The sequence below is a fragment of the Mustela lutreola genome, chromosome 3, assembly GCF_030435805.1.
Source record: "Mustela lutreola isolate mMusLut2 chromosome 3, mMusLut2.pri, whole genome shotgun sequence".
In the NCBI taxonomy this organism is placed as follows: domain Eukaryota; kingdom Metazoa; phylum Chordata; class Mammalia; order Carnivora; family Mustelidae; genus Mustela; species Mustela lutreola.
In genome coordinates, this window is record NC_081292.1 from 43,246,878 (window position 1) to 43,391,056 (window position 144,179).

Below are 144,179 nucleotides of genomic sequence, written 5' to 3' on the forward strand. Positions count from 1 at the left end.
GTGCTCTAATTGCATTTTTGATCCAGCATCTATATCTATACCTATATCTCTATCTAAAAATTGGATTTTCTCTTTTATTTATTCATTACCATTTTTGAAGATCTACATAGGAGCTTCCCAACAGTGAGCTAAGCACTATACAGTATTGAAGAAGGATGAATCTTACAGTATTAGATTAGGGAAGATGGATGCTAATTAAAAAACAAAAGTATACAATAAGCTTTAATGGCTTTTTGAAGTAATTGTTAAAAATTTAATCTCTCTGAGCCTCAATTTCTTTATTTCTGAAGATAGGATAGGAAATGTAATTTCAGATTAATGTTGCAAGAAATAATTGAAATGTGTAGACATGTTTGTCGAATCCAAAGAAAATATTCAAAAGTAAAAATGAATATATGCATATGTATGTGTTTATTTGTATTCATTCTTATTTGAAGTATATGGCACATATATATGTGTGCAATAATATTTTGTGTGAAAGAAAACTTGAAAGTTGTAGAGGATAGAAAAACTACAAATTCTATAATACAAAGGGAATTAATATTATCGGTGACAGAAAAGTGCTAGAGATGGTAAATACATGAGTAAATATAAAAGACAATTCTCTTTGTTTTCTTTAAAAAAGTTAACTATTTAGGTCAAAAGCAAATACATTTTAAGTTGAGGTTTTATAGTGCATTTAAAAGAAACATATGTAACAATAATACTAAAGATGAAGTGGGGGCAGATGAATGGAATTATACTGTCATAAGGTTCTGGCATCTGCGAAGTGGGATGTATGAATGGGAATGTATGTGAAATGTGCAACTGTGAACTCCAGCTCTGGGGTGCTTGGAGGAGAGGAGAAAACTAGGGACAGTATGAAGGAGGGGGATGGAGGGATCACTCTTAAATATATAATACTGTATGGATATAATACTGATGAATCTTAGCAATGATTTAAGGATACATGTTATTAATTCTAGAATTATAGAACACTACATCAAACAATTGCAGAAAGCACATTCTGCTCAAGTACACTGGGAACAATCATTGAGATAAACCATATGGCCAGCTATAAAATAAGTTTTTATAGTAATTTTATTCAGTAATTTTCAGAAGTTTGAAATCTTAAGAGTATGTTCTTTAACAACAATGGAATTAAATTAAATGTCAATAATAAATAAGATACTTGGAAAACCCCCCAAATACTTGGACTCAAACAACACATTCAAAATAAATAACCCAATGATAAAACTCACAGATATTTAAAAATATTTTCACATGAATGCTAATTAAAACACAACATGTCAAAATTTATGGGCTATTACTAAAGCAGTCTTTAGAAGTAATTTCCTAGCTTTAAATGCCTACAATTTTAAAGGATAACAATTAAAATCAATGATCTTACTTTCTACTAAGTATATAGAAGAATAAAATTAAGTTGGTAGAAAAAAGAAATAATGAAGAAAACCAGAAATTGTTAAAATAGACAGCAAATATGAGAAAGTTAACAAAGTCCAAATTTGGTTTTCTGGAAAAGTCAATACATTTGAATCTCACAAATACTTCTGTTAGGAGGGCAAAATAGTACAATACCTTGAGGAAAAAATTTAGTATTATATTTTCATTTAGAATGTGCCATGCTTTACAAATCTGTGATGCTACTCATAGTCATAAACCAAAGAGAAAGTCTTATAAAATCTACATCAGGAAACTTATGTAAGATGGTTTATGAGACTGACACGCTACCTACTGCGCTAACGAGGCACCTTGTAAGATGGTCTATAACCACCTTATTTTTTATAGAACAAACCTGGAAAGAGCCCCAAAGCCCTATAATAGAAGAAGAGATTGTGGCATATTCATGCATTAGAATATTACACAGAACTAAATTAATCACAACTATGCAGAACAATTAATTTAACCAAAAATTTCTTGAGTGTACATTAGGTTCTTGGCACTGATTCAGCACTTGGCATACATCAGTTAAAAACTGACAGGATCTCTACCCTCAAGCAACTCACATTCTTGAGGTAGAGAAAGATAAGTAGTTCACATAGCAAACAGGTAAATTATGTATAAAGTACACTTAAAAGTGATGAATGACAATAAGCAGAAGAACATGTAAAGGATTGGTAAGTGGGCTCTGGAATACTTGAGTTAGAGAAGCTGGGGGTTAAGACATAGGGGAAGCATAGGAAGCATAGTGTGACACTAAATGAATATAATATTGATAAGTCTTAGCAATGGTGAGTGACAAGAGTACATTGAGTTCCTGTGCCTCAATTCTGTCCTGTAGCAGTGAAATCTATGAAACCTTCATTTGCTCCATTCTCTGGATGTAAGGAATTCAGAAACCTTGTTTTGAGAGTAAAGGGGCATGAGATCAAAGCAGTTTTGATTAACGATTCACCTCCTGAATTATAAGGTGGCTATCAACTGAAAAAAGGTCGTCATTATTATGTGTACACTTAAGAAGAGAAAAAAAAATGCTGTCAGTGAATTATTTGTAAACTCTCTTGTTTTTAGAATGTTTACAGTCATTATCATATTGGATTAAATTTCAACAAACTGAAAAAAAAAAGTAAATCTTAACATTTTCAACTGGCTACCTTTTATCTACATGTCATTTGCCAGTTAAAGAAATAGCTAGCAGCTATACGTTTGAAATTATATTCTCAAAATATTTGTAATATGTGATCCATCTTTCTTCCATGCAAATAAAATAATTCTTGTATCATCTGAAGAATATTTTGAGATATAATTTTATTTCAGATTTCAGAGACAATCTTGCATTGAAGTAATCAAAAATCAAACAAACACAGAAATATGTATTTAATAATGTATGTCAGTTCTTCCCAGGGAGTTTGTTCTATATATGTGCTAATAGCTATAATTTCAAATATTATACAAATTAATGGAAAAAAATTTTTGATTATTAATTTTCTGAATTTTTCAAAGGAAGTTTTTCCTTAAGAAAAGCATATCCATTTTCAAGGTTTTATTAAGTGGTTTCAATATAGTACTATGGACTAAAACCAAGATTTTCAGGCACAGACTTTGGGGATCACAGGGATTTCTTAAAAGAATTCGCATGAAAAATAATTTCTTTACATGTTTTAATTAAAATTCACCCTAAATGCCTCCTTATATTCTAAGATGACTGAACAGAAAGAGTAATATGCATATTTGACCTATCACACAGTCATTTTCCAGCTACCAAGAGAGCTAATTTGGATATTTAAACTTAAAAATTTAAGGCAATGTACTGCTGAAAAATATTAATTTGATATTATATTTCTTATTTTAATATACCCAATGAATTTCATATTTGTTGACAGAATCGTAATTTCTGCAAATGATCCAAATTGGTAGCCCCAAATTTCAAGCTATATGCATATTCATCTAGACCAAAGTGTTAGCACATATAATTATTAGATTCTAATTTATATTTCAACTTATCACAAATTTAAATGTAGCATATCTGTCATTACATGGTAAAGAACTCTGAGAAACAAATTTAGGGTTTCAGAGGGGAGGAAGGTGGGGGGTTGGGTGAGCCTGGTGGAGCGTATTACAGAAGGCACATATTGCATGGAGCACTGAGTGTGGTGCGTAAACAATGAATCTTGGAACACTGAAAAAAAATATAAAATAAAACTAAAAAATAAAAGAAATAAGCATATTCATAACATACATCTGGATGCTTTAATTTTACATTAGTCTCTGACTTCTTGTTCAATATCCCTAAGATACATTTTATTTCATATTAGGTTAGTTTGTACTTCATAATTTCTTCTAATATATATTGGTGTCTATGGGGAAATTTCAAATTATATATGTTCCAAGTATTGGAGCGGAAGCATAAGTTAAAAAATAAACATCTGAAGCATGGATAGCATGAGACTATCCAACTCCAAAGTGGAGAAGTTAACTAGAAAATTATTTTTTGGAGTTTAACTGTTTGAGTAAATACTTGCAAAACTACTTTGCAATAATCTTACTCATACAGGGTAAGTTGGCTAGTGCTCATTTTATAAAATAGTAAAGTGCTTGCAGAACAACTCACCAGGACAAGCTATTTCAAAAGAAAATGTTCAAGATAAGAAATTCAGTGACAGAGACTCATTATTCATTGTTCTAACCTTATTTCCTCATTGCAGACAGAGTTTTGATATGTATTCTTATGTATATGTAGCACAGTAATATCTACTGGGTGTTTAACTAGATACCAAGGTGTAGAGTTCCATAAATTTGAATGTATGCTTCAAACATCTGGAGCCATACATATGGGAAATATACAGCTGTGTTTATTTCAATGATTACACATTTACATGCATACAATACATTTATTTAAATGTATAATCTCTTATATATGTGAGAATATTTAAACAAATGCATTTGCTGTACTTACTTGAATATGCAATTGAAAAAGGATTAAAATAAATAATTCACCACTTTTATTTAAATCTTACAGTATTTATTTATATAACATACTTATTAATATACAATCATAGCTCTTTCTTTTTAGTCTAAAACAAATATTTTTAAAAGATTAAAGAAACATAATGGTGATCATGAGTCATACAAATCAAGAAATTTTGTGGAGAGTTATTTATAGTTGGTGAGCTTTCAGAAGAATTTGAAAATTCAGCAGGACAAGAGAATAAAATCATTTGCAATTGGAATGTGTTTTTTATCCCAACAATTTTATCATAGTATAGTGGACATTTTTAATTGAATCTCAAAGCACTTGTCCAGAAATTGTTTTGGTTTTTTCTGTTATTATTACTACTGTATCCCACAAGATAAACACTTCTGGGTATTGGTTTAATATAGAAGGAAAAAAGGGTTGCACTATTTTAAAACCACACGCATACAAATCTGGTTAAGAGTATTAAGATAATCTCATTTAAATCTACCTTTATTTCTAGGAGAGGAACTGGAGACCAGCAAATGATTTAGGAGAAAAGAAAATAAAATTACATTTTGGATTCAATTCCTGGTCCTGATATCCTGAGAGATTTCAAAGACCTTCTAGTTAGTCTATTTATACTTGTCTCAGTCCTTCTTTATTCTGTGTGCTATTTCCCTTCTCAAGGGCTTTTTTTTTTTTGAAACTACGATGGGCTGGCCTACAGGAAAATGACTTACACCAGAGCAAGGGAAAAATTGAAAAATTAAATTGGAAATCGCATAATTTTAAGAAAGAATTTTAAATTCAATTCGCCACAATAAAAAATAATGACTACAGGCACTTTTTCATTTGTTAAATGATTGAATAAATGTAACCTATCTGAGCCTCAGTTTCATTGTTGATAGGCCTTGGATAATAACAGCTCTGTTGGGTGTTGAGAGGAGTACCGGATTATAAGGTATAAATCATTCAACTGTTAAATGCTTTCCAAAAATATTTTCTTAGTATTTCATTCCCATTTCGTAGACGTGAAAACTGAATACCTGGGCATACCTCCAAAGTTTTATTGTTGCTCATGATTCAGGAATCACTTTTCCTAGATTAATTAATCTGTGAACAACTTCAATCTGCAAACAACGTTGTTTTCAGAGATAGTTCATGCTTCCTCCCAGGTATGCGCCCCGGAGAGTGGGGATGGGGAATGTGTGTCTTAGGTGAGAAGCCTTCAACAATCAAAAAGAACGTGCCCTCGTGTTTTATATTTCTCAAACTAGTTATAGTCCTCATTTCTGATTTCTGGGGTCACCTCGTAAATCAAGTATTGGAGCAGGGCGGGCTCCTCGGCGTCCGGGACCCGCGCACAGGCGGGAGAGAGACTGACCAATCGGAGCGCGGGCTGCGGACTGGTCGCGTCCCTTTCCTCCGAGCCCCGCCTCTTTTCGTACCGCCCGTTGGGATTAGGGGTGTGCGGGCGGCTCGTCCCGCCCCTGCCTCTGAGTGACAGGACCGTGGACAGCAACATTTCCAGCTAGACACGAAGTTTGTCGGCCTTTGCCTTGGCTGAGCTGAGGTGTGTGTGTCCCGCGAGGGCGAGGGGGCTGGGGAGGCCCTGCCAGGGAAGCTCGGGGTCAGGGACTGAAAGCGGGCGCACGGCCTTAGCGAGCCCCCAAAGCGTTTAGAAGATGGTCGTTCCGCCCCTGAGAGCGGCTCTTGGGCGGGCCGTGTGGAGGGAGGCTCTGGAGGAGGGGGAACCCGAAGCCCGGGAAACCCAGTAGATACGGTAATAACTTAAGGACCCCTTCTGGCGAACAGGACGTTCGCGGTGGGGGAGGGGATGGCGGGTTTGGTGTTGGGGTGCGGGGTGGGCGTGGCCGCCTCTGTTGCTAAGGAACGCGCGGTTCCCGCCGTGCCAGCGTGTCCGGCTAGGGCACTGGGCCTTGGAAATTTTAGTCCCGCCCACCGCCCGAGACCGACCTCTCACTTGGCTAGGGATTGGCTCCCTTGTGCTGTCAGTTAATTCGCGTTCGTTTATTTTACTGTCCAGCTCTCCCGGTCTGTAGTTGTCTGGCGTCCCTCCCCAGTATTACCCTTCTGCGTACTTTCCTTCTTAATAAGCATCTGTAGGCCAAAACAGGCAGCGTGAGGTGGCTTTATTTGCACGGAGGAGGGGGGCGCTGGAGTGGGATGGGGAGAGGATCTTTGCTTGCTTCTTGGTGAATCCCTGAGCCCACAAAGTGTTGGTGTCCATGTGGATGGCTAGGGAAAGGTGGTTAGGAGATCTGTTCTCTTCCACTTAGAATTCTTTTTCTCACTGGTGCCCGTTTGAGCACAATAAGCAGCTCAGGAAGTTGAGGTTATTCATTTTTGGACAGGCCTCAATACATGATCTCCATCTCTTCTGTGGAGAGTGGGTCATATTAAGCGTGTAAAGCCCCTTGGCTTCACTGACCCACCTTCAATGATTAACTGTAAGATGGTAACCACAGAAAACCACTTCAGATCTCTTTGCTCGTACCAGTTGGCCCCAAGTGATTCAGCAGAACAAACATTCCAGAGAGAATACACAAAAGGAGCTAAAAATCTGCTTTTACTTCCTTCTGCTAGGTTTACTGTATAAATCCCCAAGAAGGAAGCTTGTACTGCTTGATAACACCGGGGAGAAACTTGACCTATAAGTCAGAAAACAGGCAGGGTTAGGAAATAATGTCCTTGGGCAATAACTTTCATAACTTTTCTCACCTATAAAGTGGGGCTTCTGTGCACTTTGTTCCTAAAGAGTAAGAAGGGATAATTGATTATGAAAGTATTATCAATGATCTACACAGATATAAAATGTTACATTTTATCTTTTTGTCTGTATAATCTGAATTTGTAAACACAGAAGTATGATTATTCAGCTTAAAGTATTTTCAGACTTCCTTTGTGACTTCTTTCATCATTGGAACTACTCTGGGTCTGTAGTACCCTCCTTTATGTTAATAATTCTGTGATAGTTCTGGTTACATAGCACCTTAAATGTTTTGTGTGACATCCCTGTCCCCCCTTACTTGACATCACTGGTTTTTCAAAGTATACACATAGCCTGAAAGGATTGGGAAAGATTACCTTCTAATCCAAAGATGAATGACCTCTTTGGTGCCATATACCACTTTGAGAAGCCAAGGAAAGCTGTTGACTCTCCCCTTAGAGAAAGACACAGTTGGAAGCCTAAGTGGTCCTGGATTAATATCCTATTTTGGATCAACTTCTTGAGGGATAAGGAAATTACTCTCCCCCTTGCCTCATCTCAAGGAGAGAGTGAGTATATAGTTGGGAAAAGAATTGAATCTTTTTCCTTTCTTCCACAATGCATTTACCATAGTTTCATTCCGAATCTTAAGTCAATCCTTTTTTTTTTTAACTATTTAATAAACAGGAACTACCAATAGATTGTTGCTGTCTTTTCAAACCATGTAAGCTGTAATTTTTTTCAAATACCTTTTGATCATTCTCTTAAGGGATATTCTTATACTTAACCAGTGGAAAGAGAAGTTATTGTCAAATATTTTGAGAAAATATGAAATGATATTTTTGAGATTAACATTAAATACATTAACTTTCTCTTCTATCAAAGTCCATTTTGGACAAAGAAAAACTGATTATGTTTAGCATATGCCACTTGAATACCATAACCTGACTCTTAGACTCTTTTCTACAACTTAAGTGAATCATCTTTTGTACTATTTTAATTTCTTGTGGCTAAAAAATATTTTGGTTGGTTCCACTTTGGCTATTTTCTTGATTTCTATATTTAAATAAAAGACTATAAATGAGGTTATTTTGTTTGCTGAATTTTCTTATCGAGGTTTATCAATAAAGTAGACATCTGTAGTAGATATTATCATCAGGGAAAACACTGAAAAAAGAAAATATATATTGCTTTTGTAATAACATAAGAGTATATAGGAGCACTTGTTTTCTTTATTAGCACTTATAATTTCATTTGAATTGTTCAGTATTTGATTATCCTTTCTTAACTCCATTTCTGGTGGAGAAGCTGGTATAAAGACAAATGGATTAGAGAAAGCATTCCAATGAAATTAAAGTTTTTAGGGCCTCAATAAATAATAGCTTTTTTTCTCTCTTGAGTTTGTAAACAGGTGGAGGTTACAATATCAGCTTCATTACTAAGTAACTGATTGGGCATAAAATTTCAATAGGAGACTAGAAATGAATACTAGTACTTCCTGTCCCTTTCTACCTCTGCTGCTTTTTTCAGAACCTAGACTTCAGTGAGAGAAAATTTCAGTTTCCAGAAAAGATGTACTTACCCAGAATTACTGATAGGCATGGTCCAGGGAGGAGAGTGAAGTAAAAGAAGGAAAACTCTAGTATTTACAGATTTGCAGTATTTACTATCTACCCATTGAAGTAATATGGACCAATGGATTTCAGCCATCAATCAGATAACTCTCCTGTTGGGAAGCCACAAGTAGGGAGTGGGATCTGAGGCCAGGACTGTTAACCTAGTGTTCTGATTTTCTACCCTGGGTGATCCCTTTGGGTCATTTGAAATATGCAGAGGTGTTTTTAAATTATTACTATGTGTTTAAAAGCTCCTGGCTTTTGGGACCCTGTGTAACATAGAGGTATAATTCAATGAAGAATTTTCTTCCCCTCCTCCAATGCCAGAAATACCTCCTTCGAGAACCACTGTTCCAGTGAAGTTCCTCCACATGGAAACATAAGGCTAGGCCAGATTTCTCCCTAGTCTTTGTTCCTCTGTATTCATATTTTTGATATCAATAGATTTAGCTCTAAGTGTGAAGGTTTTAATAAAAATATTGCTTAGAAATTGTCATTTTTTGGTATTCTCCCAGAATGTCCAAAACAATATTAATGGAAAATAATGATGCATATTTTATAATATTTGATATCCTCAAGACATATCTAACTGAACAAATAAGGATCATAGATTCCTAGAGCTAATTCTTTTCACACCTCTTACTTACATCCATACCTGTAAAGTATCTTTGCAACAGCAGAGTGAAATAGGTATACAGTTTCATGAAAAATAAAAAATGATTTCTTAGCTTCTTAATTTGGAGATGTTAAACAATAGAAAGATAAATACGCTGTACTCAGAGGTTTAACAAATTCTGTTTTGTTGAATCAGAAGGTGGAGACAGTTGCATAAGTGAGAGATCTTATCAGTTTCATGGTTTTCAAGCCACTGAACATGGAGAATGACAACAGGATTAAAAAGATGCTTAGTTCTTCTATAGAAATATTATGTAGTGGGTTCCTGGGTGGCTCAGTTGGTTAAGTGACTGCCTTCAGCTCAGGTCATGATCCCAGAGTCATGGGATCAAGTCCTATGTCGGGTTTCCACCTCCATGGGCAGTATGCTTCTCTGTCTGACCTTCCAACTTCTCGTGCTCTCTCTCACTCTCTTTCAAATCAAGAAAAAAAAAATTTTTTTTTAAAAAGTATTATGTAGTGATATAGTTGCAAAATTAATGGATTAATTAGACTGATCAACTTAAAATTTTGGCAAAGAAAAAAGGAAGATGGTTAAACCCAAAAAACATTTATCATAGATATTAAAAATATTAGAATATTCTAGGATGTAGAATAATAAATTATATGGGTACCTGTGACAAAGTCGTACTTGTGGATTATAGTTTATATCTACCCTAGATAGAACGTACACTGGACTGAAAGGTTTTGACTTAGCTCCAGCAGTAGATACATTATTTTGGGTGGAGTGGGGGGTGGTTTATAATGTTTCAGGCATCAAGTTCCTTATAACTGAATATATACAGTAGCAGATTTATGAGGTTCTTCCATTTTTATGAAGAATGTGCTTGAACATTAGAATACATTCTCATTATTCACAGTGGTTCAGTATAGCACTGAATCTTTCTGAGCAAGGGCTTATCAGATTTTTTTTTAAGGATGGAAAGGTATAATTTAAAAAAGAACCAGTTTCTGATTCCATTTTGTCATTTCCTAGGTGTCCATTCTCTGCCTCCCCTCCTCTCCTCAACATCTCCACCCACCCCTCATACATACAAACATACATTTGGAAAAGACTCGACTAGTAGAAATGATCTGTATAGTCTCATTCAAAGCCAAAGTATTCTGGATAGGTTTAGCATTTGAAATAAATAGAGTAGAATAAAAAAACCCCACAAATCCAAGGAAAAGTTAATCATAAGATTCAGTGAAATACCTGTGAAAATCAAGAATTTTAAGCTACAGAAGAACATTTGAGGAAATTCTTTGACATCTAATAAAAGAATTCATGGCCTCTATGGATAGGAGAACTCCATATAAAAAGGACAGACAATGATTAAGTGACAGTAGAAAGATAAAAAGGTAAAACGTAAAGATGAGGAAGAAACTAAAAATGAGAACTGTATTAACTTATATTCTTGCTTTAACAAACTGCCACAAACTTAGTGACTTTAAAAACCACAAATTCATTATCTTATAGATCTGTGTAGTTCAAAAGTCTGACATAGTTCTCAATGGGCTGAAATCACTAGGGCTGCATTCCTTTCTGGAGGCTCTGGGAGAGGATCTGTTTACTCGGAAAAAATATATACTTAAACCATTCATCAGTTGACTATGATCCATGGGCTACCCAAATCTGGCTCACTGCTGTTTTTTATGACCCGTGAACTAAGAATAGTTTTTGCTTTTAAATGGTTGGAAAAAACAAACAATATTTTGTGGTGTAAACATGGATTTTAAATTTTGTTTACAAATAAAGTTTTATTGGGACACATTTACACATATGTTTACATATTGTATGTGGTGCTTAAATAGCAATGTTGAGTAGTTGCAGCAAACAAGCAAATGTGTGGGTGTCTTGCTTTGCATTGCTCAGAGCACTACAAATCGCTGTGACACAGTTATAATTTGATTTTCCCTCAAACTTCAAAGCCTAAAAATTTATGATCTGGTGTATTATAGGAAAAGTTTGCAACTCTTGTCCTAAACTATAAACTTTAGTATATAAGATTGGAATTTTCTTTTTATTTCAAGGTACACAAATTTACTCAGTAATTGCCTTGCAGTGTTCTACTCCACCCCCACCCCCGCCCCTGCTTTTCTTGGTCTTATATGGACTGGGGTTAAAAATAAGTCTATTATTCTTTATTTTTAATCATACAAAATTTCTTTTTTTCATCTCTGTGCCATAAATGAAACATACTCATATAAAGATTTTAGAATTTCATTTCCAAAGACATTCAGTTAATTATTGCAGTACTGTAAGAAATAGTAATACTTGATGTATACCAAAAATCTGTGTACTTATAGAGAAAAGCATGTATTAAGTTATGTGTCAATCAGTTAATCAGCAAAGATCTGTTTGGCAGACATAGGTGAATTATATAGGGGGAGTGGCTTTGAAAGTTCTTGAAGGATGACTGTGAATTTAAGGTAGGTAAGGCTGGGGCTAACGTAACATCAAGGCAAAGAGAACAAGATTTGTAAAGCTACTAAGCTGTCAATAGGATCACATAGACGGGAAATGAAAGAAATTCAGTGGCTGGAACACAGAAAAGTGGCTGGAGTGGAGGCAATAAAGACCTGCTGGCCCAGGCTGAGATGGCTGTTTTATATGCCATACAAAGCAATTTTCATCTTATAGGCAGTGAGGATCCATTTTAGATTTTTATACTGTAAAGCCCATGTGATTGGATTGGTATTTTAGAATAATGGTTCTTAAATTTTTTTTTTTTTTTTCAAATATAGCACTCCCTAAATTTTTTTTTTTTTTTAAATTTTTTATTTTTTATAAACATATATTTTTATCCCCAGGGGTACAGGTCTGTGAATCACCAGGTTTACACACTTCACAGCACTCACCAAATCCCTAAATTTTTTTAATGCTATGAATATACCATCATGGAACAGAAGTTGCATTGGGATATACCCTCGCATGTCCTATTTATAACAACATTTTCCTTGAGGGAGGATATATAGATAATCCTCTAATTATCGTAGGAACTTAAATGGTACATAAATTTTGTGAGCAGACTGTTAAACTGAAATAATTTTAAGATTTCAAAAGATTAAGAAGTTACCTATAATGTAAAAAAAATAATCTGTCTGGCCTCTCCTGGGTACACAGAACTACTTTAAGACCAAACACAATATATATGTTTGCACACTGCACCAGTTTTATATATGGCTTATAAAAACTTTATAAAAACTTGAGATAGACGTTTAGTTATGGACCACTTTAACACATTTGGGTTTTCTTTTCTTAGATATTTAAAAAACAATGTTTAATGCTTAGTGTTTCTTCAAATAAAATTAGTGTATTTTGAATGCCTGTAAAGAGTTGGACTAAAACTGTATCTCACTTTGAACATTGATTTAGATATATAATAAAAATAGTATCCCAGGTAATATTTTCTCACATATATATAGACTTTTATATTTGCCACATTATTTTCATAAAAATGATCTCATTTCAGTTTTACAATAATCTCTGATAATATATGAGTTCTTTACTCCATTTTATAGATTTGAAGTCTATATCTCAGAGGGATGATCTGAACATACTCTTCATTATAGAGGAAAGTGAGTATGCTCTATGATTAGATAGATTTGCATTCAAATCTGTGCCCTTTTCTTTGTTAACTGTGTGTGCTTAGAAAAGTCACTTAATTTGTTAGGAAACTGAGCTTTCCCAGTTGGAGTTAATTGTACTTGTCCCACAGGAATGTTATGAGAATTTCTTTCTGATAATACATGTGACGTGTAATGCACAGTAAATGGAAACTGCTGATATGATTATTGTTGCTAATATTAATCATCATCATTAACACCCATTATTCACATTTTCAAAACCCAAAACTTATTTAAGAAAATAAAGGTTTTGCAAAATAAATTTTCCCCCAAGTATTACATAAACTCAGTTGAGACAAAATTGTATTTAAAATGACATGGAACTATTTATGTAGTGTTTACTTTTCTAGTCATTGTCAATAGTGATAAGATTTTGCTATGAAGTATTAATATGCTGTCCCTATATTCCTCTAGGATTATTTTGTAATTACAGTAAATGAGACATATTACCTCTCTGTAATCTAAAAACCTTTAAGTCACAACTGGCCCAAACATTTTAGATAAGGACTACAGATATATATTACTATGATTCTTTTATTTTAATAATCTTATTGAGATGTAGTTCACAACCATTAAATTTATTATTTTAAAATGTACAATTCAGAAGTTTTGTAGCATATTCACAAAGCTGGACAACCATCACCACTATGTAATTTTAGAATATTTTCATAACCTCAAGAAAGAAACCCTGTATCCATTATCAGTCATGCCCCATCTCTTCTGCTCTCACTCCCAGCCTTACCTAACTGTTAACCTGTTTTCTGTCTCTATAGATTTTCTCATTCTGGACATTTCATATAAAGAGAACAATAGGAATGATGTATTAACTGGACTTTTGTGACTGGCTTCTTTAATTTAGAATAATGTTTTCAAGGTTCACCCATGGTGTCACATGTGTCAATATTTCATTCCTTTTTTGGTGGAATAATACTCTATTGAATGGTTATATCACATTTGATTTATCTGTTCTTTGGCTAGAAGAATATGCTGCTATAAACATTCATGTGCAAGTTTTTATGTGGACATATGTTTTCATTTCTCTTGGGTAAATACCTAGGAGTGGAAATGCTGGGTCATATGGTTACTGTATGGTTTTGGTGGGAACTGCCAAACTATTTTGAAGATGGCTGTGCACCATTTTATTTTTCCACCAGCAGGGTATGAAGATTCTAGTTTCTCTACATCCTCAATAACACGTCTTATTGTCTGTCTAGTGAAGTGGTATCTCATTGTGGTTTTGATTTGAATTTCCCTAGTGACGAATGAAATCTACTGTCTTTTCATGTGCTTATTGGCAATTTGTTTTTATTCTTTGAAGAAATCTCTTTGCCTTTTAAAATTTGGGTTATTTGCATTTTTACTGTTGAATTGTAAGAGTTCTTCATTCTGATATAAAACCCATATCAGATATGTGATTTGCAAATATTTTCTCCTGTTCTCTGGGTTGTCTTTTCACTTCCTTGGTCATGTACTTTGTTTTTATTCTTTGAAGAAATCTCTATTTAAGTCCTTTGCCTTCTAAAATTTGGATTATTTGCATTTTTACTGTTGAATTGTAAGAGTTCTTCATTCTGGGTATAAAACCCATATCAGATATGTGATTTGCAAATATTTTCTCCTGTTCTCTGGGTTGTCTTTTCACTTCCTTGGTCATGTACTTTGGAGCACAAAGGTTTTTCTTAATTCTGATGAGGTCCAATGTGCCTACTTTTTCTTTCGTTGCTTGTATGTTTGGTGCTATATCTAAGAAACTATTGCCTAACCAAAGGTCATGAAGTTTTACTCCTCCATTTTCTTCTAAGCCTTTTATAATTTCATTATTTACCTCTAGGTCTGTGATTCATTTAAGTTAAATTTTGTGTATGGTAAAACAGGACTTTGATGTAGGAAAGATATTGAAGTTCAGAGCCAACTGCCAAGAAAGAATTCTTGAGACGTTTTGGTCCAAAAAGGTGGTTTCATTAAAGCACAAGAATAAGGAACTGTTTTCAGAAATAGCTGCACTGGGGTCATGAAGAGTGGCTGATTATATACCAACTTTCAAGTTGGGAGGGGTTCGGGATAATGTTATCCCTTTTTGGATTTCCAGGACCTTGAGGGGACTAGCTGTTGTTGGGAAGAGGTCATTTATTATTGTCTGTCAGTAGGTCATAAGCTTGGGAGATGATTGCCAACATGCATCTTGGAGAGGGGGCGGTGATAGAGAGAAAAGATATTTCCAAAGAGATTTTTATGTGTTAAAGTAGACTTACAGGATCCTGAGGGTCAGATTAAGATTGCCTTTAGCCCTTAGCAAAGTATTAACATCGAGGCAGTTGAGTCCTTAGAGGAATGTCACTCTGTCTGTTTCAAGGACTTGGCAGTGGGCTAATATTAAGGAAATTTAGTTTTAGTAAGGGAATTTAGTTTTTCTTTTTGCCTTTGTTTCCCATGTCAGACTTCAGTTTTATTCTTTTGCACCATTTTTAAAAGACTATGCTTTTGTATTATCACGCTTGAGCTGGATTATTATCACTATTTAAAAACAGCCTAAAGGTGGCAAGCTATTTTTAATGATATTATTAGAATTAGTGAAACTTGTGCTCTCAAATGCTTGGGGTTAAATTTTGAGTTGGTGTTACTATTATGAGAAAATGGTTTGGAACCATTGTCTTATATAGATAAGAGTATCTATGTAAGAGCAATTGCAATATAAAACTAGAGATAAGTTCAGTGCCTGGCACATAATAGGTATTCAGTAAATATTTGTCAAACAAAAATGAATAAATCATCTATTATTTGATTGTTTTCTTTCTTGCTTTTTTTTTTTTAAATTTTTTTATTTTTTTTTAATTTTTTATAAAAGTAACATATTTAAGCAATTATGGTTAAATAAATAAAATTTGTTTTATAGGTTGACCCTGTACAAATTACTAACAGAGAACAAATTCAAATTGGTCTCTTTATATTCCTATTCAATTCTAAAATATAGTGAATACATCTCTAACTACTTTTTAGATAATTACTATATAAAGAACCATTCTTAAAGTGTGATCTGAAGAAATAATGTTACTATTTATTACAGTGGAAAGGGGGTCTTTAATTAAATAAATTTTAGACACATTGGGTCAAGTAAATTTAAATAGGCTTCTCTATTACAGGATTCTCAGAGTGTTTTTGAAGGTATGCTTTGTGAAAAAAGAGCATGATATGCAGCATTTTCTAAGTATATTTGACCAGAGAAACTTAATTCAAGTGAATATGTAACAGACTTAGCAAACCAAGAAACACCTCTTAGAAAATGCTACCGCAGTGATTTTATTTTGTAGGTATTAGAGCACTGGAGGTCATCCATTTATAAGGTTTCCATATACTCTACTTTGAATTCCAGTAAGAAAAAGCAACCAAGAGCATTGTTATTGGTATCTGGAATTGAATTTGCCAGGAATGCAAGCGCAGCTTCCTCAGTAAAGATCTTGCCTTTGGAAACATCTTACCCCTTGGCAGCTCTCCAGAGTTCAGACTTGGCAGCATCAAGGACACAACACAAGGTGTGTTTATTTGATTTAACATTTGGCAAAAGGTGTTTTGACTTGTGGTTTGTTTTCTTTCACTTGTTTTTTGTTTTGTTTTGTTTTGTTTTGGTTTGTTTGCTTCCGGCAATGAACTTGAGTTTGGAATGTAGTTTTTATAGAAGGCAGTATTACAGTGGGAGAATGATTTTATTTTTATTTGTTTTGTATTTGGGCAAATCCAAATAAAGAGAGCAAGATCCCTAGAGCTATAAATCTATATCTTATTTTTTAAATCATTTAGTTTTATTGTCTACTAGGATTTGTTTCTACTTTAAGCACTTGATCTCTCTCTCTCTCTCTCTTTTTGTACTTGATCTCTCTTATGTTTGATACACTATGACACTTTGGTACATTACTATATTTTGGTAGTTATATATGGATTATAATCAATGTCTCTGGTGTAGTAAGTAATAAGCAGATTGAGATCATCATAAGATGTCATTCAATGTCATTTTTAACGTTTCTTGATTAATTGGTATATCTGTGTTTCACCTGTTTTGTGGGAGAGGAAATATGTTATACAATCAAAGAATATGGGCCCCCATGATATCTCTGACCTTATCCTCTGCTGTCCTCTTCCACCTCTTCCTCCACGCAGAACTTTTCAATGGCCCTCTGTTTCATTCAAGATAAAAGCTAAAAGCTCTTAAACTGGCCTCTGCAAGAGATGGTTCCTTGTTACTGCTCTAATACCATCTCTAATCACTCACTTGCCCAACCATACTGGCTCCTTTGTTGATCTTTGAACATGCCAGGCATGTTCCCCCTCAGGATTTTTATACCATTCTCTCTACTAAATGCTCTTCCCTAGATATCTGTATAGCACATTGTTTACTTTCCTTTGGGTCTTTATTACAAGATCACCTGGTCACCATCCACATATCCCTGCTCTATATTTTCTATTTAGCATTTATCGCTATATAATAAACTATATATTTTATACTTACTTGTCTTGCTTATTGTCATTATCCTTCGCAGGAAAATCTGTTATGAGGGCAGATGGTTTTTGTTTTTTGTTCTTTGTGGGTTTTTTTGCTTTGGTATTACTCTATCTCTAGCAACTAGAGTAGTTCTTGGTTCTTGATAAGTGAATGAATGAATTACCAGTTAACTTAGCTAATGTGGTCAGTGTTTCACTTACCATGAGTGAGGCACTGTGCTAATTGGTGACCCTACATGTGTTGTCCAAATGGAGCATCTCGGGGCGCCTGGGTGGCTCAGTGGATTAAGCCGCTGCCTTCGGCTCAGGTCATGATCTCAGGTCCTGGGATCGAGCCCCGCATCGGGCTCTTTGCTCAGCGGGAGCCTGCTTCTCTCTCTCTCTCTCTGCCTGACTCTCCGCCAACTTGTGATCTCTCTCTCTGTCAAATAAATAAATAAAATCTTAAAAAAAAAAAAAAAAAAAAAAAAAAAAAAAAAAAAAAAAAACAAATGGAGCATCTCTTCATTGGATGGGGGGCGATGATCAGGTAGAAGCTGTAGTGCAGGGGGTGAAAGAGTTCACCTGAGGCGGAACAAAGGAGACAGAAGTTTATTGAATATACCACAAGGGAGAGCAGTGGGCAGAATGGCAGAGGAGAGGCTGTCTGCAATGAGGTGGTGGGTGGAGGCTGTTTATTTAAAGGGGGAAGGTGAGGCGGTATAACCACCTATGGAATTCTCCTTTTTGGTTATCTGTGCCTAATTGTAAGCAGGCTATTGGTCAGCTGGGCCTACGGATATTTTGAGGTGGGCTCCTGCTGGGCCTTTTTCTATATTCCATTGCTCAAGCCTGTTTGCCTAAAAGCTGTCTCTGCAATACAGAGATGAAATACACAGTTCCTGCCCTTCTAAGGACTGTTTGAAGGGAAACGGATGGTTATAGCAGCCATCTTACTACAGTGTTGTGTTGTAATGAGGTATGAATACAAAGCTATCATCATTTGGAGAAACAGCATTTGGGTCAGATTGTACTGGGCTCATGGAAGCCTTCCTGAGAAAGGTAACCTATTTTTTTTTTTTTTTTTTTTTTTTTTTTTTTTATCAGCTGGGATAGCCTAGGTTATGCTGTAGGAACAAATAAGCCCAATTCACAGTGTCCTAACATAACTAATGTTTATTTCTCACAGAGACTACATGTCTAAAATCTGTTAGTAGGAAAGCTCATATGATCCAGATGCAGCAATGGGAAGAGAGTGGCTAATTATGCACTAGCATTTAGAGTTTTATTGATCAAAACAAATTTCAAAAGGGGGACTGTGAAGTGCAATATCGTCTCTACCTAGAGGGAGAGGAAAACTGGAAGATATGTGAGTAGAATTAATGACTGCTGTTATACTTTTCTACTGTTTTAAAGGAGTATAATATATCCAGGTAAAGAGAAAGTTATTTCAGAGAAAGGAAGAGCATGGGCAAAGGCAGTAAGCTGTTATGTAGTGTGGTAATTTCAGGGAACTGTATGTAATTCAAAGTAGTTAGAGCACAGTGTTGGTTTGGGATAAAGATAGGTTAAAGAGACTGGGGGAAGAATGGAGGTTTGATTACACCAAATTATGGAATTACAACTCCATCCTGAAGGACATGAGGAAACACTGAAGGATATAATACACTTCAGGGGAATTTTCTTGATTAAACTTATTTGATGAAAGATTATTCTGGAAGCAGTATGGGGGATGGTTTGAGGGGAGCAAGACCAGAGACAGTAAGACCAATTATGATACTAATGCAATAATGGTGGTCAGGCTGCAGATGAATGCAATGACAGAGAAAATGGTAAAGGAGTGGTAAAGGTAGAAGGGCAGGAAAAGTATATACATGGGGGTGGACTCCAGGGCAGAGGGGGAGCCTTGGTGGAAGACAGGACACTTCGTCCAGTGAGATTATAGTAGAGGTAATGGCATGAACAGTGTATGTGTGGATTTATGTGTGTTTAACGTGTGTGAGAGAGTAAGTTAGAATAAGCTAGCAAGTGAGCAATTCTTACCTAGTGATCTATATATTCTTTGTGACTTGGGAAACTAGCTCATGTGCCTTGAATAGAATGAAGGTGGGAAGAAGACTTCAGGAGAGCCCTACAAATTGTAATGGCTACTGAGTCAAATGGAACATACAGCCAACTTGGGGCAGAGATGTTGCTGGGAAGTGTTATGCATTTGTTAAAAATCAGATTATACACTTTACTATGGAAATTGCTTTGGGAAGCTCGGTTGCTTTTTCTTTAAATTGTTTAGAATTCAGTAATAATTTAAAAATATACACTTGAAAAGGCTTTTGTGTATGCAGCTTCCATTAGAGGGACTCAAGAGATACAATCTAGTGCCAGCCCCCAAATTTTGGTTAATGTGATAACAAGGACCCAATTATTTCATAACAGAAGGAATACAAATTTCTAAAACTAATGAGGTAGTTATCCAGTGCTTTTATAAAATCATTCTTTTATGATATGCTTTCAAATAAAGTAGTAAATGTGACAGTGAAGTTTAATTTTTTAAAGAAGACCGAGAAATGATTGGAATACTTGTGATATTTTTCTTAAAGGTTTTAGAAGACATTGCTTGGAATGTTCTATGATTTAAAGGATATTCTAAAATCATGTTTTTTGTTTCCCATGTATATTAGGACCATGGTTAACATATTTGGGATGCTGGGACACCTGGGTGACTCCCAGTCAGTTGAGCATCTGACTTTGGCTTGGGTCATGATCTTGGGATCCTGGGATCGAGCCCCAGAGTGGGCTCCCTGCTTGGCTGGAAGCCTGCTTCCCCTTCTCCCTGTGCCTCTACTCCTGCTTGTGCGCTTTCTCTCTCTCTCTCTCTCTCTCTCTCTCTCTGTGTGTGTGTCAAATGAATAGGTAAATAAATCTTCCAAAAAAAAAAAAAGAGAATATTTAGGATGCTATTTATTATTGCAAATTGAAGTTTTGAGACCTTGATGAAAGAATCAGTTTTATTTAATATCATACTATTTCCCTAGAGAACCATACTGACCTGCTCTATGCATGTGGTGGGAATACAGATACATATGGATATAGATATATAAAATTTTTTTTAGATATATAACTTTTATATATGTAAACTTGTACAACTTAGTACAACTCCTGAGGAGAGAATAACAAAGAATTGATGGGAATGTTGACCTGAAAAGATTTTTTTCTTAGATTGGAGGATAATTAGGAACTCTTTACAAAGATTAGATCTAACTAACAGTTTTTAGTTTTAAAACTGGGGACTAGTGTTTAAGCCTATTAGTTTGTTTGTTTGTTTGTTTGTTTAGAAGCCTGCCATTTTCCAAAGTATTTTTGAGTACTTATACTGTAAGCATGAAAGTGATACTATCTTACTCCAGAATTTCCAATACTTGCTAACAGTAAGGGGCATCTGGGTGGCTCAGTGGGTTAAAGCCTCTGCCTTCGGCTCAGGTCATGATCCCGGGGTCCTGGGATCGAGCCCCGCATCAGGCTCTCTGCTCAAGCGGGGAGCCTGCTTCCTCCTCTCTCTCTGCCTGCCTCTCTGCCTACTTGTGATCTCTCTCTGTCAAATAGATAAATAAAATCTTAAAAAAAAAAGCGCATATGTAATTTGGCATCTTAAAAGTAAATCCTAAGATACTTTTGTTGAGGCCACTTAGCTGATAGTAGAAGATAGTTAGGAGACCAAATAGTAGCAGAAAAATATACAATTTATGTAATTAAGTTAATACAGAAAAGTATACAATTTATATGTAATTAAGTTAATAGTATATTCTGAGACCATTCTTATACTCTAAGAACCTTAACTATAAAGGAGTTCATTTACTTTTTAAATGAATATGAGGTCATCGAGTTCAGATTGTTTTTGTTTGTTTGTTTGTTTATAAAAGCCATTTGGACTTGTGTGGCCCCTCAGCAATGAGTAACCGATTAAACCAGCATGATGTAATGATACTAATAATACTTAATGAACACTTACTATGTGAGAAGCACCATGTTAAGTACTTATATTTAGCTATTTAATTTAGTGCTCACAATAGCAGTATAGGATAGGTATTCTTACTGTGCCCATTTAAAGATGGCAAATGAGTTTAGCTTGGTAAACAATTAAAAAGTGATAGAACCAGAAAGGAAGTGGATTAAAATAGAGAAGAGTTAACCCACCTTTTATCAGTCTCATATTCCTATAGGAGAGAATTTATAGTAATATTTTAAAACTCAAAGCATTTTTAATTGTTTATGATAATGAACCATAAAATATGGGTGATTTAACTTAATGTAACTGTCTTCTGAAAAATGTTTGCTCAAAAACATGTGTGCCACCGTTTTCTAATTGTTTTGGATTCTTAATATATAAAAACAAAGATCCCTACTCTTGTGGTACTATGTTCTAGTGGATAGAATTCAGAAAATAAACAATAGACTACATTTAATGTGAAAAATTCTTTTTAATATTTTTAAATAGTTGGTAGTAAAGTAAAACAACTTTTCTTTTGCAACACTGATAATCTAATTGTTTACATCATTTGTAGTGCCTATATCAAATCATGAAAAGGGTGAAATATTGATATAAAATGGTTATTTATTTTAAATAATTAATTTGAGATTAAATATTATTGACCATTATTTTGAAGACATCTCTTCCTCTCCTCCCTTCTTATACACTGAAGATGCAGCATTCCAAGAAAGCAATTAATTGTCATTTGTCATTTGTAAAAGAACTTTGTTTTGTGTAATTAAAGATTTGGGTGGTCTATGGCTAAAATGGAATGAAAGTGAATTAAAAAAAGTCTTTGGACATATTTTTCCTATGAAGGACACAGTTAAGTGTAGTCTTAGTACCTTAAAATAACAGGAAATGCTTATGATTGAAGATTCAATTTTGCTCTTTTTGTTCAGCTATATCAGTGTGTCTTTATATGTGTATGAGAAAAAGAGGAAGGGAGAGAATAAATATGGGAATGAATTATGTCAGGGCTTCCTAGGTGCTTTTGTCATAGTAGCTTTTCAGAATCCTACCACTGTAATTCCAGAAATTGACTAAATGTTTACATATATTGTTAAAATAGAGGACGCTATTTCTCTCTGTCTTGGGTTTCTTCTACTTTCTCTTAAGTGATCTTAGTATTGCTATACAGGATCTTCCTTTATGTATTCATCACCAGTAGACCACTCTGCACTGCTTGATTTGGTAGGCCATCTTTCATTAATTCTCTCTTATGAATGCTTTAAGGAGTTAAATAATGGATACGGTTTATGGACTTCATTATTGAAGTAGTAATGATGTGGTACAGTGAAAAATTAAAACGTTCAGTCACAAGGTCATTAACAAAGAATGAAAAATAATTAAGGGCAAAAGAAGAAAGACGGTTTTAAGATAAAATCCAAACTTGCGTATAAGACCACAGTGTTGAGAAAGACATTGGAAAGATTTTTGCAGAGGATAGAATCTGTATTAAAAGAAAAGTCCAGTTCTGTTAGTAACTAGATTTTTGTATAGAAGAGATAACGAAAGTCTTTGGCACAGGCTGTAAAAAGGTTTTGGAAAGAAGTAGAGGTAACAAAAGTGACAAGGGTAGTTAAAAAAATGAACAGTAAGGAGTATGATGCATTAAGGAGAAATATGATCCTATCAGAAATTATGATTATGGGCAATAAATGTGAAAAAGTTTGAGAACATTTATTTCTTTATTAATTGCTTTAGATACTTTATTCATTGATTAAGAGTTGCTTACTTTCATGAAATCCCGTTTTCTGATCTGAGCTAAACAGGGCAAGTTTAAAGGCGGGGGCTCAGAAGAGTTCATAGCCTTTTTACTACATTCATTTTTAAATGCCTTATTTGAAAGAGGATGTCCTAGTTTATGATTTTCATATTTTTTTCCCTTTTAGAAAGAGGCAGATGGTATGAAAACTGGACTCCCTTATTTAAAGGGAATGTTGATATTTATAACCAAGCTTATCTCCAGCAAGATTTGTTTTTTGCAGCTGTTCCAGGTTGGAAAAAAATATTATATTAAAGCCCTGGCTTGTTTTTCTTTCCATATTTTTGGGGGGGATCTTCAGAATGTGAAAAAGTGATGTTTGATTTTAAACATGAATGCAATGTAAACTGTGATTTTTTCCTTCTATATGTGAATTTTCTGTTTGTATGCTGTGATGATATTACTCTTTTTGTTTCACTGATCTTTTTCCTAGATACATCACACTTGAAAAATAATTTACTCATCGTTTTCATATCATCAAAGTATTCTAGGAAGTATAGTAGATTTTTATTAAGAGTTAGCCCATTTTATTAAACAAACCATTTTCTAACTTTGTATTTTGGCATTTTAGTCATTTTCTTTCTGCCCAGAGCATCTTTTTCACTGGGAAATTAAGGGTTTTTTGTTTTGTTTTGTTTTAATAGTTATGTTATTTAATATCAGACATATATTTTTATTTTTAATTTTCTGTTCTTTGCTTCTGTTTTTAATTTTTTTTTATTTTTTATAAACATATATTTTTATCCCCAGGGGTACAGGTCTGTGAATCACCACTTTGCTTCTGTTTTTAAAAGAAGCTGCTGGACATTTCTGTGGATGTAGTTTAGTAAGGTTTTTAAAAATAATATAATTGAAAATTAATTTTATTTTATACTTAAACCTAATACATGGAGCTATTTAGGTGCATGATAATACTAGAATGAATATCTATGCTTGTACACACATAAAGTCTTTGTACATATTTGTTCTGTATATGCACCCACACATAAACGTTTTTTCATAAAGAAGGGTGTTTTTGTAGTAAATACATTGATTTACTGTGAATAAATGTGATTACTGATTTATGTAGAGATAATTTATACATCCTGCTTGTCAAATTAAAGCAAACCCCACTATTTATCTTCTTGAATATGAAATTTTATGCAAATTATGATTGTCAGACTTGTATATTTTTTCTTCTTAATAATTGAAACCAACACTTTTACTTAAAAGTTTTTATTGTTTGGAGCACCTGGGTGGCTCAGTTGGTTAAGCACTGGACTCTTGATTTGGGCTCAGCTCATGATCTCAGGATGGCAGGATAGAGCCCTGTACCAGGCTTTGTGCTCAGCATGCAGTCTGCTTGTCCATCTCCCTCTTCTCCTCCACCTCCCACCCTTGGCTGGTTCTCGCTCTCTCAAATAAATAAATAAAGTAATAAAGTAAATCTTTAAAAAAATTTTTATTTCCTGTCTTTCAGCACTTACAATTAAACTATTTTAACATCATGAAGACTAGCATATTGCTAAATCTTTGACATAAACCATTATTAGTATAGTTTATTTCCAGAGATTATCTGTTTTTCTGAGTAAACCCTTTAAACTTCAATCTTTAATTCACAAAATTATCACTCTCTCTCTCTTTAATTACATAGAACATGAATACCTTTAATTGATTTTATCCGTTCAGTTTATTACACATCTTTTATCATTCCCTTAGTCTTTGTACTGATACTCAGCGTTCAAAGTGTAAAGTGGAGGATATGGGAATTCTTTGTTGGTTATCGCTTCTCTCTATCTTTTTATAAGGAATGCTTTTCATGTTCATCACACAAATGTCATTCTTTCCTTGCTTGAGTGTTTGCCTAAGGTAGGTCTAGTAAAAATTTAAATGCAATTCTCAAAATTAAGAACCAAATCAACATGAAGCACTTAATGAAAGGTGCTAGCATTCTGTTGCTCTGTCTTCTCACCATGTAACAAAGCAAGTGATTCTATAGAAGGTATGAAGCTATGCAAGTAAAAATCATGCACATTACTGTTCCCTGTTTTCTTGTAATTTCTGCATGTTCCCAATGGATACCTATATGAGTGAGCATTTAAGAACCATGTGACTGGGGTCATCTATATTCATTTTCTATTTCTTTAGCCAAGAGATCCAAAGTATGTTTTTCAAATTATTTAAAAATAATAAAGATGAAAAGATATTTTTTTCTATCAATACCTTACTTACCTGAAGACATATAAGTTCAGATACAAAGATCTGGGGCAGAAATAAAATGAACTTTTTTATTATATGACATGGCTGACACTTATTATATGACATGGTGTTTAGTAATTTAAAGGTAGATGTAATGGAGTATAAAAGAAAATGAAATAAAATATATTTATAAACTATATTAAAATAATTGAATTTTTAATCAGTAAACATTTATGTATTTCCTGTGCTTGTGGCCTTTTATTATGAACATCAGTGATCATTATTCTATTTGTTCACAGGGGCAAATAGCAAATTACTGACAATAATCATTCTCTTTTGGAAATATCTTCTAGAGGACCTGATTCAGAGGTAAAATGTTAACTTACCTGAAGGAGGATTTTATCAACACTGTTGAAAATTAGCCAGTGAGAAAGAGAGAAAACTTGCGGACTACTAATGCCATCTTATAGGATAATAAAAATTGATTCTAAAATAGAAGCCTCTAAGACATATGTTAAAATAGTGACATTTTAACTTACTAATAAGAATATAGTTTAAGAAAGGATTTAACATTCTTTGTCTTTAAAAATAATTGCTAGTAATAGCCTGCATAGCTATGTTTAACTGATTCAATAATTAGATATCAGATGACCCATTTCCAGGTATATATTAATTAATTTTCTATTGCTACATAGCCAATTACCATGAACTTGGTGACTTAAAGCAACAACCATTTATTAGCTCCCAGTTTTGCAGGTCAGAAGTCCAGTGTGGTCTGGCTGGGTTCTCTGCTCAGGGTCTTACAAACCTGAAATAATACCAGGGTGTTCAAGGCTCTGTGGAAGAATCTTCGTTTAAAATCAGATATGTTGGGCGCCTGGGTGGCTCAGTGGGTTAAGCTGCTGCCTTCAGCTCAGGTCATGATCTCAGGGTCCTAGGATCGCGTTCCTGCATCAGGCTCTCTGCTCAGCAGAGGGCCTGCTTCCCTTCCTCTCTCTCTGCTTGCCTCTCTGCCTACTGTGATCTCTCTCTGTCAAATAAATAAATAAAATCTTTAAAAAAATATCAGATATGTTGTTGTCTGAATCTAGGTTTTGTGGTTGTAGGATTGAAATCCTCCTTTCCTCTTAGCTCCTTTAAGCCACTCATATGTCTTGCCACATGGCCCTATCCAGCCGTGGAGAATTTCTCAGGCATCAAATCCCTTTTAGTTTGAAACTTTCTAACTTGTCTGACCTCTAAACCAAGATTTAAAGTGCTCTTATTATTAGATGAGTCCCAGTTTGAAAATATCCCTATTTTAAAGTCAGCTGATATAGACATTAATTAAATCTGTGAAACTTCTTTTGGTATTTAATTTAACATAATCATAGAAGTTATATTTCATCATATTCACAGGTTCTGCCCATACTCAAACTTTGATTTATTCTGTTCTCAAGATCACCTCATTATTTTTGTAGCTAATATGAGGTCTTTCTTGCTATACCCACTTAACATTTTTGTATTTACATTTGACATACCGCTTCCTACATCTCTGCAACTATTATCATAGTTTTTTTTTTTTTTTAAGATTTTATTTATTTATTTGACAGATAGAGATCACAAGTAGGTGGAGAGGTAGACTGAGAGAGAGGAAGGGAAGCAGGCCCCCTCTTGAGCAGAGATCCTGACACCACCAGGTTCGATCCCAGGACCCCAGGATCATGACCTGAGCCAAAGGCAGAGGCTTTAACCCACTGAGCCACCCAGGTGCCCCTATCATAGTTTTTTCTTATCTGCCTTTAGAACAGGATAGACATAGGGAATCCACACACTGAGGTTCCTATTTTTGAAAAGCAGCTTGTGTATTTCTAGGCAAAGTTATTCTGGGTCTCTGTTTGACATTCACAACTGTTTTTAAGAAATCACACAGTATCCCAGTTAATCGCAAAAAGCTGTAATATATATAGGAATTGATGTGACAGGAATATAATAATGAATTATAAGGTCATCAGATTTAGATGTACAGGTTAAGTTTGGGTACAATACTAGGGGGATAAAAAAACAAACAAACCAAAAGTCATATAAAGAAAGACAAATACAAGGTGGTTACTGGGCTGGCCACAGCTGCATTAGAAAACATAGACTTTTTTTTAGTCAAGTGGGAAATCTCCAGACATGCTGTACAGAACCAATTACAGCTAACTCTTGAACAACATGGGTTTGAACTGTGTATTTAAAATATGTGGATTTTTTTTCAATAAATATAGTATTTTTTGTAGCTTTATGGTAAGAATACAGTATATAACACATATAACATAGAAAATTGTGGTAATTGACTGTTTATCCTGTTTATTTTATTGGCAAGGCTTCCATTCAACTGTTAACTTTTAGTAGTTAAGTTTTGGGGGAATTAAAAGTTATACATGGATTTTTGACTGTGGGTTGGCATCCCTAACCCATGTTGTTCAAAGGTCAATATATCTGAACTGAGAAAGAAAGAAATTTATCTACCTGCATCTTCCTATCTTTTGTTTCCCATTGGTCAAAGCTCATCTCGTGGTATGTTATTGTCCTTGTACTTTTCAGATCATTGTTGGGGAAGTCAAATCTCACAATGTGTACTCTGTGGCTTCATTAGACTCTTGGAAGTGTTGGGAGGAGCCAGGCTTCCTGTGGGTGTAGGATTATGTATGTCCGTGACAGAGGAGGTAGTAGTGGAAGCTGTAATTTACCCTTACACTTTGAGGAACTCAAAACAGAAAGTGGTATTAGAAGATGAGTTGAAGGTATTGGCTGGTGTTGACCATTGAGCAAGGACTGAGGCTATAGTAGGCAGTGAATATGGAGAAGTATGGAAGTTGGGTCTAAGGATGATTTATAGCAATTGCATCTGGATAACATCTTTAACAATTCTTTATCATGTAAAGGTGCCTTTGATAGAACCTAAGCCACAGTTTGAACTCATTGAATGTTTATCAAATTTAATCTTTAGGTAATGTATTCTCCTTGGTTCTTAGAGTCTCTTCAAAATTTGCATTTTTTTTACTGACAGGGAAATAACTCAATCAAAATTAATATAAGAAACAATAGCTATCATTCTGTTGGATACCTTTGTTAATTGAGTCTTAGAGTTGTACTGAAGAACATTGATCATATGGATGTGTTGCTTTTCAAATGTGAGTATTCAACCAGGTCAGTATTCTTTACTAGTGTAGACAAAAGCTAGTTGTCTATATTTCACAGTTACAGCAGAATTCAGATTAGAATTATATTACAAATATTACAAAAATATTTTCTTATTGTCATTGTTAGCAAGATCAGGGTAGGGTGGAACCCAGGTTCTCTGAAAAGGCTAGTTGAACTGTCCAAAGACCCCCTACTAGGATAAAACATAAACAGAAACCTAAGCACATCAAAATTAAATTGTTGAAAACAGGGATAAAAGAAATCCAAAATAGTCACAGCAGGGGATTTATATGAAGTAAAGAAAAAAATTAATTTAAAGAATGTTCTTCAATACTATGCCAACTAGAAGACAAAGGAGTGACATATTTCAAGTACTGAAAAAAAATTCTATACCCAGCAAAAATATTCTTTAAACATGAAAGACAAAACAAATACTTATGTATCTAAAAAACCAGCTGAGAGAATTTGTTGCCAAAAACTTACACTGCAAGAATTGTTAAAGGAAGTTCTTCAGAAAAAAGGAAAATTAAACATCAAACTATGAATGAATAAAAAGAACTGGAAATAGGAAATATGTTGATAAATATGAAAAACATTTTTCTCATTTTTAAAACTTTGAAAAATATATTTGTTTAAAGCAAATATATTGGCTATGGCTTATTTATTATACATGTAGATGTAACATGTGACATAATAATGTCCCAAAGGATTGGGGAAGGAAAATGGAAGCTTACTGTAGTAGTAGCAGATTATTTGAAGATAGACTGTGACAAGAAATATATGGACATTATAAATTCTAGAGTGACCACTAAAAATATGAAACAAGAAGGAATAACTACAAATTAAAAGGGAAGATAGAATAGAATACTAAAATATGTTCAATTAATTGCAAAGCAGAAAGTAAAGAACAAGGAAAAGAATAGAACATAAATTTCATGATAGTAGATATAAACACAAACAATTCCATTAAATAAAGTGATTCTCACACTCCATTTATATATATATATATATATATATATATATATATATATATATATTTATGAATAAATAAAATGTTTTATTTATTTATTTGAGAGGGGAAAGGGGCAGAGGGAGAGAGAAACTCAAACAAACTCTGTGCCAAGTGGGGAGCTTGATGCGGGACTCAAGTTCATGACCCTGAGATAATGAGCTGAGCCAAACCACTCAGTTGCTTAACCTACTGTGCCACCCAGGTCCCCCCTTAACACTCTGTTTAAGCCAAATATTTTCAGACTGGGTAAAAAAGCAAGACCCAACTGTATGCTATGCACAGATCGATCCAATTAAATACCTCTGTGCAAGCATTCTCAGTTGTATGTCTTTCTTGTTTCCACCAGATAACCAAAGAATTTGATATTTTGATGTTTATTATTAAGAAACATGAAAAAATATATATATTGTATATTTTCCTTAAGTAGTATCAGCTATTAATTTGAATTTTTTTTTTTTAATCTATTTGAGAGAGAGAGAGGGAGAGCATGAGCAGGGGGGTGGGGCAGTGGGAGAGGGAGAAGTAGACTACCCACTGAGCAGGGAGCCCTACTTGGGGTTTGATCCAAGGATGCTGAGATCATGACCTGAGCTGAAGCAGATCCTTAACTGACTGAGCCACCTGGGCGCCCCTTGAATGTTTTAAAACCTTATGTAAATTTATCTCTGTCCACAGATTTTTTAAAAATATTTTGTTTATTTATTTATTTTAGAGAGAAAGAGAGATTGAATGGGAAGTGGGGAGAGCAGAGAGGGAAGGAGAGGTAGGGAGAAAGAATCCCAAGCAGACCCTGTAGTGAATGCAGAGCCCCAAGTGGGATAGATCCCACAACCTGAGCCAAAACCAAGAAGGGGGGCCTCAACACACTGAACCATCCAACCATCCAAGTGTCCTTCATTGCCTACACATTTTAACCTCATTATATTTCACTGATGAATGAATTATGATGTACATACAGAACTTTGGACTTTTTTTCCAAGTTTTTAAAATTTTTGCTATCGTTAAATAGCTTTTTGAGTGTTTTGTTTACATAGAGGATGTTTCACTAGTTCATATAACTAACAGTGAAACTGATGTTTCTGACACATACATATTTTGGATTTTATTGGATATTCTGTAGCTCTCCCCAAAATGCCCATTAACTACTGCTCTTATTTTATTGTAATAATCTATTCTCTTAAAAAAGTTCTGTAAGAAGTTGCATATATTTTTATGTATTCATGGTATTTATAGGTGTTTAAAAATTTTTATTGCTACAGTAATTTATGATTTTTGTATATAGTTTTTATAAATTGTAACTTTGCTGAGCTCTTATGAAAAAATCTTATACTGATTCTAATAATTTGTTGTGTTATATTATTTGTGAATCATACTCATAACTTTTTTTTTCTTTCAATTCCTATGTCCTGTCTCCCCTTGTCTCTCTATATTACCTGGATTTCTGATTATAGTGATTGTCTTGTTCATGATTTTTCACAATTAAGGATAATTTTCTTTTTCTGTTTGCTACCATCAGCAATGTAAGAAGGTTCTTTTCTATTGCTATTTCCCTCCTTCTGCTTTGTCTCTTTTCTCTCCTCCTTCCCTTCTTTTCTTCTTTGTCTCACTCTTTAAGAATCAATGGATATTGATTATAACTTTTTTCATGTATCTGTTGAGGACTTCCAATTTTTTTCAGCTGAAATCAGTTAACATGGAGAATATTACTAATGTATTATCTAGTGTTAAACTTTCAATTTTTGCTATTAGCCCAGCTCTATTGTGGTAAACATTGTTATATGATTATATACACATATTGTATTTATTTTCCAATATTATACTTAGGATTTTATCTCTCTTTTTATAAGTCAGTGTGACCTATGATTTCTCGTTCTCATAATGTCCTTGCCTTGGTGTCATTGTAAGGATTTGTTAGCCTCATGAAATGAGTTGAGCAGTGTTGTATCTATTTGTATCTTTCAAAATAGCTTATCATTCTATAAAACAGCTTGTTTATATGGATTATCTGTCTCTTGAATGGTTAATAGAATTTACCTTTAAAACTATCTAGGGGCACCTAGGTGGCTCAGTAGGTTAATTAAGCTTCTGCCTTTAGATCAGGTCATGATCTCAGATCTCATGATCTCAGGTCCTAAGATCCAGACACGAATCCAGCTCTCCACCTGCTTCCCCCTTTCTCTCTGCCTGCCTCTCTGCCTACTTGTGATCTCTGTCTGTCAAATAAATAAATAAAATCTTTAAAGAAAAACAAAAATACAAACAAAAAAACCCCTATCTAGTCTTGTTGCTTTTGTTTTATGTGTATATCTTTTAATTTTTAAGGGTAGATTTTAAACACTGATTGATTCCTTTAAATGACTTTTATTCTATTCAATTTATGCTACCTTTACCTTCTTGAACTGGTATTAGTGATATTTTATCTTAATTTTTAATTTTATTTACAAGAATTTTTTTTACCGTATCTTCTTCTTAATTAATAGTAATAGTTGCTGAATGTTTAGCCATGTTTCCTTATATATTTCTAATACTTTTGTATCTTTTTTCTTGTTCTATCACAAGAGTTTGTTTCATGTTTTTATTTTTCAAAAACTTTTGTCTAGGTGGATCATCTCATCTTTTTTGTGTCTTTGTTTCATTGTTTATTGCTTTTAGCTTATTTTATCACTTGTAATTTGGGAGACTTTTTTACTCTTTTTTTCCCCTAGTATTTTCTTTTTAGTTCTCTTTTTTCAGTTTCTTGTTTATTTAAATTTCTTTCTTCTTAAGTATTATGTTAGCTGAATCCTATATGTTTTGTAACCTTTCATTGATGTATAATACATAAATTATAAATAATAATATATAAAGCAACATAGCACAAGAGTGTTAGATGTTCAGTTTTCATAAAGACTCATGTAAACAAAACCCTATGAATGTTTTTATTTTATTTTAATTTTATTTTTTCTTTTCAGTGTTCCAGAATTCATTGTTTATGCACCACACCCAGTGCTCCATGCAATGCATGCCCTCCATAATACCTACTACCAGTCTCACCCACCCTCCCAGCCCCGGTCTCCTCCAAAACCCCCAGTTTGTTTCTCAGAGTCCACAGTCTCTCATGGCTTTCTCCCCTTCCAATTTCCCCCAACTCACTTCTCTCTATCTCCCAATGTCTTCCATGTTATTCCTTATGCACCACAAGTGAGTGAAACCATATGATAATTGACTCTCAGAACCCTATAAATGTTTTAATCTCAATAATCTATAACATTGCTGGAATGTAAAGTCTTTTATTGCTTTTTAACCATTCCAAATATCTATCTTCCATATTTTCACTTTGATAGCTTTTCTTTAATTATTTCTCTTTTGTGAAACTGAATGCTCTTAGGTCAACTATCAAGCAGTACTTTAACATCTTTTTTTTTTTTTTAAAGATTTTATTTATTTATTTGTAAGAGAGAGAGAGAGAGAGAGAGCACAGGCAGACAGAGTGGCAGAGGGAGAAGTAGGCTCCCTGTGGAGCAAGGAGCCTGATGTGGGACTCAATCCCAGGATGCTGGGATCATGACCTGAGCCAAAGGCCGCCGCTCAACCAACTGAGCCACTCAGGCATCCCACTTTAAAATCTTTTTAAATGAAATGCTTTATAAAAGGCAATACAGAGACACCTGGGTAGCTCAGTCAGTTAAGCCTTGAGCTCTTGGTTTTGGTTCAGGTCATGATCTCATGGGTCATGGGCTAGAGCTCTGTGGTGTGGCTCCACATTCAGCAGGGAGTCTGCCCCGGGGGTTCTTTCCTTCTGCCCCCACTCTCATTCTCTCTCTCTCTCTCACTCTGGAATAAATAAGTTAATCTTAAAAGAAAAAAAAAAGTATTATGTACTTGATAGAATAGGAATTAAGGAATAAGCAATGGAAGATAGATCCCAGTACAAAGTAGAATTTATGGTTTTCTCATTTGTGTTTTGATTCATATCTGGGGTATTTTTTCTTTATCAATAGATTGCTATAAAAACATATAAATGTACTTTTAGGGGTATCTGGGTGGTACAGTTGGTTAAGCATCAGCTCTTGGTTTTGGCTCAGGTCATGATCTCACTGTCATGAGATTGAGCCCCACATCGTGCTCTGCGCTCAGCATGGAGTCTGCTTAAGACTCTCTCTCCCGGGGCACCTGGGTGGCTCAGAGGTTAAAGCCTCTGCCTTCGGCTCAGGTCATGATCCCAGGGTCCTGGGATCGAGCCCCATGTTGGGCTCTCTTCTCAGCAGGGAGCCTGCTTCCTCTTCTCTCTCTACCTGCCTCTCTGCCTACTGTGATCTCTGTCTGTCAAATAAATAAATAAAATCTTAAAAAAAGAAAAAAAAGACTATCTCTCCCTTTGTCTCCCCTCCTCTATCTCTCTTTAAATCTCTCAAGATTAGAATAAATCTTTTAAAAAGAATAAATTGACTTTTGCATTTTTGCAAAATGCATACTTGTTTCTATGTAGCAGAATTATATTAGTTAATAACCCAGTGCTTCTCCCCATTAACCTATTTTCTCAGTTTTTAAACTCGATACTTTTTATTGTATTTCTCTGGCAGTATAGTTTGGTGGTTTTAAAAATGAGCAATTTGCATTATTGTTTATAAACACAAGTTTTAATAATACAATCTGTTTGGAAACTACCAGTCTGAGAAATCCTTGTATTAGTAAAATGGTAATGATATAATCACATGAGACATCAAAATAATGAATGCATTTAACGCAACTTTTATGAAATTGGATGTATACTAGTTATTTTTACACTTTTGACAGTTATTTACTAATAAAGCTATTTTTTAGTAAGTCATACAGAATTATGAAACTATTAGAAACAAAATAACCATAAAGAGCTTTCTGATGGCTGCCTTGAGATGTTTATTTCCTCTTATATACTCAGATAAACTTTACCTAAGTGAACAGATCTTTCATTGGTTTTAAAAGATATGTTTAAAAATATATAGTATTATTATTGGGCTTCTCTAATTTGTTTGTTTCTAAGATTTGTTTCTAGGCATGAAAATAATTATTCTTAACCTGATACATATGATCATGTACACTAGTTTGTCTTAATTTGAAGGAAATTTAGGAATCATTTAAGAAGGGAAATAGCATGGTTTGCCAAGGCCATGCAATTTTTTTTTTTTTTTTTTTTTTTAAAGACTGGGCTCAACTCAAGTTTTGTATGTTCTGGTCTGGTATACTAACATTGATGTTTCTTAGAAACTATCCATGTACCAAACTAGAATTTTCTTTTCCAGTTTGCTTTTCCTAAAGTAGTTAGCCAAAGAGAAGGAGAGAGAAAGAAAAATCTAGCTAATTTTTTTTTGAAGTTTTTAAAACCTTTCTATTATTGCAATATAGTTAACATACAATGTTATATTGTTTTTACTTGTACAATATAGTGATTTGGCAGTTCTATGCAATATACAGTACTCACTATGATAAGTGTAGGTACTGTCTGTCACCATATACTGTTATTATAATGCAATGGACTATATTCCCTATGCTGTATTTTCCTCCTCATGACTTAATTATTTTATAATTTGATGTTTGTATCTCTCAATTTCCTTTATCTATCCTTTATCTATTTTGGCTGTGCCCCCTTTTCTCTGCAAATAACTGTTTGTTCTCTTTATCTATGAGTTGGTTTCTGGGTTTTTTTTTTTTTTTTTTTTCAGTTTTTTGGTACTTTTTTTTTTTTTTTTTTTTTTTTTTTTTAAGATTCTACATATAAGCGAAGTCATATTTTTGCTCTTAAGTGGCTTTTCCCAGGATGTTTTTCTTGAATTTGAAAACCTAATTACTTGAGATAGGTAATATACATCGAAATGACTAATAATTAGCATAAGTGATAATTGCCAAAAATAATTGCCACAAACTAAAAGAAAACTTAATAAATGGGAGAAGATATTTGCCAATGACATATCCAATAAAGTGTTAGTATCCAAATATATAAAGAACTTATTCAACTCAACACCCAAAAAACAAGTAAGACATAAACAGACATTTCTCCAAAGAAGACATATAGATGGCCAACGGACATATGAAAAGATGCTTAACATCACTCATAATCAGAGAAATGCCAATCAGTACTACAGTGAGATATCACCTCACACCTGTCAGAGTGGCTAAAATAAAAAACACAAGAAACAAGTGTTGGTAAGGATGGGGAGAGATAGGAACCCTCTTGCACTGTTGGTGGGAATATAACGTGGTATAGCCACTGTGGAAAACAGTATGGAGATTCCTCAAAAAATTAAAAATAGAACTACCCTATGATTCAGTGATTGTACTACTGGATAGTTACCAAAAAAAGTATAAAAACGCTAATTCAAAGGATGGTATGCACCCCTATGTTTATAGTAGCTTTATTTACAATAACCAAATTATGGAAGCAGCCCAGATATCCATGAATAGCTGAATGGATAAAGAAGAAGTGGTATGTATTACAAATGGGACATTATTCAGCCATAAAAAAGGAAAGAAATCTTGCCATTTGCAACAATATGGATGGAAGTACAGATTATAATGCTAAGAAAAGCCATTCGGGGAAAGAAATACCATATGATTTCACTCATATGTGGAATTTAAGCAACTAAACAAGTGAGCAAAGGGAAAAAAGAGAGGGAGAAACAAAAAATCAGACTCTGAATTATAAACTGATGGTTATCGGAGGATAGGTGGTTAGGGGCATGGGTAAAATAGGTGATGGGGATTAAAAAGTACATTTTTGATGAGCACTGACTATTGTAGGGAATTGCTGAATCACTATATTATACACCTAAAGTAATATAGCACTGTATGTTAACTATACTGAAATTAAAATAAAAGACTTAATAAAAAGAAGTGTGAAAACTATCATTTTCCAATTTTAGAATAAGTGATGAATCCATATACATACAAGTAATTGCACAATGTAGATCTTTATAGATCTGATGTTAGCAATTCAATATATGCAATCTATTTCTTTTTTATGGTGAATCTTATTGAAACAACACTTTTAGTTGTCTGTTTAGAATTCCATTAATCCTTATCTTCAAAGAACCTTGATTTTATTACACTAGCTATTTTTCCCATATGCAGACGTATGCTTATGAGAAGTAGACCCCATGGCCATCTTTAGGGATAAGCCTAGTTGTTTTAAGAGCAGTCTCATTTTTCTTGCCATAGAGTGGAACACTTGTCTGTAAGGCATAAAGTAATGTGATTGATTGACATCTGTGGGGGATTTGATATTTGAGATTACTGTTTCTCTCAAGTTGGTCTACATTAGCATAGGTTAGTTACTTATTAGATTTAGTTCAAATGGGCTTTTGTATATTGTTTTTTAGGTGATCTACAAGTTGAAAATCTTAGGTATTAACTTTTTATTACAAAATATTAAACAAAAAATTAAATATGACAAATTTCCTTGATAGTAATGCTGATAGGTTTGTTACTGTTAGAAAAGAAAGTTATAAATATAAATGTAGAAAGGGAAAAACTACAATGAATTGTGCGGCATTGGGTTGGAAGTTGGAAGCACTGAATTCATGCCAATACATATGTTCCCTAGCTCTGTGCACTGACAAGCTTAGAAATGGTATCACTCGTTAGCAAGGAGCATATCCTGTCCCCAGATCTTGATGTCTAAATACTGTTCTTCACCGAAAGGTAACTGGGCTCATGGGAGAAATGACAGATTCCAGGGCAGGATCACAGAGAGTATAAGATGAACCTTGAATATTTTCTTGTGCCAGAAAATAACAGGTGTTTAAAAAATGATGGCAATATGTCAAAACGATATAAACCACTTGAAGGACCTTTCATTGGCTAAACCCAGGACAACCTGAGCATCAAAATAAACAAGTGATATATATGAATTTTGACCTGTTGAACAAAATAGCAATTTACAAGTGAGTATATACTGCTATAAACACAGAAATGAATAAATAGGAAGAAGGAAATACTTTTTAATACCATAGAATATGAGCTAATAAATGTAGAAGGAATGATGAAATTAGAAAATCATCATTTGACAACTCTATGAGTATAATTAATTCAGCATGAAGCATCAATAAATCCTAAACTAGTAGTTGCAAATTTGAGAAGAACAGGATATTTATATAATTTCAAAGTACTCCCAACCAAATACTTATTAATTACAAAGAGGAAAAAACTAAATTCACAGTGGGGAAATCAGGTAGATTATCACCTTAATCAAGTGATCAAAGTTAACACTACAAATTGAGGAAAATAATGCAATGAGAAGAAAACAACACTGCTTCTGTGACATTCCTTCAGTTTAGTTAAAAAATAAATGAGATAGAACATAGAAAAAAACAAGTCAGTCGTTGGGACAAATGAGAAATTCACATTGGTCATACTCAGAATGCTGGATGTATGATCAAAGAAGCCAGGTTCTTGATACATATATTCAAAGGAATGAGGTACCCAAGGAGAGCACATGTGGAATGGATGAACTATGGGGAGCACCAGTGTTTAACAGGCAACCTGAGGAAGAGTGCATATGAAGATGGTCAAGAGAAAATCAAGATGGAATGGAGGAGAATTGGGACAGTGCTAGCTGGGAAACCAACAACTTAGTTTCAAGCCAAATACTCAGTAGTGCCACATGTCACAGAGAGATTCATAAATGAGGACAGCTTGTCTCACAGTATAATCTGATATTGTGGTATTGCCATATCTGCAGCAAGTATTGTCTAAAATAATAATTTGTTTCCTTAAATGGGATTTTTCCAGAAGATGTCCCTTTCCTTCCTTCTACTGCAATACCTAATGAATTACCAAAATTAGTTGAGGTACAGTGTGTTGTGAATTGTACTTGTGTTCTTTGTAGTTAGGGCAAGAGTATATTGGGGCAGGAGTTAGCCCAGAGCAGTCCTGGTTTATACTTGCTGTCCTGGTGTCACAGAGTACCCTTTCACTCTCAAGGTGTTCTGGCTTGGATGGTGAATTATATGGTCATCCTATACTAGGTCTCTGTTGCCAGAATATTCCTTTCCTATCTGAAGCTGGGGAGCTGATAAGCATGTCTCTTAGCCAGTTCTTAACATCTTTTATTCATGAACCATATGCTTGCTTATTCATTTCCCTTATAATTCTTCTAAATCAGCTTTCTAATAATATCTCTCTTTCACCAAACTTTACATGAAATGGAGGCTTCATGAGATGATAATATGCAAAATGTGAAAATTTGGTCAAGTAACATTGGGAATGACATATTCAAGTTCTATTTAAGAGATCAACAAGGCACATGTAGAGACTCAGAAAAGCTTTTCAGTAGACTTCCCAAAGTTGTTATATATTGTCCTAAAATGACCATATTTGGGGAACTTGGTTCACGTTTGCTTCGATGTAAAATACATGCAAACTAAGAAAAATAAAAACTTTTAACTTCAAATAAGTCAGACTTGGTTATTGTGATTTTGTTAGAGTTAGAGTGTAACAGAACGTTTCATCTACACTGAACACAGATATGTTATTTGGATGTTCCCAGTGAAATGTGTTTAAACACTTGGGCTAAATAGAAAAAAATATATACTTTTTGTCAGTAAACCTTTGTCTCTGGTAACTTATTGAAAGTTCTGAATCATAAGAATTCACTAATATCACTTGAGAACCAAGAAAAGGGAGTTTGTATTGAGAAATTATGATAAAATAGATATATATCTGTCTACTTAGGAATTACAGAGATGAGAATAGATGCCATCTGAGATGTTTGCATCTAGAAATTATTGTTTTCCTTCATCCTTTAGCCACCAGTTTTTGGTACCATCTGGACAGAATAAAACTTTTTATTATCTGTATGATAACTGAAACAATCTTGGGTTTCATATAATTCTCTTAAAATAACCAGTTTAAAGGGATTATAAGTATTGAAATATCAAGGCTTGTGACCTTTAGATCTATAATCCTATTTTCAATTAATCTTTGTCTCATCAGAAGAAACAGTCTGAAGGTGTATTAGTTAACAGCCAAAATAGACATGAAACTGCCTTTTCTCTACCTCGGGATCATTGAAGCCAAACATAGACTTTCTTCTTCTCATTCCTCGTGACTCATTAAGCTCTTAGCGTGCAGTGGTACATGCTGCGGGCCTTACTGGTTTTATACTAGAATTGCAGATGTCTTGGCTTTTTCAGTATGGTTGGATATGTGTCTCTTCTGTCGTCACTTTGTAATTAGTAAAACAGGGTTTGCTGTTCTATTTATATGATACCATATTATTATAACCTTAGAAATTTTTGACAGTAAAGTTGACATAATAAAAATCCTTTATTTCACTTGATCTTAGTTGAAATGCTGAGAAACGATTATATAAAATCTTTTATTTGAAAGATAGTATAATTTATATTACTAATGACCCTTTATTGACCATTAAAAGTTATATTGTAGATCAATCCTTGTTTAACTAACCTATCTTCTTTTGCAAATATAATGCAAAAAATTAACTGAAGTACGTTTCCCATTTTGCTGAATTTAAACTCTGTAAAAGTTATGATCATTTTCCAATTAGGAACATGGTCACTTACTTGGTAGAAATTCTCTCCTTCTCACATTTGAAGTGTTTATTCCTTTGATATTTGTGCAAAGTTCAGAATTTTAAAAATAATAATTTCATGGGACCCTGCTACTGTAGTACCCCTTCCCCCAGTGATGAGCATTGTTGATGGTACACTCAAGGCAGCTTTTTGTCTATTCTAGGCTGTATAAATTTAATGTGTTGTTTTCAAGTATGTCATGTGTCCAGATGCCACAACAATCTGTGCATTAAAAATGCATTAAAATAAAAGTAAGTAAAATATTTGTGAGTATTTTTTGATGGAGGCCAGGGAATTAGTGATACAATTATGTTTATATAAACCAATTCTATGAGGTTTCAGGAAAAACAAGAGCCTTGTTTTCTTTTTATTTTTCTTTCTTTCTTTCTTTCTTTTTTTTTTTGTAAAGATGTTATTTATTTATTTGACAGACAGAGATCACGAGCAGGCAGAGAGGCAGGCAGAGAGAGAGAGAAGCAGGTTCCCCGCTGAACAGAGAGCCTGATATGGGGCTCCATCCCAGGACCCCGAGATCAAGACCTGAGCCGAAGGCAGAGGCTTAACAACCCAGCCACCCAGGTGCCCCAAGAGCCTTGTTTTCTTACAGCAGTTATAAACATTTTAGAATGTATATTTCTAATACTCCCTTACCCTCATCACTTACCCCTTATTTATTTCTCCCTATTACTCCTTATATTACCTATTTTTGCTAATGACATACCATCCTTCTAGCTGAGTATTTTGCCAAGTGTGGTCCATGTACCTACTGAGATTGAAAATGTTGGCAGGGAGTTGGTGCTTGTTAAAAATTCAGTTTCCTTGGTCTTTCCTCAACCTTACTGACTGGGTTCTTTGAATAATGAGTCCTAGGACTTTGTATCTTAATTATAATTCTAGTTTAAAAGCACTGTTATCTTCAACTTTTCCTCTTCCTCATAATACCCCCTTTCTGCTCTTCCCAAATTCTGAAACGTCAATCACCAAATGTCTCTTCTTTTCTACTAAGTATTGCTCTCTTAGTAGATTGCCTTTGGAAAGTACCTAGATTTGTTTTAAGCTTGTTAATTATCTTCTAACCTTCTAGTCTTTAATAAACATACTAAAAAGTATCTGATTTGATTACCTGATTGCCCAATACCCTCTATGGTTTCCTGTTGAATTTAGAAAAAGTCTGCAGTTTCAGCTGATTTTTTAAAAGCTTCTTCAGCTTTGTCATACTGCCTTATTCATCTTCCACCAAAGAGGCTGAAGGATCTCACAGCCCCTGCTGAGGCCTTCCATCTACTTCCAGCAGCGTTTCTCAAATGCTAGTGCACAGAATTTCCTATAAGCTGGTTAAAAAAAAAAAAAAAAAAAAAAAAGTACTGATTCTTAAACATTAAAGGCCAAAAAACCAAGAAGAAGAACAACAACAACAAAACAACAACACCAAAACCCCCTGGAGATTTGTGGACCTGAGTCCTTGAGCTTTTGATTCACTAGGACTATGATGGGGGAGTCTGCATTTTGATCCCACACAACTCCTTATGTTGGTGTTGGATGGACAGCATTTTTGATAAGTGCTGACCTGGAGCCTCTAGTTGCTCCTGGTAAGTTGGTACCTAAGTAGACTCTACAGACCTGGGTCTTTCTTCCAAAGTGTTCAGATCCAGCCAGCTGAACCTTCCCAGAGGAAGTGGGAGTTCCTCATTTTACCCAGGCCGCAGCTGACTCCTGAAGAGGCCTGAGTACTCAATGCAGTTTTGAGATAACCTAATTCAAGATATGGCGCATTTCTGTTATCTTTATTTGCTGTCCAAGGTGACGCATTTAACTTTTTGTTCTCCCCTGAACACATATGCCCATGTTTTTCTGTGGTTTATTTTTATTCTTTTACTGGACCAGTCTATTGCTATTCTCTTTCTTCCATTTTTTTTTTTTATATCCCTCTTGAACCGTATCCATTCTCAAGCACTTCATTGATTATCACTTTTACCTCTTGACATTAATACACCATTTACATAAAGCCTTCTTAAGTCTCCACTTAAGTCTCTTCTTTCTTTAATTCTCCACATACCTGTGGATTAAAAGTCTGGTATCTTTTTATTTTCTTATTGTTGCTCCTAGGGCATTTACTTTTCCAAGCATATAAAAACAAACAAGACAAATGAAACAAGAAACCCAGCTCCTTTGTAGTTGATTCCATTTGACTATAGTCACCTCAATCTCCTTATTGCTGTTAAGTGTGGATATCCAGGTCACTCCTCCATCTTCCTAACTTAGAGTCTTTCTGCCTTAGCCCAAACCCTTCGACCATCCCGGGTGCCTTCACTATCCACAGGTGTGATGTTTGTATTATCGTGGCCCTCATTTCCTTGTCTGTCGTGCTGTTTTCCTATTACTTTAGTCACTCTGGATCATAACCTGCTGCATCGTAGTAACAGCATCAATCACACGATACTCTTTAGTTCTCCAGTCAAAGAAAGTCTAGTTCTTTTCTTCCCCAAACTGGTTATTTGATCTCATCCAAATTTTTAAGCCCCCAAATTGGCTCACTTTCTGCTTAACTCTACACCTTCTGCTGTCTTCACTTCCTTCTCTGGCTTTAGACGCCATGGCACATCACTTTATCCACTTTACAGAGTACCCTAACTTTAAACTTTTTAAACTTTATCCACTTTACAGAGTACTTTTTTTTGCCCTTCTGTCATGCCTCTCTGGGAAGTCCTAAACTTTACTTAATCGAGGTATCTATCCCTTCCCAAAGCCAGAAGTGAGCAGCTAAACTTTACTTAATCGAGGTATCTGTCCCTTCCCAAAGCCAGAAGTGAGCAGCCGAACACTCAGGAAAACCAAACCAAATGAAACCATGTAGTTTAATGCTACCATGGATTCATAGTTACCAAATTAATTCGATCTCATAGTGTTTCTCATTAATCCTGTTTTCCTTGGACAGCCCTTTCTATTTTGCTCCTGCATAAATTTTCCCCAGTTTAAATTCAAGCCTCTGCACTCAAATTTCCGAAGTCTCTACCTTTCATATCACTCTTAGAAGATAATCATGCCTCCTACTTCATAGTGAACGTGGAGCTGCCAGGTGGAACTTCTTCTTTGGACTACCAAACCTCAAAACTTAATTAATCTTACCCATCCTTTTTTCCTCTCTAGTGTTAAAGTGAAAGAAGTAGTTTGCTGTGATTACTACTTCTAGTGTGCACTGAATTCTATCCCTTCCTACTGACTTGAAAATCATTTTTTAATTTTTTTTTCTGTCTTTCCAACTCCTCACTTTCTATTGGCTCCCACTTATTTGGACAGACTCCAGTTTCCATCTGCCTTCAAAAACAAGCCCTCATGAGTAAAACCAAAGTATAAAAAAAGTCTTCCTTAACCTCTCCCTTCCTCTGAGTAATATCCTCTTTCCCCTTCCCTTTACTTATTTTGTAATAAATTTGTCTATGCTTTCCATCTCTGCTTTCTTACCTCTTATATATTCCTTCACCCATGGGAAGTAAGTGTTTTAATGAGTGTTTCAACAAAAAGGCAGGTATCACTGTTGTTAAATGATGTTACAAGGGCACATAAAACTGATAAATACTCACTCGATTTAGTTCTAAAGGAGCCATTGCTTCTTTCCCTCAGCACACTGTTTTTGAGATTTATCTCCATTGTTGCATATTATCAGTATTATTATTAGTAGTATTTTGCTGAGTAATATTACACTGTATGAATAAACCAGTTTATCAGTTCTTCTGTTGATCAACATGAGGGTTATTTCCAATTTTTGGCTATTATGAATAAAAATACTATGAATATACTTGTACAAAGCTTTTTTGTGGGTGTGTGTACTTATCTCTCTTAGATAAATACCTAGGAGTGGAATTGCTAGCAGTTAACTTTGTAAGAAATTGCCAATTTTCCAAAGTGGTTGTGATTTTACACTCCCATCAGCAATGTACTAGAAGTTCAGTTGCTCCACATCCTCCCAATATTTTGTATAGGAAAGCTTTATTTGAACCATTCTAGTGGGTGTAGTGATATTTTAATTCTTATTTTAATTTGCATTTTGCTGACTAATAACGGTATTGAGCTTTTTCATGTGCTTATTTGTCATCTGTGTATTTTCTTTGATGAAGTTGCTGTTCAAGTCTTTCATCCTGTTTTTTAAAATTGGGTTGTATGTTGTATATTACTGAGTAGTTCTTTATACATCCTGGGCGCAATTTTTTTCAGATACAGCTATTATGAATATTTACAAACTGTCTATAAATTACATATTTATTTTCTTTTTTCTTCCTTGTATCTTTGGTGAACAAAAACTAATTTTGATGAAGTTCAGTACATCCTCTTTTTTTTTCCTTTATAGTCTATACTGTGTTTTCTGAGAAATATTTGCCTACATGACGAAGGTCATAAAGATAATCTTTTTTCCTAGTAACTTTATTGTTTTAGCTCTTTTGTGTAGGTCTATGATCTATCCTCAATTTATTTTTATTTATTTATTTGAATGAGCGTGAGCAGTGGGAGGGGCAGAAGTAGAGGGATAAACAGGCTCTGCACTGAGTAGGGAGCCAGACATGGGGTTTGATCCCAGGACCCTGAGATCATGACCTGAGCCAAAGGAAGATGGTTAACCACCTAACTTACCCAGGTGCCCCTATCCTCAATTGATTTTTATATGTGGTGTGAGATAGGGGTCTAATTTTGGCTTTGTTTTCCCATAAGGATATACAGTTGTTCCAGCACTGTTTGTTAATACTGTATTCATTTTAGTTCCCTCATATGGCTGAAGGATGAGTCCCAACAACTAAGATTCCTTTCCTGGTATATGACTTTTGGGGGTTACACAGCTAACTATTTTGTAGCTTCTTTTCTTATGAATTTTTATATCAGTGTTGCATAGTTATCAGGATCTTAAGAATCACTTTTTCACATATTCAAATTTTGACATATTTTTTTCTGCAGCTGTAAAGGAAATTAATAAAGTGAAGATGAGGTAGGTAGTCACTTTGATCCCTGAAAACATTAAGAAGACCACTGGTTAGCTCTCCAGTTTTACACAACAGGAATTTGTTCCTGCTTGTAATAATTATTTCGATATTATATTTATGTCAAAGTGTACATTGTCTACTGTGTCACACTTAGATTGTCTCCTAAACTACTTATTTTTTTCATTTCCTTAAGTGTGGAGAATTATCTCTGGCGATCTGAATCATGTGCTTTTGCTTGAAATATTAAAATACAGATTCCACAAGTGGGGGAATATGGAAATGACACTTAAAGTACGTAGTAGAGCATGAGTAAATCCATAAAAATGTGAATGAACTTGTCAAAATCATGGAACTAAAATCTGAATTTGATAGTGCACCAGAACATGATTAAGGAACACATGACAAAGTTGTGTTATTAATGGTTCTGTATATTAAGAGTTTTATCTGGGAAATGGGCCATTATTTGGATGACTTAAATATGTTGCTTTCATGATCAGCTTTGAGTTTTTAAACCATCAGTTTGGGAATAATGAATGCATCAGATCAGGGACAAGTGCCTTCTTTATTTATTCACTACTTTGTTCATCCCAACATCAGCATAATATTTTATTTTTATGATTGGTTCTCAATTCTCATCTAGTCATAAACAAATAGGCAGATCTTCTGCCTATTTATAACTTCATTTTAAAGTAAGAATTTTCTTAAGGAAGGGTCTTTTAGCCTTAAAAACTGAGATGATTATGTTTTCTGTGGTCATGGGTTGAATTTTTTAATAACCTGTGTTTTGATCTGTATTTAAATGTCACAGTCTGGATTGAATGCTTTTTCTGGAAGCAGAGACATATGTGGAGGCTTCAGGTTTCTTATTTCTTTACTTGTTCTTTCTGGATTTCATAAAAAAGGTATAAATGAGCAATAAAGTAACTTGGTCAGAATGTGATAGGATATTGCATTACCTTTGTTTGTTTTTAAAGGTCACATATTGTATTTAAAAATACGTGTGGCAAATTGCTGTGTAAAATTCAGGTTAAGAAAGGATATTAAAAACAAAAACACTCTCTTTAATCTGAAAAGTCCTGAAGAGTGTAAAGTTTTAATTAAATAAAAATTAATTATGAAATATTTTAATATGCAATTTAGGCATTAAATAAAATTAGCATTTTTTTCTCCTTAAGTATGTGTTATCAAGTTTCAAGAATGTTAAAAACTTCTCTGATGATTTAATCTGAAATCATTCCTACAGCGAAATTCATAAATAATAAATATTATCTTATTAATCCATATTTTAGTTTAGCTGGGTCTCAGAGCAACTTAGTTCCTCAGGGAATGCAGTGTTCTTTATAAAAGAAGGTGATGAGATGTAATCTCCAAGGAATTAAATTGTGAAAACAATCTTGGTATTGTACATGCTAATATAAATCTGTTATTCCCTTTCCGCATCTATCACAACACATTTTAAATTGTGGCTGATCTTGTATGCAAATGGCTGCCTTATTAGAAATTGCGGCTCTACGTGCTAATGTCTCCCTGGATTTCTTGGGAGTTTGCTATCTCACCATCAAAGCAATAGAAATGAAAGATGATTACTGCAAGGCTTTGAAGAACAAAGAGAAGTCAGAACATTTTAGAGGTTCTAGATGTCTGAGGCACTGACAGTTTGCAACATACAAATGAATGGGAATCTCTTTAGATCATTTAAAATAGCCTCAATGTGTTTATTAGGAAAGTAAAATATTTTCTACCTTTTTGTATTTATTACAGCTAATAAAATGTAAGTCATTTGTGCATGGGTGTGTTCTTTAGACTTTTTTTTGCTTCATCATTTGGTAAAAATTGTATTTTGCTTAAAAAGTAGACTGAATAAAGAATAGAGTAGAATAATTTCAGAGAACAAAGTTTAAATTTTTGAAATTTTGGTTAAGAATTATCAGTCACCAAAATCATTGGGAACAAAAATTCAAGGCTAGTTACTCCTTAGAGTATCTCTTAGGTTGAAATTCTTTTAAAGATTTTATAGTCACAGGTTATATACATATAAAATGTATCAATTCCTAGAGTATAAGCTTTTATAAAATATAGGTTGTTTAGCTTTTTTGGTATCACTTTGTTTATTTAAAGTACATTTTAAAATAAGTAAAATCTAATTCCTTTTGTTGAAAAAATATTCTCAATGGAGCTCTTCCTTTTTTATTTACTACAGGTAAGGAATGAATAAGATACTGGCCTTTGAAGTATTATCTCTGTTAGGATTTTGGTTTAAATAACCAAGCAGGAATTGAGGGAAGCATAGTAAGTGGCTGTTTGGTAGGTGGCCTTAGGAATTTTCTTTTTAAAAAATTTTCCCGGGGCGCCTGGGTGGCTCAGTGGGTTAAGCCGCTGCCTTCGGCTCAGGTCATGATCTCAGGGTCCTGGGATCGAGTCCCGCGTCGGGCTCTCTGCTCGGCGGAGAGCCTGCTTCCCTCTCTCTCTCTCTGCCTGCCTCTCCATCTACATGTGATTTCTCTCTGTCAAATAAATAAATAAAATCTTAAAAAAAAAAAAAAAAATTTTCCATAAAAGCACAGACAAAACTAAATTGAAGAGGGAATAATGTGTTTGTATTTATTTATTTAAACTAACTTCTCTCTTAAAATGGAGTGATATTTTTTCTAGCCCCACGTAAGCAAGATTAAAATAACTTGACTCCCTTTTACAATTAGTAAATGCAAAACACTATGCAAATGGTTGCTACATGAATAAATTATATCATATCTATTGATATTTTTTGTGATGCTTATATTAATGTTCTAAATAATAACAAGTGAGAATATAGGATTAGGTGATGACTTGGTTTCATTTCTGAGATTTTAACGTTGTATTACCTTAGATGTGATAGCTACATGGTTTATGAGGTGAAGATTTAATTTATTTGATTTTTTGTCTTACTTTGCACATTCTTAAATATTACCATAATATTAAATGTGAAGACTATTATGAATAGAAAAACATATTTTTAGCAGTATTTATAGTTTTCTTACACATAAGTAGTAATTGTTAATTTGGGGATGCCTTTTACTGTGTTAGGTGGTATCGTTAGGATTGCTCTGTGTGACCACATATATAAATAAACAATACAGTTTGAACTGAACATATTTCAAAGACATTTGGCATTTGAGAACCTTAATAATGCTTTAGGAAAATTACAGTTTAATAATTTATATGGAGACATCTATACATACTTACATTAGGGTGATACTACTTACTGTAACAGATAAATATAAAGTATATAAAGGCTCAAATGCTACAAGTTATTTCTTGTTCTCACAGTGGTGTGAAGTCACAGGCTCTGCCATCCTCATTAGATTATTTCCAGCATTGCTCAGGGGGTCATCTCCATTTTATCCAGATGCATGGGTACATATAGAAAGTTTTTGTAGGTTGATTCTAGAAGTAGAAAACACTATTCATATTCTGTTGGCTGAAACTCAGTCACATCCCCACAGCTAACATCAAAGGAGGCTGGAAAAGTTGTCAGGTGAGCTCAGGAGCAAAACAAAACAAAAAACCCTAAAAAATGAAGAAGAACATGTATTCTAGTAAGTAACTAGGAATTTTTCCTGTAGTCTACCTTTCTGGTCATGAAATAGCCATGCACATCCTTTTCCCTGACTCTTTGGTAGGAAGATCCTAAAGTTACCCACTTATTGTGGCCAGGATAAGTCAAAGATCCCTCTTAGGTTGGAATGTGTTTCCTTGAAGTTTACAGACTATTAAATTTTGCTAATGGTGCAGCAGAAGATGACTGCTTCATATCTCCCATTTAAAGAAGGAAGAATGGGGGGAATGGGAAACATACCAGGAAGCACTGATGTAGCATGATAATGAAACCTGCTGTGCACGAGACCACTGATAAGGCCCATTGTGCAGACAGAAGTGTCTTCCTTGGACCCTCAATTATGGTTTTTTAAAGAAGTTTCCTTGTCCATTGTTCTTTATGGCCCTCACCTTCTGGATGGTTCTCCTTTCTGGTCACATATGAAGTGGATATTCCAAATCTACAGTTTGCTTCCTTGGGGGCTGCAATCTGCTGGTTTAAGTTTAGGGGTCCAAGGATTCATTTTAATTCACTTATTGTTTTAGGTAAAGTTGCAAATAAAATTCCCTCAGATTTTAGTATCCTTCTTAGCTATTTCTGATTAGTTCCATGTGATAGTGCATTTCTGCCAAATTCAATTTTTTAAAGTTTTTATTTCAATTCCAGTTAGTTGGCAGTGTAATATTTCAGATGAATAATACAGTAATTCAGCTCTTCCATACAATAACTTGTATGTACGCCCTCACAAGTGTCCTCCTTAATCCCTACCACCTACCTCACCCATCCCCTCACCCACTTCCCCTCTGGTAGCCATAAGTGTGGTCTCTATAGTTAAGAGTCTTTTTCTTGGTTTGCCTCTCTCTCCTGTCCTTCCCCCTCTCCCCCCTTGCCCATTTGTTTTGTTTCTTAAATTCCACACGTCTGCCACATATTTAAATTCAATAGAAATAGTAAGATTGAAAGATGTGTTGTGGATTAAATCAACCAGTGCATGTAATGAATAAGCATGAGAATATTAGTAAATGGTAGTCATTTATACTGTTTACAGAAGGAGAGACAGAACTAGAACTCATATTTATGCAATTTTCTTACCTGTCATGCTTTTTATTATTATTATTATTATTGTTATTATTTTATAAACATATATTTTTATCCCCTGGGGTACAGGTCTGTGAATTTTCAGGTTTACACACTTCATAGTGGTGAAGTGGTCGTGGTGAATAATCCTTTTTTTTCTTTTTTTTTAAAGATTTTATCCATTTATTTGACAGAGAGAGATCACAAGTAGGCAGAGAGGCAGGCAGAGAGAGAGAGGAGGAAGCAGGCTCCCCGCTGAGCAGAGAGCCCGATGTGGGGCTCGATCCCAGGACCCTGGGATCATGACCTGAGCTGAATGAAGGCAGAGGCTTAACCCACTGAGCCACCCAGGCGCCCCGTGAATAATCCTTTTAATGTACTGTTGAATCCTATTGGCTAGTACTTTGGTGAGAATTTTCGCATCTGTGTTCATCAAGGATATTGGTCTATAGCTCTCATTTTTGCTAGGATCCTTGTCTGGTTTTGGGATCAAGGTGATGCTGACCTCATAAAATGAGTTTGGCAGTTTTCCTTCCATTTCTATTTTTTGGAACAGTTTCGAGAGAATGGGAATTAGTTCTTCTTTAAATGTTTGGTAGAATTCCCCCAGGAAGCCATCTGGCCCTGGGCTTTTGTTTGTTTAGAGATTTTTGATGACTGTTTCAATCTCTTTACTGGTTATGGGTCTGTTCAGGTTTTCTATTTCTTCCTGGTTCAGTTGTGGTAGTTTATATGTTTCTAGGAATGCATCCATTTCTTCCAGATTGTCAAATTTGTGGTGTAGAGTTGCTCATAGTATGTTCTTATAATTGTTTGTATTTCTTTGGTGTTAGTTGTGATCTCTCCTCTTTCATTCATGATTTTATTTATTTGGTTCTTTTCTCTTTTCTTTTTGATAAGTCTGGCCAGGGGTTTATCAATCTTATTAATTCTTTCAGAGAACCAGCTCCTAGTTTTGTTGATTTGTTCTATTTTTTGGGGGGGGTTTCCATTTCATTGATTTCTGCTCTGATCTTTTTGATTTCTCTTCTCCTGCTGGGTTTAGGGTTTCTTTCTTGTTCTTCTCCAGCTCCTTTAGGTATAGGCTTAGGTTGTGTACCTGAGACCTTTCTTGTTTCTTGAGAAAGGCTTGTACCGCTATATATTTTCCTCTCAGGACTGCGTTTGTTGTGTCCCACAGATTCTGAGCCGTTGTTTTCATTATCATTTGTTTCCATGATTTTTTTCAATTTTTCTTTAATTTCCTGGTTGATCCATTCATTCTTTAGAAGGATGCTGTTTAGTCTCCACGTACTTGGGTTCTTTCCAAATTTCTTCTTGTGGTTGAGTTCTAACTTCAGAGCATTGTGGTCTGAAAATATGCAGCAAATGATCCCAATCGTTTGATACTGGTTGAGACCTGATTTAGGACCAAGGATGTGATCTATTCTGGAGAATGTTCCATGTGCACTAGAGAAGATGTGTATTCTGTTGCTTTGGGATGAAATGTTCTGAATATATCTGTGATGTCCATCTGGTCCAGTGTGTCATTTAAGGCCTTTATTTCCTTGTTTATCTTTTGCTTGGATGATCTGTCCATTTCAGTGAGGGGAGTGTTATTGTACTATTGTTGATGTGTTTCTTTGATTTTGTTATTAACTGGTTTTTATAGTTGGCTGCTCCCACGTTGGGGGCATAGATATTTAAAATTGTTAGATCTTCTTGTTGGACAGACCCTTTGAGTATGATATAGTGTCCTTACTCATCTCTTATTATAGTCTTTGGCTTAAAATCTAATTGATCTGATATAAGGATTGCCACCGCAGCTTTCTTCTGATGTCTGTCCATTAGCAGGGTAAATTCATTTCCACCCCCTCACTTTAAATCTGGAGGTGTCTTCGAGGTTAAAATGAGTTTCTTGTAGGCAACATATAGACGGGTTTTGTTTTTTTATCCATTCTGATACCCTATGTCTTTTGATTGGGGCATTTAACCCATTAACATTCAGGGTAACTATTGAGAGATATGAATTTAGTGCCGTTGTATTGCCTGTATTGCCGTTGTATTGACTGTTACTCTATATTGTCTCTGCTCCTTTCTGATATACCACTTGTAGGCTTTCTCTTTGCTCAGAGGACCCCTTTCAATATTTCCTGTAGAGCTGGTTTGGTGCTTACAAATTCTTTTAGTTTTTTTTTGTCCTGGAAACTTTTTATCTCTCCTCTTTTCAATGGTAGCCTAGCTGGATATAGTATTCTTGGCTGCATGTTTTTCTCGTTTAGTGCTCTGAATATATCATTCCAGCTCTCTCTGGCCTGCCAGGTCTCTGTGGATAAGTCCACTGCCAATCTAATATTTTTACGATTGTATGTTACAGACTTTTCTTCCTAAGCTGCTTTCAGGATTTTCTCTTTGTCACTAAGATTTGTAAATTTTACTATTAGGTGACAGGGTGTGGACCTATTCTTACTGATTCTGAAGGGCGTTCTCTGCACCTCTGAATTTTGATGCTTGTTCCCTTTGCCATATTGGGGAAATTCTCTCCTATAATTCTCTCCAGTATACCTTCTGGTCCCCTCTCTCTTTCTTCTTCTTCTTCTGGAATCCCAATTATTCTAATGTTGTTTCGTCCTATGGTGTCACTTATCTCTCGAATTCTCCCCTCATGTTCCAGTAGCTGTTTGTCCCTCTTTGGCTCAGCTTCTTTATTCTCTGTCATTTGGTCTTTTATATCACTAATTCTTTCTTCTGCCTCATTTATCCTAGCAGTGAGAGCCTCCATTTTTGATTGCACCTCATTAATAGCTTTTTTGATTTCAACTTGGTTAGATTTTAGTTCTTTTATTTCTCCAGAAAGGGCTTTTATATCTCCTGAGAGTGTTTCTCTAATATCTCCCATGCCTTTTTCAAGCCAGGCTAGAACCTTGAGAATCGTCATTCTGAATTCTATATCTGACATATTACCAATGTCTGTGTTGATTAGGTCCCTAGCCTTTGGTACTGCCTCTTGTTCTTTTTCTTGTGGTGAGTTTTCCTGCCTTGTCATTTTGTCCAGATAAGAGTATATGAAGGAGCAAGTAAATACTAAAAGGGTGGCAACAACCCCGGGAAAATATGCTTTAACCAAATCAGAAGAGATCCCAAATCGTGAGGGGGGAGAAAGGGGATAAAAAGAGGTTCAGAAAAAAGAAAAGAAAAGAAAAGAAAAGAAACAATTAAAGAAAACGAATAAAGAAAAAGTATAAAAAAGAAAAAAAATATATATTAGATAAACTAATTAAAAATAATTAAAAAAGAAAAGGGTAAAAGTTAAATTAATTTTTAGCAGAAGAAGAGAAAAAAAATTGAAAAAGAAAAAACAATTAAATTAACTGTAAGACTAAAGAATCATGGGGAGAAAGCCATGAGTTCTGTGCTTTGCTTTCTCCTCCACTGGAATTCTGCTGCTCTTCTTGGTATTGAAACTGCACTCCTTGGTAGGTGAACTTGGTCTTGGCTGGATTTCTTGTTGATCTTCTGGGTGAGGGGCCTGTTGTATTGATTCTCAAGTGTCTTTGCCCCAGGTGGAATTGCACCGCCCTTACCAGGGGCCGGGCTGAGTAATCCACTGGGGTTTGCTTTCAGGAGCTTTTGTTCTCTGAGCGCTTTCCGTAGAGTTCTGGAGGATGGGAATAAAAATGGCAGCCTCCTGGTCTCCGGCTGGGTTGAGCCGAGAGCCCAGGGCCCCACTCCTCAGTGCGCCCTCAGAGAACAGCGCTCAGTAACTCCCATCTGCCTGACCTCCGGCCCCGCTCCGAGCTCACCCAGTCTGCGACCGGTTCAAGGTAACCCCAAGCTGTGAGCTCACTGTTGGCTCTGTCTCTGTAGCTGGCTTCCCCGTTCTAATACCGGTAAGCTCTGCGACACTCAGACACCCCCGATCCTTCTGTGACCCTGCGGGACCTGAGGCCACGCTGATCCCGCGTGAGCTTCACCCCGGTTTAGCCTCTGGAGTGATGTCCCTCAGCAGAACAGACTTTTAAAAGTCCTGATTTTGTGCTCCATTGCTCCGCAGCTTGCCGGGAGCCGACCCCTCCCCCCGGGGTCTATCTTCCCGTTGCTTTGGATTCACTTCTCCGCCAGTCCTGCCTTTCAGAAAGTGGTTGATTTTCTGTTTCTAGAATTGCTGTTCTTCTTCTCTTCGATCTGCCGATGGATTTGTAGGTGTTTGCAATCTTTAGATAAGCTATCTAGCTGATCTCCTGCTACCTGAAGTAGTCTCAGCCTGCTGCTACTTCACCATCTTGACTCCTTCCCTGTCATGCTTTTTAAAACAAGATTCAAAGTATTTGAGATTCAAACTTTTTGTGTAACAGAATGGTTGCAAGAGCATGCCTGCAACCCTAACCCAAATGAATCAATGGTACATGGTTTTCACATTTACAGATAATACTTTTAACAGTTTGGTTTAATTGAGTATTTATAGTACTTGATAAAATGAATGTTACAAAGAACAAATAATTGGGAAATTTAATTACCAGCAATTATATCCTTGATAATTTATTTGAAAGAATTTATGTTCTTTACTGATATCTAATGGGAATAGTCAAAGACATTTTAACCCATTGCTTTAAAAATGAATTTTATGGGATAAATTATTCCTGAAGTTTGTAGATAGTCCTTTTGATTTTTTAGGATTTTAACATAATTATTTTCTTTTTTTGCAGCAGGCATTTTGGAGATCAAAGATGGGTAGAAAAGATGCCTCTACTATAAAACTTCCTGTTGATCAGTACAGAAAGCAAATTGGTAAGCAATGAATTCCCTTTGATACATTCCTGGGAATTAAGATAAAGAAAAAAGAATGATGTGTGATATTAAGAAAATAACTTTTCCTTAATACATATGATACACAGAGTATGAATAATGAAGGACTATATATTTTTAAAGAGCAAAAAATAAGTGTAGCCTGCTTACCAGTAGAGAAATACGCTTTGTGTACTTGTGATTTTCAGAGCTCTTATAATTTTTATTAATTTAATACAATCAAAAATACATTTTATTATGTTTCTTAAGGCCAGATGTTCTTACATGGTATTTTTAGTGTTATTATCTATTAAATCATTTATTTTTATCCATGTAAAAACTTTTAATTTTGTTGACTCAATGACAATAATTTGATAAGCCTGAAATTCTTCTTCAAAATTTTACTTTAGTAAGATAGTGGGCTAGAGAAAAGGAGATTAGTCAACATAAAAAAATAACAGAAAGCTTACTTATTTTAGATTATACTCTAAGTACAAGATTTTCTACCCATTCTTTTCAAGAGCACATGAAGTATTTATCAAAAATTACCCACATACAAAGTCACAAACCAAGTTCCCCCAATTTTAAAGAATCTATATCCTATAGCTACAACTTTGAGCAAAGTGTAGTAAATCAGAAATCGTTTAGAAGCAAAAAAGTTAACCTACCCTTTCCCATCTTGCACCCTCTCTTTTTACATATTCCTACTCACTTCCATTCATTCCTACTTTGGAAATAAAAAAATAGCAGTTAGTAAAAAACCTCTTCTAAAAAACTGAAGGATAAAGAGAGAAGTTACAATAGAAGACAGAAAATATGTAGAAGTTATTGATACCAAAAGAAATTATTGATACCATTTTATAAATGTGATCTATAAGGTGCACACCATAAAGATATTTCTGTAAAACAAAAGCAGTGCAAAATGAAAGGAATATTAAATAATATTTAGAATATATATAACCAATTAAAGGTTTATACGTAGAAAAATAAAATCCTACTATAAGTAAATAAACAAAGTAGTCTGGAAATCCAAAAGTAAAACGGGTACAAAACATGAAGAAGCAACTCATGAAAGAAGAAATCTGAATAAACAAAAATAAAAACAAAACCACCAACTATTACAATAAAAAAAATTAAATTGAAAGTCTTACAAAATGACCTAACTCATCTAACTGGTTGTCAGATAAAAGCAAATTTAAAAAAGTATTTCTAACTGGATTAAATTTCTTGAGGGATGGTTTATGATGTTTGATTTTTTTCAGGGGGTTATATTCCTCTTTCCTTCACTTAGAGGATGTCTGATGAATAAATAGTGTAGGTTGCTGTGTTATTTTTGTGTTTAAACAGGACTGATTTATCAGATTAAAGTCTCTGATCAAATGAGATATGCTGACCACATAAAGAATAGCCATATCGTGGATCAATTCACAATCCAACTCTTAAATATACAATTCTTAGAATTTTTTTGGCTTTTTTTTTTTCATTTATTTATTTTCAGCATAACAGTATCATTATTTTTTCACCACACCCAGTGCTCCATGCAATCAGTGCCCTCTATAATACCCACCACGTGGTACCCAGACCTCCCACCCCCCCGCCACTTCAAACCCCTTGTTTTCAGAGTCCATAATCTCTCATGATTCACCTCCCCTTCCAATTTACCCCAACCCCTTTCTCTCTAACTCCCCATGTCCTCCATGCTTTTTGTTATGGTCCACAAATAAGTGAAACCATATGAGAATTGACTCTCTCTGCTTGACTTATTTCACACAATTCTTAGGATTTTGACAAGTGTACATACCCATGTAACCAGAAATGCCAATCAAAATAGAAGCATTTCCATTTTCTCAGGCAGTTCTTCATATCTGCTTCCAGTCAGTCTCTACCTACCTTCATATGCTACTACTGTTCAGATTTCTATCACCACAGATGAATTTTTTCTAAAATAAAAAAATAAGTAGCCTGTAAAGTTTTTATTGAAATTGACTTTTATCTATCAATTTTGGAGATTAGATATTAAAATCTAAATTCTTCTCTTTTATAAACATGGCATACTTTTATTTACTTCTATTCATATTTATTAGAACCAAGAAAAGATGAGACAAAGTAATATAATTATGAGGACTCCACCCTTTTCTTATTCTAAACTGTTCAGAGAGTGCTGTGATATGCATATATTCCCATACAAAGTTCTCTTTCCTGTTTTACTTCCTCTTGAAAATATTAGCTGCACAAGATCCACCTGTCTCACAAGGTTCTTTGGAGATCCATAAGAAGTGTCAGACCAGTTAGTAAACTAGAGTGTTGCATGGATATGAGTTATCCTGTGTGTATTTTACAAACAGAGTAATCATAATCAAACACAGTATATTAAAAGTAAAAGAGTGATGATGTTTTTGTTCACTACTTTTAAGGATAATGGACTGAGTTAAGATTTTTATGCATATACCATAGAATATTATGATATATATAAGTTTTTTGTAAAGATAGAGAAATGGAATAGAAAAGATACTGACTAGTAAATTAATAAAAACTAATTAAGATAGTAACTAATTCAAGGATTTTCTCAAGGAAGGATTATCTGATTTTCTGTATCACAGTTAGAAAATACCATAAGACTGAGCTCATACTGATGATGATAGATTTATCTCCAGCACTGTCTCCCTTAAATGGAGTCCTATGCAGATGTTTCCCAGATCTGATAAAAAATGTGAGGAGGGAATAAATCAGCCATAATTATCTTGAAGAGATATTTCAGTATTGGTGGTAAGAAAATATATAAATATATATAATAAATATAACATTTTTATTATATATTATATAAAATATATAAAAATATATATAAAATATATAAATAAAATAGTATCATAGTTTTTTAAGCTAATTCAATTGCTACTTAATAAACATTCACAAAGAATAGTGGTATTACATGTGTGCAATGTCCTCTTGTTATGAAATCTCACTTATTTATATAATTTTTGTATGGTCAGTCAATAACTATATTTAGTAATACCAATACCAGTGCCAGTTTTTGAATGATGATTTTAATATCACTGTTTAATTTATCTTCTGCTAAAAGTTTGCATTTTCAATTATGTACTAAATGACAATGATTAATGGCTTTCATAAAAGCTTTCTTCACAATATTCTTCGCTCAGGTAAGAATCAAATGGGCTAATGACTGGAAACACCTTGTAGATACAGAATCCTCATATTAAATGGACACTGTTTTAATTACTCTAGTGTGAATTTGAAATGTGTAGTGAAGATGAAGTACCTTCTCAATTTCAAGGCAATGCACCTAAGAAAAACAATATTCTGAAATATTTCTGGCTTAAAGGAGAAATAAATTTTCTTCAGATATAATATCATATGAATAGAGAGTAATATTGCCCAATACAGCATGTATTATTCTAGGGATAAATTATTTCAAGATTGGAGGAGAATTTTAAAAACTGCTTTAACATAATTAAGATATATTCTAAGTATATGTCATTAATTATATCAGGCTAAACAATATTTATATGTATAAGGTTAATCATTACAAAACACAACTAATTTACCTGTAAATCTCTATTTTCGTACATAATATAAGTTGCTAACAGTATTAAGCATCTTGTGCCAGGCACATCTTATTTTATTTTCATAATAGGTAAAAAAGCAACTACTATTATATAACTCCATTATACATATCAGGAAGACTTGGCACAGATGGGTTAAAAAAGTTTTCCAAGGTTCTACAATTGGTAGAAAGTACAGCCAGGATTCAATTCCAAGCAATGACCACATAATCCCTTTACTATACCACTTTTCTAGGGTTAAAGACTATATTAGGTACTGGCAGATGTAAAGATAATTGAGTCACAAGATTTGAGTTCATGGAATTGACAGAATAATAGCATTTTGGCTATCAGGAGAGTTTGAGGGACCTCTCTCTGCCCCTAATTTAGAAATAACAAAATATGAAGCTTCCATTTCTTAGTTCTATTTTTAAAATTCCTAAGACATTTCTATTATAGTTCATTCAGTCAAAGCTCATACAATTATGTACATATTTACCACTACCCTGCTCTTAATTCTCATTTACATCCCAGACCTAAAATCTGAAATCATGTTCTTTGTGCCTGGTGAACATTTTTTTGGAATTTCTTAGAGTGTATGTCTACTTGTGGCAAGTTCTGTTTCTTTCTTTTATGATATTATCATTCCATTTTTAAAAGTTTTTATTGAAATTCCAGTTAGTTAACATACACTGTAGTATTAATTTTGGGTGTACAACTTAGTGATTTAACACTTTCATGCAACACCTAGTGCTCCTCACAGCAAGTATACTTATTAACTCCCATCACCTATTTAACCTATCCCCCAGCCACCTCTCACTGCTAATCATGCTTCTTCTCTATAGTTAAGAGCCTGTTTCTTGGTTCCCCCCACCCATTTTGTTTCTTAAATTAATTCCACACATCAGTAAAATCATACAATATTTGTCTTTCTCTGACTTATTTCGCTTAGCATAATCCCCTTAGCTCTATCCACATCATTGCAAATGGCAAGATTTCATTCTTTTTGATGCCTGAGTAATTAAATAATATACCATTGTGTGTGTGTGTGTGTGTGTATACATAATAGAAATGGAATTTTCTTTGGAAAAATGTCTATTCATGTCTTATGCCCATTTCTTTTTTTTTTTTTTTTTTGCCCATTTCTTAACTGGATTATTTATTTTTTGCATGCTGAGTTTGATAAGCTCTTTATAGATTTTGGATACTAACCCTTTAGCTGATATGTCATTTGCATATCAAATTCTCCTGTTCCATAGGTTGCCTTTTAGTTTTGTTGATCGTTTCCTTCTCTGTGCAGAAGCTTTTTATCTAGATGGATTACCAGTAGTTCATTTTTGCTTTTCTTTTCCTTGTCTAGTAAATAATTGCTACAGCCAGTGTCAACATTTCAACAATATTTGTTCTTCCAATCTGTGAGGATGGAATGTTTTTTCATTCCTTTGTATCCTCCTCAATTTCTTTCATAAGCGTTCTATAGTTTCCAGAGTATGGATCTTTTACGTTTTTGGTTAGGTTTATTTCTAGATATCTTCTGGGTTTTGGTGTAGTTATAAAGGGGCTCAATTCCTTGTTTTTTATTTCTTTCTTCATTATTGGTGTATAGAAATGCAACAGATGATTTTGTGTTCTGTGATGTTCTTGAATTCGTGTATCAGTTCTAGCAATTTTTTTGGTGGAGCCTTTCAGGTTTTCTGCACAGAATATCATGCCTGCAAATAGTGAGTTTGACTTCTCCCTTGGCAATTGGATGCCTTTAATTTCTTTTTCTTGTCTGACTGATAAGGCTAGGACTTCCAGTACTATGGTAAATAACAATGGTGAGAGTGGACATCCCGTTCTTGTTCCTGATCATAGAGGAAAAGCTCTCAGTTTTTCCCCTTTAAGGATGATATTAGCTGTGAGTCTTTTGTATATGGCCTTTATGTTTTTGAGGTATGTTCCCTCTATCTTTATTTTATTTTGTTTTGTTTTTAATTAACAAATAATGTATTATTTGCCCCAGGGGTACAGGTCTGTGAATCATCAGGCTTACACATTTTACAGCACTCACCATAGCACATACCCTCCCTAATGTCCATAACACAACCACCCTCTCCATATCCCCCTTCCCCTGGCAACCCTCAGTTTGTTTTGTAAGATTAAGAATCTCTTACTGTTTGTCTCCCTCCCGATCCTATCTTGTTTCATTTTTTCCTTCCCTACTCCCCACAACCTCCTGCCCTGCCTCTCAAATTCTTCATGTTAGAGAGATCATATTATAATTGTCTTTCTCTGATTGACTTATTTTGCACAGCATAATACCCTCTAGTTCCATCCATGTCATTGCAAATGGCAAGATTTTGTTTCTTTTGATGAATGCATAGTATTCCATTGTGTATGTGTGTATATATGTACATCACATCTTCTTTATTCATTCATCTGTTGATGGACATCTAGGTTCTTTCCATAGTTTGGCTATTGTGGACATTGCTGCTATAAACATATGGGTGCACATGGGTGCACGTGCCCCTTCTGATCACTACATTTGTATCTTTGGGGTAAATACCCAGTAGTGTGATTAATGGGTCATAGGTTAGCTCTATTTTCCACTTTTTGAGGAAGCTCCATGCGGTTTTCCAGAGTGGCTGCACCAGCTTGCATTCCCACCAGTGGTGTAGGAGGGGAACCTCCAGGAGGAGGAGGATTTCTCCGCATCCTCACCAACATCTGTCATTTCCTGACTTGTTAATTTTAGCCATTCTGACTGGTGTGAAGTGGTATCTCATTCTGGTTTTGATTTGTATTTCCCTGATGTGGAGTGATGTTGAGCACTTTTCCATGTGCCTGTTGGCCATCTGGATGTCCACTTTGCAGAAATGTATGTTCATGTCTTCTGCCCATTTCTTGATTGGATTATTTGTTATTTGGGTGTGGAGTTTGATAAGTTCTTATAGATTTTGGATACTAGCCCTTTATCTGATATATCACTTGTGAATATCTTCTCCCATTCTGTCAGTCATCTTTTGGTTTGGTTGACTGTTTCCTTTGCTGTGCAAAAGCTTTTGATCTTGATGAAGTCCCAGTAGTTTATTTTTTTCCCTTGCTTCCCTTGCCTTTGGCAATGTTTCTAGGAAAAAGTTGCTGCAGCTGAGGTCGAAGAGGTTGCTGCCTGTGTTCTCCTCAAGGATTTTGTTGGATTACTGTCTCACAGTGAAGTCTTTTATCCATTTTGAGTCTACTTTTGTGTGTGGTGTAAGGAAATGGCCCAGTTTCATTTTTCTGCATGTGGCTGTCCCAAGTTTCCCAACACCATTTGTTGAAGATTACTGTCTTTTTTCCATTGGACATTCTTTCCTGCTTTGTTGAAGGTTAGTTGACATTAGAATTGAAGGTCTATTTCTGGACTCTCTAATCTGTTCCATTGATCTATGTATCTGTTTCTATGCCAGTACTGTACTGTCTTGATGATCATAGTTTTGTAATAAAGCTTGAAGTCTGGAATTGTGATGTCACCAACTTTGGCTTTCTTTTTCAACATTCCTCCAGCTATTCGGAGTCTTTTTAGGTTCCATATAAATTTTAGGATTATTTGTTCCATTTCTTGAAAAACATTGATGGTATTTTGATAAGGATTGCATTAAAGGTGTAGATTGCTTTAGGTAGCATAAACACTTCACATTATTTGTTCTTCCAATCCATGGGCGTGGAATGTTTTTCCAGTTCTTTGTGTCTTCCTCAGTTTCTTTCATGAGTACTTTATAGTTTTCTGTGTACAGATTCTTTACCTCTTTGGTTAGGTTTATTCCTAGGTATCTTATGGTTTTGGGTGCAATTGTAAATGAGATCGACCCCTTAATTTCTCTTTCTTCTGTGTTGTTGTTGGTGTATAGAAATGCAACTGATTTCTATGCACTGATTTTATATCCTGACACTTCACTGAATTCCTCTATGAGTTCTAACAGTTTTGGAGTAGAGTCTTTCGGATTTTCCACATAAAGTATCATGTCATCTTCAAAGACTGAGAGTTTTACTTCTTCTGTGCTGAGTTGAAGGCCTTTTATTTCTTTTTGTTGTCTGATTGCTGAGGCTAAGACCTCTAGTATTATGTTGAATAGCAGTGGTGATAGTGGACAGCCCTGCTGTGTTCCTGATCTTAGGGGAAAAGCTTTCAGTTTGGCCCCATTGAGAATGATATTTGCTGTTGGCTTTCATAGATGGCTTTGATGGTATTGAGGTAATGTACCCTCTATCCTTGCACTTTGAAGAGTTTTGATCAAGAAATGATGCTGTACTGTGTCAAATTCTTTTTCAGCATCTATTGAGAGTATCATATGGTTCTTGTGCTTTCTTCTATTAATGTATTGTATAACATTGATTGATTTGTAGATGTTGAACCATCCTTGCAGCCCAGGAATCAATTCCATTTGGTCATGGTGAATAATCCTTTTAATGTACAGTTGGATCCTATTGGCTAGTATTTTGGTGAGAATTTTTGTATCCATGTTCATCAAGGATATTGGTCTGTAATTCTCCTTTTTGATAGGGTCTTTGGTTTTGCAATCAAGATAATGCTGGCCTCATGAAATGAGTTTGGAAGCTTTCCTTCCATTTCTGTTTTTTGGAACAGTTTCAGGGGAACAGGTATTAATTCTTTCTTTAAGTGTTTGGTAGACTTCCTCCAGGAAGCCATCTGGCCCTGGGCTCTTGTTTTTGGGAGATTTTTGATGACTGCTTCAATCTCCTTACTGGTTATTGGTCTGTTCAGGTTTTCTATTTCTTCCTGGTTCAGTTGTGGTAGTTTATATGTCTCTAGGAATGCATCTTTTTCTTCCAGGTTGTCAAATTTGCTGGTGTATAGTTGCTCATAATATGTTCTTATAATTGCTTGTATTTCTTTGGTGTTGGTTGTGATCTCTCCTTTTTAATTCATGATTGTATTAATTTGGGTCCTTTCTCTTTTCTTTTTGATAATTCTGGCCAGGGGCTTATCAATCTTATTAATTCTTCCAAAGAACCAGCTCCTAGTTTTGTTGATTTGTTCTACTATTTCTTTTGGTTTCTATTTCATTGATTTCTGCTCTGATCTTTATGATTTCTCTTCTCCTGCTGGGTTTAGGTTTTCTTTGCTGTTCTTTCTTCAGCTGCTTTAGGTGCAGGGTTGAGTTGTATACTTGAGACCTTTCTTGTTTCTTGAGAAAGACTTGTATCACTATATACTTTCCTCTCAGGGTCACCTTTGCTGTGTCCTAAAGATTTTGAAAAGTTGTGTTTTCATCTTCGTTTGTTTTCATGAATTTTTCAATTCTTCTTTAATTTTCTGGTTGACCATTCATTCTTTAGTAGGATGCTCTTTAGCCTCCATGTATTTGAGTTCTTTCCAACTTTCCTCTGGTGATTGAGTTCTAGCTTCAAAACATTGTGGTCTTAAAATATGCAGAGAATGATCCCAGTCTTTTGGTACCAGTTGAGACCTGATTTGTGACTCAGGATGTAATCTCTTCTGGAGAATGTTCCATGTGCACTAGAGAGGAACGTGTATTCTGTTGCTTTGGGATGGAATGTTTTGAATATATCTGTGATATTCATCTGGTCCACTTTGTCATTTAAACCCTTTATTTCCTTGTTGATCTTTTGCTTAACTGATTTGTCTGTTTCATTGAGGGGGTATTAAAATCCCCTACTATTATTTTATTACTACTAATGTGTTTCTTTGATTTTGTTATTGCTTTATGAGGTTGGCTACTCCTGTATTAGGGACATAGATATTTAAAATCATTAGATCTTCTTGTTGGACAGACCCTTTAAATAGTGTCCTTAGTGAGATAGTGTCCTTCCTTATCTCTTATTACTGTCTTGGCTTAAAATCTAATTTATCTTATATAAGGATTGCCACCCCAGCTTTCTTTTGATGTCCATTAGGATGGTAAATTGTTTTCCACCCCCTCTCTTTAAATTTGGGGGTGTCTTTGGGTCTAAAATGAGTTTCTTGTAGTCAGCATATTGGTGGGTCTTATTTTTTTTTTTTATCCATTCTGATACCCTGTATCTTTTTTTTTTTTAAAGATTTTATTTATTTACTTGACAGATAGAGACCCCAAGTAGGCAGAGAGGCAGGCAGAGAGAGAGAGAGGAGGAAGCAGGCTTCCCTGCAGAGCAGAGAGCCCGATGCGGGGCTCGATCCCAGGACCCTGGGATCATGACCTGAGCCGAAGGCAGAGGCTTTAACCCACTGAGCCATCCAGGCGCCCTTACCCTGTATCTTTTGATTGGGGCATTTAGCCCATTAACATTCAGGGTAACTATTGAAAGATATGAATTTAGTTCCATTGTATTGCCTGTAAGGTGATTGTTACTGTATATTGTCTCTGTTCCTTTCTGATCTATTACTTTTAGGCTCTCTCTTTGCTTAGAGGACTCCTTTCAATATTATTCGTAGGATTGTTTTAGTGTTTGCAAATTCTTTCAGGTGTTTTGTTTGTTTGTTTGTTTTTTGTCCTGGAAGCTTTTTATCTCTCCTTCCATTTTCAATGACAACTAGCTCGATATAGTATTCTTGACTGCATATTTTTAATGTTTAGTGCTCTGAATATATCATGCCAGTCCTTTCTGGCCTGCCCAGTCTCTGTGGATAAGTCTGCTGTCAATCTAATGTTTCTACCCTTGTATGTTACAGACCTCTTGTCCCATGCTACTTTCAGGATTTTCTCTTTGTCACTAAGACTTGTAAGTTTTACTATTAGATGACGTGGTGTGGACCAATTTTTATTGATTTTGAAGGGGATTCTCTGTGCCTCCTGGATTTTGATGCTTGTTCCCTTTGCCGTATTAGGGAAATTCTCTATTTTAATTTGTTCCAATATACCTTCTGCCCCTCTCTCTGTTTCTTCGTCTTCTGGGATCCCAATAATTCTAATATTGTTTCATCCTATGGTATCACTTCTCTCTCATATTCTTCCCTCATGGTCCAGTAGTTGTTTGCCTCTCTTTTGCTTAGCTTCTTTATTCTCTATTATTTTGTCTTCTATATCACTAATTCTCTCTTCTGCCCCATTTATCCGTGCATTAAGAGCCTTCATTTTTTTAATTACACCTCATTAATAGCTTTTTAAATTTTAACTTGGTTAGATTTTAGTTCTTTTATTTCTCCAGAAAGGGATTCCTAATATCTTCCATGTCTTTTTCAAGCCCAGCTAGAACCTTGATAATTGTCCTTCTGAACTCTAGTTCTGACATATTACCAATGTCCTTATTGATGAGGTCCCTAGCCATTGGTACTGCCTTTTGGTCTTTTTTTTTTTTTTTTAGTGGTGAGTTTTTCTGCTTTGTCATTTTATCCAGATAAGAGTATATGAACAATTGGATTCCTTTTCTTGTTAGTTGTAATAATTTGTAATTTCTCTTTAATTTTCTGTAAAGATAGTCTTCTAATAGGTATACTTTAAAAGATTTTAATTCTTGCATTTAATCTTTTATATTTTGTTATGTTGTGTTTTTCAGTTAGAAATAGAGATATTCATATTCTATTCCTAACTTTAAAGGATATGTTTCAGTCATTTTGCCATTATATGTGATGTTATTTCTAGGTTTTTGGAACATATTTGTTGTTGAGCTAAGGAAATTCCCCTTTGTTCTTAGTTTAATGAGAGTTTTTTTTTTTTCATTTTTTAAAGTAATGAATTAAGTTGAATTTAATTGAAGATTTTTTCTATCAGAAGAATATTATTTATTTTGTCAAATTTTATTAATAGATTTTCTAAACTCTCTTTTCATTGCTGATATAAATCTTATTTTGTTTTGATTTCTTTTTTTAAAATTTTTTATTTTTCCAGCATAACAGTATTCATTATTTTTGCACCATACCCAGTGTTCCATGCAATACATGCCCTTTCCAATACCCACCCCTGGATCCCCCAACCTCCCACCCCCCACCCCTTCGAAACCCTCAGATTGTTTTTCAGAGTCCATAATCTCTCATGGTTCACCTCCCCTTCCAATTTCCTTCAATTCCCTTCTCCTCTCCATCTCCCCTTGTCCTCCTTGCTATTTGTTATGCTCCACAAATAAGTGAAACCATATGATAATTGACTTTCTCTGCTTGACTTATTTCACTCAGCATAATCTCTTCCAATCCTGTCCATGTTGCTACAAAAGTTGGGTATTCATCCTTTCTGATGGAGGCATAATATTCCATAGTGTATATGGACCATATCTTCCTTATCCATTCGTCCATTGAAGGGCATCATGGTTCTTTCCACAGTTTGCTGACCATGGCCATTGCTGCTATAAACATTGGGGTACAGAAGGCCCTTCTTTTCACTACGTCTGTATCTTTGGGGTAAATACCCAGGAGTGCAATGGCAGGGTCAGAGGGAAGCTCTATTTTTAATTTCTTGAGGAATCTCCACACTGTTCTCCAAAGTGGCTACACCAACTTGCATTCCCACCAACAGTGTAAGAGGGTTCCCCTTTCTCCACATCCTCTCCGACACATGTTGTTTCCTGTCTTGCTAATTTTGGCCATTCTAAGTGGTGTAAGGTGGTATCTCAATGTGGTTTTAATTTGAATCTCCCTGATGGCTAATGATGATGAACATTTTTTCACGTGTCTGATAGCCATTTGTATGTCTTCATTGGAGAAGTGTCTGTTCATATCTTCTGCCATTTTTTTATATGATTGTCTGTTTTGTGTGTGTTGAGTTTGAGGAGTTCTTTATAGATCATGGATATCAACCTTTTGTCTGTACTGTCATTTGCAAATATCTGTTTTGATTTCTTAAAAATACGCAGTTGATTTCAGTTTACTGGTATTTTATGACTTTTTACACATTGTTTTTTATTTATGAAATTGACATATGTCTCTCCATTCTCTTACCATCTTTGTTCAGTTTTAGTTTGAATGTCATACAAGACTTATATAATGAATTGGAAATATACCCTTCTTTAATATGCTCTGAGATAAGTTATACAAATATGTAAAAATAACCTTCTAGAATGTTTCTAAAAGTCCCTAAAAAAACTTCTGTGTTGCTTTATATTTAAGTGGATCTTTAATGATTTTCTCTCTTTTTTAAAATTGATTAATAGATCTATATTTTTGAGCAACTCTAGGTAACATATTCAGTGATAAAGCTGAATGAAAAATTTTTAAATGTATTCATAAAGTTGTGGGTAAATTTTTTTAGTATTTTAAAAATATTTATTATGTTTCTATTTTTAGTTGATGTTATTTAGCTATGTCTTTATCAATATTAACTGAGATGTCTAATTTTGTACACATTTTAAAGAATTAGCTTTTGGTACTTATATATTCCACTGTTTCTTTTTGATAATTTTACTCTTTATGATTTCCTTCATTGACATTTCTTAACTTTTTCTTTGGTAATTATTTAAGATGAGTGTTTTTCTATTTGTTTTTTAAACTTTTTAAAAATAATGTGTTCATTTACTGAATCTTTTTTTTTTATGTAATTATTGGCACCATTACCTTATTTAGAGCTTTTTTGAACTTTTAAATATACTTTTTTCATGTATAGGTACTTCATATATATTTATACATTTATGTAATTTGAATTGATTCTTAAACATATTGTTTTTGTTTTTAAGATTTTATTTATTTGAAGAGTGAGAGATGGAGAGAGAGAGTATGAGTGGAAGGAGGGGTCATGGAATGGGAGAAGCAGGCTGAGCAGTGAGCCCCATGTGGGACTCAGCCCCTGGACTTAGAGTCATGACCTGAGTTGAAGGCAGAGGCTTAACCAACTGAGCCCCAACTTACTGTTTTTTTGTTCAGAGACTTTAAAGAGTCAGTTTGTGATATTAAACTTTTCTCTATTCCTTAGTATGTGGTCAATTTCATTTATGTTCTTATATCCATGCTTGAAAGGAATAAGTATTCTCTAACATCAGGATACTGTACTGCTTATGTTACTTGTGGTGTTCAAATCTACTTTGTACTTTATACGAATGTTTAAGCTGTCATTCTATGAGAAAGGAGAATTAAAATACTCTCACTAAGACGATGGAGATGTTAATTTTTGTAATTCTATTGGTTTTTGCTTTGTATATTTTAAGGCTATGTTTTTGTTGTGTAGCATTTCTATATTTCTATATATTTCTGATTTTTTCTTTTTTCTATTAAATAATGGTCTTTTTATTTCTAAAAATGCATTTAAGATTTTCCTTAGAGCGTTTTTTTGGTCTTACATTAATATTGGTGAATACCTTTCTCTTGTTTAGTATTCTAATTTTCTTTCCTGTTGCTTTACTTTTGTCTCAACTTTAGCATTATGTTTTATGTTTTTGATATAGCCTAAGAATCCTTATTTTTGAGCAAGCAAATTTAATTCTATATCATTTCATTTGAATGAAAAATCTAGTTATATTTCCATGATTTTATTTTGTAATTTTTAATTGTGGTGGTTTTTGCTAATCTCTACCCTAAATCTTCTTACCTGAGAAATTTGGAGCTTTTTTAATTGTTCAAATTTTGAAATGTTTTTTGAAATGTTTTCATTTCATTTCTTCTCTTCTTCCCTCTCTGTCTCTCTCCTTTCTTTTTCTATTTTTACCTTCCTGCCTTCCCTTCTTTTCCTTCCCCGATTACCTCCTTCCCCTCCTCCTCCTTTTTGTTTCTCCTCTTCTTCCTCTTCATTTTCTTCCTCCTCCTGGTTTCCTCAAATTTTATTCGTGATGTATTTGACTTAATGAAATTTAAAGCCTATTAATATCTTTGTTTATCCAAAACAATATAAAGATTTTTAACTCTATATATGATTACTCCTTCCTGTTGCTCATGTTATTGTGTGTATTACTTTATTTCTTTCTTGTTTTTAACAGTACAAACTCAATTATTACAGCTCTTTTTTAGTTTTAGTCATCAGTAATTACTTAGATCTAACTTCATATTTGCTCTTTTTTATTACTTTTTGTGTTTCACATATGCCTTCTGGTCAAGTTTCCTTGTTATTTTGCCTTCATGCAAGTTATCTATTAGTGGCAAAATTTCTTGGTCTTTGTTTATAAGACAGTATTATATTGCACTTATTTTTGAATTATAGTTTAGCTGGATACATAATTTTTGGTTGATATTATGTATATCTGCTCAGAACTTTGACAGCATTGTTTTATTCATTTCTTGTTTCTGGTATTTCTGATGAGACATTTTTCGATAATGTAATTATCACTTCTTTTAATTTTCATTCCTGTTTTTAAGGTTTTTCTTTTTATCTTAAATGTTTTTCAGCTTTAATTTAATGCAAATGCTTATTTTTATTTAGTAAATAGAAAAAAATACTCGAAATCCGGTTTTCTCCTTCATATTAAATATTCTTGTCTTTCTAAGTCCTGGGTACTTAATATCTGATTTTTTTTTTTTTTTTTGTCTTTTGAATAATGGCTTTCCCCCTTCTCTCTGATTTCTTTCTAGCATTACTATTATATATAAATTGAGACTTCATATTACAACATTTGTTTTTCTTAAAATCATAGTTATATATTTTCTCTCTTAAAACTTCTATTGCAAGGATGCCTCAGTGGCTTAGTTGTTTAAGTGCCTGACTTTGGCTCAGGTCATTATCCCAGGGTCCTGGAATTGAGTCCCACATTGGGCTCCTTGCTCAGTGGGGAGCTTGCTTCTCCCTCTGCAGGCAGTTCCCCCTGCTTGTATGTGTTTTCTCTCTCTCTCTCTCTCTCTCTCTCATAAATAAATAAAATCTTTAAAAAAATTTTCTATCATATTTGGGTTTGTTATTTCTCTGACTTATCTTCCCTTAGATTAAATTTACAAATTCTTTTTCTTTCTCAGTCATTTATTTACTATGTCTAAGTTGGATCCATGGATATATAATCTCAGTGACCTTTTTTGTCATGTGTAAAAGGTTAATTTGGTCACTTTAAAAATCATTCATTTTTATTTTGTTTCTTTCCTCTTTATTTTAAATACCAATTTTATATATTCTTTGAGATGCTTCCACTATTCCTTCTTATGGTGCCAATTTTTCCATTTGTTATTTTGGTTTATTGTATTTCATGCTATTTTCTTTTTCTTTCTTTCTTTCTTTTTTTCAGTCCTTTTATGGTTTATTCACTCCCACCCCTGCCCCGTGTGTGTGTGTGTGCGTGTGTAGTCATCTTCAACAGAGGGTCATTTGTTTTTGTTTCTGTTTTCTCCCTCTGTAGGGGGTTCAAGCAGTCTGAATTGTGAAATATACTTGCAGAGCAGTGTTTATTTATTGACAATAGGGATTTTTGGACCATTAATCTAGACTTATTTCTTGGCCAAAGATTTCTGCAATTTGGACCTCACACCTTCTTTTTGGGTCTTACAGGCTTAAGATTTGTATTTCCCATAGGTCACACAATTTTCTACAAACCCAGAATTTAGAGGCAGTAGAAACAATCCTTGCTATTTCTCCAAATAAGTACAGTGTCTTTTGTATGGTTGGGTCAATCCTTTGAGGATCTCAATTTTATCCATATATTTTAGTTTCAGCTCCTTTCTCATAGCATCGCTGCCCATGCCTGGGCCTTAAAAGCCAATGTACAATCCTCTTGATATCTACAACTGGGCACTGGTTTTAATGTACCACCTCCCAACTCCCCACCCAAGGCCACCCAAGGATATCTAGGATATCAGCTAGAACTAGCTGTTTTGCTTTGAGTGTTATCTTTGCTTCTGCCATTTGGACATTTCTATTTTTCCTTTTATTATCATGTATGTATGTTTATTTAAAAATATATACATTCAATATTTATAGGTTTATAGGATGAGTGTTTCACTACCGTTTCTATGTGTTTATATAAAAAAAGAGTCCACCTCAGCTCTGTCTACCATATTTTCAGAACTGGAAGTCTTTTGAGCATTTTATTGGCTGATAGCACATATCACTTTCTTTCTTCCTTGTTTTAAGTATTTATATATGTATTTTATTTGTACCTACTGGGATTTAAACATCCTTGAAGACAGAAGCTCTACCTAATTTTATTTTTCATCCCTGATGATCACCTCTAATGTTAGAAAGTACTTATATTCCATAAAAAATCTCTTTAATTCTAAGGTAATTAAATTCTATACAGTCTTTGTTTAATCTACTCTGTTCATATTAGTCTTGAGTGTTCTATCTCTTGAAATAATGAGTATCTTTAATATGCTGTTATTTAATTTTTCTGCAAGTTTTTGTTTTATCTCCCCTGTGATACTTTTTTAATGTTTTCTATTGATTTTTATCTCTGTATCCCCAAGGATACATTACACATAGCAGTTACTTAAAAAATTGTTCATTTACTTGTTTTGTCTAGGTGCAAACTAAAGTTTGATATGCTTTATGATATCTTCTATTCAGGCACATTTCTCTCCATATCTAAGTTGTTGCTTGGTCAGCATTTTTAATGTGATTTTTCTGACAAATTAATTTATATCTCATGAATAAGTTGTTGGTTTATCTTTCTAACACCCCAAAGCATAGTACTTGGTTCTTAGTACTTAATGTTATTTAAGGATGGTGGAGCCTCTGCAATATATGATTAATATCAAGCTGTTTTGTCCAAGTATTTAAAAAACCTGGCTTGAGTTGCCTTTATTACATAATTTTTAAAGTTTGAATGAGTTTTTATTTTTAACGATTAATTTACTTATTTCCTCTCCTTAGTTCAAATATAACTAAATAATTTTTTAAAATATTTTATTTATTTATTTGATGGTGACAAAGAGAGAGAGCACAAGCAGGGGGAGCAGCAGGAAGAAGGAGAGGAAGAAGCGGGTTTGCTGCTGAGCAGGGAACCTGATGCTGGGCTTGATTCCAGGACCCTGGGATCATGACCTGAGCTGAAGGCAGACACTTAACTGACTGAGCCACCCAGGTGCCCCAAATATCCCTAAATAATTTTGAGAAAATTACTTTTTGCAAATTTTACATCATTTTATATGGCTGGCTAAATATAAGATGTACTATACCAGTGATAATTCACTCAATCTGTATTGTTTATTCTTTATCTGTATTTTATTGTGTTTCTGGTTTTGTAATAAGATTTTAATCAATTTGATTAACATTTAAATTATTTTTTTTTGCCTGTAATCATGCCATTTCTGATTTTGTTCATCTTGTAGCTATCAAAATGCTCGTCATTTGTTTATTGACATAGTTACTGGAGTTTGCTATAGGATTCCATAGGAAAGACTATAGACCCTTGTTTTTATAATGACTTTTCCACAGTTATTTGTAGTTTACAAGATAGTAACTAAAATCTGTGTTCATATGGCAGGGAGATTACTTTATATGCCAAATTACATTGCTCTTTTATATGTAATACAAGTAATATGATATGGTAATACCATATAGTAATCATATGGTAAGATGAGAAAAGTAAGATTTCAAATAGTGTTTTGCTTTTTGAGGAAGAGGGGAGGGATTTAAAGCAGTTGATAAGAAATTATTCTAAAAATGTTGAAGGAAATCTAAGTCTTTGATTAACAAATATTATTATTTGTCAGTATTTTTGGCATGCTGTAAATAACTCATCTTCCAATAATTCGTTTGAGTAATTAAATTTAGATTGCAAATTTTTCTTTTCAAATATTTTGACTCTTATCTCTTTGCTTTTCTATTGTATCTTAATTGGTGTGGTCTCTATAAATGGACAATAAATTATATATCTTTGTTATAGAGATCAGACAGTGAATAGAACTTGGTATTCATCCCAGACAGAATTATGATTGAATGTATTTGCAAGATTAAAGCACTGAATTTACTTTTTTCTAATTAAAGGCAATTAAAGATTTCCAGACACAAATAAAAGACAATGAATTGAGGAATAAGTGTAGGAGCAAGTCCATTTGCAGGTGAAAAGATGTGCCTTTGAAGCAGAACCAGCTGTATTTTCATTGAAAGAATAACAGTTTAGGAAGCTTTTCTGCATGTGCTTGCTTGATAGCATAATGTACTCATAAGCAGCTTATGCAGTATTCAGAAAATAACAGTGCATTAATTTTTAAAGCAGCAAAGGCAGAGGAAGAGCAGTACTGCCACATGATGATAATGAGTGTGGCTAGTGTAATGTCGACTGTTGAGAAAGAAAAAAACAGCAAGCTTCTGAAAAATGAACATTTATAAAACAATAACCAGATATTCACATGATAATGAGCTTAGACAGCCATATCAACAAAGGGCAAAGATTCAGTCTTGTTTCTGGACAAAGTAAAGGAAGGGAAAAGCAAAAAGCCAAAAGCAGTTTTGGCTTGTTTTTTTCATTAAACTAAGAAAACTCAGTGAAACTATGGCAGAGTTAATGCCATGTCTTTAAATATGAAATAATTTATGACATAGATGTATTTTTATGTTGAATTAAATAAAACATAAAAATCATTCTATTCTTTTCTAAATTAATGTAGTATGAGGAATAGTATATGACAATATTAAGGTACCAAAATATTTATGATTTTTGTTAAATATGTTTTTGTATCTACTTGTGATTTTTATAGAAATGGTGCCCATGCTAGAGTTAAATGTATTTTAACAAACTGAATAAGAAAGAAAACTTTACATAGACAATATCTGCTGATTAGAAATTATAACTGAAAATGACTTTTTAAATTATTCTGTTTTAAAAACAGATACTACACAGATTGTCTGCAAAGTATATATAAATAAAAATTATGAATATGTGTGGAATAAACTTTGCTATTAAAAAATCCAGGTGTAATTCAAAAATTATTTTGCTTCAATGTTTACTTTTTAGTTATTATTTTGCTTTTACTTCATACTCAGAAGCATTGTTTAAGACTTGGAGCAGGAAATTCTGTTGATTATGTGCTATTAGTTTTCATGTATGTATTTTCAATCCATATTTAATAGGAGAAATCAGGGACAGGCTAGTTTGATTTGTTAAAGTTGATGGAATTGGGAACTAGATCCATATTATTAGGTGAATCTTAACTCTTGTAATTGGAAGAAATGATATAGTTTTTTTTTTTTTTTTTTTTAGTTTAAGAATGATTAAAATGATCGCAAGTTAAAGTATTCATCCCACTTTGCTTTTCGTTTTGTAAGACTATGAACCAGAGTGGGAAATAGCCATGATTCTAGAGTGAAACAAGAAATACAAACTGATGGTATAAAGTCCTTCAGAGTCAGGACTGGGGTTCAAGTCAATCCCAGCTAAACTCATTCTTCTCTTTGGAAGAACTCCTCTTCATTCTCCTGGAATAACTAAAAAATCCATTAATCTTTTGCTCTCCCCTTCTCCCTCCATCTATCCTATTTTCCCATTATTTCAGGTTGGATTTCTGCCCTTTATCACTAAAATAATCTGAAAGGATCTAGAAAGATCTTCAACAACTACCCACATATTTTCCAACCAAGACTTGGACTACTGTTCTCTAAGTACAGGATCTTCAATGATATAGATAGATAGATAGATAGGCAGGCATATATCTATCTAACTATATATTGTGACTCAGCCAAAAGGGAGAGGAAGAAATATTTTTAAAATTTTGATAATGCCAATCTTACAGAAAACTGGCTATGTAGAGAGGATAAGCAAAGAAATAAATGTTCAGGTTACCATTCTCATTTCTCTTGCTGGTTGTAGTTGTTATAATTTATGACCTACCTTCTCCAAAATTCATTCTGGATCTTGTCCCTAGCAAGCATCTTAGTTTGATGAACCTTTTTCTTTAGTACATAACCCACATGTTTATTCCTGAAGGTTCTAGATAATTCTTCTATTTATAAAGTTATATAAAAAATTCATGAAATTTTATTATTGGTCATAATAGCACATGAGATAACCCCAGAAGTTCCCTAACATCTTTCCATAATTCTTTTGATCTTCACTATGTGTTAACAAATCATTTTATCCTTGATAATCAGCATCAACTATCCTAGCCAATACTGTGATTCTCCATGTTACCTGTTTACCTACAGGCATGAATAACCCAAACTGACCAGATGACAGACTTGGTATCCACTTCAGGAAAACTAATATTGTGCCTTTCTTAGGTTACCTCTTTTCCTAACTAAAATGCGTAACCAAATGTACTACTCAAACTTTGGCCACTGGGAGGATCTCCTTTGTATGTTGTGTTTTAGGGCTATCTCCAAGGATAGAAGTCTACTTCCAGCTGGTGTCAGCATGTTATAAAGAGCAATCTATAAACATGTTTTTTTTTAACTGCTAAAATGGTATACCCAATTTTATGCTTTGTTGAACTAGATAACCTCCAATTCATAACTGGTAGCTCTGGCCAGATGGTCCCTGAGTCTTATGACCAGGTAGTCAGTCTCCATCAGAGCTTGGTAGCAATCCAGGAGTTGTTTCTTAGCAGCTGTTACCTGCTGAAGGATGTATGGCACTATTCCAAAACCCTAGAGACTGCCACTTCTATTTGGGGGGGACCTGATAAAGGCTTATTTCTATGTCACAGCTAAAAGCATTTCAAGCTTCATTTATTCTGCCATGCCATAGGCTCTAAGAGGTAGAGTAGCTTGCACAGCAATCTACTGGAGAACTTTTTATTGTCCCATGTCCCACACAACAATAGCAGCTTGTCAGGTTCTCTACCTTTATAAAACATGTATGCAGAATTTAAAAGCACAATTATAGCATGGGCAACCATGCATCCCTCATACAGATTAAAAACTAGACATATACCAGTATCTTAGAACCCTCTTTATGCCCCTTCCCAGTTGCAACCCTCAGCCTCTGAGAGACAAATCACTATCTTGATTTTGCAATAATTCCGTTTATGAATTTCCATCTAGATTCATGTTTTATGCTTTATAGCATTTCATTGTATGTATATACCAGTATTGTTTTTTGTCTGTTCCACTCGTTTTGACATTGGATCATTCATTTTTCCTTGAAAATTTTTTCTATGAATGTTATTATAAGCATTCATTGCACATTTCTGGATATGTCTGTTCTTTGGTCATATGTATGTGAGTTTCTCTATAATATATACCTAGCAGAAAAATGTTGGATCATAGGTCATAGAAGAATGTTATCAAGTAATGCTGGTAAGTTAGACCTATGTTTCTTTCTTAATGGTAGATATAGTATGAAGTAGAAAAAGTTGGACCTTTCTTCTTGGAAACAATCCTGACATCTCTAAATCAATGGATTCCCATGAATCAGATTTAGATGCCAAGTTTCTGTATTTAAAAGAATGTTTTCTCTTCTCTCTCTTATACATGTATTTGAATGAGGCATATCAGGCAGTTGCCATGCCTTCTCCAAGGTTTACAACAAATCATTGTTATTGTGATGTGTCATGTAGTAGTGAGGCAGTTAAATTCTCTTAGGATGAGACCATAGCACTGAGACAGTTGTTCTTGTTCTTGAGCAGGATTATAAGTATACTGATGTTTCTTTCCAGTAAAGGCAGATAGTACTTGTGATTGGAACCTAGAAAAAAACATCAGCTAGAATAATTAGCTACTTGTGACCATTTGTGAAGGACTTTTATATTCTGCTACTGTAAGAACAACAAGAAAATTCTACCATAAGTTTGAATTTAATAGTGCTCAGTTGGCCTCTCAAGACCAACCATACACAGTGAGAAAATAAATAAGTCTCTGGAAATAAACAGTGTGACTGTATGTTTAGTTTTGATGATAAAATGAATCTATGAATCTTCTCCAGGAATGTACATTCCCTTTGATTTACCATTTTAGTAAGGTAGGGGAGTAATATTTCTACCTCACTTTTACTTTCAAAATAGCTCTCATAGCACATATCAGGGAACCAAGCTGAAGGTTCTGCCTATCATTTTAACCCATATGCTCAGAAACTGTGAATATTCATTGGGTCTGTTCTGGACCTCTGAGCTTACCATCAGGAACTGAACTTTTTAATTTTAAATTTACTTAATTTTTAAAATTGAATAACTGGCATGTAACATTGTATAAGTTTAATGTATCATTTTGATACAGTTATGTATTGTAATTGCTGATGTAGCAAAGTTTATCACATTACATAATTAAAGTATAACATTTTGTCTATATTGATTATACTGTGCATTGGATCTCTATGGCTTATTTATTATTTGTTACAAGTTTATACCCTTAAACACCATCACTCTTCTCCCTCTCCTCTTTTTTACTGTTAACTACCATTTTACTGTTTTTTTTTTAAACAGGTTTAACTTTTTAGTGATAGCATATAGTATTTGTCTCCTCTATATGACTTATTTGGTTCAGCATAATGTTCTCAAGACCCATCCATGTTATAGCAGATGAGAAGACATCCTTCTTTCTCCTAGCTGAACAGTATTCCATTGTGTTTATTTACCACATCTTTTAAAATTCATTTATGCATTGATGGGCATTAGGTTGTTTTTACATCTTGGCTATTGTGACTAGTGCTCTGATAAAAGTGGGAATGCAAAAATCTCATTGCAATCATGATTTCATTTCCTTTGGGTATATAAACAAAAAATGAATTGCTGGATCATGTGATATATATATATATATATATATATATATATATATATTAAATTTTTGAGAGCCCTCCATATTGTTTTTCATCATGGTTGGACCACTTAATATTCCCACCAAAAATGTATATAGGTTCTCTTTTTGCCACATTCTTTTTTAAAAATTTTACTGCAGTGTAGTTAACATACAGTGTTATATTATTTTCTGGTGTATAGTGTAGTGATTCAACAATTCCATGTATTACTTCCATATATAGTGCTCATCAAAATGAGAGCACTCTTAATTCCCTTCACCACATTCTTGCCAGCTCCTGTTATCTCTTCTTTCTGGTGATAGCCATTCCAATAAGCATCAGATATCACATAGTTGTTTTGATTTGCATTTCACTGATTAGTGATGTTGAACATCTTTTCATGTGTCTGTTGGCCATTTTGATATTCTCTTTGGAAAAATTTTATTTAGTTCTGCCCATTTTTTATTGGATTGTTTGAATTTTTTGTTATTAAGTTAGCTGAGTTCTTTATATGCTTTGGCATTAATCCATTATCCAATATATGGTCTGCAAAAATCTACCATTCTACAGCTTGTCATTTCATTTTGTTTCTTTTGCTGTGCAGAAGCTTTTCTTTCCCCCCTAGAATTTTATTTTTTGACACAGAGAGAGAGGGAGAACAAGTAGGGGGAGGAGGTGGAGGAAGAGGGAGAAGCAGGCTCCTTGCTGAGTGGGGAGCCCAATGTGGGGCTCAGTCCCAGGACCCTGGGATCATGACCTGATGCTTAACCAACAGAGCAACCCAGGCACTTTTGTGCAGAAGCTCTAGAGTTTAATGTAGATTTGTTGATTTTTGCCTTTCTTTGTGTTTTGGTATATGTTAAAAATATCATTGTCAAGATCAATATTGACCAATATCTTCCTTATGTTTTCTTCTACAGTTTTATAGTGTCAAGTCTTATGTTTAAATCTTTGGTCTATTTTGAGTTTATTTTGTGAGTAATGTAAGATAGGGGCCCCATTTTATTGTTCTGCATATCTTTCTCCAGTTTTCTCAGCACCATTTGTTAAAGAAAACATCCTTTCTCTATTGGGTATTCTTGGCTCCCTTGTCAAATACTAGCTGACCAAATATATCAAAATTTAATTCTGGGCTCTCTATTCTGTTCCGCTGATTGATGGGTCTGTTTTTGTGCCAGCATCATACTGTTTTTATTATTATGGCTTTATACTACAATTTGAAATTGGGAAGAATGATACCTTTGGCTTTGTTCTTTTTTCTCAGGACTGATTTAGCTGTTTAGGGTCTTTTGTGATTCCATACAAATTTTAGGACTTTTTCCTTCTATTTCTGTGAAGAATGCCTTTGGTATTTTGACGAGGATTGTCTTAAATCTGTAGATGCCTTTAGGTAGTATGGCCATTTTAACTATTAATTCTTCTGATCCATGCATGGGATGTCTTTCAATTTGTTTGTGTCTTCTTCAGTTTCTTTCAGCCAAGTCTTATAATTTTCATTGTATAGGTATTTTACTTCTTTGTGTGAATGTGTTCTTAAATATTTTAGTATTTTGATGCTATTGTGAGTGGGATAGTTTTTTTTTTCAGATGCATCATAATTAGTGTAAAGAAATGCAGCTGGTTTCTGTACATTGATTTTTTTATCCTGCCACTTTACTAAAGTTGTTGATTCTACATATATGATCAGCAAATAAAGAGTTTACTTTTACCCTTTCTGATTTGGATGTCTTCAGTTTCTCTGTCATGCCTAATTACACTAGCTAGGATGTCCAATACTGTATTGAATAGGAGTGGTGAGAATAGGCATCCTTGTCTTATTCCTAATATTAGAAGAAATGCTTTCAGTTTTTCTCCATTAAGTAAAATGTTAACTGTAGGTTTGTCACATCTGTCCCTTATTATGTTGAAGTATGTTCCTTCTATATCCAATCGGTTAAGGATTTTTTATCATCAAATGGTGTTATATTTTGTCAAATGTTTTTTCTGTATCTATTGAGATGATCGTATGATTTTTATCTTTAATTTTATGGGTGCAATGTATTACATTGATTGATTTGCATATGTTGAACCATCCTTGCATCCCAGGGATAAATTCCACTTGGCCATAATGTATAATTCTTTTAATGAATTTTTTAAATCAGTTTGCCAGTATGTTATTAAGAATTTTTGCATCTATATTCATCAGGGATATTAATGTATAATTTTCTTTTACTGTGGTATCCTTATCTGGCTTTGCTATCTAAGTAATGCTGGCTTCATAGAATGAGTTGGGAGGAGTGTGAAAGAGTTTGAGGAGGATTGGTGTTGATTCTTTAAATGTTCTGTAGAATATTCCAGTGAACCTGTCTGGTCTTTGAGTTTTCTGTGTTGAGATTTTTTGATTATGGATTCAGACTACTCATTAATTTGTCCATATTTTCTACTTCTTCCTGAGTTAGTCTTGGTAGGTTCTGTGTTTGTAGAAATGTATCCATTCCTTCTAGGTTATGTAACTTGTTTTCAAATCATTGTGCATAGAGGTCTTCATATTTCTGTAGTATCAGTTTAATGTCTCCTCTTTCATTTCTTATGGATTTATGGATCTTCTCACTTTCTTTTTGTTGTTGATTTCTAGTTTCATTCCACTGTGATCAGTGAAGATAGTTGGTATTATTTCAGTCTTTTTAAATCTGCTAAGATTTGTTTTGTGACTTATCATATGATCTATGCTGGAGAATGTTCTATGTGCACTTGAGAAGAATGTTTATTTTGATGCTATTGGATGGAATGTTCTGTATATTCCTATTAAGTCCACTTGTTGTAAAGTGTGCTTCATTGCAAAGTTTCTTTGTTGATTTTCTGTCTGCGTGATTTACCCATTGCTATATAATGGGGTATTGAAGTCCCCTGCAATTGTTATATTATCATCTATTTCTCATTTAAGATCTGTTATATTTACTTAATATTATATCTTGGTGCTCAGATGTTGGGAGCATATACATTTAGCTATTACATCTTCTTGAGGTACTGATCTCTTTATCATCATATAATGATCTTCTTTGTGTCTTACTATATTTGTTTTTCTTTTTTTTTTTTAAAAGATTTTATTTATTTATTTGACAGACAAGGATCACAAGTAGGCAGAGAGGCAGGCAGAGAGAGAGGAGGAAGCAGGTTCCCTGCTGAGCAGAGAGCCTGCTGCGGGGCTTGATCCCAGGACCCTGGGATCATGACCTGAGCTAAAGGCAGAGGCTTAACCCACTGAGCCACCCAGGAGCCCCTACATTTGTTTTTCTTGAAGTGTACTTTGTCTGATATAAGTATGGTCACACCTACTTTCTTTAGGTTTCTATTTGCTTGGCATATCATCTTCCACCCTTTCACTTTGAACCTATGTGTGTTTTTAGAGCTGGGATGAGTATTCTGTAGGTAGCATATAGTTGGGACTTGTATGTGTGTGTGTGTGTGTGTGTGTGTGTGTGTTTGTGTGTGTGTGTGTTTTAAACCTCTAAGGCCACCCTGCTTTTAATTTGTGAGTTCAATCCCTTTACATTTAGAGTCATTATTTCTAGATAAGGATTTGCTATTGTCATTTTATTTTTTGTCTTCTGGTTATTTTGTCTTTCCATTGTTTATTTTATCTTCTTTTTCTATTTTTTTAAGTTAGTTTTCTGTGCTGATTTGCTTTGTCTTCCCTGTCTTTGTTTCCTGTCTCTCTAAATTTTTTCTTTGTGGTTACCACAAGGTTTAAAATAATAAAATGATTTAAAAAATGATGATATAAATAAATGATGAATAAAATAGCATTTTTTCTGCTGATAACAACTTATCTTCATTTGCTTATTCTGTCATTTTATTCTTCCTCTTTTATATTTCTGATGACACAAAGGATCTTTTTTTACACTGTGACATTCTTACCAAGTTGTAGTAGCTATATCTTTAATGTTCACTTCCTTTTACCTTTATATTATAATTAGGAGTTTAACATGCTATTCTAAAAGAGATTCTTTTTTAAAAAAAGACATATATTTGACAGAGACAGAGACTGAGAGAGAGAAAACTTGAGCAGGGGGAGGAGCAGAGGAAGAGAGAGAATCCTCAGGTAGACTCCCCACTGATTATGGATTCCCCAGTGCAAAACTGATCCCAGCACCCTGAGATCATGACCTGAGCTGAAATCAAGAGTTGGCACACTCAATGAACTGAGTCACCCAGGTGTACCTATTCTAAAAAAAGATTCTAATTTTAATTTTGACTGACTTCTTATCACCTTAATCAAAGTTTTGTGTACTTTTGTCCTTTTTTCTTAGCTTGAAGTGATTATTTCAACAGTTCTTGTATGGAATGTCTAGTGGCAATGAACTTCTTCAGCTTTAATTGTCTGAGAAAGCCTTTATTTCTCCTTTATATATGAAGGATAACTCTGTCAGAGAGGGTATTCTTGGGTGGCAGTTTTTTTCAGTATTTCACTCTCTCCTGACCTGTAGAGTTTTTGCTGAGAAATCCACTCATAATCTAACAGGCATTCCTTTATGGGTTACTGTCTTTTTTCCCTGTCATTAAAATTCTTTATCAATGATTTTTAACAGTTTTAATAAAATGTGTCTTGGAGTTTTTTTGTTTTTGTTTTGTTTTGTTTTTGCATTGAGTAATAAGGTGTTCAGTAAGATTCATGGAATTATATCCAGTTCCTTCCCTGGATTTGGGAAGTTGTCAGCTATTACTTATTTAATTAAACTCTCTGTCCTCTTTCCCCCCTCCTTTCCTTCTGGAATATCCATTATTCCATTATTTTTACTTTGGCTTTTTTTTTTTTAAGATTTTATTTATTTATTTATTTATTTATTTATTTATTTATTTGTCAGAGAGAGAGAGAGAGAAAGAGAGAGTGCACAAGCAGGCAGAGGCAGAGAGAGAAGCAGGCTCCCTGCTGAGCAAGGCGCCCGATGTGGGACTTGATCCCAGAATCCTGGGATCATGACCCAAAGGCAGTGGCTTAACAAACTGAGCCACCCAGGCATCACTTACATTGGCTTTTCTTTTCTTTTTTCTTTTTATTTGACAGACAGAGATCACAAGTAGGCAGAGTGGTAGGCAGAGAGATGAGGAAGCAGGCTCCCTGATGAGCAGAGAGCCCCATGTGGGGCTCTATCCCAGGACCCTGAGATCATGACCTGAGCTGAAGGCAGAGGCTTAAACCACTGAGCCACCCAGGTGCCCCTACATTGGCTTTTCTAATGGAGTCTGATAACTCCTATAGAATTTCATCATTTTTAAAAAGTCTTTGTTGTTTTTCATCTTCTACCTGAATTATTTCTAGATGCCTATCTTCTAGCTTGTGAATTCTCTCTTTCATCTGATCTGCTCTACTTCCAATGCATTTTATTGCATTATCTCATTTATTGAGTTCTTTACCTGCAGAATTTCTGTTTGGTTCTTATTTAGAATGTCAATACTTTTGGTAAAGTACTCATTTTGTTTGTTAATTTTATTCCTGAGATCTTTTTATGCTCTTTCTGAGTTTTCTTAAAGCTCATTGAATGCCTTCATAACAACTATTTTGAATTCTTTTATCCATTAGATTGCAATATTTCATGTCTTTGGGTTCAATTGCTGGGAAATTGTCATTTTCTTTTAGTATTTAAGTATGTTATCATGATTTCTCTCTCTCTCTCTTTTTTTTTTTAATTTCTCATTTTTGGTGAAAAGTGTTTCTGCCACCACATTAAAAGTAATGTACATCTTTCTTATTTAGTTAAGATTTTGTTTAATGTGATTTTAATAGATCAACATGTTGGTAATTAGGAGTCTTCCTTTTGCCTTCCAGAAGGTGGTGATATAACATAATCTTTTGGTTTTTCTTATCAGAGCTGATTGGCGCTAAGTTTGGGAGTCCAGGCATTAAAAAAAAAAAAAAAATGGTGGCAGACTGGGTGTAGGTCTGTATTTAGCTCTTGGGTTTGTGGATGCGTGCACAGCTCTACTGAGGGTTCCATGATTGTGGGGGAAGTAGTCCCAGAGGAATATGGGTGATTCTATTGCCAGATCCCTGAGGCAGACAGCAGGAAACACTTCCCTTCAATTCTCTTTGTCTGCTACTTCTCTCCTAAGTGAAAGCAACTGATTCCCCAGCTGCAGAACACGAAACTGTGCACACCTCACTTACTACCTTCACCCACTACCTCCTTTGCCAGAAGGATTGTGCTGTTCCATAACCAGACCTGCAGCAGTCTTCTCTGTAGCTACCACCTCTGGTGCAACTCCCCTTGCTCCACTGCCCCCTCTGGTATCCAATCCACCCACTTTTGGGTGCATGAATAGATGGGTCGCTTGAGTGCCTTAGTATGTGCTGCAGAGGGGCTTTTCTTTGGTTATGGCTGTCTGATTAGTTGCAAATGAAAGGGCAGGGGAAAAAGGAGCAGCTCATGCTGCTGTGATGCTAACCTCACTCTCAGACTTTTATTTTATTACCTAGAAAGCTCTTTTTCTGACTTGAGAGACTTCAGTGACATTTTGACCCTCTACAGGTTCTTGTTTCCCAAGTCTTTGAACTTTGATATTCCCAGTATTTGGAATTGCTTCTGCAAGATATACACATGACTTCCTCCCTAAACTCATTTAAGTATCTGGTCAAGTGCAATCAAGTAATAATGTCGAGTGGCATTATCAAGGAGGCCTCCCTGGACCACTCTATCTGAAATAGTACTTCTCGCCCTTTTATTTTCTGCCCCTCACCAGCTCTTTTTTTCTTTTTAGTGCTTTTTATCACCTAGAAAACTGAATTTTTTTCCTTATTATTTATCTTTTAACAAGGATAATAGGCAATTGGTCTGTTTTGCTCACACTGCTGTATATATTTAGTACCTTGAACATTGTTTGTTACATGGTAAGTGCTCAATAGATAATTTTAAAAAAGATTTAAAGTAATCTCCACCCCCAGTGTAGGACTTGAACTTACAACCCTGATATCAAGAGTCATTTGCTCTACTGACTGAGCCAGCCAGGCATCCCACAGTAAATAATTTTTAATGAGTGAATGAATGAATAAATGAATGAGTTGTTTAGAAACCAGACTATAAAAATACTTATGACCATAAGGGAACATTTTCAGTTATGCTTAATTAGGTATAAAGTTAACTAGGAAAACTAATAGTCAGTGTTATGTTCTAATGTCACACTATTCTCAGAGGTTCTGGCAATTCTATCTACTAACCTTAAAAAATAATGACTCATGTAATTAAAATTTTGGATGCAGGTGAAAATAGTAAACTGTTATATATATTTTTTCATATATTTTTCTTTTTTTTCCTGATGGACAGTAGTTAATATTTTTTTACTTGCTAGCCAAAATAACCTTACTTCAGAGATCTCACCATCTACTCATTAACCATATGCATATACTAATAATTTGAGAATCAGTGTTAATATTAGTTCAAAGAGCAATCTTATGACAAATTTTCCTATGTGAAAATGCAAGCTTTAATATTTATTAATTATGAAATATCCATTTTTCAGCATTAAATCTTGATTCATTTTGGGAAATAAAAAAGAAAGCTAGAATCTGTTATGGAATAAATACTAAGGGTCACACATCCTATGTGTACTTTTGCCTTATATGTAAGTTCATGTAAATCCAGGCATTCATATAAAAACAAATTTATTTTATTGTTCTAAGTGTATTATTTAGCTGTATCATTATTATATTTGGGGAGAACTTTTTCACTTTCTCTCTAAGAATGATCTAGAATTTTACATGCAAACGGAGTTTCGTAATAAAAAATTCATAATGACATACTCTCTTTTTTTAAGAATTCAGGTTGATTTGAAGGAATTTCAACTCAATGTCATGATTTTTAGAAAAATATTTTGTTTGGATTGGTAATCTTAAAGATGCAATTATTTAAATGTGTTTTACTTATTAAGAACCATAAATAATGGATAATAGAATCTGTATTCATATTAGGCCATAAAAGCAGTTTCCCATATTATAGAATTTTCTACTAGAATATTAATTTTACAACTTTAAACATATAAAAATAGCATTTTGCTAGTATAAATATATCTCACAAGTTTAAATTATAATATGTAGTTATTTTAGAGAGAATTAAAGAGAATGTTATGACTGTTTTGATGATGGTCATTGAGATTGGGGATTAAGAATGGCATTTGTCATCATGTATCATCCTGAACATTACATGTATTTCTGTATTTTGTTTTGGTTTCACAATATCAAAAAATTCTATTAAAATGAATAGTTAAAAATAATAATGTAACTTTTTAATAGCACAGATCTAGCAACTTCAGGATACTATTCAATTTAAACTAGTCACAAAACTGGAGAGAAGAGTAGTAGGAAATTTTATTTCATGACTAAATCACAGATATTATTTAAGGATAAATTGTCGTTTTATCATAAATCTAAAGTTTCAGTAACAAGAACATAATAATCCTCTAACTATGCATGTGTCTTTCACATTTTATTGCAAAACTGTTAAGCTATAATAAGAACATACATCCAATACAGACAACAATGTCTTGCCTGGCATTTTTAAGGAAACCAAGCATGTGCTACAGCCCTTTATTCACTTTTTTTTAAAAAGATTTTATTTATTTATTTGACAGACAGAGATCATAAGTAGGCAAAGAGGCAGGCAGAGAGAGAGGGAGAAGCAGGCTTCCTGCTGAGCAGAGAGCTGATGCGGGGCTTGATCCCAGGATCCTGGAATCATGACCTGAGCTGAAGACAGAGGCTTAACCCACCCAGGTTCCCCTCTATTCACTTTTATAAATCATTCCTGAAGACATTTAAAGGTTTGAATTAGTAGAAGTCCACTGTATATATCAACTTTCCAAACCTATGACACATGTCCAAGAAGTTCAAATATAAGCACAGAAAAGTCAAAAGATAGAAACTAGTGGAACTAGCTCAACAAAGCACTATACTACTTATTTCCATCAACTGGAATATTAAATTTATTGAAATGTATATTTTGAAAATAATGTAGATTATGTTTAAAAATAGGGAATTGAACAAAATATTGATTTGAATTAGAACCTGAAGAGTTAAATGTACATTTTATAATTCTAGGACAATTTTTAAAACATACTAAAAATATATCAAAATCATAATAACTTAAATCAAATACTAAGAAATGTTTAAACAATTCAAAAAATGACAGGAAAAGTGAAACAGGAACAAATAAAAGGGAGCAAAAAGAAAACAATAATAAAATAATAGACCTAAATAAAAATGTATTAATAGTTTCATTAAGTGTTAATAGTCTAAACATACCAATTAAAAGACAATAGATTTTCAGGTTGAAATTTTATAAAATAACCCAAATATATGCTGTATAAAAGAAATAAACTTCAAATATAATGACATTAAAAGTAAAGGTATAGAGACATACTTCTTGAATAAAAAGGAAGGATCTCAAAATCTGCTCTTCTATAAAAGCAATAAGAAAAATGACAAAAAAAAGTCAAAATCAACTTTTTTAGAAATCTGTAAATTAACAGACCTCTTAACATCAGTCCAAGGAGTGTTTACTTGAGAAAAACTGAATTTCAATTGGAACATTAGGCTTTTTTGGGTTTTAACTGGTCTTACTTCCATCTTTCTCTGCTCATCCTTGCAACTATAGTAGTTGTGAAAAGCATCATCCTGCAAATAATGGAGAAGGCAAAATGAGTTTGGAAATATGCCACACTCTATCCTCAGAGAATTGTCCCTATCTGACCTGTCTGGTAACTCCCTGACAAGCCTCATTTTCAAAACTTGTCCTTATTTGACTAGAATTAGACTTAGAGCTCACTCTGTGTGAAGGGCCCTCTCCCAGAATTTGACCCCATCAGTGGCAAGTTTTTAACATCACAACCACTTGAAGTAGCATTACTAGTTGGGACTAGTAGGAGGTTCTCCTAAAAATATTAAAAAACTGGGCAATGAGATTTCCATAGGGTCTATAAAAATCTCGAACATAGATTTCTGGGAATCTAGAAAGTCACAAGCCTATGGAGAGCTATGCCATGTCCAATGAAGACCTGAAAAGGCTTTAAAATTTCTCACCTCTTGCTGACCTTGAAGAAGCTAGCAGGAAGTGAAGTCTAAGGCAGGACTATAAACTACTGTCAGAGTATGGAAAATATATACCAAATACACACACACACACAAACACACATACACGCATACATACACACACCTGCCCCACCACACACAGCTCCTCAGCAAAGCTGGAAGATACTGGTTCAGAGCATTTAGGAAAATATTTGTCCAGTCTTTCGGTGAACATTAAGCTAAGTGGCTGCACATGACAAACATACAGACTTTACAGAATTAGACTATAAAAGTCATTAAAAAACAAACAATAAAACCAACAAAAGAAAAACAAATAGTAGCAACAACATCATAGGGGAGATATGATTTGCAGGGTTGCCACATTACATTACTTGATATGTCCAGTTTTTTCAAGAATTATAAAATGCATAAAGAATCAGCAAAGTGTGCTGTATACACAGAAAAAGAATAGTGAAACTTGTCTTTAAAAAAGGTAATATCTTGGACTTATTGAACAGAGACTTTAAGTCAGCCTTTTAAAATATGTTTAAAAACTAAAACCATGTTTAAAGAATTGAAATTAAGAATGATGCCTCATCAAATAAATACCTTATTATATAAATGTAAATTATGTATATTTAAAAAAGCAAATAGAAATTCTGGAGTTGAAAAGTACAATAATTATAAAAATTTCACTAGAGGGACCTCACAGCAGATGTGAACTGACAGAAGAATCAGAGAAATGAAGAGAGGTTAATTGAGATTATACTTTTTGAGGAACATGAAGAAAAAAGAATAAATGAAGAATGACAAAAAATGAGCAGAGACACAAAGACCTATAGGATACCATCCATCATACCAACTATGTACAATGATAGTTCCAGAATAAGAGGAGGAAGAGAGTGGGTCAGAAAGGGTATTTGAAAAAAATCATATCTGAAAACTTCCCTAATTTGATGAAACACTTTGATTTTTTTAAACCAAGAACCTCAATAAATTTCAAGCAGGATAAACTCAAAGAGATACACACTGGTCTACATTATAGTCAAACTGTTGAAAGTCAAACATAAAAAATGATTGTTGAAAGCAGCAAGAGAAAAATAAGAGATTACATATGATATGCTAAAAGCAATAGACAGTCAGCCAAGAGATCTATATCCAGCACAATTGTCCTTTAAAAAAGGAGAAATTGGGAGAAGTAGCAGGCTGAGATTACACCAGGTAGCAGGAGTTCAGCTAGATAGCTTATCAAACCATTGCAAACACCTACAAATCCAATGGGAGATCAAAGAGAAGAACAGCAATTCTAAAAACAGAAAATCAACCACTTTCTAAAAGGTAGGACTGGCAGAGAAGTGAATCCAAAGCGAGGGAAGATAGACCACGGGGGGAGGGGCTGGCTCCCGGCAAGCGGCAGTGCAATGGAGCACAAAATCAGGACTTTTAAAAGTCTGCTCCACTGAGGGACATCACTCCAGAGGCTAAACCAGTTTGAAGCCCATGCGTGGCCAGCGTGGCCCTAGGTCCCGCAGGGTCACAGAAAGATTGGGGGTGTCTGAGTGTCGCAGAGCTCACAGGTTTTAGACCAGCTACAGAGACAGAGACAGAGCTGAGGAGTGAGTTCTCAGCTTGGATACCTTGAACCAGTCGCAGGCTGGGTGAGCTCGGAGCGTGGCCAGAGGCTGGGGAGACGGGAGTGATTGGGCTCTTTTCTCTGAGGGCACACTGATGAGTGGGGCCCCAAGCTCTTGGCTCCTCCAGGTCAGAGACTGGGAGGCTGCCATTTGCATTCCCATCCTCCGGAACTCTACGGAAAGTGTTCAGGGGACAAAAGGTCCTGAAAGTGAATCCGAGCAGATTACTTAGCCTGGTCCCTGGTAAGGGTGATGCAATTCTGCCTGGGGCAAAGACACTTGAGAATCACTACAACAGGCCCCTCCCCCAGAAGATCAACAGAAATCCAGCCAAGACAAAGTTCACCTACCAAGAAGAGCAGCAGAATTCCAGTGGAGGAGAAAGCAAAGCACGGAACTCATGGCTATCTCCCCATGATTCTTTAGTCTTGCAGTTAATTTAATTTTATTTTTAATTTTGTTTTTTTTCTTCTGCTAAATTTTTTATAACTTTTCCCCTTTTCTTTTTTAACGTTCTTTAACTAGTTTATCTGATATATATATATTTTTTCTTTATTTTCTTTTTTCAATTTTTTTTTTTCCTGAACTTCTTTTTATCCCCTTTCTCCCTCCCATGATTTGAGGTCTCTTCTGATTTGGTTAAAGCACATTTTCCTGGGGTCTTTGCCACCCTTTCAGTATTTTTTTGCTCCTTCATATACTCTTATCTGGACAAAATGACAAGGTGGAAAAACTCACCACAAAAAAAAGAACAAGAGGAAGTACCGAAGGCTAGGGACCTAATCAATACAGACACTGGTATTATGTCAGATATAGAATTCAGAATGACAATTCTCAAGGTTCTAGCCAGGCTCATAAAAAGCATGAAAGATATTAGAAAAACCCTCTCGAGAGATAAAAGCCCTTTCTGGAAAAATAAAAGAACTAAAATCTAACCAAGTTGAAATCAAAAAAGCTATTAATGAGGTGCAATCAAAAATGGAGGCTCTTACTGCTAGGTTAATGAGGCGGAAGAAAGAATTAGTGATATAGAAGACCAAATGACAGAGAATAAAGAAGCTGAGCAAAGGAGGGACAAACAGCTACTGGACCACGAGGGGAGAATTCGAGAGATAAGTGACACCATAAAATGAAACATTAGAATAATTGGGATTCCAGAGGAAGAAGAAAGAGAGAGGGGAGCAGAAGGTATATTGATGAGAATTATTGGAGAGAATTTCCCTAATAGGGCAAAGGGAACAAGCATCAAAATCCAGGAGGTGCAGAGACCCCCCCATCAAAATCAACTAGAATAGGTCCACACCCCATCACCTAATAGTAAAATTTACAAGTCTTAGCGACAAAGAGAAAATCCTGAAAGTAGCCCGGGAAGAAAAGTCTGTAACATACAATGGTAAAAATATTAGATTGGCAGTGGACTTATCTACAGAGACCTGGCAGGCCAGAAAGAGCTGGCATGATATTTTCAGAGCACTAAATGAGGAAAAACATGCAGCCAAGAATACTATATCCAGCTAGGCTATCATTGAAAATATAAGGAGAGATAAAATGCTTCCAGGACAAACAAAAACTGAAAGAATTTGCAAACACCAAACCAGCTCTAGAGGCAATAGTTAAAGGGATCCTCTAAGCAAAGAGAGAACCTAAAAGTAGTAGATCAGAAAAGACGAAGACAATAGACAGTAACAGTCACCTTACAGGCAATACAGTGGCACTAAATTCATATCTCTCAATAGTTAACCTGAATGTTAATGGGTTAAATGCCCCAATCAAAAGACACAGGGTATTAGAATGGATAAAAAAACAAAACCCATCTATATGTTGCCTACAAGAAACTCATTTTAAGCCTGAAGACACCTCCAGATTTAAAGTGAGGGGGTGGAAAAGAATTTACCATGCTAATGGACATTAGAAGAAAGCTGGGGCAGCAATCCTTATATCATATCAATTAGGTTTTAAGTCAAAGACTATAATAAGAGATGAAGAAGGACACTATACCATACTCAAAGGGTCTGTCCAACAAGAAGATCTAACAATTTTAAATATCTATGCCCCTAACATGGGAGCAGCCAACTATATAAACCAATTAATAACATAATCAAAGAAACACATTGACAATAATACAGTAATAGTAGGGGACTTTAACACTCCCTTCACTGAAATGGACAGATCATCCAAGGAAATAAAGGCCTTAAATGACACACTGGAACAGATGGACATCACAGATATATTCAGAACATTTCATCCCAAAGCAACAGAATACTCATTCTTCTTTAGTGCACATGGAGCATTCTCCAGAATAGATCACATCCTGTGTCATAAATCAGGTCTCAACCATATCAGGGGCGCCTGGGTGGCTCAGTGGGTTAAGCCGCTGCCTTCGGCTCAGGTCGTGATCTCAGGGTCCTGGGATCGAGTCCCGCATCGGGCTCTCTGCTCAGCAGGGAGCCTGCTTCCTCCTCTCTCTCTCTGCCTGCCTCTCTGCCTACTTGTGATCTCTCTCTGTCAAATAAATAAATAAAATATTAAAAAAAAATCGGGATCATTCCCTGCATATTTTCAGACCACAATGCTCTGAAGCTAGAACTCAATCACAAGAGGAAATTTGGAAAAAACCCAAGTATGTGGAGACTAAACAGCATCCTTCTAAAGAATGAATGGGTCCACCAGAAAATTAAAGAAGAATTGAAAAAATTCATGGAAACAAATGATAATGAAAACACAACGGTTCAAAATCTGTGGGAAAATCCTGAGAGGAAAACATATAGTGGTAAAAGCCTTTCTCAAGAAACAAGAAAGTTCTCAAATACACAACCTAACCCTACACCTAAAGGAGCTGGAGAAAGAACAAGAAGGAAAGCCTAAACTCAGCAGGAGAAGAGAAATCAAAAAGATCAGAGCAGAAATCAATGAAATGGAAACCAAAAAAAAAAAAAAACACAGTAGAACAAATCAACAAAACCAAGAGCTGGTTCCCTGAAAGAATTAATAAGATTGATAATAAACCCCTGGCCAGACTTATCAAAAAGAAAAGAGAAAAGAACCAAATAAATAAAATCATGAATGAAAGAGGAGAGATCACAACTAACACCAAAGAAATAACAATTATAAGAACATACTATGAGCAACTCTATGCCAACAAATTTGACAATCTGGACGAAATGGATGCATTCCTAGAGACATATAAACTACCACAACTGAACCAGGAAGAAATAGAAAACCTGAACAGACCCATAACCAGTAAGGAGATTGAAACAGTCATCAAAAATCTCCAAACAAACAAAAGCCCAGGGCCAGATGGCTTCCTGGGGGAATTCTACCAAACATTTAAAGAAGAACTAATTCCTATTCTTCTGAAACTTTCCAAAAAATAGAAATAATAGGAAAACTTTCAAACTCATTTTATGAGGTTAGCATGACCTTGATCCCAAAACCAGACAAGGATCCCAGCAAAAAAGATAACTACAGACCAATATCCTTGATGAATACAGATGCAAAAATTCTAAAACACTGGCCAATAAGATCCAACAGTAAATTAAAAGGATTATTCACCACGACCAAGTGGGATCTATTCCAGGGCTGCAAGGTTGTTTCAACATCCGCAAATCAATCAACGTGATACAATACATTAATAAAAGAAAGAACAAGAACCATATGATACTCTCAATAGATGCTGAAAAAGCATTTGACAAAGTACAGCATCCCTTCCTGATCAAAACTCTTCAAAGTGTAGGGATAGAGGGCACATACCTCAATATTATCAAAGCCATCTATGAAAAACCCACCACAAATATCATTCTCCTTGGGGAAAAACTGAGAGCTTTTCTGCTAAGGTCAGGAACACGGCAGGGATGTCCGTTATCACCACTGCTATTCAACATAGTACTGGAAGTCCTAGCCTCAGCAATCAGACAACAAAAAGGAATTAAAGGCATCCAAATCAGCAAAGAAGAATCAAACTATCACTCTTTGCAGATGATATGATCCTATATGTGGAAAACCCAAAAGGCTCCACTCCAAAACTGTTAGAACTTGTACAGGAATTCAGTAAAGTGTCAGGATATAAAATCAATGCACAGAAATCAGTTGTGTTTCTCTACACCAACAAGAAGACAGAAGAAAGAGAAATTAAGGAGTCAATCCCATTTACAATTACACCCCAAACCATAAGATACCTAGTAATAAACCTAACCTAAGAGGCCAAGAATCTATACTCAGAAAACTATAAAGTACTCATGAGAGAAATTGAAGAAGACACATGTTCCATGTTCCTGGATCGGGAGAACAAATATTGTGAAAATGTCTATGCTACCTAAAGCAATCTATACATTTAATGCAATCCCTATAAAAATCCCACCCATTTTTTTCAAAGAAATGAACAAATAATCCTAAAATTTATATGGAACCAGAAAAGACATTGAATAGCCAAAGGAATATTGAAAAAGAAAGCCAAAGTTGGTAGCATCACAATTCCGGACTTCAAGCTCTTTTACAAAGCTGTCATCATCAAGACAGCATGGTACTGGCACAAAAACAGACACATAGATCAATGGAACAGAACAGAAAGCCCAGAAATAGACCCTCAACTCTATGGTCAACTAATCTTCGACAAAGCAGGAAAGAACGTCCAGTGGAAAAAAGACAGCCTCTTCAATAAATGGTGTTGGGAAAATTGGACGGCCACATGCAGAAAAATGAAATTGGACCATTTCCTTACACCACATATGAAAATAGACTCAAAATGGATGAAGGACGTCAATGTGAGAAAGGAATTCATCAAAATCCTTGAGGAGAACACAGGCAGCAACCTCTTCGACCTCAGCTGCAGCAATGTCTTCCTAGGAACATCGCCAAAGGCAAGAGAAGCAAGGGCAAAAATGAACTATTGGGATTTCATCAAGATCAAAAGCTTTTGCACAGCAAAGGAAACAGTTAACAAAACCAAAAGACAACTTATAGAATGGGAGAAGATATTTGCAAACAACATATCAAATAAAGTGCTAGTGTCCAAAGTCTATAAAGAACTTAGCAAACTCAACACCCAAAGAACAAATAATCCAATCAAGAAATGGGCAGAGGACATCAACAGACATTTTTGCAAAGAAGACATCCAGATAGCCAACAGACACATGAAAAAGTGCATCACTCGGCATCAGGGAAATACAAATCAAAACCACAATGAGATATCACCCAGTCAGAATGGCTAAAGTTAACAAGTCAGGAAATGACAGATGCTGGCGAGGATGCGGAGAAAGGGGAACCCTCCTACACTGTTGGTGGGAATGCAAGCTAGTGCAACCACTCTGGAAAACAGCATGGAGGTTCCTCAAAATGTTGAAAATAGAACTACCTTATGACCCAGCAATTGCACTATTGGGTATTTATCCTAAAGATACAAATGTAGTGATCCAAAGGGGCACGTGCACCCGAATGTTTACAGCAGCAATGTCCACAATAGCCAAACTATGGAAAGAACCTAGATGTCCATCAACAGATGAATGGATAAGGAAGAAGTGGTATATATATACAATGGAGTACTATGCAGCCATCAAAAGAAATGAAATCTTGCCTATTGCGACGATGTGGATGGAACTAGAGGGTATCATGCTTAGTGAAATAAGTCAATTGGAGAAAGACAACTATCACATGATCTCCCTGATATGAAGAAGTGGAGATGCAATGTCGGGGGTTGGGGGGTAGGAGAAGAATCAATGAAACAAGATGGGATCGGGAGGGAGACAAACTGTAAGTGACTCTTAATCTCACAAAACAAACTGAGGTTGCTGGGGGTAGAGGGGGTGGGCGATGGGCTGGGGTTATGGACATTGGGGAGGGTATGTGCTATGGTGAGTGCTGTGAAATGTGTAAACCTGGTGATTCACAGACCTGTACCCTGGGGATAAAAATACGTTATATGTTTATAAAAAACAAAAAACTTAAAAAAGATGAAAAAAACCCCAAAATTTTTTTAAAAAAGGAGAAATTAACATGTTTTCAGATAAACAAAACCAGGTAATTTGTAATAACACACCTGCCCCACAAGAAAACAAGGAAGTCCTTGAAGTTGGAATGAAAACACACAAGACAGTAACTCAAATCCATATAAAGAAAAAATAACAACAAAGACTCAAAAAATTAACACTTGTAAAGGTAATTGCATAGATAAATATAAGTCTACATATATGTTTTATGTCTAACTTTTTTCCTCTTCATGCTAATGTATGAGGTGCTGCTAAAGAGTACTTAGATGGCATTTTGGACCTATTTAATAGTACATTTATGAAGAATGTAGAAATGAAGAAATATTTCAAATCAATAACCTAACTTTCTGTCTAGACAATTTAGAATATGAAAAGAGCAAACTAAACCCAAAGCTGAAGGAAAGGAAATAATAACGTTTAAAGTAGAAAATACATAGAAAAGAGAAAAATAATTAAAAAATAACAAAACCAATAGTTTATTTAGAAAGATCAACACAATTGAAAAACTTAGTTACACTGTTAAAAACAAAATAAAACAAAGATATCATTAATGAAACAGGGCACCTTACTGTTGACCCTATGTATATAAAATGGATTATAAAGTAATAGTATAAACAATTGTATGTTAAAAATTAGATAATGTAGAAGAAACTAATACATGTCTGATGCAAAACTACCAGAACTCTGATCCATTGCTGGTGGGAATATGAAACGATATAGCCACTCCGGAAAATGATTTGGCAGTTTCTTGCAAAGTTAAATATATACTTACCATATGACTCAGCAGTCCTACTCTAATAAATTGAAAACTCGTGTTCATATAAAAATCCATACACCTGTGTTTATAGGTAGCTCTTGTAGTACTTGCAAAGTACTAGACATAACCCAAATGCACTTCAGTGAGTGAATGGATAAACAGACTCTGATACCTTCATACAATGGAATACTGATCAGCAATAGAGAAGAATGAATTGGTGAGTCATACAACTTGGGTGAAACTTAAAGGCCTTATTCTGATTCAGAGAAGCCATTGTCACATTACTGCCATATTACTGAAAAGACACAGCTATAGCAATGGACGGTAGCTCAGTGGTTGCCAGGAATTATGGATGGGGAGGAGTCATGGATATAAAAGGATAGCATGGGGAGTTTTTGAGATAGAACTATTCTGTACCCTGATTATGGCAGTAGTTACATGAATCTATACAAGAACATTAAAACTCATAGAACTGTATACCAAAAGAAAAAAAAAGTCAATTTCATTGTGATAATTTAAGAATAAAATATAAAAAAAAGTAGTATTAGAGGATTATATTGGAAAGAGAAAGCATAAATCACTCAATCAGGAAGCTTAGGGAAGGGGAAAAAAAGTTTTTGTTACTTAAACTATGCCATAGGAAATGAAAATACAAAAATATGATGAATGGTGTCATTAAACAGAGAAGCTAAATAATTGGGGCCCCAGATTAGTTTCATAGGCTTAAGTTCTCCAGGTTTCTTCTCATATAAAAGGTAATGAGTAATTGTCAAACAGCTACTTTGGTTATTGCATTATCGATATAACCAAAATCGGACCCAACTACGTCTAGAAAGCCGTCTACATATAAAATCTAGATTATTATATATGTATTTATATACATATATGTGTATTTGTATGTGTATATATACATATATAATATATATAAATGTACATATATATATATGTATGTGGTTTTCTAAGTTAAGTACTCAGAATGTCGCAGCTTCTGTATTTAACATTTTTACAATTGTGTAGGCATAGGTATCCTTCTTGAAGCCATACAAAATTTAAATGTTGAAAACCCCTTTGATATAGTAGAAATATCTAGTTTTAGTTGTAAAGAACTTAACAGATGCCCCTGTAAACGTTTTCACTCAGTAGACTGAAACCTCGTTTTTCACTATATACTTTTGGATATCATAGTTAGCAAGCAGAATGCTAAACTACTGACAGATGCACTATTTGGAGAAGTACCAGGTGTAAATAATTTTTTAAAACCATCTATTTGTTATAAAATACAGTTTCAAATGTTCATATCAACTTTAATATGAATCTAGAGGTATTATTCTCTGAGATACTGAAGTTGAATTGAAATGGAACACATTATTTAACTAATAAGTTACATGGCAAGTGAAGTAGAGTGATAAATTCTCACTTTAACCTTGACTCTTTGAAGTATATTTGAATCTGTTTTATGACAGACACATCATCCAGAATAGTGCATATGTGTATGTAAAACATTTGGGTTAAGACGATCCTTTTTTCATTTATTTTCCCCCTTGCACCCAGAGATTATTATAGGGCATATATAAGATAAAACATGAAATGACTTTTTGGTCTCAGATCTATAATCTTCAAATTTCTCTTTAGATTCTCCTTAGAAATTTGCTTTGTAACCCTGAGTGAGGCATTTGATGTGTCACCATTTTCATTGTTCTGACCTGTTTATATCTCAGCAGGAATAATGACATGAATAGTTTGACTGTTGAGATGTGAAATCAGAATGAACACTTGTCAAGGCTTTTGCAGCAAAATTAAATGTTTCTAATTTAAACTGGGTCAGAGTAATATTTTTCTGTAGTTTATTCATTCCATAATTTAAATTTAGATCATTTGATGTACATTTTTACAATTGGTTCATTTCTGGATCATTAAACCTTATCATCAAATAATATTTATTAAGCTTCCACATGTTCATAGATCCAGAATGACTGCTATGTGATAGCAGTTAAGGAAATAGCATACACTGACTCTTTAAAAAAAAAGCAACAACAACAAAAAATCACATAGCTCTTCAGCCAAACAAGCACTTTTATGTGTCTAATGAACACAAATAGAGCATCTCTTCATTACCCCCATCCATTTGACTCATTTCTCACTGCCATTTCTAATTCTAAAAATCTATATGGAATTTTAAAGGCACTTTTGAATCATTAGCAAAGAATTATTTTATTGCACATTAACTTTTTATGATACACTACAGTGTAGATCAACTGTGTTCAGATTTATTTCAGTGCAAGGAAGATGTGGAAATTAAAGTTAGAAGTTGTATTATTTACATAAAGGAGATATAGGGATAAGTCTGGAAAGGAGCCAATCATAAAGGAAAGGGAATAAGATAGAAACAAGGCAAACTATAAGAATATAAGAGAGATTACGTGGATTTATGCTAACTCCCCCACAGAGAGATGTACTGTATTTGAGACCCATTGACCCAGTTCTTAGTTAAAAGTTCTTTTGGTTAACAAAAGAATATATTCTAGTCAATGTTTTTATTATTCTTGTTTTGTTTTGTTTTTGTATTGTTAAATCTATTTTCTTCACAGGTTATGTAATTCATTAGTTATATACAGAGTCAGGTTTGTTATTCATTAGTTGTCAAATGGTACACAAAAAAGGAAATTTGGTAATGTTAACCAAATGTTAATGTTAACCAATGTTCATCTTTGGCTGTGAAAGGTGGTAGAGAAGACTGGAACTAATATTTAAATATAGCTTTCCTACATCTTTTATTTGGCTGTATTTATTCTGTCCTCTATTAAGAGCAAACAAAGTTAAATATGTATTTTTCTAATGAATTCAGTGACTGACAGCTTTTACAGATCTTTTTTAGTTTCTTATACAAAATTTGAGGATATTCCTCAAATTGATTATTTTGTTATTTTATATATCCCTAATAAAATAAATTTATAATGAGCTCTTATTCTTCATGTAGGAAGATGAAGTTAACTTACCTATTAATGGGATATTAGGTATACTCACTTACACATTTGTTTCTAAATTATTCCAAAAGGTTTACTTCCTTTACTCTGAATATTCTCTAAAATAACTTTTTAGCTTTTTACTGCACACCAAATTGAAGATGTCTGTTACATCTTCCTGCAAAAAATTAAGAGAGGAGAAGTTGACCTTAGGGTGATAACGTTTATGGTTTCCAAAACTGGGAGCTCCTTTGCAACTCTGTGTCCCAGGCTTACTGTATTTAAACATTCCTTGACATTTCAGTTGGCTGTTAAACTTGAATTACATATTAAGCATAGCTCATTGCCTGAAATTATCTCTTTCTAGGTAAACAAGATTATAAAAAAACCAAACCTATTTTACGAGCAACCAAATTAAAAGCAGAAGCAAAGAAAACAGCAATAGGGATAAAGGTACCTGTATTTGGTAACTTTAAAATTTGATATATGCATGCCATTTCATTTTCTAAAATTGGATTGCATAAATGTTGAATGCTAAATGTTTTATGACATTTCAAAGTCAAAGTCAATGCCAGAATTGAAGGTTCTTATAAAGAATTTACTTAATGGAAAGCATCATTCTGATCCTGAGATTTTACCAGGTCTTAAAATAAAACACAATGTCACATAAGAAAACCAGTTATACTTAAAGTTGCAACTTACTTTTTCCTCTAGCTACTGTATATATTGCTCAAACATTTCAGTGATTTATGTGGCCCAAATAAAAAAACTTCTTTTATTTTCAATAAATTTAATTTTATGGTTATTGAAATTTTAGTTATAATTACATATACTTAGATCATTAATATATATACTTTTATTGTTTTATTATTGTTGTCAGTACTCTCTATGATGAAATTCTAGTGATGTCCCCAAACTTGTTCTTTTAGAAAACCAGTGTTTTAACTGCTTAAGAGGGATAAGCGCATCTGAGAATGATGTTAGCAGATAATAATCCAATATGCTAGCACAATGAAGTTCAAAAAAATTACATTTATATTACTACTCATGTGAATTTTTTTGCCAAGTATTTAGAGGTGACTCAAACTATAAATAAAAAATTAACTTGATGGTTCTACTGTCAAAGGTATAAAATTAAAGTGAATAGTATATATACTTTATTTAAATATTAAAATGTTAAAAGGAGATTTTGGTTTTTATCTGGCAGATGAAAAATCAATTTTTCTAAGTTATAGCTTATAGCAAATGCCAAGGTATTACTACCAGGCTGTAACAGCTGTTGAACTGCCAGATGATATATTTGGTTGTCTTCCAGAATTTGCTATTATGATCACCAAATACTGCCTTCGTTTTACTCTTAATTGCTGATTTTGATCAAGTATTGCCGTGTGATGTGGTATGTTTTCAGAACACAATCCCCTCAGTTAGTGCTGTGTGTCAGTTTTTAATGAAAAAAAAAGTTTGTCTTTTTGTTTAAAAGAGAAATGATTAATCTTTTGAAATTTTCTTCTAATTTCACATGAAATTTTATTCATCTTTAAAATTATCTCCATGACATGATATTTCTAAAAGCATTAGTTAGGGGTTATTTTCTTTCTTTATTTTACAGTTAGTTACCTGATGATTGTCTTTTATAGTGAGAGCATTATCTGTAATTTTCCACCAAGGCATTATGTCAGTCACTTTTATCTCTTCCAAAGTGGTGTTTTGGTTTTGGGGTTTTTTAAAGAAAGATATTGGGTAGCAAAATCCTCTTGTGGCACAATATAACGAGCAACTATAAATTAGAATTTGAGAAATGTGCAGCCATTCATTTATTAATATATATACATTCTCTTTATTTGCCTTTATAATTTTTGTTATTTTAATTTGAGGAAATGACTGTCTTAGTATCAGATAAATCTACCTTATAACACAATTACTTAGTATCTTTTTATAAACAATGCAGAACTTGCTTATCCTTTTTTTTGAGAAAAAAGTTTTTCTTAGACTTCATTTATGATTTAATGTATGTACAGAAGTGTTTCTGACATCCAAACATAGGTCCTTTTGAATAAGCTCACTTATCATTTTGATTTGTATACTTGTGAAAAACAAAAACCTTAACTTTAAACATTGGTTATTTTGCTTGAAAAATTATATGAAAAGCCCATTAAAATGATATGAAACTTTTTAGAATCAGAACCATGGATGTGTTTTACATTTCAAATCTGGCATGCTAATTAGTTTGCCCTGACAAACTTTGATTGCCTTGTCATTTTAGCATAGGATTTTAAATAACGAAGTTTCTTTCAGCAATTGCCATTTAATGCTATTTAATTTCCCCAGTGAGTGATTTTATCCATATTGATAATGTCAGAGAAGCAACTAAGGACTAATGAACATCAAACATGTTTGACTCTTATCTAGTTGATTCAGGGTGACCATAATATTATAGTATTTTATCACTTTATTGCTTATTTTTAGAATGAATCATAATTATGCTCTTAAAATAATTTAAATCTATAGAAAATATGAACAGCTGGATGGAATAGAAAAATACCAGCCATGACAACACTGAACAGAGAAGAAAGAGGTCTGGGATCACATTCCTCTTTCCTCTTCCTGTTGCCATGATCTAGCAAAGTCTCAGCTGACATATTTGCAAAAGCGATTATAACATTACCTTGGTTTTCAGAAGAGTTAAATAATACCACAAAAACAGTTAACATTGAACCTAGAACATTGAATTCATTTATTAATTGTTAGCTGATTGAGAAAACACTTCTTTGAATTAGCCATTACTGGTTTGTACAAATAAGACTCCCCTTGGTTGGTTGCCATTGGCCTTAAGATCCCCCACTTCAACTTAGTCAGCATTGTATTATTATATTGCATATTATAAAATGTTCTCAATTTACTGTGGAGATACTACTATTGCTGTTGTAAAGTTTTCAAAGTATTATCTAATTTTTTTAAAAGATTTTATTTATTTATTTGATGGACAGAGATCATAAGTAGGCAGTAAGGCAGGCATTGAGAGAGGAGGAAGTAGGCTCTCCGTGGAGCAGAGAGCCCGGTGCAGGGCTCGATCACAGGACCCTGGGATCATGACCTGAGCCGAAGGCAGAGGCTTTAACTCACTGAGCCACCCAGGCACCCCCAAAGTGTTATCTAATTTTATTATACTTCTTATATAGGTTATCTAAATCTTAATCCTTCATTATCTGTTTAGAAATGCTTTAAATATTATAATGTTGTAGAACCTATAGAAAGAATATTACAGTGTTGTAGAACCTATAGAAAGAAAGATGACCAAGACATGATCACCTGGGAGCAATTTATACAAGAAATAACTTCCAGATTTCAATACCATAAAAATCAAAAATATTGACTGAGATATCTAGGACTGGAGAGGTAAGGAATACACAATATAGTCTTTATGCTCAAAGACTTTTAGTGCCTTTTTGTAAACCTATGTTTAATAATTAAAAAGGTTTTGAGAGAACAGCGCTGATTCAGAATAAAATGTGAATATCAGGGGTGCCTAGGTGGCTCAGTGGGTTAAAGCCTCTGCCTTTGGCTCAGGTCATGATCCCAGGGTCCTGGGATTGAGCCCTGCATTGGGCTCTCTGCACGGTGGGGATCCTGCTTCCCCCTCCCTCTCTCTGCCTCCCTCTCTGCCTACTTGTGATCTCTGTCTGTCAAATAAATAAATCTTAAAAAAAAAAAAAAAAAGATGTGACTATCATTGTTCCAAAATCTAGAACTAATTTCTGGTTATTGAAGGTATTTTATTTCCTATGTCTTACTAATGTAAACAAAATCTTGTGTTTTAAGACCCAGTAATGAGTGCTACCTAAAAAATGTTTGCACAACCAATATTTCCTATTTGGATGTTGTTCAGTTAGATTATTTTTGAAGAATTATGATTTCATTAAACACTTTTTAGAATGTAAATACCCATGTTTCCTAGTATTTAGAAGAAAAAAGATAATTCATATTTGTTAATTAATTAGTTATTTGAAAGGTATAATCTAAAAAAAGAATAAATATAAAAAATTCAATTTATTTGTTACATAAGTAAAATATTTAAGTGTCAAACAGATCCTGCTAACAACCTCTTGGGATGAGCCATCTGGAAAAGTTATTTTTCTTCTTTTTTTGTGATTTTGGATGTAAAACTAAAAATGGCCAGGGAGTGGGGGGTCATAAATGCCTAGAGTTAAGTTATGGTTAGTGTCACCAGCATCCTGAAAGCAGTATTTTCAAATTTTATCATTGTTTTAACCCTCTGTACATGCAGTCCCACAATGTTCATCTCCTCAACAGAACAGGGATTTTTTTTTTTTTAATGATGCTGTTCCTCCCCATTCAATATTCTTTAGCCCTACCCCTTCCACCATATATTCAGAAAACCTAATTGAATTAATGGATCCTCTGAAGTTGTATTCTATGAGTATTCTCTGCTTTCTACCCTTAAAACCCATTTTCATGCCTCTGGATATCCTGAAAATGTATAGTGAAGATGATAGAGAGTTTTTTGAAGGGACAAGGAGCAGTTGAAAAGCAGCAGTTAGAGGTGATTATCAAATGAGATGTGGATGATGGCCTCCAATCAAGAGTAAAAACTTTATTCCTGCCTTAAGCTTGTATGAATGGTGACTGCTGTTGAACAGTTTTGTTGTCCACTATACAGAACAGATGGAGTTTGCAGTTGTGTGTCACTTGTTTATTACATCCTCTTAAAATTAGTAGCTGTGTAACCAGATGGGTCTGGGAGCACAGCTGTGGATATAAGAATATAAATGAAACCTGTCTGATGCTGCCATGCCCTTTTGAGGTGCCAAAGTGTTCCGACTGCAACAAAGAAAAACTCACTTTCATTGACATTATAATGATGTATTAAATTTTTTTAAAAATCTTATAAAAAATTGTTGACACTAAGTCTATCAGCCCCTTGATTTTTATCAATATTTACTTCTGTAGTTTGGAAATCTAAATAAAGGTACATTTGATGCTAAATAGCTATATAAATTGCCCACTTGTATCAACATCCAGGTAAAAATTTATTGTTGCTTATAAACCAAATTCATTTTAATGTCTTTTAAAGTTTATTAGATGGCATATGTTGAATTAGTAACTTTACATTCTGATGAAATGTAGAATATATTCATGTAAATACAAATAAATTGCTTCTCCATAAAACAATGCCAGGAATGAGTGTGATACACAATTGAAAATTAGAAAGACATATTAGCCTCTTTAGGATATGGAACTGGCACTAGTTGCTTTTTTTTTTTTTTTAATTTCTTTAGCCAAATGATATGTTCACATTGAGAATACTTCTATTGGTATGTGTGTATACTACATACTATATACTCTATACTTCATTTATATATGAAGTTTATGGACTTCTTAAGAGATAATAGGATTTTTGCCATAATATATGAAGTAAATTTTTTGGCTACTAGTTTAACATAATTAATATAACCTATATCAAATAACCAAATGAAATATTCAGAATAACCCTTCACAATTCTGATAAATTATACTATGTCTTTCTTCATGAACTGAGATTCTTCAGTTTTGTTCCCCCACATTGTAAACTATAGAATTTAGAGTTTAAATTTAGTTTTAACAAAATAATATTTAATAAAGACTTAGCGAGACATAATTTAGAAACTGGCTATAATAGCAGTTTCTTCCTATAAAAAAAGAAAGATAAATGTTTTAAAATCTGTGTCCTAAAGCTATAACTGATAACAAACGAATTGAAGCAACAAATAAAGTTAAACATACTCAAATAGAGAACAGAAGAACTGTGTAGGCACAAACTACACTGCTTGCACCCAACATCTTGATATCCAAACTATGCAAATATATCAAAATTGTAAAGTTAAATTTTATTATTAGAAATTTTACTATTACAAATTATATAGAAATAATAATAGAAATGAGTCATCCACTGATGTCCTTATCATTGCAGTCAGTATTGTCAAGTACACAATAAATTGCTTTACTAAATGACAAGAAGAGTTAAACAAAAAAATGTGATTAATTAGTTTCAAATTATTATTCTAGATGATAGAATTATATAGCTATTTTCTCTGATGAAACTTATGACATAAACCAGTCTCTTTTCATCAATTTCAAACATACTTTTTTTTTTTTTTCCCCTCCTTAGGAAGTTGGCCTCGTACTAGCAGCTATATTGGCCCTCCTACTGGCTTTCTATGCTTTCTTTTATCTCAGACTGTCCACAGACGTTGACCCTGATCTGGAACGAGATGAAGATTAGCTGAACAGCAATCAATGCATTAAAGGGAAATAATTTTATAAAAGCATCCCTTGGGACCAACACTTTCTAAAGTACTGAAACTGGAACATTTTGAATTCTTTCTGCTGGTATTTTCAGTTTTGAGAAATATCTTTTTAAATAGCTGCATAGGATATCAAAAAAAGAACCTTACCTAGCAATGTAGTATAATGTATGCTACTGGATACTTTTATAAATCTTTCTACTTTGACAGGCAACCTATTCATGGTGCATTTAGATTAAATGGAAAACAGATCCTAAATTCTTCGGATGTCTTAGCCAATTTATGTGTATAACTCCGTCACTTCAGATTACTAAATCTATTTTTGTTCCGTATACATCGTAAGTAAAAGTATATATCCTCATTTACAGAAACATTCTCAAATCACATTCAGAGCCTAAGAAGGAATGAAAAGTCATGGGAAATTTTTCATTTTACAAAGAAGCCCTGCTTTCTTTCCAGACATATTTTATATCATTAGAGAGACTATCTGCCATACATCTACAGTAATCTTTTTCCTTCTTTGCCAACTGTTCAGCGCACATGTGCTCCATCAGAAATGGCACCTGGATGACAGAAGCTCAAAGAGTCACATATGTCTGTAAAATAGAGTTCCTTTCCTCTTGGGCTGTCTGAACTGGTGTAAATAGAAAGTTCAGTTGATCTTGATTTTAATTAACTTATTATTGTATTAATATAAACTTGGAATTCTATTTTAATTATGTTGTTCAGGCTGCTTGCAGTATCAGTTTGCCCTTCTTGTTAGGGAGGTATGTAACAATTTGTCATTTACTTGTGCAGTTTTTTTTTTTTTTGTTTTTCCACACAACAGTAACGGAAGTCCTACCTACTCAGAATAATTTTCTTGGATTGCCTCCTAAACCTAAACAATACAAAGTTGGTTTACAAAATTACATTTTGTCTCTTGAGAGTTACTCAATTATAACTGTTTTGTGAAAAATAAATAATAGATGAAAATACAGGTCTCACATTACTTGCATTTCTAATTTTTTTGTTTATTTAAGTTTTTAAGATATTTTGCATTTGTTGGAGTATAACAATCAATATATTCAATATTTTTACCAGTAATGGATTTTTTAAAAATATTTTTAGAACATATGAATACATAAGCTTAGAAAATGGGAAAATATGTGTCCACATCAGAGTTGTTAGCTACTATCTTATATAAAGAAGTATAAAAAATTAATAGTTAGAAACAAATGCACAAAGTGCTTTATATCATATACATTGCATTTATGAAGAGCAAATAAAATGTAAAGATTGCTTCCATATTTTTCCAGAGAAGAAAGCTTTGATGAATACACTCAATGTTCTGTGAGACTTTTGCAAATAGTTGAATATGACTGTGTAGCTTTATGTTCTGTAGAATTTTTCCAAGTAGCATAATTTATTTCATCAATGTGAAAACAGCCCAAAGTTCCCGTATCCTCACAGATCATTTATGCCAAACATCTGAGGGCAAAATTTAGCCAGTGTTATTTACTGGATTCTACCCCTTGAAATCACAAACTCATGAGACAGACCAAGAGTTCTTATACACTCACCACAGCAGACCAATCCAAGTGGCATTTTTAGGAAAGGTTGCAGCATTTAATGCCATGTGGTATGTCTGTTCGTGAAGTGGGTGGCAAGGGAATATCCAAGCTGGCATTTTGGATATGATGGGCCTTTTCCTTTCCTGAGTGACATGCCACATGTCAAGAAATACTGCTTTTCCCCCACTCCTATCACATTTACGTGAACAATTTTCATTTAGTTACTTTACCTCCCATATGGTGTTAAAAACAGTCATATTAAATAAAGATTATTTCTAATTTCAGTAGTAATTTAAATGAGAAGATATGTAATAATTGTTTATTAGATACCTATCCAAGTGAAATATAACAGAATTTATAGTATTTAAAATAGATGAGTATTCTCTTGGAAATGTCTGAAAATTCATTACCCTGAGAAAAAATATTACTGTTCCCTTCTGTTCTTGAGGTATTTCTCTTGAGGAGAAAGGTTGTTTCTGATAGTAGTAAGTATTAATCTATACATAGTATAATTATAAGCTAGTTTGATTACCTCATTTTATCAATACCTTCAGTATCTGGCTAGTCCATTTGTGTAAATAACTTATGGTGGCTCCAGAGAACCATAAGTCCCAAAGGTCCAACTCTGATTTTAATAAATTCTGGGTAAACTGAGACAATATATGTTTATACAACACTGTTTCCATGAAATGCAAATTTTTCAAATTCACATTAACTGGGAAGCGGCCTGTAGAGAAATTCCAGACTGAAATCTGGTTTGAATCTTTGAAGCTAGAGAGATGATATCTGGACTACATTTTCAGGGGACCACACTTCTAAATAGTGTTTGGCATATATCTAAGACTAGCACCAGACACAAATTTTAGGCGTGGGTTTTTCTCCTCCAATAATTCACTGCTCAGAGTAATTCAGAAGACAAAAACAGAAAAAGTATAATGACTTTTCAGAATGTTAGAATTTATTTGCTAACTATACTCTGCAGGCTAAATTTCAGCTAATGCAGCAGACTTTACATACAACCTGTGGAATACTGTGAATGAAGCTTGAAGAGTTGCTGGTTCTTATTTTGAATGCAAAATAAATATTGATTTATTGAGAGGAGATATTGTAAAACTATAACCTCATGCAGGATTTCTTTTAAAACAAATGAACAAAAAGCCTATCATTGTGCCACTATAGAGTTTGTTGTTTTAAGGTGACAAGTACTTGAAGATTTTCTGTCTTTTCAATTTTTCCAAAATACTTCTATCCAAACAATGATAGCAAGATCATGAAAGTATGCTCTTATTCATTTATGTAATTCCAGTAGTGTAGTGATCTGCACATATTTAATAAGTGCATGTCAAAATTTAAGTTAATTTCTTTTAGTATTCTCAGAGTCTGGTACAGTTGCTGCATGTAACAGATGATCAAAAATTATTTGCGTTTAATAAATAAAACTTAGAAATCACTATATTGATGAACTCAACATTTAGCATTTATGATCATTGAATGTCCTGGGACAAATATATGTTAAATCCTGTTCCTTTTTAAGATCAAGACAACTAGTGTTAAATTTACTGTAGAACAGAAACATTGCTGTTTTCTGGGTAATCAAATATGTTATTTTTATCTTAGTATTGTTGAAAACCACATTCAGTGTTTTTAATTTAACTTATTATACATCCTCACTCCCAACAACAAAAAAAAACACTAAATTTTCATTATTATGCTTACATTTATGTGAATACTAAAGCACTATATTTTCCATATTCTAAAATGATATAGTTGGTGATAATTCAGTAGAGTAAGTTTTGATTTATTTAGATGGGCTTCAGAAATAAAATTTCCAGAAATTAAACTTAGAGAATTTTCATGTATTTCATCCCTAATGTAAGGTTGTTGAGCCAGAGACTAGACTATCTAAAGTATGTACACTTACCTTGGGATTCTCTGGGGAGATTCCTACCATTTCAGCCTTAGCGGCACTGCCTTCCTTTATTAGAATTGCTCCGATGTAGCCAGGATAGAATGTATGTTTGCTAGATTTTGTTTCATTGACATCATATCAAGAATCAGTGCAACCCACAGTAAAAAAAAAAAAAAAAAAAAAACACCCCCCCCCCAAAAAAAAAAACCTAGCAGAAGAATTCAGTGCCAACAGAAATATTCTTAGTATTTTATTTTGTATTTTAGCGATGCAGGTAGGTATAAAGGGAACTGGGAGAGTCACTCAAAGAACTATAACAGTGTGGAAATATCCATAGTGGGCCAGTAAATTCATTTAAAACAATTGAACTGCTGCCCTATTCAGCAGAGTGCCTCATTCTTAAATAATTTTTTTTTTTATCCTTAGCAACAGACATGAAATCCTTATTTCAAGAAAAATAAGATACTTTACATGCCAAAAGATTTTTTTGATGACAGTACTCCCTCCTATTCTTCATTTTTTAAAACAACAACCAAATTGGTGGGGAGGCAGCCAAAATTTGAGGTACCAATGCCTCTCGAACAGATGTCGCACCATTATTTTTTAGCTCGTTTAGATGAATAAACATGTTAAACTGTGAAGTATTACATTTTAGATTTTTTCATTAAAAAAAGAGACAATCTGTTTACTGTCCTAATTGAGACAACAATCCTTGTGGTTGCCAGTTTTGGCAGTCATAACAATGAACTATAAATATTTGAACCAACCAAGTAAATGGTGACTATAAAGGCTATAGCATGTGTAAAGTTCTGTTTTCATGGGCACCCATCTTAGTATGCCTTTTTTTTTTTTCTGACTTCTTCAAATACAATTGTGTAAATCTGAAGTTTCATGGTAAGCCTAAAAGAAATTGATTTCAATATCTAATTTCGTTCTAGTTTATTATCCTTTTTAGCGTTCAACTACCCATCTGCTTGTAACAAATTGCTTCTGCAGTTGCTCTACTGAATGTGACAAGGCAGGTCTTCATTGCATTGCCTTCTCTGTGCATCCTAGGATAACACAAAAAATCAGGGCTTTTTTTCTTGTTTTTTTTTTTGTTGTTGTTGTTGTTGTTGTTTGTTTGTTTTTTATAAACTGAGGTTAAAGACATTGTAAGTCTCTTAAATTGCAGCAACTAGTTTTTTTAAGAGAAGGTTTTTATAAATAAACCATGTCGAGATAGAATTCTGGCTGTAATGTCCATGAGAAGGAGGTCACAGTCTTAGCTGCAATAGGATGTTTTGCATGAAGCACTGGCATGTGAGAAGTTGATAGACCAAAGAGAAGTAATTTACACAATCATTTATTACACTAGTTCCCAAACATTGGTGATCCAGATAGCGAATGCCCTTGTAGACATTTTTGAGTACCATTGCTTCCTTTTCTGCCCTTCACATTCTCCTTTATCTGCCCCAATTCTAAACTCTAGGCAATCTCTAACATTTCCTTTTTTAGTTTGTATGAACCTCAATTGTATGTTAAGTCGCACTTAACTATGTACTTACCATATTAACTGCCTCCACTTTTTTACTTAGAATCAAGACTATTTTCCCACTCTCACTCCTCACCCCTTTTTCTTAATCACTGGCTACATGCATTACACAAAACTAGAGACAAGAGTGTAATGAACCTCAGTATACCCATCACCTAGAGTCAACAATTACCAATATTTTCCCACTCTTTTGTTTCTCCATTTGTATGTGTGTGTTTTTTTTTTTGTAACCTGAGATATTTTAAAAACAAACCTCAAATAAGGTGACATTTTACCTATAAATATCTCAGTATACATCTCTGACAAGAACTTTCATTTTTTTGTTTGTTATTTGTTGTTTTTTTCTTGCATTACCAAGAAGCTATTATTAAAGCTAATAGGACTAGTTATTTCTTCAAATCATTTAATACCAAGTCCATATTAGAATGTCCCAAATTTCTTCAAGATACCTATTTATAATAGGCTTTGAATCAAGATGTGTACTACATTTTATTGTAAGCCTCTTAAATTTCTTTTATTCTATAGCAAACCTCTTTTTCTTTAATGCCACTGATTTGCTGAAGAAACCACAATATTTGTCCTCTTGGATTTCTAATATTTTAGACTTGGCTATTTTCATTTTGTTATTTATTTTATACCTCTATTTTTCATATTTTTTTATACAGTAGGAGTTAGATCTTGAACTAGATTAGATCCAGGTAATTCCGTTATTGTTATTTGTTTATTTTTAAGGCAACAGTATGTCATAGTACTTAATGAGATACATCACTTCTGGTTGTCTCATTTATAATGATGGTGAAATTTACCAATGGGTTCATGTGCTAGTAACCCCTTTCCCTCTAAAATCAACATTTTGCCTGGGGCTTTTAGCATCTGTTTATAATTATTCCCTAGATCTATTATCTCATTTGACAATTTTTGACATTACAAAATGACAATTTTTTAAAAATTTACTTTTTTTTTTTTCAAGAGAGAGTTAGAGAGCATGTGCACAAGTGAGATGGAGGGGTGGGACAGGAGAGGGAGAGAGAGAATCATAAGCAGACTCCATGCCCAGCACAGAGCTTGCCCTAGGACTTTGTCTCAGGACCCCGAGATCATGACCTGACTTGAAATCAAGAGGCAGATGCTTAACTGACTGAACCACCCAGGAGCCCCAGAATGACAATTTTCTATCAGTCCTTCAGCATTTAGGTGAAATTGTTAAAACAAAACAAAACAAAAAACTGAGAAATTTAATCAACTATTCGGTTACCTTAGAATATGGCTCATAATAGGAAAGGAAGGATAAATACTTGAATCTTTGCCTTTACCAAATTTCAGAGTAATAGGTTAGCACTCTCTAATAATTACCAATAGAGATTTGCCATTGTTGTTCCTGTTGTAGCTTTTATTACCACTATAAAGCCATAGATTTTATATATGTAATGTGTGTTTCAACCCATTGCAATCATCATCCTTTTTAGTACTGAAATACAAATTCCAGTACCATGCTCTATATTAAAGGTATTATCATTAAAATCATGAAAGTTTTATGCTTTTATATTATTTTATGTTTTTCTAAAAATAATAGACAATGCAATCAGACTTTTTAAAACAGTTGAAATAAGTAGGAAATGTAGAAAAAGACTATAGATTGCAGATTATATGATTAACTGGAAAACTGAGATATTGAGTAAGATTTATATAACATAGCCCATTAGAAAACTATGTGAAAATTAATAGCTCTATCTAATTATAATAGTTAGCTAAATATCATAATATAAAAATATATCTTATAATCACAATCAAAACTGAGTTGTCTAGAAAGAAATCAGCAAGAACTATCAAGAGTCTTCATTGGAAAAAAGACCTTACAGAGTAAGATAATCAAACTTTAATAAAAAAGAGACCAACTGTCTCCCTGGATGAGATGATTCGATATTATACAAATTTAAACTTTTTTTCTAAATTGGAAACAGAAAAGAGAACCTTAATCCACCAGATATTAAAGTGTATTATAAAGTTATAATAATTAAAATAATCTTAGGGAAAGTAGACAAAGCAATAAAATGTGTAGTCTGGAAATAGATCCAAATATAAATATTCACTTAATGTAGCCTGTAAGTCATGAAGATGGAAAGATAGATTACTTATTAAATATATTAAAACAATTGAGTATCCATTTGGAAATTAAAAGATGCCTATACCATGACTTAAAACGATTAATTTCTGATGGAATTTATTATTTCTAAATGAAAAAACCCCATAAAAATTATTAGAAGAAACTACAGCATTTTTAAAATCTCAGTATAGAAATTATTTCTAGGCATTGATTCATGAGTCAGAAATCATAAAGGAAATACTGTTGGATTATAACACATTAAATTAAAATCTAACACACAACCCAGCACTCAGTGTTAATTAAAGATGTGAGGAAACAGTCTCTTTCATACACTGCTTGGGGGAATGGTAATCTCACACACTTTCTGGAAGGCACTTTTGCAGTGTACTTTAAAAGTCTAAAATTTCATATATACTTTAGTTGCTTCCATATCTCTTTAGAAATTCTTTCAAGATAATAATGCCTGTCATGTACAGAAGTGCACAAAGTATGTTAACCATAGCTTTGTTCATAACCTCAAAAAATCTGAAAGTGATGAGAGTGTCCAACATAAGGGTCTTTTTGAACAAGTTGCGTTACATCTATTAAATAAAGTGTGATGGAATCATTAAAATAATATATAGTTATAACTATTGATATGGAGAAAGGTTAAGAAGCACTTAAAAATAGGATACATATGATAGGATTCTGTTTTGCTTGAATGTATGTCTGTGTGTGTTTATGTCATGTGGACACTTGAGTGCACATGTGTATAGTTGAAGAATATTTAGGAAGAAGTAAAAACTATTTCTGGATATTGGATTATAAGCGATTTTTACTTCTTTCTATTGAGTGAATCAATCTCCACTCTACAGAGAGGACTGGAAAGACAAGTGTTTTAGTGAGCTATATCATGAGCCCAGACAACTGGTAAACTTGTCCATTTTATTTCCATTATGTTCTTCTATTTTTCATTCACTTAATAACCACTAAGCACCTTTATCAGGTATTGATAAGTCATCTTTCAAATTCCTCATCTATACACAATGTAAGTAGTATAGAAAAAGGCAGTTCAGCCTTTTTCATAGTGAGAAATTCAGAACGTTTCAGAAAGGAACTTATATTTAAGTTTATTCATTTTCATTCAAAAAATATTTATTGAGCATTTGCCCTTGCAAAAAAATCCATGAACATTTCAAACAAGAAGGAAAAAATAGTACTCTTCCCCTCATGACCTATGACTTGAGAGATGGTGATAGTTTCATCAAAGAAAAAAAGAGAGTGAAAAAGGTATTCCAAGTGAGAGAAAAGCCAATGAAAATGTACAAAGACAACATATTAGCTCTTGACCCATATGTGGTATAGTCCCTTTGTGCTCATTGTTAACATGCTTTCCTTCCTCTGCCTAAAACCATTGTCTCTTATTTAATCTGGAAAATGCCTACATATCTATCCTTCAAGATTTATTTATTCCCAGATAAATCCCCAGACTTTCCCCACAGAAGCCCCCCAACCCCGCCCACGCAAGGCTGAGTTAGGTGATTATTTTCTTACATAGAATCTATTCCATGATTATCCATTATGTGTCTCTTAACTGGAATCTGAGGTGTTCCTTAAGAAGGAACTCTGGTTTTTTTTGCTTTATCTCAAATGCCAAGTGCTGCACTAGACTCATGGTTTATTCCACAGTAAATATGTTTGAATAAGTACTACACCTCATTCCCATAGATCAGGCTTCCTCAACTTCAGCATTATCGACATTTTGGGCCAGCTAATTCTTTGCGTGGCAATCTTGAAAGTTGCAGGATATTTAGATGCTGATATGCAACTAGATGCCGGTAGCACCTCCTCCTGCCGTAGTTATAGTTGGAGGAGGTCATCAAGGGGATGTGATCCCTGATTGATCCTTGAGCTGCTGGGTGGGGTGGTGGTGGTGGTGGTGGATAATAAGTGGAGGCTCCTCAGGCCAGCCCCTGTCGTTGGAATGTACTTCTGCCCCCAGCAAGTTTTCACCACTGGAAGCCTTCGTTTTCAAGGTGGCAACTTTGACAGAGCCATGTGGGCAGTATACTGACTGAATCCAGGTAAGGCCTCTTTATAAATTTTGTCGATTTCGCACCACTGCCCAGATAAGCCTTGTGTTTATTCCCTTGCTTATTAAACCCGCCTTTTCCTCCAGCTGTGTCTGGGGGCCTGTTTCAGATTTCACTGGAGAAGCTGCCGAGTTATGACAACCAAAAATGTCTCCAGACATAGCAAAGTGTTCCCTGGGGTCAGGAAGATTCCCAGCTGTACCCCTGAGAACCACCACTGCCCTAGAACTATGAAAAACACAGTTGCATTGAGAACAGGGTGGAAACGAGGAGGTATGGGAAGGGACTTCCGAGTTACTTCAAGTCTTTTTCCAGAGGCATTTATTTTGTAATTCCAAACACTCCTAGCTGTATACAAATTGTTGACTCAAATCTTGTAGTCATTCTGGTGGGTGGCTGGCAGGGGGAGGGCTCAAGAGATGTTTGAACTTGAGCCACTCATCTGCTGCTCAAATCCCTGGTGCATTAGTTTTCTCAAAGGAAAGGGAGAAGGACTTTAAGATAGTTCTGTTATCAAACAATCTAGAATTCTTTAAAAGATTTTATTTATTTATTTGACAGAGAGAGACACAGCTAGAGAGGGAACACAAGCAGGAGAAGTGGGAGAGAGAGAAACAGGCTTCCCACAGAGCTGGGAGCCCAATATGGGGCTCCATCCCAGGACCTGGGATCATGACCTGAACCGAAGGGACACGCTCAATGACTGAGCCACCCAGCCGCCCCACAATCTAGAATTTCTTTTTTTCAAGAAAAAAAAAAAAAAAAAAGAAATTTTAAACACATTGTAAGACAAAACTCCTAAAGCAGAAAAGGATGGCTCTTCCACCTCCTATTATTTATTTATTTACTACTAACAAAACACATTTGGTTCAGCTAGACATTTTATATGTAGGTGATAGCTAAATAATGAGCCTTGAAACAGATACATAATTCTTGAGTAATCAGATACTTTCAAAGTATAAATTCTTTTTCATGGAAGCAGGGTTTGATCCCCATTTTCTCTAGTTTTGAATGTGAAATGACTCCTAATTTTAAAAAAGCTCTTATATGTACATGTATATTTTGAGAGATATGAATGGAATAAATGCCCATTTAACTAGTGCCCAGGTTACTGACATTTCATATTGTCTGGCTATTTTACATTTTGCCTTTTTGAAGAATGTATGAAGATGTTTCACTTTAAAATTTAATTTTCCTGATCATTTTTATTGTTTCACCATTAGTTTTACTGTTGATTCTCTTAAGCTCTCTAAGGATTCTCTGCTGTCGTCTATAAGTTGATACTTTATGCTGTTCTTATCCAATCCTTATTGTTTGGGTTTTCCCTCTAAACCAAGAATTATTTAATAGAAATTTAAAAAATATATGTGTCTACAGGTAGAATAGCCTGTTATTTAAATTTTAATTTTTAAGTTCAAATTTTACTGCACAGTAATCAGTGCTGCTTGTGTTATTTCTATTTTATGGAACTTGCTCCTGTTTTCTATTTGACCTAATATATACTTACTTTTTGTGAGGGATTCATGTACACTTTAAAAAGTGGTATATTCTATTATAGTATTACTTTCAATATTAGTACACAAAGTCTACTTTATGCTGTACATATCTTCAACTTACTTGTTTTCCATCCATTTGACTTGCCTTATGCTGAGACTGGTACATAAAAGGTTCTTTTTTTTTTTTTTTTTTTTTTAAGGTATTTATTTGTTCTTGCATCTGCTGTAGTATTTGCTTTTGAACACGGTTGCTCTGTTATTTGGCATATTGATATTCATAGACATTATGTCTTTATTGTGAGTTTTGGCTTTTAGCATTATAGAGTATTTTTGAGAGTATTTTTTAGAGTATTTATAGAGTATTTTTGGTACATTTTGGCCTGAATTCTACTTTTTTTTTTTTTTTTTTTTAATATCCATACTGATGTGGGAAACAAAGGCAGAAGGAAATGTAGATAAAATTAAATGTCCTTATAACCTGCTGCCTGTTGACAAATACTTGAGGCAGGCCGAATATAATCTTCCTCCAGGAAGCTCTCAATTTGTCTTAATGTTAATGCCTTGCTAGAGGGAAAAACAACTTGGTTTGACAACAGCAAGGCCTCTAGTATCTGGTGAGTCTTCTTTACACATGAAAATCCCTTTGGAACTTCCCTTATCTTTGCGTTCCCCCCACCCCAAAATATATAATCAGTTGCCCCTCCTAACCCTAGTGCAATAGGGAGCAGCAGCCTTGGCCTAGCTCTTTCTGCTCTCTGATCCTGTCCCTTGCTTTAATTAAACCACCATTTTGCACTGAAGATGTCTCAAGAATTCTTTCTTGGCCTTTGGCTCCAGACCTCACCATCAGACCTCCTATATATTCAAAAACTACATCAAATATCACACTTCCTGCCTTGTCATAGTTTTGTTTTCCTGATTTGTCTTTTCCCACACCTCTGATTTCAACCCTTTGAATCCCTGTATGTGAGGTGGGACTCTTGCATAGAACCATAGAGGTGATATATGCTTCATGAGCCAATTAGGAATTTTTTTCTTGTAATGAATGAGTCAAGCCCATTCACAGTTTTTGATGTGGCTAATATATTGGTATCAATTCTGTATATAATTTTATATAATAGTAACCCTATTAATTCTGTTATATAGGCTGTGTTTCTCTGATATAGCTCTGCTTTAAAAAAAAAGATTATTTTGGTATTTTTGAACATTGGTATTGGTATTTAGAGGTTTCTCTTATACTTTTTTTTTGCACTTGAAAACATTTTTATAAAAAACTCTTTTAATCTGTGGATTAAAATGTCCATCTTACATGATATCCTTGATTTTCATTTACTGCCTATAAAACAATCCATAATCTTACTTTATTTTCTTCTTTGTCTTTTCCTTCAACTTCAAGGTGTTTTCTTTTTAATTTGTCAGAGTATATCATAGGTAACACATAATACGTACACACTACTCTTCCTTACAGTCTTGCCACTACCTTCCTTTTAGGCATTTAATTCTTAATTTAATTTTAAAATTAAATCTATGAAATGCTTATCATCTGTTCTTTTGCCAGAATTCTTCAGCTTAGGTCCTAGTTTAATGAAGCTCATCCAAACAAGGAAAGGCTCATGGGTTTAAGTATTCTGTGGATTCATAAAACTTTAAAAGTGTTCTGTTGCCTTGACACTTGAAGGGACATTGGCTGTTTCTAAAGTACTTGGCTTGCAAGTTCTTTCCTTGAATCCCTTTAAAATGTTGTTTTCCACTGTTGCTTTGTTTTGTATGTTGCACCCGAGAACTTTGATGTCTATTTTTTTTTTTTTAAATAGTGATTGCAAGTAATTTGTTCTTACTGTCTGTATACCCTGAATGTTTTTCTTTATCTTTAAATTCATACTGTTTCTCTAGGATATGTCTTAGATTTTGTTTTTGAGTTTTTAAAGACACACAGTGGGCCCTTTGAATGTGTAAAAATGATTACTTTGTCCTGAGAAGTTTTCTTTGATTTTGGTTTTACATATCAGTTATAGTATGTTTTGTTTACCTCCTTCAAAGACTTCAATTCTATGTATGTTGAACACTCTTTGCATATCTTCTCTTTCAGCCATTTTCTTTTTGACCATTATACTTGTTACCTTATCTCATTTTTATCCTCTTGGTTTTCTTGCTTTTTTTCAAAGTACCTTATTCAGTTTCACTAGAATCTATTATACCTTGGATTCCTTTTAATTTATTCTTTATTTCTGAGGTGGACTTTTTTTTTTTTTTTTTAGTTTCTTTACTGATCTCAATTTAACTCTTAATGATTTACTTTCTTTTTTTTCCCACTTATACACTTAGTTTAAAAATTTCTGATCTTATTTATATCTATATCCACACCTATTCCTATCTTCATATCTACATCTAATCTCCAAATGCTTATTTGAGGATTTCTAAATCAGTGAAAAATTTTGTTAGAGTACTCTTCTGTTTTGTAGATTTTTCTTTATTCTTTTCTTTCTTTTCTTCTTTGGTAGGGAAAATTTTAATAGCTGAAGCATTTCAGTTGAATTTTCTGTTTCTTTCCCTTCTTCCATTAATTTTGTGTGGAGTTAGCATTTTGTTTCCCACCTATTACTAGTCATTTTGGGGGTAGAGTCTATAGTCTAGAAGTGCTTTCTTCTGTTACTATGGTAAGGCCAGTTTTTTATATGAATGCCCTAGTGATGGGGGAGATGGAGAATTGGCATCTTTGTGTCTCTTTTATTTCTGAATTCCCCTCTTACTTTCTTCTTTCTCCTTTCTGCTACATCCTCAAGAGCATTATCTTTTCTCTACTTTTAGGATTGTCTCCAGGAAGCAATGTTTTTTGAAGCTTCTGACTTTTTTGATATAACTCATTTTCCAAACTCTTTCCTATAACTGATAATGTGTACTGACTACCAAATAACAGATGCCAAATTTTGCCACTTAGCATTGTACTCTTTTTCTGGGGCCTTTACTTTGTCTATGTATTATACTTTTTAATAGTATCTCTTAAGCTCCCTTTTCCCTGTTTTTGTCATCTACAGGCTCAAGAGGTCATTTGGATGTGGTATTTATATCTCTTTTTATAAGTAACTTGATATTCATGATATTTTCGACTTCCTAGTAAAGCTAGAGGCTTGAGTCATTGGGGATTTTATTTGTACTGGTTTTTGATATTATCATTTTGGGGGAAGACTTGAGGAGAGATTTGGTTTCAGGAGGACACCATTTTTTTCAGTCCCAGAATTTCTTTGGAAATAGTTTGAAATTGATTATTTTCTAGGTTAAATGTATAAGATCACCTTGGATTTGTTTTCGACATGTTTTATTATATTTTGAATTTAATTTTTTCTATGTATTTTATATATCCCTAACTGGACTCCATAATTTAAGGGGAGGGGTCTTGTAGTTTTGATTTTTACCACAGTACCTAGTATGTTAATGTATTCATAATGGTTTCTCAATAAATATTAATTACTTATTAAAACTATCATTTATTGATATAAGAAAATGTTATTATATATGATATTTAAAGCAAAACATTTGGATTATTTATACATCTTTTAAAAAATGTTTTCTTACCTTGGAGTAAATGTTGAGAAATATCTTCTGAAACAACTAAAATATAGTTCAGTTTCTTAAAAAGAAGCCATGTTTTACGGGAAACACCCATCTGAAGACACATTCCCATGAAATAATAGAGACTGAGTAATTTCTCCAATTCACATTTTTCTCAACACTTTCTCTGCAAAAACACAAAAGAAAATTTATACATTTTGTTTCTTTATTTTAGCATGTGTAAAAATTAAAGCAGCAAACAATAAGGAAATACAACACATTATTGTAATCTCTGCTATTTATTAATTCATTTAATTTATATGCAAATTATATGTTTTAATAATCATAAATTGCTTGGCATCAGGTTGTTCCTAGTAATGAGCAGTTCGAGAGATGGCAGTTTTTTGAAATTCTAATAAAGCATTCCACGGAGCCCTCTTCCTTTGTGAACATTGCTGCCCCTTGAAACATCCTGAAATACAGAGCTGAAATGATTTAAAACCTCAGAAGAAGGTTTTTAAGGTTGGAATAGGAAACCACTCTTGGCTTCATGGCTAGATCTAAACATTGAAGTTAAGAAGCAATTTCAAATCAATCTGTAAAAAGATTTTACCTCTGATCATGAGCAAACAGAGGCCCTCTCTCCAGTAGGTGTCAGGAGTCATGTGATGGACACTAATGATGTCTGCTGCCTTTTATCATCTGTCAGGGACAAGTCACATTTATTTCCACACAGACAGTGAGAACATTTAATGAAACAAAACAGCATTATCGAGCTCCAGGTTTCCCAATCCTCTTTGGTCCTAGAAATGAGGCCTCAGGTTCATTAAATTGTGGCTTGTGGAGGGATACCACAATTATAGTCTACGGAACAAAAATTATAATAAGATCCCAAAGCAAATCTTTAAGATACACTAACCTCCTCTCTCTATTTCAAAAGTTCAAATCAATATGGGAAATATCACAGGTTTAGGATATATATATATATATATATATATATATAATCATTCTCTAATACATATGTTTATTAGAGAAAAAATATGAAAACTAATTTAAAAACTCAATCCAAATCATATTATCCAGAAATATTCCTTAATAATATTTCTTTTTTTTAAATTTTTTATTTTTTATAAACATATATTTTTATCCCCAGGGGTACAGGTCTGTGAATCACCAGGTTTACACACTTCACAGCACTCACCAAAGCACATACCCTCCCCAATGTCCATATTTGTGCTTTTTCTTTTAGCCTTCTAGGTCTTATGACACATTGATATTCGTACAAAAATATGTAATTTTTATCTTTCCCAGACCTCAAAAGCCTGTGACCAAAACAATACTCAGATTTTTGCTGCCTTTAATCAAAAGATACATAAATGTAAGCAGATACAGGTCTACCATATTGCCGTATTCTTTCTAATTTATTCATTCACTCAAACACTGCATTTGTACTAACATGCAAGGTACTTTTAGCAGCTGGGAATATAGTAGTGAACTAAAAGGAGTTAAGTCCCTGTATACACAGAGTTCACATTCTGGAAGAGTAGGTAAGCAGAAATATGAAATAGACAAATGAAAAAAATAGATAAAAATGTATAAACACAGTATGCCAGGAGATGAGAAGTGTTTTGGAGAAGAGAAAGTAGAGAGGTGCAGATTGAGTGTCCCCATTCTCCCACTTGCTCTGGTATAGCCACAGCTCATACCTGTCTTGATTTCCCCAGACAGGCTTTCACCTGAGGGCCTTTGCATTCACTGTTCTTTCTTTGTGATTCATTCTTCCTCCTCTTTCTCATCTTCATTCAAATGTCACTTTCTCATTTAGGCCTACCCTAACTACCCTATATTAAATTGAAACCTGATGACACCTCTCCTGCCTCCAACATCCCCCAGCCACTTAGCATAGTCCTTTTTCTTCACATTGAACACTTTTTACTTTTGAACATTATGCATCTTTTTACGTGATTATTCTGCGTAGTATCTATTTCTCCATCTTTCTCCACTGGAATGTAAGGTCTTTAAGGGTGGAGGCTTTTTTTTTTTTTTTTTTTTGTCTTGTCAATCATGTATTTCAAGTGCTGAAACTAGTGCCTTGCATACAGTAGGTGTTCAAAAATATACGTGAGATAGTTAAAGTGGAGATGTTGAATAAGTGGTTGAATATCCAAAACTTGAGTTTTGAAGGCAAAGTCCAGGGCAGAAATACAAACATGAAAGTCATGTATGCAGACATGTTAAGTCATAAAATTGGAAGAGATCTCCTAGGGAATGAATTAAAATGGAGAAGAAGAGAGGCTGTTGGAATGCCAATATTAAGAAATCAGCAAGAAGAGTAAGCTCCAGGGAGAAAAGTGGGAACTAAAGTAGGAGCACTAATTGAGCACAACCTTCTGTGATCTGAGCGAAGAACATGTTTTAATAAAGAAAAGACCAGCAAATTTGGAGTATCCATCTTTTTGCAAAAGGTATACATCATCTCTTAAGTTTTACTGATCTTATAAGTACTATACTACAAGAGAAGCTCTGTAATTCTGTGTAGTGAAACAATTTTTATTGTCACTCCAATCTCCAAATATTATAGAGATTCTAATTTTTGTAAAATAAAGCACATGTAATACATGTGTAAACTGCACTGTGGCCCCAAAAATGAATAGCGAATGTCTTAAGATGAACCTACTCTACTTTAGAGATTGTTGATCTACAAAACAAGACTCAAAGGGACCTCAGATTGAGATTATCCCAAGGAGGATTCATCACCTTCTTTCTCAGTTATATTGATCTTCTATTTCCACATGGCACATCTTTTCCATAGAAACTTAGCTGTCCCACTTGATTCTTCTTCCCTTTTCCAGCCAAGGGTCTAGCTCTGTTGACTTCACATCTGCCAAATTCACCCCATGCTCATTCCCAACTCCTGTCCTCTCTTTTTCTACTGTGGCATCTTCTTCTACACCATTAATACTGTGCTTTCAGTTTTCTCTACATAACCAAGTGTCATAAAAGCAATCTCTCTCAAGACTCATTGGCGTTCACTACCTCTCCCTTTCATTTTCCACCTTTTGCACTTTGACTTAGGTCCTCATATCTCCATATCTGTTCTAGTTGAGATTACTGATAATGGCCTAACTTTCCAGTTCAATGGACACTCTTCGGTTCTTATTTTGCCTGTTTGGACATTTGACCTTGTTGGAAGCTCCCTTCTGCTTGACACCTTTTCTTCTCCTATTTCTGTCACACTGTATTATCCTTCTTTTCCAGTTTTCCTTGTGATTCTTTGTAGCCTCCTCTGTGACTTCTCTTTTCTCTCTCTGGCCTTAAATTTCAGTATCCCTTGGGGTTCTGTCTATGGTCCTTAAGCATTCCTCAGGCTTTAATCTACATGGACCCCTTGTTCCAATCTAATTAAATCTAAACAAACTGGTTCACTCCCCATTGCCCACCTATGTTTCCCTTCTCTGCTTTTTGGTGGTGCTCTATCTACTTTTCAGGTTCTTTCTCTGTCACTGCTTGCTCCCTTTGAGGTCTATATAGTACTGGTGCTTCAGGATTCAACTAAAATGGCATTTTCTCTTCATCCCTAGAGCACTTCAGCTGTCCCTTTCATAAGGCACTTACCACAGCTCATCAAGCATTAGAATTATTTATGTAGCCCATTATCCCCCTGCAGGCTGGTCCCATGTCTAATGCTTCCTTTCCTACCCTGGCCTTGCATTGCTGAAACTCAATAAATGGACTGAAAACAGAATAAATAAATGGGAATGTCCTCATGTTAGAATGACACAGTAGAGTCATAAGAAAAGGTCATTTGGTTAGCAACTAGTAGAATTGCCTACCACACTCCCAAATTAAGGACTGAGCAAACTCAGTCCTGTTGCATTCCTGTCGTGTTGAAAATACTGTGGTTGCAAAGCATCTGAGTGAGTGATGGTTATGGTAACGATTTAGTAGGAATCTTTCTCACAGTTCTAAATAACTGGACACTAAAATGTAGAAACGCATTTACAAATATTGCAAATTATAGTGGTTATCTTCAGTTATTTTCAATGAACTACTTATATGTACATCAATACAGTTATTTCACAAGTTTTTATAATGTTTTAGACATTTATTATGTATGACTTCACAGTTCTCTGAGTACCTTGGCAGAGTTCACTCTGAAATACAATTAACATTAATGATTATTAATAACATTTTAATGGAGCATTATATTAACATGTGAGGAGATTAGGGCTTATTATACTTATTACTAATATCCCTCATACAATAATTTCTTTAAGAGTTCTGAAATTTATTATGCCATTATATGGGCCCCTTTTCCTTGAGCATTGCTTGGGTTTATAACTACCAAAACTAGTACATTTAATTAGCTAGGAATAAAAATAGCAACAGAAGTTACCACTTATTGAGCATTATGCTGGCCTAGGCCCACTGGTAAGCACTTCATGTGTATCATATTCCTTGATCCTACCTACCCTGGCAGGTAGATAACATTGTTACTCCCATTTTATATTGAAACTGAAGCTTTGTAAAGTGAAGTGACTTTTTCAAGGTCATAATCTAGAAATAATGGTTCTAGGTCTCCAAAATAAAAATGTCCGATTCCAGAGCCAGTCTTTTAATCATGCTTATTCAGCTTCTATGTCTCTTTGCTTTCAGTAAGATGGATGTTTGAATAGGTGACACCACTTCCACCTAGTCGGCCACTTCCCATATTTAACATTGGTAAGGTCATGTTTCACTTGGCTCTAGGAAAAAAAAAAATGTTTCAAATAGGGAATTTATTAAATATCCTATGGGGAATGCAGTATGTTTACTGCATTTTCATCTCCATAATCTTTTATTGAGAAACACTAGCTTAAAAGAAAATGAGCCTGGCTTCATTTCACGTGCTCACAAAAATACATTTTAAACAATCCATTTTTTACCCTTGACTGCAGTCAAGTTGTCTGACCTATTTTAGAACATCAGAGTGAAGTTTGCCCACCTTCAGTCTTTCAAAATTTTGAATTTTAATGATTCCATAAGGATATCTAACTTAGATGGATAAACTGATATTGTTTTCTTGAAGTTCTAAACAAGGAATATTTGAAAGCTAAGAGACCAGTGCAATTGAGACATAGAAATTCTTACAGTTTTCATATGGATTGCAGACTTCGATTTCCTCTTACCAGCATCTGCCCTACTTTTCCTATCTGAAGATCACTATCCTTGACAACCAGGGCAGAAAAATCATCAGACCTTATCAGATCTGTTCTCTACTTGTCACCTGTCAGCATTGTACAATCAGACTTGAGCCACAGGCAAATCTAGACCTTTCCTGCTCTTATTTGGAATATAGGTAAGTGAGACTTTTTGTATGCTTGTCCTTAATAATTTTCACTCACTTCAGTTCATTTAGGGGCTAAGACTTCCTGATGCTATTCCTTAGACATGTCTGATACGTCTACGGCCATACCATCCTGAGCGTGCCCGATCTCATCTGATCTCGGAAGCTAAGCAGGGTCGGGCCAGGTTAGTACTTGGCTGGGAGAAATGTCTGATACTACATGTTCTTTAATACACCCTTGTACAGTGAAATCTATTGAAAAGCCCCCTTTGGGGATATATGTAACTTTTGAAGTGGTGATTCTAGACCATTTTGAATGAACAGACTTTTAGGAATCTGATGAAAGCTCTGGACACCCCTCCCTCAAATAGTGGGCCTAGACATTCAAATTTCCTATAATTTCAGGGAATTTATAAACCCAAGTCTTTCATCCATGAACCCTTGCAGACAAAATCCTGATTACAACCACCATTACTGAAGATTTTCTCGTTTTCATTTTGATTAAGATTATCACAATTGTATCAAAACAATTATAATTTTAACAATGTTTATTGTAGGGTCTCACATCACAAGTTTATAACTATCTTTACTCTGAATGTTTTGAAGACAGCTTTCATAAGATTTGGTTACCACCTACATTTTCTAACACAGCTGTGTTGTATTACTGGTTCATTTAAGGCAGTGTGTATAATAGCAAAAGTCAAGGCTTTGAGAAATAATGTTAATCAAGGTATTTAATATCTCTAAGTGACAGTATTCCCATCTGCTAAGTGTGATTAGGATATACTTCATTGCTTGTTTGCTTGTTTGTTTTTTAATGGGTGAGAATTAAAGGGAACATCAGCTCCCCAACCCTGGAAATGTCACTGGTTTTGTTAATTGCTTCCTGAGTTCTTGTCCAGAACAGTGCCTGGCCCATAGTAGGTGCATCATGAATATTTATGGAATGAATCAATAAAGCATACTTTATTCTTAGAAGATGGTAGGTCCTTAGTAATGACTTTTTAACCACAATGATGAAAATAATGTTTTGGAATTGAAATAATCCCCAGACAGGTCAAGAGTCTTTGGAATATGCCATTTAACTGTATGCCACGTGCAGCAGGTGTTCGGCTGGTTGTAAGTTCCCATGACTACTTTATATTTAAATAAATGAGTCCAAGAATAAGAGAAATAATAGACATAAAGACCAGCTAACTGAAAAGCCCTAACTCTATACTATTTTCCAAGAGGATGAGGAAATAAAAAATGACTCTTCTATTGAGTGGGCAGCAAGAAGCTTCCTGTAGAAGCAGAAAATTCAAAATGGATTTTTCTAACCTGCCGCTTGCCATTGAATGACTAGGTAATAAGTTTTTATTCCATTTCTAGATTATGTTGGAGATCTTACTCATGTCTTTTAATTACTTATGGGTAGAGTTGAACAAACAAGTTACATCTTAACTATCCAGAATTCTGGATGTTATTATTATTATTATTTTTTCACAATTCTCAGTCTCTATTTGCTTGACATCATTACATGCTCCCTGTGAAGAATGCCAAGGAGCAGCCACAGGTGTCTGGAACACACTGACTGTGGCCAGGAGACCCATATGATTAGGATAATGGCCACGAGTCATCCTGCTTGGCTATGTGTTTGAAATCAAAATACGAGGCAAAACCAACCTAAGCACAGTTAATTTAAGGCACTTTCTGTCTATTTATTAAAGCTAACTGCAAGTCTGGCTTACAATTAACAATTGCCCAAAGGATGAAAAACACCATGTCACTTGACATAACCGGGTGTCCATGGTACTGCCCCCCTGGATTTAATATTTCCAGGAAGGGATTCTCATTGACTGTGCTGTTGTGGCTGGAAAGAGTCCTATTGTAAAATGAGGATCAACAATATCTTGGCAATGCTGAAACAATTTATGATCTTTATGACCATCTATACTGGTGTATTAAAGCAATACAGCTGGAGGCTAATTAATGGATGCAGGTAGGATGTTCCCTCCTGTAAGAAGGAGGTTGCCGGTTTCCTCCCCGGCTGCTGGCTGCAGCTCTCATACCGATATCATGTTGTTGCCAGTGTTGCCACCTCATTAGAAAATTAGCTTTTAATTAACTTTGGAAGCTGTTGCATGGGTTTCGATAGGAGGCACACATTTGTACACATCTTGTTGCAGAATTAAACCGCCCCTTCGTGTTTCTAATGGGCCTCTCCTGCCTTGCAGAAAAGCAGCAGTCTCGCCAGCTTGCAGGCAGCCGCTCCATGGGTAGCAATGGCCACACAGCTCCAGCCTGCTCCCAGTTACAAAGAGATGTCCTTTCATGCCCTCGTGGGCAGCCCCGTACTCCAAGGCCGCTTGAGATATTAAGCGGCAACAGAGAAGACCACAATCCCAGATGCTCCCCTTTCATGCTTCTGACCCCCAACCTAGCTTTAATGGCACATAGTCTGGCAAGAATGTGCCTTACCTCATTTTTATATTTAAACATCTCTGCCTGAGCACAGTGGTGATAAACCTACAGACAAGATAAATAGCTAGATTATCACTCTTCTCTCCAGGGGAAAGTCATGCTGTCAATTAGGCTAATGGGGGTTCCGGGTGCAGCTTTGGCATGCCCTAACACTAGGGAAGGCTTTTTGCCCTGCATAGCTGCAAAGCCCAAAGATGGATCTGAAAAGTGGCTACGACCCTAGGGTGGCCAATCAGCAAAGAGGGAAGTCAAGAACCTGATGATTAATCATCTGCCACAACAATGGGAGGGCAAGGAAGATGAGGCCCATGAGACCAGATCTTTGGAGCTTTATTCTAATTACACATTGCCTCTTCAATTCTATCTGGTGGCTTGAAAGGAGATATGGGTGCTTTCTGTTGAAGAAGTGAGGCTCCATCCTTTACTAAAAATAAGCGTTCTTTTGTCATCCTTTTTCAAAGCACTTACACTGACATCTCATTTGATCTTATTACCAGTCTCTGAGGGACTTAGGGCAGGTGGCATTTTTCTCATTTTGCAGCTGACGGAACTGGACACAGCGGAGTTTAGTAATTTCCCTGTGATCACACAGCCAGCCGGTGATGGCACCAGAATGAGCGTGCAGATAATATGACTATCCTAAATATTTACTTATGCTTCACCACTGCATCATCCCTAACCTTCCAGTCACAGAAATTAAATTGTGACCTGCTAATGAAAGTAATCCTATCCCTTATGCTATCTGTTATGTATAGGAGATAAATTTAAAAAGTAACTCCTGGTAAATACAGCTTGCTAAACAATGAAATTATTTAATGCATAATTTGGAGGCATAATGTTACCCCTGATTTGTCCTACAATTTGGACAACAGAGGGATCACGTGTTTTAGATACCAGCAGCACATGACCAACTGTGCAATACTGAGATTTTTCTATCCCAAAGACAGGCTCTTGGCAGTGTGAAGGTTGGACTGTAAGCAGGGGGTGGCACATTTCCCTGATTCATGTGGGTGGATATCAGTTTCCAGGTATTGTCTAGGTAGTCCATCATTTTTTAGCATTTGTCCTGAGCAAAAATGAGTTAGCTGTATAGTAAATTTTCTGGCACCCCAATTTTAAGTCAACGACTTATCTTCTAGTTGCATTGTTTCACTGAGGAACCAACCCTGCCACAGCCTCACTGTTGGTGTTTTCAAGAGAATCGTTACTGGATGTACACTTTCAGTCCCCAGAGAGCAGAGGACAGTGGTAAGGAAGATGCCAACTTTCCCAGGCCGTCATCACTTTGTGCTCAGGGCATTAGCATCTGCCTGCATCATTAACCTCTGGTCTTCCCAAGCCCTTGGAGGTAGTTACCGAGGTCACATGTATTTCACAGAGGAGGAAACTGAGGCTCGTGGTGACTGAGTGACCTGCTCAAGACCCAACAGCAAATACATGGCAAGGCTAAAGGTTTGAGTTTAAGTCTCTATGGCTTCAAAGCCCAGTCTCTTCACAGCTGAGACATTTCAAAATAGGCAAAGTATCAGTGTGGGTCTCTTCACGGGATGCCTGACTCCTACAAATGGAGAAAATGGCCTGGTTGTCAGGCCTCCCAGGCCACACTTCCTAACTTCGCCTAAATGACTGGTTTCTTGAGCTTTAGCAAGAACAAGAGTCACATGAGGTGTTTTATTGAAATGTGTATTCTAGAACCCCTTCTCAAAGACTGGTTGAGTAGAGTGTGGGATTTCCCTTTTTAATAACACCCCTTTAAGATTCTGATGTTCATGATTTCTCAAGCACAATTTGAGAAACACACTGATCTCTTTATTTCTAAGTATTAGAAAATGTGGGACTGAGTAAAGATGACCAAGTACGCTGGTTGAGGCATGGATAGATCTTCCATTTCGTTGAAAATCCCTGAAACGAAGAATAAAAATGGTGGATATTGGGCACCTGTGTTGCACCACACACTTTCACATATTTTATTACATTTAATTTTTTGCAACAATTCTGTGTATGTGTTTGTCTGTCTGCCTCTGTGTCTGTCTGTGTGTCTATGTGTCTGTGTGTGTCTCTGAATACATATTTTACTAATTAAAAATGAAGACAAACAGAAATAAAATAGCTGTTGATAAATTATACTTCTTGGTAGTGGTATAGGAATTCAAACTTGAATAGTGAACACTATTCAGATGCTTTATTTTTATTTATATGGATTAAAATACATAAAAATTTTAATTTTATAACTATATCTATTATGTTATATTTTAATAGTTTTTGTTTTCTTCTTTATACCTCTTTACTTTTCAAATTGCCCTCAGTGGGCAACTATTATTTTTATTATCAGAAAACAGTAGCAACATAAAAATATTCTTATTTTTCCTAAGTTGGCCTTCCCAGCAGTGAACTCTGAAATAAGGATTGAGTTTATGATGATTTTACTTGGGAGGTAACCACTGGGAGCCCTGATGGAGAATAGAGACAAGAAGGAGGATGATGGGGCACCTGGGTGGCTCAGTTGGTTAAATGTCTCCCTTCCACTTAGGTCACAATCCCAGGGTCCTGGGACTGAGTCCCGCATAGGGCTCCCTGCTCAGCAGGAAGTCTGCTTTTCCTTCTGCCCCTCCCCACACTTGTGTGCTCTCTCTCCCGTTCTTTTTCTCTCACAGTCTCTCACAAAAATAAATAAGTAAAAAATATTGGGGGCCAAAAAAAAAGAGGAGGACGCCGCCCACACAGGCTGTTCACGGACAGATTATCATTGTGGGCAGCTGAGACATGGCCCTGCCAGGGACCTTTGGAAAACTGCGTAGAGCACTCAGCCTTCAGGTGTGTTGCAAAAATGTGGTGTTAATCCTCCAACTGCTCTTTATCATCATTCCCCACCATTTGATTTAAAGTGGCCAAAAAAAAAAAAAAATCATATTAACACGGGCAAAAAAGAACATTCCTTCCCTCACAAAACCAAAGGATGATTAGGGATACATATAGTTAAATCTTCAGGGAAAATTGGAACCTTGAACTTCATTTGCCCCATCTTTCTCTTCTCTTGTCTTTTTCTTTATTCTCCTTCTCCTCCTCTCTCCTCTTTCTCTCAGCTGCTTTTCCCACCATCTTAGTTTTTTGAGACCACTTCCATTCACAAATATAAAACAATTTGATCATCAATAAATTCTTTCTCCAGATTTCACAGATTTACCCAGAAAGGGCTTATGTTTCTTTTTGCACATTATTTCAAAAAGTTCTACAGACAGATTCTCATTATTTTAGCCTCTCAGTCCATTTGGAAATCAACTGTCTGGGGGAGGGGATGAAAGAGTAAGATGACTGGCAACTTCCACTAAACCCTGGGATTACGGTTGGTGAGAAGAAGCTCCTCAGGGAAAGAGAGTGCTGATTCTGTGAGAGGGAGAGCTAAGTTTCCGAATTACAGGGTTTTTATTCTATTAAGAAGAAGATACACAGCCCACTTAAATTCTTTTAAGTGGGACAGACAGAATAGTTGAGATTCCCGGGGCATGGGAAGTTGGATATGGTCATCTGGACATAGGGACCTAATGGGTGGTGATGAAGAATACTTAGATGATCAGACAGACGTGTGATTTCTACACTGTGACATGCCTAGGAGCCAACTTGATAGCAAGCCCTTTAGGTAGCAACTGGTACAAGTGGATATTTCATATCCACCAGGATTGGTCTGAAATTGGGAGAAAGAGTGAATAAGGAAAATTTAGTTTTTGGTGCTTAATCTTCATTCATTCATTTCCTCAATAAATACCCATTGTGTGGTTTATATATGTTAAGCTGTATTTAGGGCAGTGAGCACAGTGCCGTGAATGGATGGGACAGAGGCTTTTACTGTCCACAGATGCCTAGACGGCAGCTCTACCATGTATTTCTCCAGTTTCTGCTCTTGCAATATAATGTTGAGTAAGTAGGAAATTGCCAGACCACCCCTCCTTTCCTTACACAGGTAACTCATTTCAACAGTAGACTAACAGTGTCAAATGTGTGATATCTTCATAGAAGCATGTCCAACAACTGGACTTCAGTCTGTCTTATATGGGTGAAGGAGAAGTTTTCAAACTAATCCCTGATAAGACACTTCTATAATTAGATAAATGCGAATGGCTTTTATTTGCTTATAAGTTACATGATTTGACTAATCAAAGTACCTTCTATGGCTGTGCCTATCTTCAACAGGGTTCCTCCTTTTTATCCATATCCTTTTAAAGGTCATCTGCATCATTTTCCTGTTTAAGAAAAGTTTCTGTCTTTATTGGTCCTGTATAAATGGAATCACAGAAGTTTGTTCTTTCCTTCTACCTCATGTCCGCAATTTGATGGCTTTTAAAGGTTTTAGCTGCATAGCTTAAGAGGTTAGGATTCTGTTATGAAATTTCACCAGGAAAAATCTTGTATGAAACACATGATTAAGTCATTTTTTCCTATAAGATTGGTTTTAATTAAAATAGCAACACAAATCATTGAACTATTTACTATGAGGTGTTTCTGAGAAAATGTTAGCTATTTTACTATAATTTTAAAAACATAAACATATACTTTGATGTTTCTGAGAAAATGTTAGCTATTTTACTATAATTTTAAAAACATAAACATATACTTTGATGTTTGATTTAAACATGGTATATGTGGTCATGTTGAGTTTCTTTCTGAAAGTAGATTATTTTTGATGTGGCTTTCTTCATGATTCTAATCTTTCAGAGAAGGCTTTGTGAAGAAAAAAAGGATAGAACTCGGGGTTAAAATATGTTTATTTCATTAAGCTATGTTTAAAATGTGAATAAAGTAAAATAAAAAGGCCATACTCTGTAGTAACAAATCAAATATTTCCTGAAATTGAAGTTGAGGTTTGCAGAATCCTAGAAATTCATTTTCCAGGATTCAGAAAAACACTTTTTGAACTAATCTTTTTAAAACATTTTAGCGTCTCAATAGCTACTTTACAAATAGAGGTTTAGAATGTCTCTCCTACTCCCATAAGAATGTTGAAAAATGTAAGTGAGAGAAGGAACATGAAAGTATTTTGAAAACACTACTAATCATGTTATGTGAGAAGTGTTTATAAGCACTTTAAACTACTTTATTATGAAAACTATGCATCAGTGGACTCCATGTGGCTCCCCTACTGGTACCTGGCATATGGTCAGTTTTCACACCAATGCACTGTCATAGCAATGATCAGTAGAATAAGTATTTATGTGTGTTTATAAGCAGTAGGTACAAATAGATATTAGGTAGCCAGCTATATTCACATGCATACTCATATATATGCACTTACATAAAAAGATGTATATTATGTTTATTATTTTATGAGACTAACATCTATAAATATACTAAGTACAGGGATTCTGCCTTACTCATCTTGTAACAGCCACAACTCTTACTTAAGCAGAGTAGACTTTTAACACATATTTGTAACACTGATAAATATACCATTGCAAAAAAGAAATGTTAAGAGATATTAAAAAGATATTAGTTCTGAAAAGTCAGAGGTAATTAAATGGTCTGAAACAGAGTATACATGGAAACATGAAATAAAAATGCATGAAAGATAAGTATTAGATTTCCTCAAAACTTGAGATAATGGGCAACCTAATAGAGATGATAAGGAAAGATTACTTTTAAAGCATTAAATACGCATAAAAAGAAGGAATTTAAGTATTGAAAAAATTTCATTCAAATACAGCAAAAGTACTTGCATGTTTCTAAAACAGATAGAGCTTCAACAAGAAAAGGTTGCTTAAGATATTAAGGTCAATAACTAAAATTAGCAGAGTCATATCATCCAAGTCAGTAGAGTACAAAGCCAAGAATAAAGAAAACCCAATCAATTTAGGAAAGGGCAAAGAAAGAGAAAAAATAAGCTTAATAAAAACCATGGCAAATATTCAGGGAAAATAGTCACAATAAATGTAAATGGACTTTGCCTTTTGAAAGGCAGATCCTTATGTTGGGTAAAGAACTAAATCTCTTTTAAATGCTGGTTGTGAAAGACATGCCAAATGCATAAGGATCTTGAAAATTTGGAAGAAAAATGAGAGAAAAATACATAGTAGTTATTTTCAAAACAACATAGTTGTTGCCAGATGAAATACAGGATGACCAGTTAAATTTTAATTTCAGATAGACAAGGAATATCTTTTATTATAATAAGTATGTCCCAAATATTTCTTGAGCAAACATACTGAAAAGAATTCTCTGTTTATCACAAAGTCAAATTTAGCCATGTACCATAAAATTATTTACTAAATCTGGCAAAACTCAATGAAAACAATGTTGGTTTAGCTATATTAATATCAGATAAAGTAAATGTAGATTCAGAAGGAATTTCTTTAATAAGACACAAGCTACATAAGCCATAAAGTAAATCATAGACATATCATACTACATTAAAATTTTAAAACTTCTCATCAAAAAGACACTATGAACAAAGTGAAATACAATACACAGATAGGGAGAAGATATTTATGATTCATATAACCAGCAAAATATTAAAATTGAGAATTTATAAATTATGTCTACAAATTAGTAAAGAAGGAAGGAAAGAGAAAAGAAAGATATAAAGCAAAGAAAGAAAAGAACTCACTAGAAAAATGGTCAAAGTACATGAACAGACAATTCAAAGTGTAAACCAAAATTTTTGATATTATAAGATGATAAACTTCACTAATAATCAGGAAAATTGAGAGTAAACTAATCAAGAGCTGACATTATTGCTCATGTGACTACCCAAAATTTAAAATTTTGACAATACAAGTGGTGAAGAAGATAAACTACAGAAACCAAATAATTTTATATATAATAAATATTTTTATTATATATATTATATATAATATATAGTTATTTATTTTTATATAATTTTATATATATAAATTAATTAAATTTGGAAATGATTTGACAATATCTAATAAAGTTTGGACAAAGGAGTGTTATCTTTAAACCAGATGTTCTCTTCTGACATGTATATCTAGAGCGGAACTGTCAAATACAATAGTCACTAAACCCATATGGTTAAATTTAACTAATTTAAATTTGGTTAATTTAAATTAAATAACATTGAAAATTTTGTTCTGCACTTGTACTAGTCACATTTCAAATGCTTAATAGTCAACCATACATGTGGCTGGCAGCTATATTGGACAGAGCAGATACAGAACATTTCATAATTATAGAAACTTCTGTTGGATGGTGACCCTAAGACTGTCTTGAACAACAATTTTTACAAGGAAATATTTCTTTTCATTCTGGTTTCCTGCCCCACCCCGACCCTGTTACAACCTAGCAGAAGTATCTCCACCTCACCTACCAGCCATTGCTTTAAGATAATCCATCTCAAAGGCATTTCCTATCTAATTTAGCCCAAGTACATTAAAAACATCAGAGAAATAACTTATTTTGCCTAAGTGTATAAATAAGTGAATATAAATATTGAACTTTAGGAAAGAGGCTGAAAGTGGCCCATCTGCCCAAAAGAAGTTTACCAAACTAGAGAAAAGTGGGCCTACAGATATATTTTGTTTGGTACAGATATATTTTCGTTTTGTATAATATATAATATTTGTTATAGTTTGTTTTTGTTGTTTGTTTGTTTATTTATTTATTTATTTATTTATAATTGAGGTAGTGTCCAACATTTAAAGATAAAAAGATTTCCTTAAATACAAAAAAAGGTTGTCTGGCTTCTCTTAAAAAATAGAAAAATCTAGAAAACTGAGCTACATCTTCTGCCAGAAAACCTTGGCTAGTGGGAAAACCTTGAGGAGCGGGAACTTCCTTTTAGTAGGGCACAGGCCTCCCAGTAGACCCCAGTTCTTCACCACTTCCTCATTTCTGTCATCTGCCTGGTCCTTGTGGGCTTTTGGGTTTATGACTCCTGCTCCCAATATGGAAAAATGATTTCATTTCTTTCTAGCATACACAACATTCATCCCAGCTGTGTTGTAGTTGCGTACGGTTGACCACATCAACTTGCATTAGAATAAATCCTTGACTATCACTTGAAAAGTCTAAAACAATAATTGATTGAGTTGTGTTAAGATATTTTAGTATGAACACATGATTCTCTGCATATGTTAATTTCTGAGGTTTTATTTATATAGCCATGTTTGTATTTATGCATCTGACAACTGTTATTTTGAGGAAATAAGGTAAAGGTGAAGGTCCGGCCATCCTCAGCTGTTAGAAGCTAATATTGTATTCACAGATGCACCAGAAAAGGCTAACACTTTATTATTTTGTTTACACCTGAATTGGAGAGGAAAAGGGGGAAGCACAGTCTAAATAAACAATGTTTTCAAGGAACATAAATGATAAAACTGAGTGGCTAATTACTTTCAGGGAAGAATACCTGACTATTCCTCACATCTGACCTGAATTCCTTCTCTTAATTAATTAGGCAACAAACACATTAACATAACTATTCAGGCAGGCAGAGGTTAAATGGCCATTCTTTAGGGATGTTTTAAAAAGAATTGCTACTTTGTTGAGTTTGGACATGATTTAGTTTAATAATGTGGTCTCTTGACATCTTGGGGGTAAAACAAAGTCAACAAGTTCAAATGGCTTGGGTTATTAGGGACAGGGTGGAATTTAGTGATAAGTCTCCAACTAGATGGAGATACTTAAGACTTCCTCTGGAAAAAACAAAAAAAAGTAGAAGAAGGAAAAAGCAGGAGTTGGGGGAGAGAAACATATCCTAATTCTGTTTAAATTTTGTTGCCAATCAAAGAGAGTGGAGAAATTAGAACTATGTGTGTTTCCAACTTCATTTCATACTCCATTTGTAGGTCTTGAAATAACATCAAGAGATAATTTTTAAACAATATTTAATCTTTCTGTATGATCTGCTTCTGGTACTGCTTATTCTTTTTTTTTTTCTTTTTTTTCTTTTTTTAATTTTTATTCTATTAGAAGAAAATGTTGGCCATGGTTTTTCCATTCTCTTCCTTGGTCTTCTCTTTTTACTACATGCTTGATAAAGAGATGAAGTAAAATAAGAAGAAAGAGTGCTGCAGACAATAGAAAGTGCTGCTCTATCCTGTGCCATGACATCAGGTGCATTTATTTTTTCTTTATACCTGTCTCTTTCCAGAGCTTAAAGAAAAGTCAAATCCTCTGACACTCCATTGAACAAATAAGGGCACACATTGTTCTGAGTCGTGAGACCTAAAGTCTAAAACATTAAGGAACACTTAGGCATAAATGATATGGGTTGATCCACCAATTTCATTAACCCATTTATTCACATGGGTATCAATAAGAATTCAATAAAAGAAAATCAGTTCCCTCTAACATCTTTAAGCAGGGAGGAACTTTCTACAGGGAATGAGATGGGTTACAAAATGATCCTGAGAGCTGAAGAAATGGCTCTCAAGAATGCCTCTCTAACGTCACACTACAGAATTAAGTCATCAAAGAAACTGCTACCATGGGCAAGTTAAGTGCAAGAAACTTACTCTTTCATGGTATCCCTATGCCTAGTCTGGAGTCTGGAAAGGTTATGGTGAGGAGCACCTCCAGGACTTGGTTCCTAGGTCTTTTTCATTCCTTCTGCATCTGTATTACCACCACTCTGTCCAAGAGTGCTAGACTACTAGCGTGTCTTTGGCCACTGACTTGTTCTCTGTGAGCTTTTAATTCCTCATCTATAAAATGGACCTAAACTTTCACAAAGTTAGCTTAGGATCAAGAAAAAAAATTCTTGCACAAGACCTGGCACAATTAATGTTAATTCTGTCCCCTTATAAAAAAGCTAATATCAATTTGCAACAGCCCATGTAGCAATATTTTATTCTGAAGCAAACAGTCAACTTGATAGCTTGGAAAAATGGAACACCAGTTGCCTTTTTGAATCACAGAGGCATTTATAATCATAAACCCATGCATGCCTTTGAGTCGGCCTGATTGAACTGAAATTAATGAGCTCTTCCCTACAGAAATAGTGTTGGTAAATGACACTGGCCTAGATTCTAAGTAGTTTCAATTTTCTGTATAAATGAAATACAAATGATCAGTTTGATGATTATCTTTAAAACATACAAACACACTCACTTTTTTGCTTATTCTTTTTTTTTTTCCTGTTTTTTTTAGTGGAACAAGTATAGCTTTTGAATTGGCTTGAGACCCTTTTGCATATTTTATGAGCTACGTGATCTTAACCCATGTTCTTAACCTTCCTGAGCTTCAGTTTCTTCATATGTAGTAGCATTTGGGTGGATCTGTAAAGCATGTGGCACATAATAGGTACTCAGTGAATAATGGGTTTTATTATTGTTGTTGTTGGTTTTATCTTTATGTTAATTTACTTTCTACTACTTTTTTTGCTCCAAGAAATAATATTTATTGACAAAATTTATCAAGCTTAGTAAAACAGCTTTCATCTCAAATACATGTTATAAAACATATACGCATTTAAAATTAGGTTTACACACATTTAAAAAAAAATCCCATTTTTTTTAACTTGTATTAGTGTCACCCACACTCAATAGAAGGGTATTATGCAGATCATGTACATCAAGGAGAAGAAATCTTGAGGGCCATCTTAGAATTCTGCCTATCACATCCAACTTCATTTCAAGTTTGAGGAAATCTTGTTCTCAACTCTGATAGGATGTTAGAATCCCCTCAAAAACTATAAGACCCTAATATTAGACTCCTCATTAAGCTGGTCTAAGACAAAGCCTGAGAAGGTTTTTTTGTTTTGTTGTGGTGGTGGTGGTTGTTTTTATTGTTTTCTTTTTTTTTTTTTCATTTTATTTTATTTTCTTTCTTTTCAGTGTTCCAAAATTCACCACACCCATGGCTCCATGCAACATGTGCCCTCCATTATACCCACCACCAGGCTCACCCAACCCCCTACCCTCCTCTTATCTAAAACCCTCAGTTTGTTTCTCAGAGTCCAGAGTCTCTCGTGGTTTGTCTCCCCCTCTGATTTCCTTCAACTCACTTCTCTCCATCTCTCAATGTCCTCCATGTTATTCCTTATGTTCCACAAGTAAGTGAAGCCATATGATAATTGACTCTCTCTGCTTGACTTATTTAACTCAGCATAATCTCTTTCAGTCACATCCATGTTGATACAAAAGTTGAGTATTCATCCTTTCTGATGGAGGCATGATGCTCCATTGTATATGTGGACCATAATTTCTTTATCCATTCATCTGTTGAAGGGCATCTTGGTTCTTTCCACAGTTTGGTGACTGTGGCCATTGCTGTTCTACTACTTTTAAGTGTCATCATTCCCAGGTAAGCAAATGCTAACACAGTCTGGTGGAAAAAAACTCAAAACAGGTTCTTCCTTTCCAAAAGCCTTGAACCATCTAGTTTTTCCTCAGGCTCTGATTTTTGGGCAGTGTATCTTTGCTATAGTCTCCTTCATGCAACAGTCTTTCTTTATCATCTCTGACTTCCCAACTGATAAACATTAGAAGCTCTTCCAACCAAAAACAAGATAAAGTTCTCATCTTTTGCTATTTTTGAAAGAAAAATTGGCATATGACATAGCCCTGGGAAATAATATTGCTGAGTTGATCTTCAGTATTGTTATTTTCAGGACCTGTGCTAACAGAATTCCTCAAAGAAAAGAATATTCAAATAGCTCATAAACAAAACATTCATCAAAGTGATGAAGTCTATTTGTTCTAAATACGTGTAGGAGATCTGGATGATTTTCTCTTGATTGCTTTGATAGTAAATTTAATAACAGACTAAGAAAACAGAGAAAAGAAAAAAAAGAAAGAAACAAGACTCTAAATAGGCCATCAGTTGGAAATGAAACAGATCCTGGCAAGCCATTTTACTGTGTAAAATAGATCATGTTATGTCATATTCACTGATGATAGATCTTTTAGGTACTTCACACATACTAAATAATAACATCTTACAGTATATAATAATTACAAAATTAGACTTGGCTTGCTTTTGAATGGTGAAAATCCTTTTTCAGAATGTAAGTATTGTGACAAAATCTGTGGGTGTAGTAAGCCCTTGGGTATCAGCGAGTCAGAGCTATCAAGCAAATGAAAGACACACAGCCTATATTTTCTCATGGAGTGAATAGTGCCAAACATAAATATTGCAGCATTGAACATAAAACACCCTATGCAAAAATATAGACTTTGTTTGTTTGATTCCCCTAATGCTTTAAAAAAGCTTACATCAACGGTACTATAAGTACTATATTTAAGAATCTAATTCAATTTAAGGGGGTTCTACACTGCCTATAAATTTTTCTATTGAACTACTGCCTATTTTCAATTTAAGGCAATGCATTGTTCTATGCCAACAAACCTTGTTAGGTACTTAATAATAGCAATAATATATAAAGAGTGACTAAAGTGCTTGTTGAGAATTGGCCATTATTAGTAATTACTGGCAACTTCTTCCCATTGGAGTTCAGACAATATAGGACTATTTTTGCTTTTCAAACTAATTTAATGGAATACCTACTATGCGTATGGTCATATTTAGTTGCTTTCCATATGTATTTCAAGTAATTATTTTTACCAGTCCTGTCAAATAGGTTTTTTAGAGATGAATCTTTATTCATTATCTTTGTATTTCCATAGAGAGGTCTTTTCAGATCTTCTGCCAATTTGGGGAATTTTGAAGGGAACATTTCTGGCTTTATTTTCTCTACTGCATGCTTGCTCCTCCCAATAGGTAAAAACACTGTTGGGCAATCAGTGGGTCACAGCCCATACACCACCCTGTCACCCCTCAGTAGTGGGAGAGACTCTTTCTTGGTTCTCTTGAGCTGCTTGTTTAAATGAGTGAGAAAGATGGGGCTCTTCCTCAGCTCCCTCTGCCCTTGAAGTAACAAACCCAAGGCAGATTCCAGGACCTACTGTGTTCCATCTTGGGCTCCTTGGTGCCTTCCTACTTGAGGAGCAGTTGGTGAGCATCACTGCTCATCATTCTGAAGCAGATGGATTCTGCAAGCAGCAGATATGGAACATGCTCTCTGAAGCTGCTCTTCCCCATGGAGGGCTGCTAAAGTCTAGACTCAGGAGAGGTGAGTAGGGTAGGAGACAGCCATGCAGACCTGTTAGTAGTTACATCCCCCATCCATCTTTCTATGAATCCTTATACTCTGGGAGTAATAAGACATCCCTATAGGCTGAGACTTTGAACTGTAGTTAGTTCCCTGTTTTATTCCTTATCATTAGGCCTTGAAGAAGATGAAGAATACATTGTTGGGGCCCCAAACTACAACAGAGTTGTATATTATATTTTAACTGAGGCATTGGAGATGTAGAGAGATGAATAAATTGCCCCAAGTGACCTATAGATAGGGTATGATTTAGAGCACTGGTGCAAAATGATGTACTGGGTGTGCAAAGAAAATATTACACATCATAGTACACATTATTTTAAGGTGTTTATATTTAGTTTTGCACTATTTTGGCAAAGGAGTCAGAGAAGAATAATTTGGGGTCTGCCTTCTGTGGTCATATGAAAGGGGAAAAGAGAAGAATGGCTGTATGAAAGGGTTGACAAATGGGGAATAACATTCATGCTGACATTTTTATTAACTTATCTCACCAGATTTACTTTGTTTATATGGCCATCTTTTCTCTCTTTGAACAAAGAAAGAAGTGTCTTTTAACCTCTATATCCTTACCACACATAAGGATATCCTTCCCTCCACATAAGTTGGAGGGAAGAATGAAAGGAAAGAAAGAATGAAGGAGGGGAGGAGTGATAGACGTTATGTGATAAGCATATTTAATATCAAGTGGCAGTATGATTGCAATGAGACATTCTATGAAGCAGTAGGAATTCAGTGTCTAGAGCTGAAGCAAGAGGCTCCAAGTAGTGACTTAGGAATCAAACTACATCACTTCCACAGGGTGCTCCCAAATTAGAAACTTCCTTTTGTTTTTGTATTGCTCTGGATTTTGTTTTTGTGTTAGCTTTAAATTTCATTTCATAATAGTCCATCACACAAGGTCATTATTTTGAATGTAACACAACTTCATTACCATATTGCAATAAATGAGAAGTATTTTTGAAATAAATTTCTTTGAACTCAGGCTGCCTGATGTATTTACTGACCTTATCTCAGTATCCTGATTTGGACATTTTGAGTGTTATAAAGCATTCAATCTCTGTTTCAAATTCTTCCACTCTTTTGGTGATCTGATACTATTTTAAAATATTTCAGATTTTTTTTACCAGATACCTGAAGCTGAAATGTCTGTATCATGGGGGTAAGGTATTAAGTTTTTCTGAAAGAATTACAGTATTCAGTGCCAAAACTGAAAATTTACATGGCTGGTTCTAAAAATAGTTTTAGAAAATATCCTTAAGATATAAGACAGGGAGAGGAAGACAAGGAGGAAGAGGGAGAATTGAGAAGGGGAGTATTCTAAGGTATTTGTTTATTTTGTGCTTTGTTTCAAGTATTTTTGAAATATTGAAATTGTGAGAAACTTTTAAGATGATTAAGTTTATTATTTATTTATTTATTTATTTTGAAGGAAGAGCTTGTGACATTGTTCTATACAGTTTGTTTGGTCTTCTTTATTAAATCGTATTCAGTAACTCAGTGATTCCATCTTCTGCTGCTCATACTAACTTTTCCATCCTTCCTAATAGGATCCACAATTAACCCAACTTTCCTTCTCACTACTCTCTATTCATGGCTCCTATCACATTATTTTCTTATCCCCATTCATAAATGTCTTATGTGTGTTATTTGGTTTCTCAAATATTTATCACCTTTCAGTAGTAAGGGTGAATGAGAAGTACCACTATCAATATGAATAATAGGGCCTTGTCATGAAAGAACACATCTTATTGGTGGAAAGAGACTTCACAATAAATAATGACCATACAGCTCTGCTAGTGATGCGATTTTACAGAATGCGATGAGAGCAACAGAAGGTAGGATTGACATGTGTCTGGAAGAGCTGTAAGAAGAAACTTCATTTAATTGGAGTTTTGAAGAATTGAGTAAGAGCTTTCCAAAAGAACTATCAAAAGTAGGAACAAAACTGTAAAATTCACTACAATCAATAATTGTAGAAAGAGTTTTCCATAATACTTCATTAATTTCCAAGTTGTCACATATATTGAGGCCCACTATACACTTATTTTTTTAGGGGAATTTCCTGTGACACAAAAAACTTTTTAGGGAGAAACCAGTTATTTTCAATATAAGAGATCCAGTGACTTAGACAACTTAGACAACTTAGACAACTTAGACAACTTAGAAATCTTTACATCTTAGCTACAAAAACTTACAAACAGATTCCACAAACTCTTCCTCAAGTAGCTTTCCGGAAGGAATTACTGTCATTTCATATAGAACCAGCAATCACTTCAATTTTTCAGAAAGCTAGAAAAAAGCATTTTCCTCCCAGGAAGAAAAGCTAAATATCCCGAGACACAAATCCAACAATAGATACTTAAAACTAATGTTTTTAGATAACTTAATTCCTTTCTTAGAGAAGAGTAAGTTTTAATTAAATAATAAGAATAACTATTATTATTATTATTATTATTTAGATAGCTAATGTATTTAAATAAGGAAGACTTATGCTTCTGACAGTGATGGGATAACAGAGACCAAATTTACCATACTGATTCATACAACCAGAAAACCAGACAAAATACAGGAAACAATAGTTTTAAAACATTGGATATCAGGCAACAAAGGATAGTATTCCCTAATAAGAAACAAGTCAAGTGAACCCTAAAATCATCCCAGGTTATTACCTTGAGAAAGTTTCCAGGACACATCACAGAGAAAGAAACCCAACCACAGCCTTGCATACTCCCTGAGTTGAGGAGAAAAATTGAGATTCCAGAGAGATTGAAGCAGCTAGGTTTTCAGGAAAGAGGAGAGAACTACACAGATAGAGAACACCAGAGTTCAGAGACTCCCCTTTAAATATTCAACTGAGTGCTGAAGGGCACCCATGTGAGGAAGCTACCTATAGATGAGGAAAAAAACCACTCAAAAGTATTAGAAGGAACAGAACAGGGAGCTCACACAGGCTAGGGAATAATGCTTTTTTTTCAGTGGTCAGGCTAGAAAAACTCACAGTCTATAGATCATTGAGGAGAGGACTGAAAGTCTGGTATCAACCCTAAGGAATAATTAACAAAAACTGTTTTGGTCTGATCTAACAAATCTTACAAACAAGACCTGGAATTATTGTACTGTTTCTGAGTAACTTCACTTGTCCTAGAAAAAAAGCTCAAGAATATTTACAGCAATACATAGTTACTCATCAAAGCATCCAATAAAAATCATAAGCATTCAAAGAAGTAGGAAAAGAAAACCCATAATGAGAAGAAAAATCAATCAAATATTGACCCAGAACTGACACAGATGTTAGAATTCACAAACACATTAAAACGTATAAGGGTGTTTCATATTTTCAAACAACTAGAGATAAAGCATGTTAAGTGAGACATAGAAGATATGAAAAGGACCCAAATCCTTGTTCTACAGATTAAAATGATAATTTATGGGATAAAAAAATACACTGGATAGAAATAATATCAATTAGATGTTGATAAGGGAAAGATTAGTGAACTTGAAGACAGCAATAGAAAGTACTTCAGATAAAACACATAGAGAGAAAAAGAAAATAAATGAAGATAATATCAGAGAGCATTGGGAAAACTCCAAAGTGCCTTAAGAATAAACACATCATTATTTATTATGAAGTGTCTATGGGGAAGGGCAGAAAAACGAGTTCAAGAAATAATGGCCTCAAATGTCCAAATTTGGTGAAAATTATAAACCCACATATCTAAGAAGTTCAATAAACTATAAGTATTAGAAATGAGGAAAACTGTACCAAACCTATCATAATCAAATTGCTTAAAACCAGCGATGAAAAGAAAAATCTTGGGAGGAATCAAGAAAAGAAAAAAAGGTAAGGGTGACAGCAGATTTCTCACGGGAAAC

General features: G+C 34.4%; 1 protein-coding gene across 8 annotated transcripts; it reads left to right on the forward strand.

The window, feature by feature from the left end:
• Positions 1–5,842: 5,842 nt before the first annotated feature.
• Positions 5,843–108,886, forward strand: TRIQK (triple QxxK/R motif containing). Of its 8 annotated transcripts, XM_059166043.1 has the most exons (8): positions 5,843–5,971; positions 12,923–12,979; positions 16,398–16,557; positions 25,770–25,839; positions 28,505–28,628; positions 54,504–54,585; positions 99,306–99,391; positions 105,105–108,886. In XM_059166043.1, exons 5-8 carry the CDS (start codon positions 28,611–28,613, stop codon positions 105,216–105,218), a joined length of 300 nt encoding a protein of 99 aa, XP_059022026.1. In that variant the 5' UTR covers positions 5,843–5,971; positions 12,923–12,979; positions 16,398–16,557; positions 25,770–25,839; positions 28,505–28,610; the 3' UTR covers positions 105,219–108,886. The 8 variants fall into 8 exon arrangements, with proteins under 8 accessions (XP_059022026.1, XP_059022027.1, XP_059022029.1 ...); XM_059166044.1 differs by lacking the exon at positions 12,923–12,979; XM_059166046.1 differs by lacking the exon at positions 28,505–28,628 and having other exon boundaries at positions 5,843–5,969.
• Positions 108,887–144,179: the final 35,293 nt, after the last annotated feature.

Coding starts and splice junctions, on each gene's coding strand:
- TRIQK (XM_059166043.1), top strand. Junction 54,586..99,305: donor TCAGTACAGAAAGCAAATTG/GTAAGCAATGAA, acceptor ATCTCTTTCTAG/GTAAACAAGATTATAAAAAA. Junction 99,392..105,104: donor AAACAGCAATAGGGATAAAG/GTACCTGTATTT, acceptor TCCCCTCCTTAG/GAAGTTGGCCTCGTACTAGC.